Raw genomic sequence first — 139,215 nt, 5'->3', positions numbered from 1 at the left:
GGATGTGGAGAAGTTGGAACCCTCCTAAACCTAAACCGGTTTAGTCGCCTGGAGAAGAATTTGGCGGTTCCTCAAAGCTAAACATCGAGTTACCATAGGACCCAGCAATTCCCCTTCTAGGTACAGACCCAGGAGAAGTGAAAACACGTGTCCACACAAGAGCTTGCGCACACACACATCCACACCAGCACTAGTCACGGTCGCCAAATGTGGAAACAACCAAACGCCAATTGACAGCTGAGTCCCTAAACAGAAAGTGGTCCATCCGTACAATAGAATATTATTCAGCCATAAAAAGGAATGAAGCTCTCATACATGTCACAATGTGGATGAACCTCGAAAACATCATGCTGAGTGGAAGAGGCCAACGCGAAAGGCCACATAGCGTGCTGTCCCATTTATATGTAATATCCAAACAGGCAAACCCACGGAGACAGCAAGCAGATTCGTGGTTGTCAGGGGCTGGGGGTTGCGGGGGGGAGGAGAAGAGACTACTGATAGGGAGAGGGGTTCCTTTGGGGGTGATGAAAATGTTCTGGAATTAGATAGAGGTGATGATTGCACCACATGGTGAATGTGCTAAAAACCACTAAATCGTACACTTTAAAAGGGTTAACATGGTGAATTTTATGTTATGTAAATTTTATCTTGATTAAAAATATCAGAGCTAGCCTCTGTGACCACCCCTAAAGCGGGGGAGTTGTTGGGGGCACATGTACTGTCCCCTCCCCTCTCCCTTTGGACCCTCAGAGCAGGGTGGGTGCTGGCAGCCCACCCAGTGAGGGTGCCCCAGTGCCCGCTGACGCTCCTGCCCACCACGCCCAGGTGGCAGCTACTCAGGCTAGGGTGGTAAAGGGGGAAGTGGGGCTTTTCGTGGTTCCAGGGCCCCTGGATTTGCATCGGCCACTTTTACATAAAAATCTTTCCAGGCTGTGCCCAGCGGGCCCTGAAGCCGGCCATGGGGTCGGTGGACTGTGCACCGGGGGCGAACTTGCTGGAAGCTTCTGCAATACCCAGTCCGACCTGCTGGTTCCTGTTTTGGGGGAATGTTATCACTGCTGGCTTCTTAGAAAGAGCCCGAGGTGGGGGGAGCCTGCCAGCCCCCAGTGAGTCCTGGCATCACCTTTGCCCTCTCTTCCCCTGGGGTGGGGGGCAGACAGGAGCTCTATCCGGGGGTCGGCAGGGGCACAAGGCCAGGGGTTGGGGGGTGGTGATGACAGGGGCCATTTACCAAGCACTGCCTGTGTCCCTGGCTGTCTGTGTGCTGTGGGTCATCTCCTGGGACCCCCATAAAATGTGTTTCCCCCAGACCCATAGTTCAGTTGAGAACACGGGGGTTCATAGAGGTGTGATGATCAGACTGAAGCCAGGCTGGGGTTCGAGCTGCTGGCCTGGGGTCAAGCCCAGGCCGATAAAACTCCCGTTTCGATAAGCTGGGGGGATGACCTGCCACAGTTTACTCAGGCAACAAATATTTACCGAGCTCCTCCTGGTGCCAGGGTCTGGGCTGGGAGCCGGAAATTTGATGGGCAGTAAGCCGGCAAGGTCTTACCCTCCCAATGGCCGATGGCCAGGGAACAGATGAGAGAAAGTCAAATGAGTAAGGTGATATCAGAGAGCATGGTAGGGGGACGGAGGTGGGTCCCAGAGCCACAGGGAGGGCCTGAGCAAGGGAGGTGGGCAGGGGGGTCTTGGTGGTGACGGCTTGCCTGCTCTGCGCGAGGTGGGTGTCCCCTGACAGGCGTCTCTTCCATTGCCCTCTCTTTCCTGCTTTGGTTTCACCCCCTCGAGCCTGAATTTGCATTATTGGGACATTTCTTCTTTTTAAAACTCCTACCTTCTGCTTTCTCTGCAGAGTCTCTCTTGGTGCAGCCTGGAGGGTACCGCTCCTGTCCCAACGGACCCCCATAAACAAAGGATTTCTTCCTCGGTTTCGGGTTTCTCAGAAAAACCGCCTCCGCGGTCCCGGGTTATGAAATGCACCCTGAGCTGACCAGGAAGACCCTGTGGGACTCACTGCCTACCGAGTGCCCCCTGCAACAGGACCGGAAAGGACCCCTCATAACTTTCCTGGGTCCCCATTTTACCGATGAGGACCCAGAGGCCAGTGAGCTCAGACTGGGACTCGAACCCGGGATGGCTGCCTCTTGGGCGCAACGATCCTTCCTATCCTGAGGCGCACGGGGCATCAGACCGGAAAGACAGAGACCCTGGGAGAGTCAGGCAGGCTCACGTTGCACCTCCACCGTTAACATGTAGCCAAGTAGCCTGGCCTTGCTGGGCATCAGTTTCCCCCTCTGGCAAATGGGCTGAGCGTTCCCCCCTCGCTCCATCATAAACGCTCCTGCTTGTGGCTTCAGTGGCCTTTGCATACGTCCACCCCGTGTTGTCAGCCTCCCCTTAAACCCCTCGATGGCATAGCTTTGGTTTCAGGATAACGTCCATGCTCTTCGCTGTGGCTTTTGAGGCTGTATGTGGCCAGTCCCTGCCCCCCACCCCGGACCCGGGTCTCTGCCAGATCCTCAGACACATGAGGCTCCCCCAGGACCCCAGGCCTTTGCACTTGCTCTTCCTGCCTCCATCCATGCCTCTGAACCTCAACCAGTTATTGCCTACTTACCTGTCAGTCTCAGCCTGACGTCAAACTGCCTTCTTTCCTTTTCTGCTTTTTAAATGTTTTCTTCAAGTGTAACATATAGACAGAAAAGTGCCTAAATCCTAAGTCTATGGCTCGATAACTTTTCACAAAGTAGACACACCTGTGTAACCAGCACCCAGCTCAAGAAACAGAGCATTCCCAGCCCTAACCCTTCCTGCCAAACTTCCTGGTGGGCTCAACAGTTTTGAATTGATGATTAATGATTACATGAGGGGCCCTCTGTCTCTGATGTGGCTGTCCAATAAGCTGCCGGGTCCTTGGGCTGCATTAATAGAGGTATAGACTCTAGAACAAGGGAGGTGATTTCTCTCCCCATTCTGGGTTGATCAGAGCAGGCAGGCAGCTTCCCCTGCCACTCTGAAATAGGACAGACGGACAGCGGGTTCAGTGAAAACCACCGTGGTACATATGTGTGCGTGTATACACTTCAGAGCGGTGCCCTGGGAGAAGGCACTGGAGGCTTTAAGGCATTTAACTTAGAGAAGGACAGACCCAAGTCCCTGTCACCTCATCCGGGTGGTTCCATGGCAGAGCAAGGCAGGGTGCAGGTCCGCTCTGAAGGAGGCGCGGGTTCCAGGCTACTTTGATGGTAGTGAGCATCCCGTCAGGAGAACGATGGCAGCCTGATGCCCAGGGCAGCAAGGAGAGCAGGAGCTCATTACTACAGGCTGCCCAAGACAGAGATAGTCTAACGCCTTCCCTCACACCAGGCCCTGTAGAGAGGAGGGGGAGGGGGAGGACTGCAGGGGACCTGTGGCCATGCTGAGACCTTTCTCAGGCGGGGAGATGGAAGCCCAGAACCTGCCCAAGCTCATTGGGCCAAAACTGGCTTTCCAGGCACAGGCCGGCCTTGGAGCTCCGGCTTTGGGTGGAGTTCAGGTCAGGTTATATCTGGCATGGCCGTTCCCTTTCGCCGGCTGCAGCTGCCCGGGGTGGGGGCCGCTGGGCACGCTCCACCACCTGCACTGGCAAGCGGCCGCAGGTGCTGGGCCGGCCACTTTACATAACCACGCTTGGTCTCCCCTGCCTTGCTCGCTGTCCTGCCCCCTCGCCTCTCACCAGGAAAGGGCCAGGGGTCTGAGAGCAGGCGCCGACTCCGAGCCCCAGTGAACTCTTGAGTATTTTTATTTCACTTCTGCGTTTCACTTTTACTGGTCTTGGGCGAAATGTGCGTGCTAGTCAGACCCCAAGCAGTAGCTATTGGGTTAGGGACGGTTCTGTTCTGTGTCGACCACGCTGGGGATGGGGGAGCACACAGACCTGGGTTTGAATCCCACCCCTGCCACTGGCTGGCTGTGTGGCCTCTGGAGCTACACTCAGCCCCTCTAAGCCTCCTGAGAGGTGCATGGGGTGTGGGAAGAGACCTCGGGCCTGGGTTCTGATGCGACCCTGCCTCTGGCCTGCTGTGTAGCCTCAAGCAAGTCCCTTCCCCTCTCTGGGCCTCAATTATCTCTTCTGTAAAATGGGAATAACTACAGCCACATCCTTGGAATGTTGTCTCTCTGATCCAGCACTTCTTCAGGGTCTGGCTGGGTGCTTGTGCAGGAGAGGTGAGGCATCCTGGAGAGTTTGGACCAGTGGCATGTCCTTGAACTTGAGAAGCTTGAGCTATAAGGATCTCATCATGTGGCTAGTTTAAAATGCAGATTCCTGGGCACTTCCCAGGGTCAGGAGGGGGCGGGTTGGCCCTCAGGTGTCAGCAGGCGCCACATCAGACCGAGAAACTCTAGGAAAGGCTCTGGGACCCGAGTCTGTGTTGCCCGGGACAGGACCGAGGAGGGCTGTGGGGAGGGGAAAACCAAGGGCCAGAGAGGTGAAGTCATTCACGCTGGGTCGCTCAGCCGGCAAGTGGCTGCACTGGGATTGAACGGCGAGTCGCACACACAGGCCCTGGCACCTCCAGCGAGCCTGGCGCTGGGGCGCGCTCTGCTCTGAGCACCCAGGTGTTCACGTTCCATCGGCCTCAGGGCCAGCGGGAGCTGCCGAGGAATGTGAAGCTTCAAGCTTCCCCCGGGAACAACTGGCAGCCCGGTCGGGGTTTATATAGTGGCTCCCAAAATATCTGGCCGCAGATAGGCTGAGGCAGGCGAGGGCGCGGCTGGCCAATGCCGTGGCTTCCTGTCCTGCCAAGATGTTTCCTGCCGATAGCCAGGCCCAGTGGCCTTATCTATGACCCTGGGGCCGCCAGAAGGACAGCACCCCCTACCAGGGGACAGGCTGTTCTGGCCCGGGGAAGGGGCTGCAGGGACCCAGGAGAAGGTCAGAGAAAGCAGCAGCCCTCTGAGTGTGGTGGGTAGTTAGGTCAACTCACACGTTTGGGGAAGGAGCGTTGTACTCGGAGCCCAACTGCCCCAGGGTTGAGTTGCGGCTTTGGGGCTAAATGACTATGTGACTCTCGGGAGCTGGGTCCCTCTCAAAGTCACCCTCATCCATCAAGTGGGGATAGCGGTGTCTCCATTTTCATTTAACATCCCCCACCCTGGCCCCCCAGCCTGGACCTCAAGGAGCCCCAAGTCTGGGGGAGACAGAGCTGGACACAGATCCCGTCCCCAACCCTGCAGCATCAGGGCTTGGCTAGAAGGAGGGTGGAGGCTGGAGGAATTCAGGTGTCTGTCTAGGGTGGCTGCCTGGAGGAAGGATACCACAGCTGGGGTTCAGTGGATATGTAGGAGCTCATCAAGCAGAAGACATGGAAGGGATGACCAGGCTGAGGGAACAGTGTGTGAGAATGCTTGGAGTCAAAGTGACACTCTCCCCATTTCACAGCGAAGGAAGCTGAGATTCCAAGAGGAAGTGATTCCATGGCTCTGAAACCTGGCTCTTCCTCCTGTACCTGCTGCCGAGCTCCTGGGAGGAGACATGTTCCCTCTCAGTTGAGACCCTGGGACATGGGGGACTTTTTTTTAAAAATTCAAATTTGATTTTACTGCAGCCCAAACAGTACAATTAACTATACATACATAAACTATATATATATGTATTATGTATATGCACACACATTTTAAGTTACAGGAAATAACAAAGTGAATAAAATTTTCTAGGAAATAAAGTTTATTATGGTAGATGGTGTTAAAGTTACAGTTGCCTACAGCCATAACTCAACATCCTTAATTTGGTGTAAGTGTGACACATTTTCTTGCCTTCCTGTGTCCTGCTAAGTCACCGTACCTACTGCTTTATTAAACTGATACGCTGATATTAAACATTACTCATTTCACTTATACTCTGATTCTAAAAAGGGGTTTTCACCTCTGACTCTCACCAGCTCCACCATGGTCCTCCTGGACCTGGTGGCCAAGGCTAGGGGGTCTGATGGGAGCAGCAGGGAGGGACTGGGGCCAAAGATGAGTCTCAAGGTTCCAGCTGGGGTCTGAGACAGGGTCACTGGCCCTGCCTCTGTCTTACCCTGTGGCTTCAGGGAGGTTGTCCACACCTCCCTACCCTTGGAGGGAGGGGCCGAGATGCCCCAGAGCACCAGCATCCCTGGACTCTTTACCCAGGACAACCCAGTTCCTGCCTGCTCACCCCATCCCCCCCTCGCTGGCTCAGGTTGGAGATTTTGTGCACAACGCAGGGAGGGTCAATGGGGTGAGAGGTGAGGGAACTGCTGGTTTTCATCCCCTCTTTCATGGTTTTCAAGACACGTGAGCAAAATATGAAACTTTGTTCTATAAATCCGTGCTGCCTTCATGGGGCCTGAGCCACTTGGGTCTCCTGGTGGGAGGACTCAAAACTGTGTGGCAGAGGGACTCAGACAAATACATGTACATGAATATTCACAACAGCATTTTCACAGAAGCCAAAAAGTGGAAAGAAACCAAATGCCCATTGATGGGTGAATGATAAACAAAATGTGGTCCATAATACAAGGAAATATGAGCCCTAAAAATGAATGAAGCCTGACACATGCTACAACGGGGATGAACCTCAAATTTGTCACACTGAGTGAGAGCAGCCAGACGCAAGAGACCACCTAGTGCATGATCCCGTTTATATGAAATGTCCAGAGAGGCAGATCCATCGGGGCAGGAAGCAGACAAGCAGTTTCAGGGACTGGGGGAGGGGGGACAGGGAGGGACTGCTCATGGGCACAGGGTTCCCTTTTGGGGTGATGAAAGTGATCTACAATGAGATACTGCTGGTGGTTGCACAACTTTGTAAAGGCACAAAGGGTCCCTGAACTGTTCACTTTAAGACGGCTCATTTTAGGTCATGTGAATTTCACCTCCATTAGAAAAACGATTTTTAAACTGTGTGGCAGTGTCCTGGGGCTTGTTTCTGGGTGGTTTCAAAATTTCAAATGGTGAAGCCTTGTGCTGTCATCTGATTTTCTTAGCTGAGGATGGGATGGACTCCCCCATTATGCAGTCAGTGCTCCTAGGAAGACCTGCTATTGGAGCTGGGGTGATGGTGGTCCTGCCTCTGCTGTTCTGATGTCCATGTTGATGAAACACCTGAGCGCCTTAGCTCTGCCAGCCTGTTGGACCCTCAGCTGCACAGGCCCCCTAGCCCCGAGTCCCCTCACAGAATCCTCCCTGAGAGGCAAGGGCCACTGTGAGCCCATTTCCCAGATGATGGATTGAGGCTCAGATGCTCTTGGTTACCCAGCCAGCAAGTAGCCGAGCCCCAGTCTCACTCAGGTCTGGCTGGCTCCAACGCCGTGTGCTCGGCACCTCGCAGGTCCTCGCTGTTGGGTCTAGGACCCCTCCCTCCTCAAGCGGTGGCGTGGTGGGTGCTGCAATGTGACTGCACGCCTCCACACACACCCACTCACGTGGCTGGGCTTCTGTCGCCCCAGGCCTTCTGGGAAGCCGCGCCAGGTGCAACCTGTTTCTCTTAGAAGGGAGCAGAGCCAGGAGGAGGATGGGAAATGCTCTCAGCGTCTGAGTGCAGGCAGGGTGGGAGATGGGCTGTGCAGGAACTGCTGAGGGGCTGGGAACGTTCTGGGCTGTGTGGAGAGGCGGGCAGCCTGTGGTTTGGGAACTGGGACAAGCCAGCCCCTGCTGGTTGACACTAGGCACAGGACTCCCGCTCTCCAACCTGTTTTCTTCTATGAAATGGGCTTTATAAGAGCCACTGCTTCTCAGAGCAGATCTGAGGGATGGATGAGACAATTGAGGGGTCTAGCCCTGCTTGGCAGGCGGAAGTTGGGACAGGAAGGACTGTTCAGTCCTGGATGGGACGACTGAGAAACACTCTGGGTTTAAAAACAAACAGCCAAGAGTATGGTAGTTCCTCAGAAAAATTGAAAATAGATTGCGACAGATGAATGGATGAGCAAAACGTGTTATATATGTATGATGGAATATTATTCAACCTTTAAAAGAAAGGAAATTCTGACACCTGCTACAGCAGGGATGAACCTGGAGGACATGATGCTGAACGAAAGAAGCCAGTCGCAAAAGGACACATACTGTGTGATCTCCCTTATGTGAGGTCCCTAAAGTAGTCAAATTTGTAGAGACAGGAAGTAGAATGGGAGTTGCCAGGGAAGGAGGGAAATGGGGAGGTTAGTGTTTAATGGGGAGGTTAGTGTTTAATGGGGACAGAGTTTCAGTTTTGCAAGATGAAAAATTCTGGAGATGGACAGTGGCGATGGTTGCACAACAGTGTGAATGTACTTAATGCCACTGAACTGTGCTCTTAAAAATGGCTCAGATGGTGAATTTTAAGTTATGTGTATTTTACCACAATTAAAAAAAAAAAGCAAACAGCCCGATGATCCCTCCTGGTGGAGCAGCTCTGGGCTCAGACTGCACTAGATGAAGTTACCAGGTTTTTCCCTCTGACTAGAGGACCCCCAAACCATCTGCCTGCCAAGCTCCAGCTCATCCTCAAATGTCCCCTCCTCCAGGCAGCCCTCCTTGATCTCCCAAGTAGATTCTAGCTCTTCTATTGTGCACCCCCCAGCCCTTTCTCTGGCTTACCCCTGACCTCTCTGAGATGGAGTGTCTGCATCCGGCTCAGTCAAGGGGTGAGGCTGAGCCGATGAGAAGCTGGGGAGTGGGGAGCTCTGCTTTGATGTTGGGAGAGTGTGGAGGCAGTAGCAGGGGAGAGAGGCTTAGAGGACCAAGACCTTTTGCTCAGTAGGCATTGTTGACTGTCCCTCCCACACCTGCCATGTGCCCTGAGGAGCCCCCAGTGTGGGGGACAGAGCAGGACACAGAGTGTGTGGTCAGGACTGGGCAGGGGCTGAGAGGCAGAGAGAGACCTTTGACACCGGCTCAGTGACACTGGAACCTGGCCTGGCCCTGTGGAGGGAGCTGGGGGCCCGGGGGAGAGAGAGGTGCAAAAAGGATTGTCCCTCAAAGGCTGGCCTGGAGAGGGTGCGTGTTTGTGTGTTGTAGGCACACGTGTACGTGTGTACCTTTCTGTGTATCTGTGTCTGTTGTAGGCGTGTGTCTCTGTGTGTCTGTTGTGTGTGTAGTTGTGTTTCGTGTGTAAATCTGTTCACGCTTTGCGTCTCTGCGTGCTTATGCACGCGTGCGTGATGCACCCATGTGTGTGCGCGCGCACGTGGCTATGTGGCATTTTTGAGGAACTGAATCCCCTGCTCGGATGTGTTTTCTGCCCAGAGAGTACGGGAGGCCCCGCCATGCCGTCATCCCCGCCACAACCTCGCTACCCCACAGCCCCAAGTCCCCAAGCCTTCTCGGCTCTCTGGCCACACCCCAAATCCGACCTCTTCTCTCCATCACCCAACACCCCTGGCCTCCCCACCTCCCTCCTGCCTGGGTTCTCCTCTCTCCCATCGGCCTCCAGGGGAAGCTGTGAAAACCTAAACCTCTCTGTGGCTCCCCATCCCCTTCTCTGGGGGGTCCTGGTTTTGGTTCTTCTCTCCCTGCCACGCCTGGCTGGCTGCGTCCTGCCCGTCCCAGGCCTCAGCCTCTACACTGAGTTCCCTGGGATGCCTCCCCACCCCACGCCAGGCCGGGGCCTCCCTGCCCTCATGCAGCTCCCGACAGGCCGTGGTGGAGATGTCTGTTGCCCCTACCTCATGCCCCCCAGGGGAGGGGTTTTGTTTTGTGTGGTTCAGTTGCCTCCTTGCATTGAGAACGTGGCCTGGTACTCAGCAGGTTCTCAATGAATATCCGAATGAATGAGGGTGGGAGGAGGGGCTGGAGAGGTCAGAGGAACCAGATGCAGCAGGGACTTGCCTGAGGGCCTGGTCAGGGGACTAAAGCCAAGAAGTCGGCCAAACAACACCTAAGAGGGGCAATGCGTGGTCTTAGAAGCACGTGGTGTGAGTTGGACAAGAGGCAAGCGCCAGGGATGGTGGCACATCCAGGACAGCTGGGCCCATCCAGTGGAGATGCAGGGGCTTAGGCTAGGTGGGTGCTGGAGGGGAGGGGAGAAGTGGGGGAGCTGAGATTCAGGAGGTGGAAAAGGTGGGAGCATCAATGATCCATGTGGGGGAGATGAGCCTCGATTTCCCATTTGTGCTTTGGAATAGCTAGGCTGGCGCTCACTGAGGCAGGAGAGGCCCCCGGGGTAAGGAGGAGAAGTAGAGTGTTGGGTCCTTCGGGGGATCCCTTAACTCTGTGGCCATTTCCTGGGAGGCAGGAGGACCTGGAGACCTTGTCTCAAGATAAAGCCGAGAAAGAGGAACCACTGAGGGGATGGAGACGAAACCGCGGTAGGAAAACACAGAGGGGGATGGCGGCCCAGAAGCCGAGGGCAGAGGGGGCCGCTCAAAAAGGTGGGTGTGGTCAGCACCCCGCTGGTTCCTCAGTGGGGAGCTTGGCACAGAATCCGGTGGGTGCAAAGTCCAGTTGCAGTGGGGTTGGGACATGCACGAACCACAGCCCTATCAGCAGGGCTGAAATGGAAAAGTCTGATAACACGAAGTGCTGACGAGGATGTGGAGCAAATGGAATCCTAGCTCACCTCTGTGGGAGGTAAAATGGTACAGCCACCTTGGAAGACTGTTTTGCAGTGTCCGCCGGACATAGATCCCCCCTCCCCTATAACCCAGACATTCCACCCCTGGGTATTCATCCACAAGAGATGAAAACATACAGTAGCCACAGGACCTGGGCACACCTGCTTAGAGAAGCTCTGGACACAAGCCGAACGCCCATCAACAAAACTGGCCAAACAAATCGCTGTACAGTTGTGCTGTGGAATAGTATACAGCAAGGAAAAATGATGGAGGATGTGTGCGAATCTTGCGGGTACGATGATGAGCAAAAGCAGCGAGATCAAAAGCAGGACACACTGTGTGAGTCTGTGTACCTGAAGTTCAAGAACAGACAAAATGAACCAATGGTGTTAGCCAACAGGACAGTAATTCCTTCTGGGAGGTGGCACAAGGGGGCCTGCCTGGGGGATGGGGCGGTGTTATGTTATGGGTCAATTTGAACATACACAGAGGTAAAAACGCATCAGGCTACACACCTCAGATCTGAGTATTTGGCACAAATTGCTGTGTGTTTTATCTCAATCCAAAGGTGAATATATACAGTCACAAAAAAACACATGAGATTTGGTGGGGTAGGGAGGCTGGGCAGTGATCATTGAAAAGAACTTGACAGAAAATTCCAGGCACGGTATTCCCAGTTTGGCCAGGAGTGATGGCCTTTTAGTCTTATTAAAAACCAGTGAAATTCCTCAAAAAAACTAAACATGGGATTACTGTATGATCCAGGAATTCCACCCTTAGGTATATACCCAAAAGAACTGAAGGAAGGGATGAAAATAGATATTTTTACACCTATGTTTATAGGAGAATTATTATTATTATTATTATTATTTTTGGTACGCGGGCCTCTCACCGCTGTGACCTCTCCCATTGCGGAGCACAGGCTCTGGACGCGCAGGCTCAGCGGCCATGGCTCACGGGCCCAGCCGCTCCGTGGCATGTGGGATCCTCCCGGACCAGGGCATGAATCCGTGTCCCCTGCATCGGCAGGCGGACTCTCAACCACTGCGCCACCAGGGAAGCCCCAGGAGAATTATTCACATTAGCCAAAAGATGGAAACAACTCAAGCGTCCATCTACAGATGAGTGGCTATACAAAATTTGGTAAATCCACCCAATGGAATATCATTCAGCCATAAAAAGGAATGAAGCATGGATACATGCTACAACATGGATGAATCTTGAAAACATCATGCTGGGTGAAAGCAGCCAGACACAAAAGACCACACAGCACGTGATTCCATTTACATGAAACGTCCAGAACAGGCAAATCCACAGATATGGAAAGCAGATTGGTAGTTACCAGGGACTGAGGGAGGGGGATGGGGAGCGACTGCTCATGGGGACGGGTTTCCCTTGAGGTGATGAAAATTTCTGAAATTAGATAGAGGTGGTGGTTGCACAATATTGTGAATGCGCTAGATTCTGTGGAATTGCCCACTTCAAAATGATTATGTAAATTGTTATATGTTATGTGAACGTCACCTCAACTAAAGAAACAAGAGTGAATTGGCGACACCAGGGCCTTGCACCTTCTAAAGGGATCTTGGCCCCTAGAGAGGGCAACTGAGTAGTTCCTACATGGTTGACAACAACCTAGAACTTCCTTTCTTCTAACAAAATGGCATGTAGAAGCCCCATGTGGACATGGAAACAGCCCCAGAGAGGGTGGGGAGTCTGCTCGAGGTCACACAGCAAGGGGAGCCAGTCTGTGGGGCTCGGCTTTGGACTGGGGTTCCCGGCTGAGCTTGAGCAAGGGACAGACCCAGTTCCCCATCTGTTGAATGGCTGGAAGGAAGTGGGTGAGGGGTGCCCTGTCTGCTCTCCCCCGGGAGGCCCCTGTCCCGACCCCAGGGGGCAGCACTGTGTGTAGGGGACCTGCCCAGTCCTGGTGCCCTGAGGACTGCTCCAGCCTGTCTTTGGGTCTCAGTTTCCCCAAGTGTTCAGGGGGGCTGCAGGGCTCGGGCAGGTACTGGGCCATCTGCTGTGAGCTAAGGTTCCCTGAGTCTGGGGGGCTCAGACTGACTCCTTGGTGGCCCTAACTTGATCTTTTTAGCCAGGACAGGCTGGCCAGTGGGGATCACAGGCACCACCCGAGCTCAGGGCCCCCAGTGCCCCTGTCCTCCTTGCAACCACAGTTTCCCTAGCTTCTTCTGGCGGGGGCTGAGAGAGCACAGCTGAGTACTCTGGGAGCATTCGGAACCTGAGAACTTCCTATGACAATTCCGAGCCTCAGTTTCTACATCTGTCACGGTCAGGCTGAATGAGAATCCCCCAGGAAGGATAACATGTGTCTGGGGCACCCCCATGTTCAGAGAGGGCCTGATGTCCCCATCCCCATGCCTGTCCCACCCACCTTTCTCTGTGGCCTTGGACCCAAGTCCCCAAGCATTTATTTCTGGCCCGTGGGCGCCCCCTGGTGGCCACGACTGGCAGAGCCTTGTGGGCGTGTCCACAGGTCCCAGTCCCAGCCTAGCCCTGCCCTGGACCCTGGGGACACAGCAGTGACAAACCAAACAGGGGACCCTTCCCTTGGGGGGACTTCTAGGCAGATAGGGGACACAGGAAATGTGGAACAAAGAACAACTGTATGTGTGGACAAGCTGGCCTGGCTCGGGGAAGGCGAGATTTGAATTGAGATGTAAGTGTCAGGAAGGAGGCAGCCGATATGGGTACACGAGGTGGACGTATCTGCGAGTGCAAAGGCTCCGAGGTGGGAACAAGCTTGGGCCACACAGGTGGGGGTGGCGGGAACAAAAGGGAGGAGGGCGAGAGTGGAAGCCTGAGATCAGACACTCAGGCGAGGAGGGAGGGTTTTACTCTGAGGGCACTGGGAGCTATGGTAGGATTTTGAGTGAGGGTGGGACAGTCTTTATTAACAGTGATCTTGGGCTGTCACAAAAACACTGATGATAATTTAACATGTATGCACCACTGACCAGAAGAAATAAAACTTGCCAATGCAATCAAGGCCCATGGTCCCCAGCTCAGCCCTGAGTGTTCCTCTCCCTGCCCCAGAGGGTACCTCTGTCTAGAATTTGGAGTTAGTCTTTCCCATATACCAGCGGTCCCCAACCTTTTTGGCACCAGGGACTGGTTTCGTGGAAGACAATTTTTCCACGGGCCCGGGGGTGTGTGGATGGTTTTAGGATGATTCAAGCGCATTACATTTATTGGACACTTTATTTCTATAATTATTACATTGTAATAATATATAATGAAATAATTATACAGCTCACCATAATGCAGAATCAGTGGGAGCCCTGAGCTTGTTTTCCTGCAGCTAGATAGATGGTCCCATCTGGGGGTGATGGGAGACAGTGACACCCGAAGTGTGTTGCTTATATCTAGCCTGCTCTGTAAGATGCAAGTTCATTGTCACTTGCCACTCACTGACAGGGTTTTGATATGAGTCTGCATGCAATTGATTTATTATGGTCTCTGTGCAGTCAAACCTCTCTGCTAATGATGATCTGTATTTGCAGCCGCTCCCCAGTGCTGGCATCACTGCCTCAGCTCCACCTCGGATCATCGGGCATTAGATTCTCATAAGGAGAGTACAACCTAGATCCCTCCCGTGCACAGTTCACAGTAGGGTTCTCGCTCCTATGAGAATCTAAGGCTGCCACTGATCTGACAGGAGGCGGAGCTCAGGCGGCAGTGCGAGCGATGGGGAGCGGCTGTAAATACAGATGAAGCTTTGCTCACTCACCCGCCCCTCACCTCCTGCCGTGCAGCCTGGTTCCTAACAGGTTGGGGACCCCTGCCTTACACAATTTTATATTTTATTATATTCTATGTGACCATAGATGTCGAAGTGTTGTTTTACGTGATTTTAAACTTTGTATAAATAAGGGGGGGGGAACATCCTCCTGCAGTTTGCTCATTTCATTAACAAGGTTTATATATTTTTAGCTATTAGTTTTTCAGTTTTTTTTTTTTTTTGCGGTACGCGGGGCTCTCACTGTTGTGGCCTCTTCCGTTGCGGAGCACAGGCTCCGGACGCGCAGGCTCAGCGGCCATGGCTCACGGGCCCAGCCACTCCGCGGCATGTGGGATCCTCCTGGACCAGGGCACGAACCCGTGTCCCCTGCATCGGCAGGAGGACTCTCAACCACTGCGCCACCAGGGAAGCCCAGTTTATTTTTAAACTTTGAAAAACTGAGGTATAACACGTGCACATAAAGGGTTTAAAGTGCATGTCTTCAGTGCATGTGACTTACACGTGTGTAAGCAGCACCCAGGTCACAATGTAGAGCTTTCCCATCATTCCAGAAGGTTCCCTCCAATCAGCAGCCTCCTGGTCCCAGCAGCAGCTGCTTTCGCGCGTGCCTGTGATCCGTTCTGTGGTGGCGTGGGGAGATCCCTTCCGCTTTTTTTGTCGCTGTATAATATTCCATTGTGTGGCTCATCTATGCCTTGTGTTTCTAGGCTGGGGCTATCATGTGTCAGGCTGCTGTGAACATTTGAGCCCCTGTCTTTTCGTGGCATGTGTGCTCAGTTCTCTTGGGTGAATACCCAGAGGTAGAACTGTAGAGTCGCAGCCAGGGCAAACGGTCAGCTTTGGTAGAGACGACTGGGCGTAGCTGAGAGATGTGGCCGTGTCAGCATCCCCAGCCCTGGGCCATTCACTGAGTGAGCAGAGTGTGTGCCTGGATAAATTGACAACTGTTCTGCCATCATCCCACCAGCTCCCATTTGGTTATTTCCCATCGTTAGCTCTTCCAGAGCTATGGTGAGTGTTCTTGGACCGTTTGTGCTTGTGTGAGGGGTATACAGGGGAATTGTGATGGAATTTGGGCCAGGGCCATAGGACAATGACATTGTTACTTTAGCCTCTAATTTAAAATTCAGCATTTCTGAGGCGGGGCTATGAAATCATAGGGGGCTTAGGGGGGCATTGATTACTGGCCCTTCCTGCGGGCTGTGTGCCTGTGCCAGAGAAAGCCTTTCCCTCTGTGCTTGTCTACTAGGATCTCCGAGAGGGGCGCTTTCTGATGTTTGATGGTAAATGGGGATCGTTTATGATGGGGAAGTAGCTTCCTTCTATCCCTACACCTGTTTCTATTAGAAAAGTCTGCTGTGTCTTAAGCGTTCCTTTCCCAAATTTACTGATGTGGTTCAGTTTGCTGGTGGGATGAGTTATGGGGATCAAGTGTACTCTGGAACCCATATCCTTCCTGGAATAAACCTTGCTTAGTCAGAGCATGTTGTAGTATTGACTTGCCGCTCAATTCTGGTTGCTAATATTTTGTTTAGAAGTTTTGCTTCTAAAAGTAAGGCTCATCTACAGTTTCCTCTTTTTCCCCCCTATCATTTTTTTTTTTTTTTTTTTTTTTTTTGCTGTACGCTGGCCTCTCACTGTTGTGGCCTCTCCCGTTGCGGAGCAAAGGCTCTGGACGCGCAAGCTCAGCGGCCATGGCTCACGGGCCCAGCCGCTCCGCGGCATGTGGGATCTTCCCGGACCGGGGCATGAACCCGTGTCCCCTGCATCGGCAGGCGGACTCTCAACCACTGCGCCACCAGGGAAGCCCTTTCCCCCTATCTTTAAAAAAAATTATTTGTTTTTATTTTTGGCTGCGTTGGGTCTTCGTTGCTGTGCACGGGCTTTCTCTAGTTGCGGCGAGAGGGGGCTACTCTTCGTTGCGGTACGTGGGCTTCTCATTGTCGTGACTTCTCTTGTTTGCGGAGCACGGGCTCTAGGCGCGCAGGCTTCAGTAGTTGTGGCACGTGGGCTCACTAGTTGTGGCTCGCGGACTCTTGAGCACAGGTTCAGAAGTTGTGGCACACGGACTTAGTTGCTCCGCGGCATGTGGGATCTTCCCGGGCCAGGGCTTGAACCCGTGTCCCTCGCATTGGCAGGCAGATTCTTAACCACTGCGCCAGCAGGGAAGCCCCTTTTCCCCTATCTTTAACTGGTCTGGGTATTCAAGTGCTGGCTGCTTCAAAAACTGAATTGGGGAGTTTTCCACCATTTTGATTGCTTGGAATTAGAATCATCTGATTTGTAATACATTAAACTGGGGGAATTATAATATCATACTGTAAAGTACATGAAATAGAAATGTACAGTTTACCAGAGTTATGAGGCAAACATCTGTGTTACCACCATCCACTCAAGAAACAGAGTACGGGCAGCATCCCAACCCACACTCCCCTGGTTCTTCTCCTCTCCTCCCCCTCCCCCAGGTAGCCCTGTTCTGACTTAACCTTCATCTGGCTTTTTAGAGTTTTTCCCTTCCTCTGGAAGCATCACTCAAGAATATAGTTTAGTTTAAGCCTGTTTTTGAACTTCATCCCAAAGGAATCACACTGTTTATGTTGTGTGTCTGAATCACTACCCATTAAGTAGGTCTTGATGCCCAGCTAAGAATGCCATCCCATCTTATTCTTCTTCAAGATTCTTTATTATTCTTGGCCCTTTGATCTTCCATGTACATTTTAGAATTCGCTTGTCAAGTTCCACAAAAACCTGACTGGGATTTTGATGAAGAATGCATTTAAGCTATAATTCAATTTGAGGAGGGTATTAGTTTCTTATTGCTGCGGTAACAAATTACCACCAAGTTAAAACAACACAAATTTATTAACGTAACAGTTCTGGAGGTCAGAAGTCTGGAATGGGTCGCACCATGCTAAAAGCAAGGTGTCAGCAGGTCTGTATTCCTTCTGGGGGTTCCAGCGGAGAATCTGTCTCCTCACCTTTGCCAGCTTCTAGAGGCTGCCTGTGTCCTTGGCTCACGGCCCCGTCCTGCATCTTCAAAGCCAGCAACAATGGGCTGAGTCCTTCACACACTGCAACTTTCTGGTTCTTCCTCTTCTGTCACTTTCTTCCACATTTAAGGACTATTGTGATTACATTGAGCCCATCCAGGTTATTCAGGGTAATCTCCCTCTTAAGGTCAGCTGATTAGCAACCTTAATCCCATTTGCAAACTTAACACCCCTCTGCCATGCAACTTAACATATTCATAGGTTTCGATTAGAATGTGGACATCTTTGGTGGGCATTATTCTGCCTACTACAAGGAGTACTGGCATCTTTGATACTGCGACTCTATAATCATGGTATTTTAAAAATTTAATCCTAGGTACTTCATTTTTTTGACACTATTGTCAATATCTGTAGTTTGCTTAAGAGTTGTTTATTCTTTTAAATCATAAATGAATGTTTAATTTTTTTCAAATACTTTACCTGTACCTACCTATTGAAATGATCACATATGTTTCCCTCCCTTACTCCTTTTAAGAAAGTGGATTGCTTTTCCAGTATTAAACCAATTTTGCCATCCCAGAATTTAACCCAATTTAGTCACAATGTTATGTCCTTTCTATACATTGCCAACTCCACCCCCCCACCTCCTGGAATTTTATTTAGGATTTTCACATCTATGGTCATCAGTGAGATTGGTCTATAATTTTTTTGTCTCAGATTGTTTCAGGGACATGCTTGATTTCCTAAAATGAGTAAGGAAATGTTTCTTATTTTTCTATTCTTTGGGCAGAGTTTGTGAAATTCTTCTTTTTTTTTTCTTTAATGTTTGGTAAAACTTTCCCAATAAAGTCATCTGGATCTGGAGTTTTGACTAGTTTAATTTCTTTAGTAGTTATAGAACAATTCAGATTTTTCATTTCTTTTGAGTCAGTTTTTTTCCCCTCTAGGAATTTGTCCAAGTTACCTAAAATTTTCAAGTTTGCTGGCATAAAGTTGTTCATAATACCCCTTTATCCAGTACTCCTTGCCCATATGGTATCTTCAGGTGGATTAGAAAAAGACAGTCCTCTTCGAGGTGGATGAAGCTCTGGGCCAGGCACACAGCTTGGTAGACAGAAAGTGGGCTGAGTGACTTTGTGAAGTGGCACTTGCCTTGTTCTAATCTTTTTAATGTTTCAAAAGCTACAGTAATGTCTTTTTTTCCCCCATTTCCAATAATAGCTATTAGTGCCTTTTATTCATCTTGCTCAAAATTTCCAGCAGTTTTTCAATTTCATTCATCTTTTAAAATAGCTGACTTGTTGATTCTTTTTATTTGAATGTTTGTTTTCTATTTCCTTCATATCTACTCTTTATTATTTCCTATCTATACTCTTAGGTTTATTTTGTTCTTCTCCTAAATTCTGGAGACAGATGCTTAGCTCTTTATTTTCAGTCTTTCTTTTATAATATATATTTTATCAATATATATAATTTTGTATTACATATATGCAACATATATTGCATATATTTTAATATCTAGTATTAATACACTTAAGGCTACAAATTTCCTTCAAAATGCTACTTTAGCTGCATTGCACAAGTTTTTAAATAAGTATTTTCATTATCTCTCAGTTCAAGATAATTTTCCAAAATTTAATTATTTCCTAAAAATTAATTTCCCTAAAATTTCCGAAAATATAATTTTCCTAAAATTTCTTCCTTGATCAGTGGGTTATTTAGAACTGGTTTCCAAAATATGGAGATTTTTCTTATTATTGTTTTAAAATTGATTCCTAACTAAATAACATTTTGGTAAAGGGACTATGTCCTTCAACCTTGCTTTATAACCCAGTGTGTGCTTCAAAGAAAAATGTATTTTGTAGTTGCTGAATACAATGTTCTACATATACAGGCCCATTAGGTCAAATTTATTAATTGTATAGTTCAAATATTCTGTATCTTTACTGACTTTTTTCGTTTACTTGTTCTATCAACTGCTGAGAGAGATGAATTTAAATTGCTCATTATTACTGTGGATTTAACTATCTCTCCTGGTAGTTGTGTCAAATTTTGCTTTATGTATTTTGAGACCATGTTATTAGGGTCACACAAATTAAAAATATTTTTATCTCCTGATGAAATGAATCTTTTATTATTATTATAATAATATGTCCCACTTTATCTCCAGCAATGATTTTGCCTTAAAGCATATGTTGTCTAATATTAATATAACAGTTCCAGCTTTCTTATGGTATTTCTATGGTTATTTTCCCCATCTGTTATATATGTTTTAAAATTAATTAATTAATTAATTTTATCTTTGGCTGCATTGGGTCTTTGTTGCTGTGTGTAGCCTTTCTCTGGTTGTGGCGAGTGGGGGCTACTCTTTGTTGCAGTGCACAGGCTCTAGGCTCGTGGGCTTCAGTAGTTGCAGCACACAGGCTCAGTGGTTGTGGCGCATGGGCTTAGTTGCTCCGCGGTATGTGGGATCTTCCCGGACCGGGGCTCGAACCCGTGTACCCTGCATTGTCGGGCGGATTCTTAACCACTGCGCCACCAGGGACGTACCCATCCTGTTATTTTTTAACTTTCTGTATTTTAATGGTTTTTATGTGTCTCTTATAAATAACATAGAGTTGAAATTTTTAAAAATCCAGTTTGGCAAACTGACCTTTAGCTGGAGTGTATAGTCCATTTACATTTAATGTAATAATTGATATCACACTTAAATCTAGATTTAAATCTACCCTATTAATTTACTTTCTATTTTTACCCTTTCTATGTTCCTTTTTATCCCCCCTCTGGCCTCTCTGGCTTCATTTTAGGTTGTCTGTGGGTTTTTAAAAAAATCATTGTCTTCCCTCTGAACATTGGGAAGTTACAATTCTGCTTTTCTTATTGTAGTGATTCCTTTGGAAGTTATAATGCATGCTTTTCAAAATGCAGATTTCATCGATGTTTTTTACTTTTGTCCCACACAATCGTGGACTTGGAACACTCTAACTCCACTTACTCCCTGAGGACTTTTTTTTTTCTGTTGTACATTTTAATTCTATCACTTTTTTTAACTCCAGGAAACATTATTATTGTTTTATGCAACCTATGTTTGTTTAGGTTTTCCCATGTATTCACTCCTTCTTTATTCTTTATTCCTTCTTACATCTTGACCTTCCATCTGGGATCACTTTCTTTTTGCCCGAAGCAATATAATTTAGAATTTTCTTTAGTGTGAGTTGGCTGCTGCTGGCAAACTCATACAGGCTTTGTCTGAAAAAGTTTTTATTTCAACCTCATTCTTGAAATATTTTTGTTGGGTTGGCAGTTTTCTTTCAGCACGTTGAAAATGTCATTTTGCTTTCATCTGGTTTCCTTTGTTGCTGATGAAAAGTAGGCTGTTTACCTTGTCACACTTTTGAAGTTAATGTGTTTTCCATCCCTAGCTGCTTTACAGATTTGTTGTCTTTTTTTTCTTTATAAATTTTACTGAAGTGTAACATATATACAGAAGAGTGAACAATCATAAATGCTTGATGAATTTTCAAAAGTGAGAACACCATGTAACCTGCATCCAGATTAAAAAAATAATCTCTGGTATTTTCTAATTTCCATTACATTTTCTTCTTTAATTACACATGGTACTTTAGAAGTGTTCTTAAAAACTATATTTGGGCTCAGTGACGTGGCGGGGGGGGGGGCGCAGGCCCAGGGCGTGGCGGTCACAGCAGCGGCGGCGGAGCTAGAGCAGAGCGGAGCCACCACGGGGGCCCGGCTGAGCACGTTGGGCCACGTGGTCCTCTCCCCAGTCTGGTTCCTGTACAGCCTGCTCATGAAGCTGTTCCAAAGCTCCACTCCCGCCATCACCCTCGAGAACCTGGACATCAAGTACCTGCTGCAGCTGATTGACAAGGAGGTCATCAGCCTTGACACCTGATGGTTCCACTTTGCTCTACCGTCGCCCCAGCACATCCTGGGCCTCCCCGTAGGGCTAGCACATCTACCTCTCGGCTTGAATCAATGGGAACCTGGTCATTCTGCCCTACATGCCTGTCTCCAGCGATGACAAGGGCTTTGTGGACCTGGTCATCAAGGTTTACTTCAAAGACACTCACCCCAAGTTTCCCGCTGGTGGGATGTCCCAGATGTCCCAGTACCTGTAAAGCATGAAGATTGGAGGCACCATTGAGTTCCGAGACCCAAATGGGCTGCCGGTCTACCAGGGCAAAGGAAAGTTTGCCATCTGTGCAGACAAGAAATCCAACCCTGTCATCAAGACGGTGAAGTCTGTGGGCATGTTTGCGGGAGGAACGGGCATCACCCCAATGCTATAGGTGATCCGCGCCATCATGAAGGACAGGGATGATCACACCATGTGCCACCTGCGCTTTGCCAACCAGACTGAGAAGGACCTCCTGCTGCGGCTGGAGCTGGAGGAACTGAAGAACGAACATTCTGAGTGCTTCAAGCTCTGGTACATGGTGGACAGTGCCCCTGAAGCTTGGGACTACAGCCAGGGCTTCGTGAACGAGGAGATGATCTGGGACCACCTTCCACCCCTGGAGGAGGAGCCACTGGTGCTGATGTGCGGACCCCCGTGCATGATCCAGTATGCCTGCCTGCCCAATCTGGACAGCGTGGGCCACCCCAAGGAGCGCTCCTTCGCCTTCTGATGGGCGGGCCCGGGCTGGCTCCGCCCCACACTCACCGTGCCCTGTCTGCACCCACCCCTCCCGCTGTTGTCTGTTAACACCACTCTCCCCCACATCTGCTGCTGCGGCCGGGTTCAGCCTGGCCTGCCCGTTCCTGGGAGGGCACCCCGCTGGGCTGGTCCCCAAGGGGCCCCTTTGGGAGCAGGGCTCTGTTACAGGTGGGCCGCTGTCAGCCACCTTTAGGGCAGATTCCCGTCTGGGCCTCACTGGAGATGCCCTTCCCCACCCCCTCCTGGCAGGGGCTGCTGGGTGAGAGGCTGCCTCGACCCCAGGGTACAGCAGGCCCGGCCAGCAGGGAGTTGCGCTCTCCCTGGAGCTGGAGTAGGAGGAGGGGGCTGGCCGAGGGCCCTTCCAGCTGGCACATGGGCCCTCCCAAAGCCTCAGCATTTCCCCAAAACACCCAAACATTCGGGCAGCTTTGGAAGCTCCAAGCAGTCGACCTCTGATTGACCAGCTTGGGGTCCCGGGCTGCCAGCCCTAATGGCAGAGCTAAGACGATGTATTTATCCCTCTGTCCCAGACCCCCATTCTGCTGCCCTCACCCCAGATGGGGGAGATTTTTAGCAGAGCCTCTTGTCTGAGGGATATTCTCAGTGGCCTCGACGTTGCCTTTAGACCACAGCGTGTTGGCCTCTTGCATATCGGCTTTTTAGAGTCATTTATGATCAAATTGAAGTAAAGCTTTGCTAATTTGGAAAAAAAAAGAAAACTAATTATATTTGTAAATATTTTAAAGAAATTCATTTGTTGTTGATTTCTAACTTAATTCTCTTGAGAATTCCTTAGAGAATGTGGACTCTAATACCAAGAATTCTTGGGAATTTGTGAAAAGTGTTTCAAGGTCTAGTACACTTTTTTTTTTTTGGCCTTAAGTCTATTTGGTTTGATATTAATATAACTACATGAGGTTTATTTTGGTATTGGTTAGCATTATTTTCCTTTTAACTGTGTTGTGTACTTATATTTCAGGTGTATATTTCACAAACAGGATATAGCTGGATTTTGTACCTTAAACTAGCAGGTTTGCTTCGTGTACATTTATTGTGATTCCTAACATTTGGATTTATTTCTACAATCTTATTTTGCAGTTTTTATGGCACAGTAGGAAAAGTTGTGCAGTTTTAAATGTTATTATTAAAAGATTCTTAGGACACCTTGTATTTATCCCGCTTTTTCATGCTCCTCTCTCCTTTCCTGTTGGTTTGTTAAAATTTTCTTTAAACCGTTTCCCAACCACTGGTTTGGAAGTTATACAAGAATATATAGTTTTTTAGACTTTAGTCCATCTTCTTCCCAAACAGTAAAAAGACCTTGGGAGGTATGGATGCCAACTGCCTATTTTGCAGGATGCTGTCCAGAATTTTAGTTGTAACTTGTTACTACTCAGACATTACTAACTCATCACTACCACTGCTTTATATAGTCAATGACAGTTTAGATATTCCCAATGTTTTCCAAGCTTTTTCAGCAATCTTCCTCAAGTCTCTTTCCTTCCTCCTGCATTGAATCCTTTTTTGTTGTTGTTGTTGTTGGCGGTGTTGGGTCTTCGTTGCTGTGCACGGGCTTTCTCTAGTTGTGGAGAGCAGGTGGCTACTCTTTGTTGCGGTGTGCGGGCTTCTCATTTTGTGGTGGCTTCTCTTCTTGTGGAGCACGGGCTCTAGGTGCATGGGCTTCAGTAGTTGCAGCACACAGGATTCAGCAGTTGTGGCGCATGGGCTTAGTTGCTCTGCAGTATGTGGGATCCTCCCAGACCAGGGCTCAAACCCATGTCCCTTGCATTGGCAGGCAGATTCTTAACCACTGAGCCATCAGGGAAGTCCTGAATCTCCTTCTTCTCGTACGCCAAGTTGCTTCGTGAGGGTCTGCTATTGTTAAACTTTTAATTTTGTTCTTTTGCTGGGCACAGAATTGGTCATCACAGACTAGTCATCTTCTCTTAGCAATTTGAGCCTATTCTTTTTTTTTTTTTTTTTTTTTTGCGGTACGCAGGCCTCTCCTGTTGCGGAGCACAGGCTCCAGACGCGCAGGCTCAGCGGCCATGGCTCACAGGCCTAGCCGCTCCGCGGCATGTGGGATCTTCCCGGACGGGGGCACGAACCCGTGTCCCCTGCATCGGCAGGCGGACTCTCAACCACTGCGCCACCAGGGAAGCCCTTGAGCCTATTCTTTATCTTCTGACTTCCATTCTTGCAGTTGTGAAACCAGCTCTCAGCCTAATTGCTTTTTTCTTTTTTGTGTGTGTTGTGTTTTTATCTTCTTTGCATTGCTTTTTGTGATCTTCACTGAGTCTCTAATGTTCTGCATTTTGACTGTGATGTTTCTTAGTTTTAGACTTAGATTTATTTATCCTGATTTGGCCTCAATGGTTTCCTGAATCTGAGAATGTAAAGATTTTACATGTAAAATGTTTAATTTTGGAAAATTCTGGTCATTGTCTCTTTGTATATTGTGGCTCCGGAGGGTCTTCTGGAGGGAGGCCACCAGGGCTTGCTGCAGATGTGGGCATGCGAGTGAGGGGTGGGGCATTAAGGGTGCCTGCAAGGGCTTTGGCCTGAGCCCTGGGCCAGGGCAACGTCCTTTACTCCACACGGTAGAAGGCCAAGCTTCCACTCAGGCTGATGCCCACTAGACCTCCAAGGAGGAGCTGGGTGATATGGGAGAGGGAGAAGAAAACACAGTCCTTGAATGTAAGAGGGTGTGGGGCAGGCAGGGCCATCAGCATTGGAGGGACAGTGGGTGCAGATGCCTGCAGTGGGAAGACAAGCTCCTCCTGCCCATGTGCCCACCATGATCCCCTCTATGGACCAGGCAGCGGTTCTCAGACTCCAGTGCGTGCACGAATCACATGTAGAGCCTGTTAACTGGTCTCCTGGGCCCCATCCTGAGACTCTGCCTCAGCAGGTCAGGGTAGGCCTGTGAACCTGCATTTGTAGTGAGCTCCAAGGGGACGCTGATGTTGCTGGTACCAGGACCACACTCTAAGGAAGACCACTGGGCTGGGAAGGGATGGGGGCAAGCTGTTGGTGATCTGAGGGTTGGGGGTTGTAACAGTCATCTCCGATGAGAGGGATCCATTTTGCTCATGTGCTCTCCTCTGTGTGGCCCCCCTGGAAGGGGTGGCCCTGGTGGCCCAGTGCAATGGCTCTGCCGTCCCATTGCCTGTTCCCGTCTTCCCTGGGGGATGTAGGGGCACTGGGAGCTGGTGACACCACACGGAGCCACACATAGGTTGGTCATCCATGGGGAGTCAGTACCACGCTGCATCAGATGGAAGGCAGGCAGCATGTGTAACTGATGGAATTTAATGTACTCATGACACAAACACAGACAGGGTTGAAGGGGGTGGTGTCCAAGCACGGATGTGGATGACCCGTGCGCCCCACCCTCTGAGGCCAGGGGCCCTTCCTGGACCCCACCTCCCCTGGGGGGACAAACACTGATGTGGATGAGTGACAGCATCGTGTGGCACAGGCTGGCCCTCAGAAGGCGCCTCTGTTGAAGCCTATGCGTCCAGGCCAAGGAGCCTCCAAGGAACAGCCATCAGCTGCAGCCTCCGATCAAAGTGCCAGGTTCTGGCCCGATGTGGGAAGGCGACCCAGCGTCAGCCTCGCTGGGGAGGAGGGCGAGGAACGGGGAGGTCCTGTCCTCGCTAAGTGCTGCCTGAGCGCTTCAGGATGAGGGGCAGGAGGCGTGGACAGTGAAGTTCACGTAAACAGCAACGGACCAAGACAAAAATCCAGGAACACTCAATAAACCTACAACGTTCAACAGAATGGCAACAAAACGGTGGCCCTGCCAGCCCGGCCAGACAGTGGTCTGGCGAGCGTTTCCCAATCTTTTCGTGACTAGGAGCTAAACAGCACAGAAGGCTGTATTTGATCTCTGGAGGGAAAGATTTCTTTCCTTCCCTTCAAACTGACTCGGGGGCAAAGAGACGAGACTTCTTGAAGATAAGCCTCTTCTGGGAAAAGGGACTTGGGGGATGAGAGTGGCGACGGCACAGCAGGTGCGCCTGGAGGAGGAGGGGCCCCTGGGTGGAGCCGGGAGGGTGGCTGGTGTCCAGGGGAGCCTTTCCTTCCGGCAGGCTTGGCAGGTGCTTCCTCCCGGTGCTTCCACCAGGAGCCCCAGTGCTGGGCCGGGAGCGTTGGCCACCGTGGCCCCTCACTGGGTCCGGAGCTGGTAATCTAGGAGTGAGGAGGAGGCGTCTGTTGTCTGCTCTGCACCCTGGGCCCACCTGCCCCGACCCTGGGGCTGCTCCGTGAGCACCACCCTGGAGACAGCAGCATGCCCACCAGGGACCTTTCCAGCACCCCCCCGACCTGCCCCACGGGTGGGCCGCACGCACCTCCGTTCTGAGTGATGTAACGAACCCACGGTAGGGCCTGGTAGCCGCTCTTCTCGATGATCTTCAGGTAGCGCACCTGGGGCACAGGTACCAGGGCCCTAAGCATGCACACACCCCCATCCCCCTTCCTGGTCCCCGCTTAGTCATTCCTCCCGGGGCCAGGCTGTGACCAGGAGGGCGAGGGAGGGGGCAAAGGGCCTTGATCTGTCTGAACCTCTCTGAGGCTGAGGGAGGGTGGAGGTACTTCTAGAAGATGCGGCAAAGAGCCAGATGTGCGCTCTCGGGCACAGCCCTCCAGCAGATTCCTGGAGAAGGGGTCCCGTCCAGGGTTCTCTTCCCCATGCAGGTCTTCTGCGGAGGTGCCCAGGAAAACGGGTCCCATGGTGGCAAGTGCGTGGATGCTAGAGGCTCAAACTCTAGTTTTGGGGACTGAATGCGTCTCTGAGCTTGGAGCTCAAGCACAGGTCAGGTCTGGGTAAACAACTGTGGGCCTCTTTCCATTAGGGCCGGGCTGCCCTCGGAGACAGGCAGAGCCAGGAGCACCGCGGAGCCCCAGGACAAGCCAATTAGCACCCTTTTCTAACTGGTTGCACAGATGTCTGTCACCTGCAACCCTCTGAGCCTGGACTGACACCTGGTCCCGGTCCCTGAGGCCCCCCTGGGCCTATCCATGTCTGCTCTGGGGCCCTGGCAGCCCTGGCCGCATGTACCTGGATGCCGGAGGTAGTGAAGTAGGGGATCTCAAACTTGACACTGATCGGGGGCTTGCCCTCCTTGTCCTCCGCCTCCACGCTGGGCAGGCCGAAGTGGGCCCGCATCAGGTACTCCTTGCCGCCCTGGGGGAGAACACCAGGGTGGAGGTGGTCAGGCTGAGGCCCCAGGCAAGCTCGGCCAACAGCTGCCCCTGGAGAATGCCAGGCTGCTGGCTCGGCCACCAACCTCTTCCTGTGTGACCTGCAGTCACCCAGTGCCTTGGCTTCTCCAAAACACTCATACTTGTCCTCCAGGCCTCACAGGCTGCCCCCACCAGCCCCGCTGGGGAAAACTGTTGAATTCTGAGGATGAAGAGAAAATTTCACAAGTTGCCAGGCACAGAAGCCTAGCTGCTTCAAGGAAAATAAGACCAACAGGCCTTGGGAGGGAAGAACAGAGAGGGAGAGCGAGCACACAGCGCAGATATGGGCTGCCGTGGGACAAGGGCCCCTACCTGCCCAGGCCAGAGTCCAAGTGAACACCCCCAGAGCCCAGTGTCAGGAAGGTGTGTGAAAGCAAGAGGGACATGTCAAAATGAAGAAAAGGGAACAGGGAGAGGCAACAAAAATAAGAGACCAAGGTTGGGGGCTGACTGATGAGCTGGCCCTGGGTCTTGCCCCCAAAGGGCGTGGCTCTGGCCCTGGAAGCTGAGCAATGACTCCAGAGATGGTGCTTGGAGCAGGGCCAGGAATGACTGGAACCCTCCTCTTGACCACGAGGAGTCAGGAGTCTTGGCCTGGTTGTCCAAGCGCCCGGTGAGCCTCACCCAGAACAGCAGGGAGGAGTGGGGAGCATAGCTCTCATCACACCCGGGACATGGAGGGTTTTGATCCCCGTGCCTCTGGCAACAGCAGTCACTGCCGACCAGAGCTACTTCTGCGTGCCTCGGGCAGGGCAGGGCAGGAGAGAGCCACGCCTCCCCAGGGCTGAGCTCATGCACCCCCCCGCCCACCCCCCACCCCCGGCACCGCCCCAGGATGAAGCGAGTGGTCAGTCTCTGCTCATCAGTGCAGGAATGTGGACTCTGCCTGACTCGGTGCTATGTGCTGAGTGCAGATTCTGGGACAACGAGGGGAGAATAATGTGGTCTCAGCAATAGACGAAGCAGGCAGCAAAGGAATAAAATCAGCTCCATCAGCCTGTGTATGAAACAACAACCTGACCAAAAATCTGAGCCTTATAAAAACAAAGTGGAGGGACTTCCCTGGTGGCGCAGTGGTTACGAATCCACCTGCCAGGGGCTTCCCTGGTGGTGCAGTGGTTAACGAATCCACCTGCCAAGGGCTTCCCTGGTGGTGCAGTGGTTAAGAATCCGCCTGCCAATGCAGGGGACACGGGTTCGAGCCCTGGTCCGGGAAGATCCCACATACCACGGAGCAACTAAGCCTGTGCGCCGCATCTACTGAGCCTGCGCTCTAGAGGCCGTGAGCCACAAGTACTGAGCCAGTGCTCCTAGAGCCCGTGCTCCGCAACGAGAAGCCACCTCAGCGAGAAACCCGCTCACGGCAACAAAAAGTAGCCCCCGCTCTCAACAACTAGAGAAAGCATGTGTGCAGCAACAAAGACCCAACACAGCCAAAAATAAATTAATTAATTTAAAAAAAAAAGAATCTGCCTGCCAATGCAGGGGTCACGGGTTCAACCCCTGTCCCGGGAAGATCCCACACGCCACGGAGCAACTAAGCCCATGTGCTGCAACTACTGAGCCTGTGCTCTAGAGCCCGCAAGCCACAACTGATGAACCCTGTGCGCTCTAGGGCCCATGTACCGCAACTACTGAGCCTGCATGCTGCAACTACTGAAGCCCACGTGCCTAGAGCCCGTGCTCCGTAACAAGAGAAGCCATCGCAACAAGAAGCCTGCACACCACAACAAAGAGTAGCCCCCGCTCGCTGCAACTAGAGAAAGCCCGCACACAGCAACGAAGACCCAAACGCAGTCCAAAAAAAAAAAAAAGAGGTTAAGAGTAGTAATTAAAGAAAAAGCAAAGTGGAAAATGAAAGCAAAACAATATGCAGAGAGGCTGGCCCTCTCTGCGGGGGGTGGAAGTCTGCAAGCCTACCTTGTGTCAGTCATGTCCATGTACATGGGTTTACTTCTCCTATTAATGAGAAAGACTTAGAGGTTGGCTCACAGACCAAAACCCAACTCCACACTGTAAAAGCAGAGTGAGAAAGGCTAAACCAGTAGAAAGAATGGGTGAAGGCATGCCAGCCAAAGTCAAACAAAATAGAGCTGCCACAGCGGAGAATTCAGGGCAAAGAATTACAGGTGCAGAGGATGATAGTCCACATCCTAAAGGCTATTCCTATGATCCATAGGGAGGATACAATAGATAGGAGTATCTATGCACCAAATAACATGGCACCAACTTTCGTTAAGCAGATGCTACAAGAGAGGAGAAGAGAACCAGAGGAAGGCAGAGCTGGCCCAGCTCTCTGTCTGACTGATGCTGTCATGGCATCATGGCAGACCTCATGGCACATGTGTCAAATTCTCTACCCCAATAATAGAGGCCCTATCTTCCTCTCAACTACATATGGGATATTCACAAACTTTGACCTTCTATTAGTGCACAATGAACACTTCAATAAATTCTAAAAGTAGAAACAGCATGAATAACATTCTCTGGTCTCAAAGCACCAAATTTATAGTGAAGACAAAATGGAAAAAACCCCTTGACCAGGAAATTCAAACAAGACAAAACAAAACAAAAAAACACTCTCCATTCAATTACAGAATTTCTAGATAATATCAAATATTACATGCCAGATCTGTGGGCTATACAGCTAAGGCAGGGTTCAGAGGAACATCTGTGGCTTAAATATTCATTTATATCAATACATATTTTAAAACAAAATAATCAAATTAAAATACAGAACTTGAAACCTAGAGCAAAGAAAGGATGAAGAAACTCAAATTAAATAAAACTGAAAACTATTACAACAAATAAACTAAAAAGTGAATCTGGAAAAAAAATACGCAAACCACCAGGTAACCTTATCAAGGAAAAAAGAAGGCACAAGTACGCAAAATAAGATATAACAAGGGAGAAGTAATTGTCATAAGAGAAGGGGAAAAAAAGACACCAATTTTCTACAACTCTGTGTAGACAAATTTGAAAACCTGGTTAGGATGGATAATTTTGTAGGAAAATACAATTTACCTAAACTGACTCCAACAGAAATAGAAACTCTAAATGGTCTAATTTCCACAGATGAGGTAGAGAAAGTAACAGAGATACAGATGGTCACAAAGCCAAATTCTACCAATCCTCTCAAGGCAAGACGATCTCAAGGCTACTTAAACTGTTCTGCATCATGGAAAAGGGAGACAAAAAAATAATGAAATGGGTACAATATTGATACCTGATAGAGACTGTACCAAAAAAAAAATCAATCTCAGTTATGGATCTCAATGTAAAAATCCTACATACAATGTTAACCAACAAGATTAATAGCACATTAAAGAGAAAACAGATCATGATCAAGTGGGGTTTGCCAGAATGCATGGATGGTTCAAGGTCCATCCTATATTAATATAGGAACTTACAGACACTGAAGAGGCGTTTGGGTAAATTCGTTGGCCATTTGTGCTAAAAACACAGTAAAGGGGACTTCCCTGGTGGCACAGTGGTTAGGACTCTGCGCTCCCAATGCAGGGGGCCCAGGTTTGATCCCTGGTCAGGGAACTAGATCCCACATGCATGCAGCAACTAACAGTTCGCACGCAGCAACTAAGAGTTCACATGACACAACTAAGGAGCCTGTGTGCTACAACTAAGGAGCCTGCCTGCCCCAACTAAGACCCAGCGCAACCAAATAAAAATAAATATTAAAAAAATAAAATAAAATAAAAAATAAAAACACAGTAAAGTAGGACTGAAGTGAATTGTAGCCCAAAGCAGCAACACACTTAAGAGGGGAAACCCTGCCAGCTCCAGCTGGGGGCAAAGCCAGGAGGCTGCTCTCTCCACCGCCATTTACAGGCAATGGAGATAGCAAGTGAAGCAGTGAGACGCCAGAAGCCATAAGGTGCCCAAGAATGGGAGAGGAAAAGGGGAAACTGCATCTGGCTGCAAACAGTGTGGAAGAATATCTAAAAACCCATGAGAATTGAAAGAAAAACTACCACAAACAAAAAATTTAGTAAGGTACCAGGACACAAAATTACCATACAAATATTAGCAACCTGTTGTAAGACACAATGGAAGAGAAGACCCCAGTTACCAAAATATCAACTTAAAAATTATCTTAATGAGAAATATGCAAAACCAGAAGAGATCTTTGGGGTGTCCTGGAGGCAAGAAGTGTTCTGTGGCTTTTATCCGGTTCAGTTGTGTTCACTCTGAGGAAATTCACTGAGTTGTACACATATCACTTGTTACTTTTCTGCATGTTATATTTAAATAAAAGTACCTTTAAAAACAACGGGAGAGGCCATATGAGGTATATATAAGGTAAGCATTAAAACATTCCCAAAAGGCACAAAGGTGAGAGTGGGGCAAGGCTATTGATAGGATAATTCGGCCTCAAAAAGGTGTTAATCCTTCCCAATTAACTTACAAATTTAGTGCAAACAAACTGATTCTAAAATTTATGAGAAAAATGAAACAAGCAAGAGTTGCCAGGAAACAGATAAGCAGTGAGGTTGCGGGGAGTTACGGTAGGGTAGGGTTGGCCCTACCAGATGTTAAAACATAGAATAAAGTTAAAATGTGGCCTTGTGGCACGGAGAGACAGACAAGAGGATGCTCAAAAAGAGACCTAATGCCGCATGAAAATTTGATTTTTGAAAAACACGGCATTTCAAACCACTGGGGAAAAGATGGGACTTTTTAGTGGATGATGTTAGGAAACTGGATAGCCATGTGGGAAAAGATAAAGTTGGATCTGTATGTCACCCATTTACCAGACTGTGCTCCAAAAGGACCTGAAGTCTAAGGTGAAAAATACTACTGTACTCGTTCTAGAAGCAAACATGGGTGAATTGCTTTATAGCCTGGAATGGGGAAGCCTTTCAAATCATGACTTAAAATCCAAACACAATAAAAGAAAGACTGAGAAATGTGACTACATTAAACAACAATTAAAAGAAGAAGCAATCAAAAAGGTTACACAGCAAAAAACACCAGAAGCAAAGTCAAAAGACAAACACCAAACACTGAGAAATACCATTTGCAACTGATATCAAAGAAAAGGTACTAATCTTGCCCATGTGTAAACAGCTTTTGGAAACTAAGAAGAAAATGAGCAAACTTGATAGAGAAGTGAGCAAGAGACAGCTACTATAGTTTCCTGAGAAAGAAGCACAAACAGTCCTCTGAGACGTGAAAAAGTGCTCCATCTTGTTTCTCATGAGAAGGGCGATGGGCTGCACCCTGAGTCGGCGCAGCCGCTTACCCATCTTCCAGTCCCAGGGCACTCTTTACACAAACCCAGACTCAAGTGCTCAAAATCCTGAACACAAGCCAGCTGGCTATACCAGCCTGTGGGCCGGGGCAGGAAGTGCTCTACCTTCCTGGAGCTGGTGCTGGATTCCCGTGAGGCTCTGGCCCCAAGGCAGTCTGTTCCCCAGGAGGGATGATGAGCTCTAAACAGGAGTGTCAGAGGGAGAAAGGAGGAGGGAGAGAGGGACCCCTGCCGTGACTCTGAAGACAGGCTGGTTCACACACAAGAGGAAGGTGGAGTGCCCCCCTACCCTGGGCCCCAGCCCCACCCCTGCCCCAGCCAGGCTGAGCCAAGCAGGCCTCTGCCCATGCCTGTCTGGAGGGGGCGCCCCGCCGAGAAGGGTGCTCACCGGGAAGGACTTGATGGACCACACGATCTCACTGTTCTCGGGGACCCACTTGACGCTCCCCACTGTCGTCTTGAACTTGGGTGAGTCGGCATCGTTGGGCACAGGGATGTGGATCTCCACGTTGTTGGCTGTTGACCGCCGCTTGAACTGGCTCTTGGCCTGGAGACAAGGCCAATGTGGCCAAGGTTGCGGCGGGAGAAGGTGAGACAGCCTGGCTCCCACCCAGCCTGCTCCCACAAGGGCCACATGCCCCTTGGCCTGGCCTCTGGGAGTCCCACTCCCAGCACCGAGCTGACCCCCACGCTCTCTCCCACCCCCTGGGGTCTTCCTTAAGCTCAACTTTGGACGGTCAGTCTCTGCCCTCCTGTCCCCTTGGCCTTTGGGACTCCCGATCCCTCCCTCTGGCCCTGGCCTCCAGGGAAAAGGTCTGTGTGACCAGGGCTGGCCTGGGCTAGGTGAGGTCACTGAGTGGCAGAAGTGCTCCACCTGGACACTTGGTCACAGGCCACTGCCACGGTGGCCGCACACAAGATCCAGGCAGCGTGTCCTCTCTGTGCCCAAGGCCCCGGACAGGCCACAGATACCAGAAGGCCTGCACTAGGCGGGGGAGCCCAAATCCCCCGTCTTATGCCCCACACGCCTGGCTGATGCTGCGTGCAGGATGCACACACACCTTGATCATGTACTCAATGCGGCTGTGGGAATGCTTTTCAATCACAGACTCGATCCAGATCAAGGGCTTGACCTGTCGGGGAGAGTGAAGATGGCGCTCACAACCAGTCGTTTTACAAAGCCCTGTTTCACAGAGGGGAAACTGAGGGCAAGGGACCACAGGGCCAGGTGTGAGCCCAGCACACTGCTGCTCGGGGCTCCACAGCTGGTGCCAGGATGGGTCAGAGCATTAGAGAAAACGCAGAAAACATCACCGAGGACGCTCTGGTGGGGAATGCCTGGGAAAGGGGCAGTGGTGTCAAAGGGGTCTGGCCCCTCAGTTCAGAAAGTTCAGAGCCTTGCATTGTCAAACAGGCTCCTTGGAGCCCAGGCTGCTCATGGGGAGCTGTGCCCATCCTGGGCATCACCTCACAAGACGTGAGACTCGCTGTGGACGGGGACGGCTCCCAGCCAGCAGGGAAGAGGAGGGAGGCTGCCCCAGGGGAGGAGCAGGGGCGGGGGCCTGGGGGCCCTCTTGGCTGGCGGCTGGTGCACTCACATGGGTGTTGAGGCGGTAGGACATGAGCTCAAACTCGCCATCGGGTGGGATGAAGGAGATGGTGCGGTCGTTCTCAAAGCGAGAGAGCCTCACACACTGGTGGAACTTCACGTCCTCCAGCTCCACGGACTTGCTTTTGCCACCTGAGGGGAGGTGGGGGTGAGGGCGGGACAGTCCCTAGGCCCCCCAGGCCACTCTCTCAGCAATGCTCCCACTGTCTAGGGTTCACTCCTGACACAGCAGAGCAGAGCTGCCCCCAGATCTGTGAGAGTATCTTGGGCCACGAACACCAAGGGGGCCGGCTTCTGAGGCAGCCACGCCCCATCTCTCCTCACCCCGCTGGAAGCCCCATTACGTCCCAAGATTGGGCTGAGGACAGGGCTAGTAGGCCTAGTTCACAATGAGTCCCCAGCCAGGGTTGCTGCCTGGGACATGCTTGCTGAATGATTAACAGACCCCACTGAGGGTGCTCGGTGATGGCTTAGGGCTCCCTGAGGGTGCCGGTCCTGTCATCCCTGGGGTCCTGTCTTGGTTTCCCAGCCCAGAGAGGCTGTGTGGGTTGAGCTCAGTCCTGAGAGGGGAGCTGCTCTGATGGGCTAATGTCAGAGAGGCCCTCACTAGCGATGCTGCAGACGTAATTATGACAACAAGCGCCACTGCTCTGGCCGCCGGTGGACCTGTGGTTGGCGGGGAGGCTGGTGGTCCAGCTTGCAAACACGGAGCCCCAGCCACCCTGGGCTCCTGAGGCCGCTCTGGCCATGCCCCACCATGGGAAGTGCTACATCCAGGCCAGGCAGCGCATGCTCGAACCACTGTGTGTGGCTTTTGAACAGCCCAGACCCAACGCCAGAGGTGAGGGCAGAAACTGGGTCTGGGAGGGGAGAGCGAGCCCGCAGTACCTTCCAGTAGGGTGGAGTTGAGGACCTGTTGTATGATGCTCCATGTGCTTTGGCACCTAAGGTGCTCACCTGCACCTCTGGCCCTCGGAGCAACAAGGGGGCTTGACTTGAGTATTTTCACTCTCCCATGTCCTCTAAGTCCAGGTGTTAGTTTATTCGTTTTCACAGTTGTCTTGTAAACAACGTGAAAATGTTTCTAAGCCAAGTGCTTGAGATGAACTTGTTGTTCATCACGCAGGTGAACAGTCCCTCAGCTGCCCCAGGGGTGAAACCTGGGCCCCGGTGGCATACTCACGGCCCGTGTTGTCGAAGAGAACCTTGTCATTGAGGCCCAGGCGCAGCTCAGGCATGCCCGACAGGAAGACCCGCATCTTGATGGAGCCCACAATCTCACTGCGTAGGACGTTACCGTTGGCACTGACCTAGGGGGTGGCGAGGAGGGGGTGAGGGGAGGCCCCACGCACCGGTCACTGTCCCCCAACCACGCTGTGTGACCCTCCTGGCCACTCCCATTCTCGAAGCCCTTCTCGCTGTCCCCTGAGCTGGGGAGGCAGGGCCAGGCCAGGCCAGGGAGGCAGACACTTACAGGTCCCGCCTTCTAGTCCTCAGGCCACACTAGGCTCCTCCCTCGCAGATGGGCCAGGTGATACTGTGCCTGGAATCCTCTCTGAGGGCTCTACTCTAAGTTGCTCTTGGGATGCCCGGGGCAGACCTGGTGGCTTGAGGCCGTGTGCTCGGCTGGCCTGGGCAGGGACTCTACCAGGTCTGCTCATCTGCTGGGAGCAGGCCAGACTGACTTTCCTGGAAATCTCTGTTTCTCCATGTGGGGCCTGGCAAAGTCCCTAGGGCTTGTTGAAGACGGAGCTTCCTGGACCCTGCTCCCAGGGCCGCCCTGATGTCTGATAACCACCGATCCAAAATAACAATACACTTAAGCAAATACAATCACAGCTACAACACTGACTGAGCAGCTCCTCCTCAATAGGGCGGGGCTGTGACTTGGGCTACCTTTTAACTCCTGTGCAAACTGGAAGGCATCTGAGAGTGCAACTAAAAATCACAGCAGGACGATGGGCAAACCCGGAGACTGTCCTCAGGGGGCCAGGCTGCTGGAGCACCTCTCCTTGGGCCCATTTTAGAGACGAGGACACTGAGGCACAGAGAGGATGCCACACGCTGAGGGCACAGAGTGGCTGGCAGAGGTGCTGGGGCCACAGCCTGGACCACCACCCCGTAGTGCCATTCTGCATGAGGCCACATCCACACCAGCAAGTGAAACAGAGGGCTACAAACTCAGAGGCCCTAGGGCCATATGGGCCGTTTCTTGGAGGGCCTGAGTTTCCGATTTCTGCAGAGAAGCAGGAAAATCTGTCCAGTCTTTAACTCAGATGTCTGCAAGTAACACGTGCACACATGAAAGCCCTCCGCCTCTGAGGGAAGTGGAGAACTGAGGCGCCATGTGGACGATGACCCCGAGAAAGGCACAAAACAGGACAGAAGGCCCTGCAGGCTGTGGCTCCGTCACTTCCCGTCGCTCACTATGCTCTGACCACGCTGGCCTCTCACTGTCCTCGCCTCAACAGGCAGCAACCTGACCCCACAGCACACAGAAGCTGCTTCCTCCTCTGCCTCTTGCCAGCCCTGTCTGCCTGTCCATCCATCCTGTCCACGCTCGGGTGAGGGGTCATGTCAGGCTGCTCACTGCTGGGTCCAGCACGAGGACAGTGCCTGGGGCAGCGGGCACTCGGCGAGCCCGTGCAGACATGGCCCTTCGCCCCTGGGCTCTGGGCAGCTGGCACTACCACCTGCCTTACTCTGCGGGTCCTCCGTGTTCCCCCCCGACAGTCTGCCCTTAGACCCCCTTCTCTGGGGGGCTATCTCCCCTTGGGGAGTTGGGACTGCACCACCCTCTATAGTTGAATGATGGGAAAGAAGGCTCAGGAAGTGGAGACAAAAGCCATGCAGCCTCTAAGGCTAATCCTGGCCACCTGGGCAGCAACCAGGACGGTGCTGAGGCGTGACTGGCAGCCCAAAGCTGGTGCCTTCCCCAGGGTGGGCATGGAGGAGATGTTTGCCGGGGGATCGGCTGCCTAATTATACTAGTACAACAAGATTTTCAGAACCTGGAGGCCAATGTTGACTCTGAAGGCCGCCAGTTCTGCAATCAGACTTAGGAAGGTGTGTTCCAACATGACTGGGATGTCCATACCTGCCTCTTGCTGCCCCTCGTATGGAAGAACAGGGGTCCTTGGGCAGTGCCATGTGTAGGGACACACTGCGGCTGGGACGCCCCTGAACTCCCAGCACTTTCCCAGGCAGTTGTTTATAAGCTGCTCCCTGGGATTGCTTCTCCACCTTAGGACACCCTACAGCCATGTTCTGGGCTGAGTAAACAATTCAGACGAAGGTCCTCAGGCAGGAGGGGAACGCAGTGAGTGAGGCCACTGTCTTGCCTCATGGCTTAGTAAGTAAGAGAGCAAATACGTTTATATTCAGTCCACTGGGAGAATCTTTTTGAAAAGCACTGTTACTTAGCAATTGCATGTCTGGGAACTCGGCCCTCCAGAAATCCTGCCCAGATAAGGGAGATGCCCAAACACACATCTGAGGATGAGCAATCATGCTCATTTCTGCACTGGCTGTAACAGTCAGAAATGGGCACACCTAAGTGGCCCACATGACTGGACTGGCCCAGCCAATCCTTGTCTGCCCAAGTAATGGGAGTGAGGCCCTCTCCCGAGAGGTGACAGGCAGGCTGCAGGTGACATGGGACTGGCCTGCATCACCCTTTCTCTACCACTGACTACAGCTATAAAACCTGGGCAGGATGCATGGGCAACTACTGGAAGACTGAAAAGGTGGATCTGGGAGGAGCCGACTGAATGAGCAGTCCTCCCTACCCCCCTACCCATGTGAAAGTGCAGCAGAAACCTGAAAGTGGAACCAAGAAGTACGGTGCAGTCAGAGCTTGTGGAAGCCTCTGGCTCTAGCTCCAGGGCCAGAAGGGGAACTCCTGCTGCTCAGAAGGAGTATGGAAATCCCTCATTTACCCCCTTTTCTGTTTTCTCACGTCCCAGGCCCTAGGCAATTCAGCTGCCTTTCCGAGAGGGTGGGGCAAACCCAGGATTTCAGCCCAAGTGCAGACAAGCGCTAGAGTAGGGATCTAGAGCCCCGAGTTTTTGGCCACATAACCAAAAAGGGAAGCCCCCAGCCAGAAAGCACCAGGTAGAGAGCAGAGAGTGAAAGGTTCAGGTAAGCAACCTCATGAAGTTGTTTATGTCTCCAGATCTCTCTAGAACCAGGCATGCATGGATATGATCCTAATTAGCACGCCAAAGACATCAAGAACCAAACTGTCCCCAGTCCCTGATGGACCACTGGGCAGTGCATATTTGGCATAGATTTAAATAGCAAAGGGCACAAAGGCTTTGAAAACTGAACTGATTCTCATGGCCCATAGATTGGGGGTTGAAACTTGTGACCTGAACCTAACCAGGACAATTGTCAGCTAAAACAAACAAACAAACAAAATCAACATTTTCTGTATAATTTAAATAAGACCTAGAATCTTACCTCAGGATATAATCTAAAATTACTCAGCATACAAAGAACCACGAAAATTTCAGCTCACATGGAAAATACAATCAACAGACACCAACAATGATATGGATATTGGGATTATCTGACAAAGACATTAAATAGCTAGGATAAAAACTGCAAACACTCTTGCAACAAATGTCAAACTAGAAAGTCTTGGGAAAGAAACAAGACTATAAGAAGAAGAATCAAATGGAAATTTTAGAACTGAAAAATACAATAACAAAAAAATCACTGAATGGGCTTAATAGCAGAATGGAGATAACATAGGAAACGGTCAGTGAACTTGAAAGCAGATCAATAGGACTTATCCAATCTAAACAATAGAGAGAAAAAAAAGATGGAATAGAATGAACAGAGCCTCAGAGACCCTTGGGACAATAACAAAATGTCTAACATTTATGTCACTAGAGTCCAGATGGAAACGAGAAAGAGTGAAATGGTGAAAACATATTTTAAGAAATAATGGATGAAAACATCCCGAGTTTGGTAAAATATGTAAATCTACAGATCCAAGAAGCTGAACAAGCCCCAAACAGTAGGAATCCAAAGATCTCCATACCTAGACACATCATAAGCTATCTGCTGAAAACTAAAGACAAAGAAAAAATGTGGAAAACAGCCAGAGAAAAACAACACATTACCTACAGGGGAATACCGATTCGAGTGACTGTGTATTTTCATCAGAAACCATGGAGTCCAGAAGGAAGTGACACAACATTTTTAAGGTACTAAAAGAGAACTTGTTAACCCAGAATTTGATATCCAGTGACAATATCCTTTTGGAATGAAGATGAAATAAAGACATTCTCAGATGAAGGAAAACGAAGGGAATCTGTAGCCAGTGGGCCTGTTTTGAAAGAATTGCTAGAAGAATCTTTTTAGATGGAACTGAAATTGTACCAGAAGGAAACCTGGAAAATTGGAAATGAGGGGAGAGCAACAGAAATAGTAAATATCTGGGTAAATATGGTCGAGAGTCTTCTTTTTCTCCTCTTGAGTTCTTTAAAGTATGTCTGACAATCGAAAGCAAAAATTTTAACACTGTCTGATATGGTTTTCAATGTATATAGATGAATATACAGGACAACTCTATAATGGGGCAGTAAAGTTTCTAAATTCCAATTGAAGCTGTAAAATATTAACTCTAAGTAGAGTATTTTATAGCAACCACTAAAATAACTATACGAAGAAAAAAAAGATAGAGTGAAGAAACAAAATGGAACACTACAAATGTTCAAAAAGATCACAGAAAGATAGGAAAAGGAAACAAAGGAATGAAAAACAGAAGGCAAGTAATAAAGTGGTATATTTTAATCCAAGCAAATTAACAGTTACAGTAAGTATAAATGCTCTAAATATATAAAAGACAGAGACTGTCAGAATGGATTTAAAAAATGACTCAATTATATGTTTTCTACAAGATATATGGCACAGGTAAGTTAAAAGTAAAAGGATTAAAAAAAAGGAGTAAAAGGACAGAAAGACATATACCATGTAAACACTAATCAAAAGAATTCTGGAGTGACAATATTAATAGCAAAACAGACCTCAGAGCAAAAAAATTATCAGGAATAAAGAGGGACATTATATAATGATAAAGGGGTCAGTTCACCCAGAAAACAGAAGAATCCTAAATCCATCTGCACCTAATAACAGAACTTCAAAATATGTGAAGCAAAGACACAGACAAATTCACAATTATAGCTGGAGATTTTTTTTTTTTTTTTTTTTTGCGGTACGCGGGCCTCTCACTGTTGTGGCCTCTCCCGTTGCGGAGCACAGGCTCCGGACGCGCAGGCTCAGCGGCCATGGCTCACGGGCCCAGCTGCTCCGCGGCATGTGGGATCCTCACGGACCGGGGCATGAACCCACGTCCCCTGCATCGGCAGGCGGACTCTCAACCACTGCGCCACCAGGGAAGCCCTAGCTGGAGATTTTAATGCTCCTCAGTAACAGGTAGAACCAGTAGACAGAAAATTAGCAAGAATTGCTAGAAGAATTGAACAATGCCATTAACCAACTGGATTTAATTGGTATTTACAGAACACTCTCCCCAACAAGAGCAGAATATACATTTTTTTCAAGGGTACATGGAACATTCACCAAGATAGATCATATTCTGGATCATTAAAACAGACCTTAACACACTTTAAAGAATTGACAGTATATAAACTATATTCTCAGACAATGATAGAATTAAATTAAAAATCAATGACAGGGACTTCCCTGGTGGTCCAGTGGTAAAGAATCCTCCTTACAATGCCGGGGACGTGGGTTCGATCCCTAGTCAGGGAACTAAGATCCCACGTGCCACAGGGCAAATAAGCCCACGTGCCACAACTACTGAGCTTGTGCGCCTCAACTAGAGAGCCTGTGTGCCTCAAACTACAGAGCTCACGTGCTCTGGAACTTGCGCACCACAACTACAGAGCCCATGCACCCTGGAGCCTGGGCGCCACAACTAGAGAAGAGAAAACCTGCACGCCACAGTAGAGAGAAGCCCGTGCGCCACAATGAAGATCCCACATGCTGCAACTAAGACCTGATGCAGCCAAAAATAAATAATAAAAAAATATATATAAATAAATAATAAATAAATCTTTAAAAAAATCAATGACAATGAGATAACAGAAAAACCTGCAAACATTTAGAAATTAAACAACACTTTTATTAAATAAGCCATGGGTCAAAAAGAAAGTCTCAAGGGAAATTTGAAAATATTTTGAACAAAAATGAATATCCAAAATATCAGTGTAGGATACAGCTAAAGTAGTGCTTAGAGAGAAATTTATAGCATTAAATGTTTATATTAGAAAAGAAGAAAGTTTCAAATTAGTATCTTTAGTTTCCACTTTAAGAAACTAGAAAAAGAAGAGCAAAATAAGCCAAAATCATGAGGAAGAAAATATTAGAGATAAGAGCAGAAATCACTGTGATTGAAAACAGAAAAATAATAGAGGAAATCAATGAAATCAAAAGTTGATTCTTTGTGAAAATCAATAAAACAGATAAACCTCTCATAAGATTGACAAAGAGAAAAGAAAGAACATAAATTACCAATATCGGAAATGAAAGAGAGTGTATCAGTACAGACCCTGTACACATGAAAAAGGTAATAAGGGAATACTATAAACAACACTGTGCATAGAAACTCAGTGACTTACATGAAATAGATCAATTTCTTAAAAACAGCAAACTACCAAAACTCACTCGAGATGAAACAGAAAATCCAAATAATCCTATAACCATTAAATAATTGAAATTCGTACTGAAAAATAAATCTCCACACACCATTGTAAAGCAATTATACCCCAATAAAGATGTTAAAAAAAAATAAAAATAAAAGTAAAAATAAATAAATAAATAAATAAATAAATAAATAAATCTCCAGGCTCAGATAGTTTTGCAGGTGAATTCTACCAAATAAAATTAAAAATAAGCAATTTACAATGGCTTCCAAAAAATTAAATACTTAGGTATAAATCTAACAAAAAATTTGTACATGGTAAAAACTAGAAAATGCTGATGAAAGAAATCAAAGATGACCTAAATATATAGAGAGAGACATACTGCACTCATGGATTGTGAGACTTAATATACTAAAGATATCAAATCTCCCCAAATTGATTAATAGAGTTATTTAACACAACACCAATCAAAATCCCAGACAAGCTGATTCTAAAACTCTACACAAAGGAACTAAAGAGCTGAACAATTTTGAAAAAGAAGAATGTTGTGAGAGTCACATTATCTGATTTTCAGACTTACTATAAAGTTACAGTTATCAAGACAGTGTGGTTATTGGTGAAGGAACAGATATACAGATCGATGGAAAAGAACCGAGTCCAGAAATAGAGTTGCACAATATGGCCAATTGTTCTTCGACAAAAATGCAAAAGCAATTCAATGGAAAAAGGATAATATTTTCCAAAATGATTTTACAACAAATGAAAAAAAATGTTCAATATGCAAAAAAATGGATATATGCCTCACACCTCAAATAAAATTTAAGTCAAAAATATCATAGACCTAAATGTAAAACTATAAAACTTTTAGAAGAAAATTTAGGAGAAAATCTATGTGACCTTGGGTTTGACAATGAGTTCTCAGACATGGCACCAAAAGCTTAATCAATTTAAAAAACTGACATTTGGACTTTCTCAAAATTAAAAACTTTTGCTCCGTGAAAGACAATGCCAATAGAATGAAAAGAAAAGTGACAGACTAGGAGAAAATATTTGCAAATCACATATGTGACAGAAGACTTTATCCAGAATATATAAAGAACTTTCAAAACTCAACAATCAGAAAACAAACAACTCAAAAATGATCAGAAGATATGAAGAGACACTTCTCCAAAGAGCATAATGATGCCAAAGAAGCACATAGAAAGATGCTCAACATCATTAACCATTAGGGAAATGCACATTAAAGCCATGATGAGACACCTATTAGGATGACAGAAATAAAAATGTTGATCAAGGATGTGGAGCAACCGGAACTCTCATCTGCTACTGGTGAAAATGCAAAAATGTTAACAGCCACTCTGGAAAACAGTTTGGCAGTTTCTTACACAGTTAAACATACACTTACCATATGACCCAGCAATCCCACTGCAGGGTATCTGCCGTAGAGAGATGAAAACTTCTGTCCACACATAAACCTATACATGAAATGTTTATAGCAACTCTTTTAACAACTGCCAAACGTTGGAAACAACCCAGATGTCCTTTGATGCGTGAATGGATAAACATACTGTAGTTCAACATATAAAATAAACAAATATAAGAAGAAATAAACTTTTGATCACAGAGCAACTTGGATGAATCTCAAAGGCGTTATACTGAAAGAAGCTAGATTCAAAGTGACACACACTGTATGATTCCACTCATACAACAATCTCAAAAAGACAGAACTATAGTGATGAAGACCAGATCAGCAGTTGCCAGGGGTTGGGAACAGGCAGGAGGGTGTGACTACCAAGAGGCAGCATCCAGGGAGGTTTCTGAGGTGATGAAGCTGTTCTGATTCCTGGTTATGATAATGGGTACACAAATCCGTACATGTGCTAAAATTCATAGAAAATATGGTCAATTACCAAATAGTCACTTAAAAAATAAAATTAAAAAACAAACAAACATACACAAAACAGTAAAAACCAAAAATCAAAAAACCCCAAAAACAAGTCACAGGAGAACTACATCTTATGTTCTCAGTTTCACAGAAAAACAATGTATGTCTGTATATCTACAGCACGAGGTCCCAAAGGATGACAATGAATCCCTAAGCGATGTGGCCTTTCTGATAACAAAGCCCTTCACTTTCAAAGTCTATACACTGCTTTTTTTTTTTTTAATGATGTGCATGCATTCACTCTAAATAAGAACAGAAACTAATGAAGATAAAACAAGCTCACATTGCAATGAGCAGCCCAACCTGAATCCTGCTGATCTGCTATCACACAGAAACTACCTGTTTCTCAGGGCCTTGCTAGTTTTAAAAGTAGAGCTGCTTTTATTTCCAATCATGGAGAAGATAAAATTTTAAAAAAAGAAAAGGAAGCCTACCAGGAGATTGACAGACTCAATGACGTCCAAGAACACCTCGTTCTTCCGGTACTTGATGCCCTCAGAGCGCCAGGACACTGCGTTGGTGACGGTGGCTGGGGGCCGTGGGGCCCCTGTTTCCAACTTGTGGCCTTCCTGAGTTATGTACCTGTGGGCCCGGGCTCACAGTTAAGCAGCTCAGGCACAGACAGTCTTCAAAACAGCCCCTCCCTGTAGCAGGCGCCAGGAAAGGCAGGCTCTGGTTTCACCTGAGGCTGTTTAACACAAGAATTATCTTACGATTTCCAAAGCCTCCAACAAACTCTTCAGTTACAGTGAGTGCAGAGTGGTCACTTTTAGGGAGCCAAGGAGACAGCGTTGGTGAGGAAAACAAGAAGTGGGCATGAAGTGCTCCCCTGCTGGGGGTGCAGAAGGGACCAACCTCCTAGGGGTGTAACCTGGTGACCCTGATTCCACTTGGGGAACAACGGATGTGAGATGTGCTGAAGTTCATGTGGCTTCTCTGAGTGTCCCTCTGCTCCCCTGTAAAATGGGAAGACAGCACCCCTGATTGTGAATGGAGTGAAAAAAGTGCTTGCACAGGGCCTGGTTCACAGGAAGTGCTTAATCCACGGTGACTGTTACTTGATGGGCAGGATTCCAAAGGAGGGAGATTTTTCATCATAGCTTCATTTATGACAATAAAAACAAAGGCAGGTGACTCCCTAATAACAAGCCATTTAGCACACTTCTGTGGATGGAAATGAAGACCTCGCAACAGGAAAAATGCTCATGCTACGCACGGATGCTGCGTGGAAAAAGGACCCACAACTGTCCCAGTGACTTAGTAAACTTCTGGTGCAGCTGGAGACAGGGCAGGGGGACCAACAACATGAACATACGTTTGCTTCCTCCACCTCCAAACCTGCTGACGACATCAATGTTGTGACGTCACCCAGGAGGGGCCTGACCCCTGCCCCCCATCCCCGGGCCCCATCCCACCCACTCACTCCTGCAGGATCTTGCTGTCTGTGGTCTGGGGGTAGCCGAAGTCCATGAGCTCATCCAGCAGCTCGTAGATGATGACGAAGTTGTCGCGGATACTCTCCTCTTCCAGCTCCTTGAAATATTCCGAAAATACCTGTGGTGTTGCGTGGGGGGCAGATCGTTGAGAGGAAGGACGAGGAGGGGATGAACGTTTGCACGAGTTCATTTGCCCTTCGTGCCCTGAGGCCCCTGCTAACAACCCTTTTGTCCACAAGCTGCGTTCGCCCGTTTCCCAGAGTGCTATGGACGAGGCCTTGGGCTCAGGGAATGTGGGCAGGAGGACAGCAGTGGCCGCCTATGAGGCAGGAACCAGGCTGGGGGAGTACAGGCGTCAGGCCTGGTCAGAAGCCCCACCCCTGCGGGCCCACTCTCCTCCCCTCCCTGACAGACACTCTCAGGCCTGGGGCCCCTTCCCATCTTCTCTTTAATCCTGACTGTAACTATCACCCTTTGCCTCTGAGCCAGGAGTGACTCAGGTGAGGGACAAGAACCACTGCGGAGGGGACAAGTGGCTCTTCCAGCCTCCTCTGGCCTCCCTGAACTCCAGTCTGTACAGCTGTGCCTGCAGACGAATCTGCCCCATTTCAACAGAAAATTAAGAGGATCAAAGCAGGGATGCCAAAGGAGACAAAGGGAAGAGGAGCTTGGTCGAAGCTCTTTCATGAGCACAAACACTGAAGCAGAAAGGCAATGCCAAACACTTCAGGGAGGAGAACCTTCCTCCTTCCCGCTTCCCCGTCTCCACACCCCAGGACTGCAACCGCTGGGCCTCTCCTCTGAAATCACAGGCAGCGCAGCCCGGCCTGCAACAGCTCTGGAATGCAGGCCTACTCCTCAGCCTGCACCCGGGGCCTCCCCGGGGGACATGCTGCTCTCCTGCCCCCATGTCCTCACTGCCCACACCAGCCTGTTCCCCAGCATCCGGTGTAGATGGCTCCTGATCGGGCTGCACAGGGCACCATCTGAGGGATGAAAGCTTTCCTGGGCCCACCCCAGGCCTCCTGGGCCCACCGCCCGCTTTCTTCAACCCCACAGCCCCCACTTTGGCCGCGCCCCTCTATCTCTCTCCTGGAAATCGGCCTGGCCTCCCAGCTGCCTTCAAGTGCTTTTTCTACTCAGCAGCCAGAGATGATCTTACCTCGAATCAGGTCTTGTCAGTCTCCTGCTTAGTGCCCTCCACCATCTCTCTCGAGACTTGGAATGAAATCTGAACTCCTCACTAGGCCCTGTACATCCCGCCCCTGCCCACCCCTATGGTCTAGCCCTGTCACCTTGCTGATAGCAGCCCCACACTCTGTCCTGAGCACACTGGCCCACCTGATGTTCCCTGACTGCACCACGTGCACTCCCCCACCAGAGCCTTTGCATGTGCTGCTCTCTGCCTCCCCAGCTGTCAGCTGGGCCTGCTGTGTGTCACCTCTCTCCAAGGTAGGGCCTCAGGCCTCTGTGTTTAGGCCCCGCCCCCACAAGATTCCGAACAGAACTTGGCTCCGCCCTCCTCCTGCTTATCCCACCTTCCTAATCTCTGACTCATCTGGTTACCCTCCACCCTTCCACAGCCAGCTAGGGGGCATACCTGTCCCTCTTGGAGTCATGGCGCACCTGGCCTGAGCCCCACCTCCCGTTCGCTTTCCTCTCTTCACCAGGCAGAGGGGCAACTAAGGCCACAGAATCCCACTCACGGATCACGTGGAGCTCCCCCATCTCACTTCTGGGGTTCCAGCTCCAAACTCCCTAGGGATGCTGCAGCCCTCGGGAGGCTGGTATGGTGAGGCACACTGCAGTGACAGGGTGACGGATACCCCTGTGGCTCAACTCACCTGCACCACCTTGTAGAGGAAGGAGAACACCAGTGACACGCACGCGTTCTTCTTAGAGGTGGCGACCACTGCATGGCGGCTGCAGTCAAGGAGCAGTCAGAGGCCTGGGCTGCCACCCCCCAGACCCCAGTTCACTGCATGTTTTGGAGCCACCCCAAGCCATGACTCGGCCCTCAGCGGGTTACCGACCTCCTGGTCTGAGCTGGGCCTGGGACACAGCAGTTACAGCCAGAGGAGGTCCCGGCTCCCAGGGAGCGCTCAGCTGACAGAGGGGCAGCAGGGGGCACAGGGAACCCACCCCAGCTGCTGGGTAGCGGGGGCTGCCCTGAGGAGGTGATGCCTGAGCTGAGGGCTGAAGCCCAGGGTGTGGTAGAGGGCACTTCAGGTGGGACGAGCAGCCTGGGGCAGGAGGAGGTAGTGCGGGTCATCCAGAAGCGGAAAGCAGGAGCACAGTCGGCCCTTCTCCAAAGCCCATCGCTTACGTGACCCTCCTGAGGTCCAGGGCTCCCCAGGCAGGCTCCGGCGGAAGCAGCCGGGGCCAATTCTACCTCAAGCCTTTCTTTGAGCCTTTGCCCCTGAAGCAAACCTTTGAATGAAGCCTCCATTTTCTCACTAGTATGATGGGGGCCTGAGAGTGGATTTGCTGAGGTGATGTATGTAAAGTGTCTGGCACACTCCCTCTGATGGCCGGGGGGGCGGGGGGACGGCGGTGGGGGTCGGGGTATGTCCTCACCTCTTGGGGTCAGTGTATACTGGGCACTTCCTGTTCCTCTTTCCTTAAAGGGCCTCAAGCCACCCAGGGAGGCCAGTTCCTGTGCACTGCGCCCTGGCCATTCACAACAAGCCTGTGCCACTCCAGTGCCAAGCTGTGAGCTCTGGGAGGGAGAAAGGGACTGCCTCTACCTCACTTCCTGCCTCAGCTGGCCCAGCGCAGGGCCCCAGGAAATGGAGCTGGGCCAGTCAAAGGAGTGCTGGCTTCCCACCTCTAGTCCGGGCAACATGCCATCCAGGTGCTAAGGAGGGGCAGAGGGCACCTCTGACCCTCATGGCTGGGCCTTGCTGGAAACTGCCACCTGATGATGGAACTCAGGCTGGAACTCAGGCAGGGTGTGCTGGGCACTGGCACCCAGAGGGGCAAGCCCTCGATGTCTCCTCCCTGGCTGCCCATGCGTGAGACACTGGGGCCCAACTGGAAACTGGTCTGACGGCTCCTGCTGCGCTGACACAGCTGCCCCTCCCTCCTCTCCATACCCGGGCAACCACTGCCCAGACCCAGGGCAGCTTCCAAGATAGCCAACTCTTGGCTCACAGGCCACCTACCATACTCTACAGAGCTGCCCCTGAGGCCTTCCAGAGAGGGGTGAAGAAACAGAGGCACGATGAAGGGAGCCAGACCTCAGGGCACTGGATGAAGGTCCCAGGCCAACACCTCCCACCCTGTAACATGTACACAAATCACTAGGGATGGCCTTGCTACAATGCAGATTCTGACCCAGCAAGGCTGCATGGGATCTGGGATGCTGCATTTCCAAAAGGCTCCCAGGGGATGCTCGGGCCCGTGGACCACACCTGCACTAGCGAGGTCCTGTGTGTCTCCATGAACACGGGAAAGGGGAGAGAACCCGCGTCTGCTGGGGGTGATGCATCTGCACCAGCTCAACGGACCCTAACAGTCCTGCTCTCACTGGACTGTGGGAAGGTGAGGACTTGCCTCCAGTCACATAGCTACTGGAGCTTGGGTCTGAACAGGGCTGTGTGCTGCAAAGCCATGCCCTTCTTGCAGCAGTGCGGATACCAGAATGTGCCTGACCAAAGCCATGCGGGGCTGGTCAGACCTCACGGATGGAAACTGGCTCAGCCAGGTCTCCACGTGAGCCTGAGCACGGGGGGCTCTGAGATCTGGGCAGGGTTGGGAGGAATCTCTCCCCTCCTCTGTATCCCACCACCCTTCATGATCCAGGCCACCACCCCGCCCACCTCCGCCTCCCCACCCCTCCCTGTGTCCACTTCTGATCCCTGCAGTCTGGCATCCACTCAGCAGCCAGAGACTTTCAGAAAATGCAAACGTGCCCGTGTCACCCCTCTGCCTGAAACCTTCCGAAGACTTCCCAACACACTTAAGGTGATTTCCTATGAGGCCTTGCAGTGCACACCCTGCTGACCACTTGGGCCCTGCTCCTACCATGCAACCCCCTCCAGGGCTCCAGTCACCCCCCACTACAGCTTCGGAATGAGACTTCGCCTGGGCTAGTGCTCCTCGTGCCGGCCAACTCCCGTGGCTGGCAGACACCTGGCCTTCCTGCAGGTCTCCTCCAGGATGTCACCTCCTCAGGGAACCCTTCCTGGCTCCCTGGACCTCTGTCACACTGGTCATCCTTGGGCAGCAGGGGGCTCCAGAAAGACAGGGCTGTGCCTCATGGGCCCCACTGGCCTGAGCCAGCCCTGGGTCAGCCGGGTCAGGGGCCGGCAGCCCTCAGTTGCACGTGTGTGTGAATGCACACACATGTCCACACGGGGCCCCCTGGGAGCCCCCTAGCCAAGGGATACGATACAGGTTGTTGTGCTTGATCCACATGAAGCGGACTCCCCCATGGGCCAGGATAGGTGACAGCATCCCCTCCTCCTCTTTCTCCATCAGGATGGGCATGAAGTGCTCCACCTCCGACATGTCCACGTCACCGCGGTAGTTCCGGCAGATGAGCACCTGGGTGGCGGTGGAAGACAGGGAAGACACTTTCATCTTGAGTTCCACCAGCTGGATGGCTGGGGTGGCGGGTGAGACGCACCAGCTTCCTTCCCTCCAGGGACCCCAAACACACCTGTCCATCAAAGGGCCATCTGATCTCCATCCCCCAGGGGATTCCTCAAGGAAAGCATTTCGCCAAGTGAACTTCCTCAGGGGCCAGTGGGAATCTTCCCAGAGGGAGCGTGGAGGGGGGCTATGGGGCAAGAGTCCAGGACCGCGTCACTGGGGAGATGCCAGGTTAAACAATGTCCCATAGGCTCTCATTGCAGATCTTCTCAGAGCCTTTCTGTGCTAACGAGCCCTGCTCTTCTGTCTGTGTCAGGAGAGGGACACTGCTAAGTGTTCACATCTACCAGAACCTGCCTGTGGCCTGAAGAGAAGCTCTTCTCCTCATCTCTCTCTCATGGCCTGTGGGTTTGGATGTGAAACATCACTGCCGATAGGAAAGGAAAATGGGACAACCACTTTGGTAAAGTTTGACAGGTTCTCAGAAAGTTATAATCCAGCTTATAACCCAGCCATTACTCTCTTAGGTATTCACCCAAGAGAAAGGAACCATACGTCCACATGAAGATGCATGCATGGATGTTCACAGCAGCTTATTTTAAAAAGACTCAGGCTGGCGAGAATGCCAACGTCCTTCAACAGGTGAATGGAGACATAAACTGTCCAGCCACACCATGGAACACTCCTCAGCTATGAAAAGGAATGACTACTGACACGGGCAACAGCATGAGAGAATCTCAGGATCACTGAGCCTAGTGAAAGAAACCAGACAATGAAGAACATATCTACGTGATTCCACTGAAATAAATAAATCCTGGGAAATGGTAACAGAAAACACATCAGTGGCTGCCTGGGGACAGGCTGGATACAGACGGGTTTGAGGAAGCTTTAGGGGGTGATAGAATATGTGTTTATGGTTTCCTGGGTATACACAATGACTGAACTCATCTAACTATATGCTTTAAATAAACACAGTCTGTTACATGGAAGTTACACCTCCCTGAAGGAACGAAAAAGGAGGTGTGAAGCTATGCCATTCTGAGCAAGGCCCCATTTGGAGATGCCGCCTAGAGCTGCTGCCACTCTTGTGTGTCCATGAGGACAGCTGGCAGTATAACTCAGTAATATGCCGAGAATGACACCACAGAGCTGACCAGTCTGCGAGCCGCCTGCCTCAGAACCTGTAGTTTCATAAGATACATTGTCTTACTGTACAAGCCAGAGAGAGACAGAGAGACAGAGAGAGAGAGAGAGAGAGAGAGAGAGAGAGAGAGAGAGAGAGAGAGAGCGCAGACGAGTGAGCAGGTGAGAGAGAACCGTCCTTTTCTAGTTTCTCCTTTGTGGCCTATGGGCAAGGGACCCTGTGCCCTCACTGCTGTTCAGAAGGCCTCTTAGAGACTCAGCACCCAATGGGTGAGCTTGTGGGTACCTGGACCAGGCCCTGGCACAGGGATTCCCACATACCCTCTCATATATTCTTTGCCAGGAGTATATATTGCCTCATATACTCCCCCCACCATGAAGCAGGACTGATATTTTTAAAGAGATGGACAGTGATGTCCAGAGAGGTGGCACCACCTGCCTGAGGTCACACAGTGAACAAAGGTGAGCCAGGATTCTAACCCCACTTCTCACTCCCTTCAGGGCCACTTCTGCTTGATAAATATTGCTTTCCTGGGCTTCCCAAGCCCACCTTCTACCCCATGTATCCAATTTTGGGGGATGCCACGGGCATGGAGTCCCCGGGCCCCCAGTGTGTTCAAAGGAAAGAGCAGGGAGCAATTTATTTTGCTCACCTTCATCACCAAGGCTGCAGAGAGGTCCACTCATTCATACCGTCTACCATACATCATGCTGGGCCTGGAGACACAGGGGTGACCAAGACAAACAGGGTCCCTGCACTGAGACAGCTGGTCAGGGGGAAATGAGAGACTCTGCAAGGGTATGACCTTCAAACTGAGGCCTGAGGGGACAGGCAGGATAGAAGCAGAGGGACCAATGTGGCTAAAGCCATGGGGTTAAGGGTGCAGCCCATGTGGGCACACCTAGGAGCACTGGTTAGGTAGAGTAGGGGCAGCCTCGGAGCTCAGGCTGCAGGTCAGGACAAAGGCAGGAGACAGGACAGATTGGAGGGAGGCAGGCAACGAGGGGACAATCCTCAAACCCTTGCTGCTGATCCTGACCCCACAATTCCTTCCTCGCAGACAGTGAGACAGGTGTTCTTAAACAGAATCAGATCAGATTGCTTCTTGTTTAAACTGCTGCTGCCCCAGCCTCCCCTCATACAGAACAAACTGCAAGTCCATCCCATGGCATGTCTTCACAGCCCCTCCAATGCCTCTCCATCCATGCTCCCCAGACTCACCCCATTCCAGCCATCCTGGTCAGCACCCTAGCTCTCTCTAAGCAATCTACATTTGCTCCTGCCTCAGGGACTTTGCACTTGCAGTTCCCTCTGCCCAGAATGGCCTGGCCTAGATCTTCTCGGTTCTCAGACCTGAGCTCAGATGGCACCTCCTCCAAGAAGTCTTCCCTGCTCCCCATGGCTAAGATCATATCCTGGCCCTTTCCACTCCCAAGCCCACTTTACCTTCACTGCCCACATCACCACTGCATTATATATTCATAACCTCATTTATCATCTGTCGCTTCTACCAGAGTCTAACACTCCCTGAGAACAGTGACCACTTTCGTCTCGTTTACGGCTGTGTCCCAGCACCCACAACAGAGCCTGGCCCATAGTAGCTGCTCAGTAAAGTCTGTGCAGTGAACATGGCAGTGAGGAAAAGGAGGCCAGGATAATGCCCATGTCTCCAATGTGGGCAGCTGCATGGATAGTGGTATCAATCACTGAGATGGGGAGAGAGAGAAGGGCTGGCAGGTGGCGGGGAGCTCATCTGGGGAAATGCCAAGTTTGCAGTGGCCGTGAGACCTCCAAGGTGTCCTGGAGGCCTGTGGATCTCCAGATAAGTGCTCTGGACTTTGGAACAAATTTGAGAGTCATTGGCACAGTGACATAAATCAAAGTCTGCCTCAAGGAGAGCAACAGTACGGGAGGCACGCCAGGCCCAAGCATGAGGAGCCGACGTCCACGGGGAGGGCAGAAGATGAGGGGCAGCAGTCAGTGAGAGAAACGGGGAAAACAGAGAGCACAGCAACCTCGAGGCCAACAGAAGCCTGCTGAGGAGGAGCGTAGTAGTGGTGTCAGAAGCTGCAAAGAAGAAAGATAAGGGCAGAGAAATATCCATGGATGGCTTTCTATCAGCTGAATGTGGCCCCGCTGGTTTCCTTGGTGATCAGAGGCTCTGGCTGGCAGGTAGATATGTGGTTGTGAATTTCCTGACTTTATTTTTTATTAAATGAAGTCTGCGCAGAAGGCAAACTTTCAAAACATGAGGTCCATGGGGAGTGGAATGATAAATGGCGTGATGGTCACTGAGGATGGGAGGCAAACCCACAGCTGCCTCAGGAGCTTCCTGAAAGGCACGTATAATCATACTTCTTCCAGGCTATTGTCTCCTATGGTGGCTGTTCCTTCTTGGGATCAAAGTGGTTCCCTCTGTCCTGCTCTCCCATCTGGACATCCTCAACACCCACGGCCCTCTTGGTATCATCCTCCAGGCTCCAGCATTACCCAGGACTTTTGGCTTGCCAGCGCCAGCGGGCCCACTGTGACACCTCCTCGTTCACCTGACTGCCACCTGGTCACCTTCCCAGCTCTGGCATCTCCCTCCTCCAGGAAGCCTTTTGTAAACACTTCTCCTCCCGCCAGCCCAAACTGAGGCTGGGTAACTGCATTACTGGGGCCTTGTCCTTGTGGCTAATGGGATCTGACCATTTGGATCCATGTGTCTGCTTGGATCTGTCAGCTTCCATGCACCTCCCCTACCAGAGCTCAAGGTCCGTGGGGACTAACATGGCCTGTGGACCATGGGTGGTGCTGAGCCTGCCTGGTGCGTCTGCTCAGCGGGTTCACACACTCGCCCTAGGTCATGCAGCTGAGCAGCAGAGACAGGTTTTGAGCTCAGCCCTAACTCCTCAGTCACAGAGCGATGGTCCGCACTGGAATTGGTGCCTACTAGGTGCTCATGAAATGTTTGCTGAAGAAATGAGTGATCTGAGTAGGCAGCCTGTAGGACCTCTGGTGACACAGTGGCCAGGGAGGAAACAAGAACACGTGCTACAAAGACTTGGGAAACACTGCACCCTCCCAGCCCCTGGTGTGCCCTGTGTCTTTCTTTGCCTCCAAGAAGGTTGAAGAAGGGAGCCTAGTACTGGGTCTCACTAGCTGTTGACTTTGGGTGGCATCCAAGGCAGGCAACCCACTTAAGGGACTCTGGGAAAGTGCTGGGGGTGGGGAATGGAGCAGCAAGGGACAGTCACTTCACCTCTTCACTCCCTGCTGCTTCTGAGCTAACTCCTGCCCACTTCACCTAGGCCCGACACCGGTGTTTCTCTCACTCACTGATGTGGGGCTTGTTTAATATTGTTGGTTCTGCCCTATTCTTGTTACTCCCCAGTGCAAGAGGTCTCTTGGCTTCTAGCTGGGATGGACTTGGGGGAAGGCAGCAGGTCACTTCTGAAAAGTTTTGAGATCCCTCCTTTATGAAGCTTTCCCAAAAACCCCTGGGAAAGGCACCCAAGGCCTAGTTATGCCCAATTCCTCCTTCATGTCTCAGCCGGGTTTGTCGCTCCCCCTGGGCAGCCCTTCCTGACCCCCAGCAGAGGCTGACTCTCCCTATTATATCATCACTGCTCCACCACTGCAATTTATATTTATTTGTGCTTTTTGAGATCAGTGTCCCTCTACCACCAGATTTTGAGCTCCAGAAGGACAGGGACTGATTTCTGATTTTGCTCCCCAAAGGCAGCCCAAAGCTTAGCACCCTGCCTGGCACTTAGTAGGTGCTCCTCAAATATCAGCTGAATGAACAATTGATTCTGGGTTCAACTCCTAGACCTGCCACTTCTCTGTGACCGGTGTGACCTTGGGCAGATTGCATCGCCTCTCTGTGCCTCAGTTTCTCCCTCTGTTAAATGGCACTCCCACCACCCACTTCACCTGACTCTTGTATCTCAATGTCACAGTGAACGTTAAGAAATCCCTACAGGGACTGGCACAGAAAAATCGCTGAATAAACATAAGCTGCTGCGCTCCCAGAGGGCGGGACTGGCCCGAGGGCACACTGTCCCCGCAACGCCTCACCACCTCTGGTCAAGGGTCGTGCAGCCTCTCGGCGCCAGGCCTGGCTTCCAAGCGGGCTGCGGCCCGCGCTCCCCGGCCCCCACGGAGGCCTGGGCCGCCAGCCCACAGGGGTGGGGGATGAGGGTCTTGCAGCCGGTTACCTGGCAACGGCGGCAGCCCACTGCGTTATCTAGCAACGAGGCAGGGCTAAGGCGGACCTAAGACCTCTTCCTGGACACTTAGCAACAGGGTGGAGGCCTCAGGTGCTGCCAAACGGCTTCCTTGCCTAAGACCAGGATGGCTCCCATTGGCCGGTTAACTAGCAACAGGGTGGGTCCCCATGGGGCGAGGCCCCCGCCAGTTGCCTGGCAACGCGGAAGGTGGGGCGCCCTCGGTACCTTGCCCTTCAGGTCCAGCACGTAGACGGCACTGGCGGACATGGTGGCTGCGGAAAGCCTCGGCACTGGCCGAGGGCGGCGGCGACAGCGGGGACTGCCAGGCGGTGAGCCAGGCCGGGTGCGCCCCGCGACAGTTCGTTTCCACTTCCGGTCCGGGGAACCTCGCGCGGACCGTTATGTCCGGCCGGGAACGAGCTGCCAAGAATGCGCCGGCGCAGGGCGCAGGGTGCGCAGGCGCAGTAAATCCAATGCGCCCTAACTTCCCGTTCCTCCCTCAAGCATCCGGAAGTAAGCCGAGAGGGGCGGGGCGGGGCCGGGCCGACTGAGGCAGGGCACTCTAGCTGCCAGACTGGGCGAAGCCCCTGCAGCTGAAAACCCCACTTTGTGGGCCAAGTTAGGTAAGAGATCCTTGTGGTTGAACCCACCTGGGGCCCAGCCGTATGGAACCCATAGCCTGGTGGGGAAGTCGAAAACAAATATACAGTCACCAATTGTGATACCCTTTATAGGGAGGGGTAAGGTGATGGTTACTTGGAAAGAAGTTAAACTCTCTGGCAATTGAGCCGTAGCAACAGTCAGTTCCTGTCACCTGTCAGTGTCAACGTTTGTCAGTGGACAAGTGTTTCAGTTTATTGCCTGAAATGATCTCCTGAAAGCCACACCCCACTGAACCTAGGCAAAAAGCAGGTGATTTATTTCTGTAGTTAGTGGTCACTGTGGGTAATGCAAACTGTGACCCCAATTAATCTAATTGAATTATATCTCATTTGCTTTTATGAATACTCGGCCTTTGGAGAAATGCCTGCATTCTGTCCCAATGAACCATCACAGTGCCCTGGGCCCAGTCCTGCAGTATCAGAACCATTTACCCAGGCTGCTTGCCTCTTCTTTTATCTTCTCTACTACCTCCACTTGGGGTTTTCAAAGATAGTTTTTGCAACTCTGTGGTTATACATCCTCTACTTGGGGTAGAGATGTAAGTGCAAGAAAATCCAGAGAAGAAAACTGGAATCTTTAAAGGTTATCAAGTGAATCCTGGGCTGGAAGAATTCTTCCACAAAGCAGCCAACTGAGGCTTTTTGACATCAACTCTCTCTCAAGAAATCCTACCGTGCCTAGCCTCATACCTTGCCCAATTTATTGCAGTGTTTTAGAAAAACATGTCTTTTTTCTAACTACAAAACTGTACATCTCACTGAAGAAAAACTGAGGAAATGCCAAAAAGCATAAGGCAAAAAGAAAAGCCACCCAGGAGAGGCAACCCTTTCCATTATGGAGGATTTCTTTTCAGGCTTGCTGTGGGCATTTTAAATGTTTAATACAGTATCGGGGGGCTAGGAGGACAAAAGTCTTTTGAGGAAACAAAGACTTCCAAGTGCCAACAGTACTGTCACAGTAAACACTGTTTACACATAAGTTACTTGTAACCTCCTTTTCTCCATATGCGGAGGAAGGAATTTGAATCATATCTGAATTTCATTCTTGGCAGTTAATGTGTAAGTCAGATTTGACCTCTGTGACGTCTCAGAAAAGACCATACTGATTGTGCTAGACCAGAGTTTTTCAAACTTTGCTGCATGCTGGGGTCACCTGGGGAGCTCTGAAAAATCTCATGACAGAACCCCACCCCAGGCAGCATCAGTAGTTCTTAATGCTCCCCAGGAGAGCCTAACATGCAGATTTTGAGAACCACTGTGGTAGACTATAAGTGATGGCCCTCGATAAACCACATCTTCTGGTGTTCGTGCCCTGTGTAATTCCCTCCCAGAGTGGGTCTGGCAATGACTTGTGTTGGCGATGGAACAGGTTATGTAAAGGGAGATTCTGGAGGACGTTCTGGCCCCAGGCAAGTCAATGTAACTTACACATGAACTAAACTACACCTCGTGGAGCAGAACCATCCAGCTGAGCATGGTCAATACACAGAATTGTGAGAGAGAAATTCCACTGTTTTCAGTCACTCAGTTTTGGAGTGATCTGATGGGCAGGGAGAATTGGAGTAGCTGTCTTCCCCACTACTGAAGCAGGCTTTTCACAGCGCCACCGCATCATGCTCACAGACCCCAACTGCTGACTCATGGATGGCAAAGGCCTGAAAGTGCCTTTCTACCAGTCAGTGGGGGAATCCACTACAAGGAGCCATGCCAAGGAGAGAGTATGTCACCTCTTTTAGGTAGGTTGCAAACCCCAGGTGGAAACACGTCATCTAATTTTCTCCAAATTGAGGGAGAATAGTTGTTTTGTGGTACGCACATTCTTTGTGTGTGATAATCCTAAAGGCAGTGTTTCTAGTGGTAGTCAAACAGCCTGTAATTATGATACTCAGACTCACAGTTAATAACTTTTTTTTGTTTTATTCTGCATTTCACATATGACAGTCCCAAACCCAACACATGGTTTTGTTTTCTGCCTTTCTTATTCTCTCCGCATCTATGTCAACACATTTTTTCCCAACAGCATATGCAATCTGATCCTTACCTGGTGGGTATACAGAGGCCTTCAAAGATCCTGGCTCTCCAGCACGGGAACCTGAGTCCTTCCTTTTGACTACACTCACGTCTGTCTGTGCTGGGGGGTATACAGAGGCCTTCAAAGATCCTGGCTCTCCAGCACGGGAACCTGAGTCCTTCCTTTTGACTACACTCACGTCTGTCTGTGCTGGGGGTCTGCCTCGGTCCCATCACCCTCGAGGTGTCCTTAGGCCAGTAACGCCAAACATGTTATGTGCCAACTCTGAACAAATACGGGGGGCTGCTTGGAGCCCAGTGTTGAGGGTACGATGGCAGGCTGTGTCTGGGTTCCATCACAAAGAATGCTGTGCCTGACTGGCAATGCCTGCCACGGCAACACCCACTAGACACGTCTGGAATGGGGATATGGGGAGAAGAGGCTACATGCTGGCCACAGGTTTAGAAAGGGACAAGGTGTACGTTCCATCCTCGCCTTAGGTGGTTGTCCTGTTTCCCAGGCTGTGCTGTCTCACTGGCCAGAAGGCTGAGGGGGCAGACTGAAGACCATAGCTGCAAGTGGCTTCCCCAACCCCTGGATGGAAGAGCATAAGCCCCAATCTAGAGGGAGCTTGGAAGGGCAGCCTGTGCAGGGCCCTACAGGGGTGTACATGCTGCAGGCCATGCTGGCATTAGCTCCTTGTCCTCTGGAGTCGGTTTCATCCAGGCAAAGCCAGCTGGCTGGCTGTCAAAGAGTCAGATACAACTCGGGGGTAAAACCACTTTTCCATGGCACTTACACAGAAATAACCTTCATCTCTGGATACACTTTCCAAACTAAAAATGTTTTTCTATGTGCTACTGAGAAATCAAAATAGAGTAAAAGGACGGTCTTATTTTAATCAAGTTCCAGAATGAAGACATACAGCTTTGAAAAGCACTGTCTCAGCAGATGATGCAAGGATGTGTGTAAAAGAATGTTTCTAGAAAATACCAAAGGCGCCAAATATAACCCCAACTTTGCCTTCTGCTTCTCCTTGATGCCACTCCATACCCCAGGAGCGGAGGCTACTTTGTCCAGCTGACTTTGGGAATGTCATAGTGCTCCGTGAGTGTGTCCAGGTGTCTGTTGAAGTCCTGGAAAAGCCGAGGAGAAAGCCCATGTCAGCACAGACCCAAGCAGGGCACTAGGGATATGCAGCACTGCCCACTCCCACTTCTCCACATCCTGTCTCTCCTCAGTGAGCCCCTTCCTCTCAAAGCCACCCTGCCAGGCATTATAGATGCCTGAACCCTGGCCTTGCCCTTATATGACCCTGGGGAGGTTGGGTAAAGCACCCCCCCCACCCCCACCAACACTCCAATGGCTCCTCTACCAGGCTCCTAGCCTCTGGGCCCAGCCTGGTCCCTACATGGCTCAGTCTCCCCCACCAGCACATGACTTACCTCTACTCTCTGCTTGTGGGTTTTGGATGCTTTCTTCAGGATCCTTTCCATTTGCTGAAGAGAGGAGAGAAATGGAGGTGAGTCACATGCCTGATGCAGCCCAGGCCAGCACACGATGGAAGATGAGAGCCCCCAGCCAGCCTGGCTCTCACACTTAGAATGGCTGGAGGTCTCAGGGTGAACACCTCGCCCCTCCCTCAACTCCACTCAGGTGGGTCCAGCAGGGATGCCTGACCATAACACACCCCGGTGGGAACTCACATCAGCTGCTCTTTGGTCTGAGTGGTGGGAAATGTCCTAGCACTGACTTAAGGAGAGAGACTCCGCTGGGAGCTGTACATGTGCTTCCTGCATCCTTGGGCAACTGACTGCATTCCCAGTTTGCAGAAAAAGAAAGCCTCAGAAGGGGTCTGAGGAAGGATGATAAATGAGGAAGGTAAAGAGCCTGACACAGAGTAGGTGCTTGAGTGACAGGACACAGAGCCAAGAGGGTTACAAGACCCAGATGGCCTTGACAAGTATGATGCTGGAACATGCACCCTGTACCACCACGACCTACCCTCATGCTTAACACCAATTACACCTGGTATGAGGTGAGAGCATGGGATGCAGAGCCACGCAGACCTGGGGCCGCACCTGGCTCCACACTTACTAGCTGGGTGACTGTGGCCGACTCACTTTGGTGCCCACCCCCCCCCATGAACCGAGCTGCCTGGTACTGGTGCCCTGGTGCAGTCCTCTGTCGCACTGACTCTGGGTTGGTCCTGTGACACGGTTTACTTAACAGAATGCAGTGCCACTGCTGGGCTGAAGCTGTAAGGAGACCTAGCAGGTTTTGCCTTGTGTTCTTGGAAGCTAGCCACCATTCGGGAAGTCTGATGACCTTGCTGCAAAGAAAGGACCTGGAGAATGAGATGACATGTGGGGAGGGAGGCCATAGAGGAGCAATGAGGCACCAGACACGTGATGGGGAAGCCATCTTGGATTTCCAGCCCAGATGGGCCTCCAGCCCCAGCTGCCATCTGACTGCACCAGGTTCCAAGGGAGGCCAGCAGAAGAACCAGCCAGCTAAGCCCAGGCAACCCACAAAAGCATGAGATATACTGTAGACTGCCCCTCCCTTTCCCTCCTCTTTCCTTTGCTGCCTCTTCATCTCCCTCTATGTCCAGTCAGCTCCCACCTGGCTGACACTCCCTCTCCCTCTGAAGTATCTGCCTTGTCCATCCCTGCCCCTTCCTGCTGCTGTGAGCCCACGTGAGGCCCGTGTCTCCTCACAAGAGGCCACACTGACTTGAGCAGCTGTCACCAATGCCAGGCACTTTGGGGGGCTCTGCCCTCCCTCTTCTCACTCCACGCACCAAGTTCAGAGGGCGTCATGGGTGCTGTTGTAAACCCCACTTCAGACAAGAGAAAATGAGGACCAGAGTGCACAGTGGGTGATGGGGCTGGAAATGCCAAGCTCTGATCCTTTCCACCAGGCTGGAGCCTTCCTTCCAGCTGTCCAGCCTATAAAGCCCACTGTGCTCAATCCAACACTCTTCCACAAGGGAATCTGCATTTCCCAACTGTACCTCGCTTTGTCCGCACCTGCTCCCTTCTCTCTCATCCATCTCATGTACCTCCCTCTCTTCCCCTCTCTTTCTCTCTCTCTCTTCCTGCCCCCCTCTCCCTCAGCTGGGTCAAACCAAAACCTCAGGAGGATTTCTGGTATTCATTGCCAACAACGAAAACTTCACCTTGACCTCCAGCTAGAGGTCCATTTCTCCATTCCCTTTGACAGCAAATCTCCCAAGATTAATTTCTAATCCTTGTCTCCATCTCTGCCTTTCCCTGCCCCCACTTGGATCCACTCTAATCAGCCTTTCCTCCTTCTCATACCAAATGCCAGCTAAGGGCTCTGAATGCTCACGCGCCTAGACCTCCTGCCAGCATATGACACAGTTGATCACGCCTTCCTTCTTGAAACACTTTCTCCACTTGGCTCCTAAGGACACACTCTCTCCTGGTATCCCTCCGTCCTGTGCTCCTTTGCAATTTCTTTTCTGCCACCCTCTGATCACCAGGGGTCAGATCCTAGACCTCCTCTGTCACTATCCTTCCTCAAAGGATCTCATGCAGTCCCCAGAGTAATTCCCCAATGTTGATCTGGGCCCAGACCTTTCCTCTAAACTGCAGATTCAGGTATCGAACTGTCCATGAGAATTCTCCACTTGGGTTTCTAACAGGCACCTCAAATTTAACTTTTAAAACGAAGATCTTGATCCCCCCCACTTTAGAAACCTGCTTTACTTACAGTCCTTCCTGTTTCAGTAAAACAGCACCTTCATTCACCCAGCTTCTCCCACCAAAAATCTTGGTCATCCTTGATTCCTTTTTCCCAGCCCACACCCAGCCCATCAGCTAATCTGGCTGTTCTTCCTTCAAAACCTATCCCAAACCCGATACATTCCATCACCTCCACTATTGCTGCCCTACTCTGAGGGGCCATTATTAGTCACTCTGATGGTTGCACGAGCCTCTCTCCCTCTCCACCCCAACTCCAGCAGTAAAAGCCCAGCCCTGCCTCTGACTATAACCTTAAGGAACGGGCTTGAGTGCATTCGCTTGTTAAATCCTCACCACCTATGAGGTTGGGACTTGAGTCCCACTTTACAGATGAAGAAATTAAGGTGTGGGAGGTGAGCCAACTTGTCCAGGGTTACACCACCAACAGTGGTAGAGACAGAATGGGACGCAGGTCTGTCGTGTCAAAGCCAGTGAGTCTCTCTCTCTCTCTCTCCCTCTCTCTCCTTTTTCTCTCTTATGACTCAATTAGGCCTGGGAGTAACGAGTTAACTTTTTCCTGACGTTACTGGACCAAATCACCAAGACCACCATTAGCGTTTCTCAGCCTGGGCACTACTGATATGTTGGGCCAGATCAGTCTTTGCTCTGGGGGACATTGTCTCAAGCCCTTCAGGATGTTGAGCAGCATCCCTGCCCACCCCCGCCCCACCCAAGCTGTAACAAACAAAAATGTCCCTAAACATGGCCAAATGTCTTCTTGGGGGTGGAGGTGGGGGACAAAATGGCCCCCAGTTGAGAACCACTGACCTAGACTGATTATTCCCCCCAAACATAATGGGCTGAACGTATCTATCCTACGCTGACCTCTCGTACCCTTCGCCACCCAAATTTATTAAGTATTTTATATTAAGAGAAATCATTTTCCAGAGCCTGAACATACAACGTATTTGAAGCCGCCAAAGTCGTCATGGGAACACTTCGTGGTGACCTACAGCGGTGAGTATGCCCATTTAACGTCAACAGCTAATATCCATTGAGCACTGACTTTATGCCAGACTGAGTGCCATTTGCCCGCGTTACCTCATCCAAAGTTCCCATCCCTCTTAGGAGAAAGCATGATCCTGACCCCTACATATGTGGAAACTGAGGCATCAGGAGGTGAGTCACTGACCAGTGTTACGGGTCAAACGAGCGACAGCGCTGGAATCCAAAGCCGGGTCTCTAGCTCTCCCCTCTGCAGTCCAATCCGGCCAGAATACCTTCTTGTCCTCGGAGCTCCCCCACCGTGGACTCTTACTCTCTTACTCACGCAGCATCTTCTCCCCGGAATTAAGGTCCTCACTGACCGCTTGCCCTCCCCGGAGCGTTCTGGGGTAGACCCCGGTTACGGGTCTCCGGGTCCTGCCTCTGAATCCACCCCAGGAGACCCAGGCCATCGATGCGGGACATCCCTAGGCTTCCCACCCGCCTTACCCGCTTCTCCTGCATCTTCTCGAAGGCCGCCTGGGCCGGTGTCCGCTTGTCCAGGCCGCGCCGCTTCTCCTCCTCGTTCTTTTTGCTTGTTCCCATCGCTTCCAGCAGTTTCGCCTTGTCTTTGTCCTTCTTTTTCTTCTTCCTGGGAGGGGAGACGGGGTAACGGCGGGTCAGAGGGCTACGCTCCGGGGTCTCAGGAAGATGCTCAAAGGGACAGCCTCTCGGGACTCACCGCTTAGTCACTCCGAGCTCTGCCACGCCTTTCAGCTTCAGGGGCGCCTTCTGGACCTGCTCGTAGGCCTCCATGGCGCTCGGCTAACGCCCGGAACGTAAAAAGGCCACACTTCCCGATTTACACCCGAACGCCCGCCTTCCTTCCTTTTGATTGGCCGATCTAGGCTGTGCGCATGCGTAGTTGCACCTGGACGTGGGCCACACTTCCGGGTTCAGGGCGGGACTTGGAGAGTCAAGCGCGTCCCCAGCTTCTGCATCCTGTTTCCTGCCACACTTCCGGCTTTGGCGCCCACTTCCAATTTCCCCCGCCTTGGGCACCTAGATCTGGGAAGCCTTTTTGACAAAGCAGCGGTTTCCTAAAACCCAACGTTTTATTGAGTGTTTTGCGCGTTATTTGAATGTTCTGTTCTCCTTTATTGCCATATTTTGAGGGTTCAATAGATAACCTAATTTTGTAAGCCTAATAAGTACTCCTTAGTTTTTCAGCTTTTGGTAAATGACGGTAGTATGTGAAATATATGTTCGTGTATTTAAAATAAAAATCGATTTCATTGAGGTACAATTTATAAACAGTAAAATGCACCCATTTAAATTGTAGCCTTCCACGAGTGTAGTCACATTTATACACCTATGTAATCACCTTCAGAATCAAGATAAAGAACATTCCTTCACCCCCAAATTCCTTTGTTCCTCTTTACAGTTAATTCTTCCATCCCTTTCCCCAGGTAACTCCAAATTTGTTTTCTCTCACTATAGGTCATAATGGTCTTTTTTTAAAGTTTCATATAGGTGGAATCATAAACCATGTGTTCTCTTGAGTTAGAGTACTTGCACTGGGCATAGTGTGTTTGAGATTCTTCCTGTTGTTGGGTATAACAGTACTGCATTTTTATTGGTAAGTGTTATTCCATTGTAACTGAGTAGGACCCTTCCTGGAACACACCCTCACCCACCCATTCACCCACCATGTCTTCTGCCTGCCTCTCGTTTGTAGAAGAGCTTTAGCCTCCTAGGCTGTCCCCAAGTTCCAAAGTGTAAATTTAATCAGAGAAGTGAGACAATGGAGAAAGAAAGGAAGACAAAGTAATAATAGTTCAGCCATTAAATAAAGTCAAGGGGACTTGCCTGGTGGTCCAGTGGCTAAGACTCTGCGCTCCCAATGCAGGGAACCTGGATTCGATCGGTGGTTGGGGAACTAGATCCTGCATGCATGCCGCAACTAAGAGTTCGCATGCCGCTACTAAGACCCAGCATAGCCAAAATAAATAAATACTTAAAAAACAAAACCAAAGTCAAGGACATTCAGTTCCTCCTCAAGGGCTACAGATAATATTCTGAGCCATACCCTTTGAGGGTTTCCCCACCAGGTAGAAGAAGTTAACTGTATGCTGACCACAAGCACATAGATCCCAGACCTGTTGGAACCAGAAGATTGATGATGTTGACTCCCAATTGCCTCCTGACCAACCAATCAGAAGAAGGTCCATGAGCGGATCACATACCCCACAATCCCCCTTCCTCACACTGTCATTAAAAATCTTTCCCTGAAAGCCTTCAGGGAGTTCAGGCCTTTTAAGCACTAGCCACCTGGACTCCTTGCTTGGCGCCCTGCAATAAACGCTACACTTTCCTTCACCACAATCCAGTGTCAGTAGGTTGGCTTTACTGCACACAAGCAAGCGACCCAAGTTTGGTTCGGTAACACAATTATATATAAATGTATTCAACTTGCTTATCCACTCACCTGTGGATAGATATCTGGGTTGTTTCCAGTTTGTGGCTATAATGAACAGAGCTTCTGTGAACATAGTATATATATTTGTATGGACATATTTCTCATTTCTCTTGGGCTCACTCCAGATGCCTTTGCTTCTTGAGGTAGAATTGTAGCAAGATTTGGTTTTCCTCAGAATAAAATGTTGATTCTCAGCCACTCTGGCTTTGAGGCTGTGTTAAGAGAAAATAGTTGCAGAAGGTGTACCAAAAAACCTGATCTAATAGTGTCATAACACTTGGGACTCCAGTGAGTTGGGCTTTTAATTCCCTGATATCACAAGTAATTTGTTTGTTGAATAAGCAGAACTATTGTCATAACCAAAACACAGTTCTATCTTTGTTCCCTTCCATTCTTTTAAACATTATATTTTTCAATGTGGATCATCTTCCTCTGCCCTGGATGAAAATGCTGTCAGCCCCATGGCTTTCCTCTCATTTTTTCATGTGACATAGAGGAAACTCACTTTATGTAGTAAATAAGCCTCAAATCAATAAATGGAAAGACCTCAAATGGAGTCACTTATACTAAGTGCCACATCACCAAACTGAGACTTAATTACAGTTTTGGCTTTTCCAGAAATGGAATCTCAAAGTAGTCAATCAGGAATTGCCTGGTTAGCACTAGTTAGGTCATCTGCCTGATAGACTCCTACCATCCCCTAAAGAAAAGTAACCTTGCAATAACCAACCAGGTAAGTATCATAAAACATAAAACTTACAATTGTAACCACTTTAAATTGTACAACTCATCAACATTAAATGCATTCACAATGCTGGGTATCTATTTTTTTTCAGATTACAAAAGATATACAAACATTAATTGTGGAATACGTAATAGAAAAAAATACAGAGAAACCCAAAGAAGACAGTAGAAATCGCTCCCATCCAGAAAAAAAAAATCTGTTAGTGTTTTGATTTCTATTTCAGTCTATTATTATTTATAATTTTAAAAAATAAAAATGGGATCTTATTCTATACTTGCTTTGTCACTGACCCTTGCCCCATGAGAATACTGTGACGGCTTTCATGTATTGAGTTAAAAATTTTATCATTGGGATTTTAACACTGAGAGAAACAGGGAAGAAGCCCCAAATCTCCCATAATCCTTTGCTGACATTAAGATATATGTATAAATCCACATGTTCTGTGTAAGAAAACCACACAGTAAAAAAAATGGTTAAAAGAAAGAAAGAAAAAGGAAAGCAAAAAAGTAGAAGCTTCCCTTCACACCTCCTTCCAAAGCGATTAACAAGTTCATTTTGATTCTTTGCAGCCCAAAATGTGTATATGCCAACATATATATATATATATCTCTTTGCGATGTTCTTTTATTTCTGCCTTCAGCTTTTCACTTATCAAAATGTCTTGAAGCTCTTTACAAGACAGCAGGTACACTTCCACCCCACCTTCCTCAAAGCTGGATTTCCTGTGGATGAGTGAAGCCCTCCCCAACCAATGACCACCTAGGTGCCCACAAATCTTATCTGACTTTTGCAAGTGGCCTGAATCTGTAGCAGTGGAATTGCTGAGTCCACGAGTATGTGCATTTGTGCATTTAAATTTGGACTGCTGTCGACCAAATTGTGCCAGGGACATTTTTTGGAGGGCATTATGGGGGTGGAGGAGAAAAAAGAAGAGAGAAGCAAGCGCCCCCAAATCTAGAGGGGGTCGACAAAGGAGTGCACGATGCCTGCCTTTTCCCATTCTACCTGCAGGGGGCAGCAAACCACTGCCCAATTCTCCAGCCATAGGCTCAACCTTTGGCGAACCGGAATTGATGAGATCGCCAAGAAAGGAGTGGATGTAAATATATATATAACAGATTCACTTTGTTGTACTCCTGAAACTAACATAACATTGTAAATCAACTGTACCCCAATACAAATTTTAAAAAAAGAAAAAGAAAGAAGGGGCTTCCCTGTGCCAGTGAATGGGGGCGACCAAGTGGCGCCAGCTTACTTGTGGGGCTGTCCACGACAGAATCAACTCCGCAGGGAGGGACAGGAAAGATTCGGGTGTGGACATCTGTCTTCCCCAAGCCAACCCAGCAGCCTTGGAGCTCCTTTTTGGCACTTCCAAGGCTGTGTGCCCTGGAGCAAGTGGTCTGACCTTTCTGAGCTTCTCTTTCCTCTTTTATAAAATGGGAGTGATGATGATGATAACAATAACAGCTAATACTTTATATGGACTCATATGGAGATCATCTAATTTACTCTCACAGCCACCCTATTATGTAAACCATCCTGATTTTATAGGTCGGGAAACTGAGGCACAGGCATACTCCAACACACACTGAGTACTGTTTGATCCTTGTTTTTGTCAACCACTATGAGGCTATCTGCTCAAATTAGATCCATCACTGTTTTATAAACCTTAAGAAAGTGTTTTTCAACCATTTCCCCCCCCTTATTCCCCCCTAAAGAGACCATTTTAATTTAATTTAATTAGAGAAGTTAAATGCTGATGAATAAGATTTTGCCAGGGAGGGTTAAGCTTTGGAGGGCCACAAACCACTGAAATATCTAAGATTTTTTTTGTTACCTCCTCCCCGCAAACCAATTTTCACCCCCTTGGGGGCAGTATTACCCCCACTGATAATTTGTGTTCTAAGAGGGAAAATGTGACAAGTGAACTATGACACAATGCTTTTGATCCCTTACAATGTTTATTTTATATCCTTTTGAAGAGTCTTGAGATTTTCATTATATGCTACTGCTGTGTATACATACAAAGAAAACCAGTGAATCAGTTAAGGCTTCCTAAATGTCTTCATATTCAGAGTATACTCTTCAAAATCACTTTCCAACTTTAGGTTGTCAATGCCTGTGCTTTATCACATGACATCTCCCTCTGGGCCATCAAGGACTCCTGTAAGGAGCATTTCTGTAAGACAATCCACACTGTTTCCAAAGAATAGGGTATGGAAAGGGAAAAAACATAGGGTATGGTGGGAAAACATGAGACATATCGCCTTCCAAGTGATCAAAGCCAATGTTGTTGGTGACATGGTATAGCTCCTGGTATGATGTGATGATGAAACTGAGCAGGACCCTGCAGGGCCTTCCTGGGGACACACCCCACGTCCTCCACCTCTTGTTTGTAGACAAGCTTTAGCCTCCTACGCCTTCCCCAAGTTCCAAAGAGCAAACTTAATCAGAGAAGTGAGAAGGTGCAGAAACAAAAGAAAACAGTCAAGTGAGACAAAATAATAATAGTTTAGCCATTAAACAAAGTAAGGGACCTTTGGTTCCTCCTCAAGGTCTATAGATAATATTCTGAGCCATATCCTTGAGTTGTTTTGCAGATACTAAAACCCCTACCAGATGGAAGACGTTAACTGCATGCTGACCACCAGCATGTAGACCCCAGACCGGTTGGAACCAGAAGGTTGATGATTGAGATTCCCCAAACACTGCCCTGCTACCTCACCACCAACCAATCAAAAGGACATACACGAGGTGATCCTGCACCCTATGACCCTCTGCCTCACCTTGCCTTTAAAAACACTTCCCTGAAAGCCATCCAGGAGTTCAGGTCTTTTGAGCATGAGCTGCCCATTCTTCTTGTTTGGCCCTGCATTGGGCACCTTGCAAAAAACACTGAACTTTCCTTCAGCAAGACCTGGTGTCAGTAGATTGGATTTGCTGCATGCAGGCAAGCAGACCCAAGTTTGGTTCAATTACAGTGAAGAAGGGCAAATGAGGTGTTTCCTGTTTTGGGCTATTATGAATAAAATAGCCATTATAGGTTTTTGTGTGAATATAAGTTTTCATTTCTCTGGGGGTTGCCCATGAGTGCAAGTGCCGGGTTGTATGGTAGTTGAATGTATTTTATTTTATTTTATTTTATTTTATTTATTGTGGTAAGAACACTTAACTTGAGATCTACCCTCTTAACAAAGTGCATACTACATTGTTGTTGGCTAGAGATACAATGTTGTCCAGCAAATCTCTGGAGCTTATTCATCTTGCATGATTGAAATATTATGCCTATTGATTAGTACGTCTCATTTCCTCCCTCAAGTCCCTGCCAACCTTTTCTACTCTCTGCTTCCAAGAATTTATTTTAGATATCTCATATAAGTGGAATCATGCAGTGTTTGTCTTTCTGTGACCGGTTTATTTCACTTAGCAAACATCCTCAAAGTTCAACCATGTTGTCACATATTGCAGAATTTCCTTCTTTTTACAGGTTGAATAATATTGCACTGTTTATATATATACCACATCTTTATCCATTCATTCATCGATGGACTTTCAGGCTGTTTCCATATTGTGGGTACTGTGAACAGTGCTACAGTGGACATAAGAATTCTAACATCTCTTCAAAGTCCTGATTTACATTCTTTTAGATTTATACCCAGAAGTGGGATTGCTGGATCATATGGTAGTTCTATTTTTAATTTTTGAGGAACATCCATACTGTTTTCCACAGAGGCTGCACCATTTTGCATTCCCACCCACAGTGTGCAAGGGTTCCAATTTCTCCACGTCACTGCCAACACTTGTTTTTTGTGTGTTTTTGTTTTGTTTTGTTTTTGCAGATGTGAAGTGATATCTCATTGTGGTTTTGATTTGCATTTCCCTGGTGATTAGTGACATGCAGTGTTGTTATTATGATTCTGAGTTCTACAGCCTATATTATTATTATTTTTTTTTGGCTGTGTTGGGCCTTCTTTGCTGCACGTGGGCTTTCTCTAGTTGCGGAGAGCGAGGGCTACTTTTCTTGCAGTGCGCAGGTTTCTCATGGCAATGGCTTCTCTTGTTGCGGAGCACAGGCTCTAGGCACACAGTCTTCAGTAGTTCAGTAGCACACGGGCTCAGTAGTTGTGGCTCGCAGGCTCTAGAGCACAGGCTCAGCAGTTGTGGCGCATAGGCTTTGTTGCTCCGTGGCCTGTGGTATCTTCCCAGGCCAGGGATCGAACCTGTGTCCCCTGCATAGGCAAGCAGATTCTTAACCACTGTGCAACCAGGGAAGTCCTATAGCCTATATTATAAGGGGATTTAAAAAGACCTCCTTGTTCCCCATTGCCTCATGGTTGAAGTCCAGGATATACTATAAGGTATTGTTGCGTATAGTTTAACATAATATAGCTGAAATTGATCTATGCCAAGATAAAATTAATTTATTTATACCATGAAAACTGATTTCTTGGAAATGCAAAAAAGAAAAAAATTCCATCACTGGAGCTGGTGTATCAGAGAAGCAGCCTCTAATGGCAGACATGAGCAGCAGCTTAATTAACAGTTATTAATTAACTTAATCATAGTTAGTGCTTGCTGAGCCCCTACATACAGCACTGGCTGGCTTGCTCTCTCTCAACTGTGTGATGCTTGCTCCAGCCTCAGGGCCTTTGCACTTGCTGTTCCCACTGCCAAGGACTCTCTTCCCACACAGCTTACTTCCCACTCACTTCCTTCCAGTCACTACTCATATGTCACCCCAACAGAGGTGCCTTCCCTTCCTAATCTACATAGCTCACCCTCATCTCTATCTATCTCTGCCCTGTTTTATTTTTCTTCTTAGAACTTAGCCCTCCTGACTAATTATGTGTTTATTTGGTTGCTTGCTCACTGGAATGTGAGATCCATGAGATCAGGAACTCATTTTTTTCCACAAATGTATTACCAGGACCTAGGACAGCACCTGGCACACAGTACATGTTCAATCATTAATTGAACATTAATTAATTGGGGGGGAGTTACATAACCAAATCACAAAGTGTTTGATGGGGTCAGGCATAGGAATTTGGACTTCAACCAGGAGGCAATGGGGAACAAGGAGGTCTTTAAAAATTAGTTTTGTTATTGTCTTCATTTAAAAAATGTATTGACAAGCAATAAAATTCACCCTTTTTGTGTACAGTACTATGAGTTTTCACAAATGAATACAGCCATGTCACCAACACTACAATCAAGATATAGAACAGTTCCATCACCCCCCAAATTCCCTTGTTCCTCCTCCCACCTCCCAGCCCCTGGCAACCATTAATATATTTTCTGTTCCTATAGTATTGTCTTTTTGAGAATGTCACATAAGTGGATGAAATCATCTAGTAGATGTCTTCTTGACTCACTTGAAAGAAGTGAGGCTTCTTTCACTAAGCGTAATGCATTTGAGATCCATTCACATTGTGCATATCAATAGTTCATTCTTTTTTATGGCTAAGTAGTATTCTATCATATGGACAAACCACAGTTTGTTTATCCATTCCCCAGGCGAAGGACATTTGTGTTGTTTCCCGTTTTTGAAGGTTATGAATAAGGCTGCTATAAAAATTTATGTACAAAAAAAATTTTAAGCTGAAATACAATTCACATACCATAAAAGTCACCCTTTAAAGTGCACAATTCAGTCACATTGAGTACGTTCACAATCTTGTGTAACCTTCACCACTATTCAATTCCAGAACATTTTCATCACCTCAAAAAGAAACCCCATACCCATTAGAAGTCACTCCCCATTCCCCCTCCCTCAGCCTCTGGCAACCGTGTATCTATCTTCTGTCTCTGTGGATTTGCCTGTTCTGGGCATTTCATATAAATGGGATCATACAACATGTGACGTTTTGTGTCTGGCTTCTTTCACTCAGCATAATGGTTTTGAGGTTCATCCACGTCATAGCATGAATCAGTGCATCATTCCTTGGTATGACTGGATAATACTCCATTGTATGGATAGACCGCAATTTCTTTATCCATTCACCCATTGATGGCCATTTGGGTTGTTTTCTACTTTTCTTTCATGTACAAGTTTTTACGTGGGCATATATTTTCAATTCTCTTCACCTGGGAATAAAAATTCCTGGGTCATATGGTAGCTATAAGTTTAACTTTTTTTTTTTTTTTTTTTTTTTTTGCGGTACGCAGGCCTCTCACTGCTATGGCCTCTCCCGTTGCGGAGTACAGGCTCCGGACGCGCAAGCTCAGCGGCCATGGCTCACGGGCCCAGCCGCTCCACGGCATGTGGGATCTTCCCGGACCGGGGCACGAACCGTGTCCCCTGCATCGGCAGGCGGACTCTCAACCACTGCGCCACCAGGGAAGCCCTATAAGTTTAACTTTTTAAAGAACTGCCAGACTGTTTCCCAAATCAGCTGCACCATTTTACATTCCCACCAGCAGAGTATGATGTTTCCAATATCTCCACATCCTGGCTAACACCTGTTATTGTCTGTCTTTTTTAGTATAGCCATCCTAGTGGGTGTGAAGTGGTATCTCACTGTGGTTTTGATTTCCATTTACCTAATTACTAGTGATGTCGAGCATCTTTTCACGTGCTTACTGGCCATTTGTATATCTTTTTTGGAGAGATGTCTATTCAAATCCTTTACCCATTTTGTTTTGTTTTAATAGACTTTGGTTTTAGAGAAGTTTTAGGTTCACAGCAAAATTGAGAAGAAGGTATTCAGAGTTTTCCCTTACATCTCCTGCCCCACTCATGCACAGCCTCCCCAGATACCAACATCCTCCACCAGAGTGGCGCATTTGTCACAGGTGATGAACCTACATTGACCCATCATCAGCCAGAGTCCATAGTTTAATTAGAACTTACTCTTCATGTTGTACATTCTGTGGGTTTGGACGAATGTATAACGATGCATAGCCATCATTATAGTATCATACAGAGTAGTTTCACTGCCCTAACAATCCTCTGTGTTTCACCTGTTCCTCCCTCCCTCCCCCAAACACTTGCCCATTTTTTTCTTGGGTTATTTGTCTTTTTGTTGTAAACTTCTAATAGTTCTGTATATAGCTTGGAGACTAGTCCCTTACCAGTTACATGATTTGCAAATATTGTCTCTATTTCGTGGGCACGTACGGGTTTTTGTGTGCACATAGGTTTTCATTTCCCCTGGACAAATACCCAGGAGTGGGATTGCTGAGTCATGTGTAAGTGTATGTTTAACTTTATAAAAAACTGCCAACCCATTTTCCATAGTGGCTGTACCATTTTGCATCACACCCTCAATGTATAAGAGTTCCAGTTGCTCCATGTCTTTGTCAACACTTGGTATTGTCAGTTTTTTCCCCCCAAAAAAATCATCTTCAGGGGGGTCTTTAAAGCTTGATCATAGTCATATTTTACAGGATGGCTTCACACGCTGGAGCAAAGTATGGAAGCTGAGGCAGGGGCCAGAGGAGTCTTGTGGGAGGAACTGCAATGGTCCAGGCCAGGGAGAGTGGGGATGAGGGAAGGGGAAGACTCAAGAGTGATTCAGGGGGCCTGGGGTATGGGGCTGGAACTGGCTGAGCAGGAGAGGAAAGTGGGGGGAGGCCAGATCCAGAGTGAGAAGGGCAGGGAGTGGCAGGCTGGGAACTTTCAACTCCCAGATTTTCTGCCCAAGAGGATTCTGAGTCTTAATAAGGTTGGGAGCTGCTACACTGTATTTACCCCTTGAGGATGTATGGTGCACATTAACATATTAAAGCCTCTGACAAGTCCTGCAATAAAGAACTCTGACGTTATTTAACCCAAACTTAGACATTGGATTGCTCTTCTCAAGCCACAGCATCAGCCTCATCCTCATCCCCAATGCATACCTCATCTAGCTTGTTTACCATTATGTGCCTAGAGCTTGCTTGTATCCAGTGGTCAAATATTTTGGGGGGTGTTGTATTAATGATCTCATTAGATCTTCAGAACAACTCTATGAGGTAGGTACTAATATAATTTCCATCTTACAAACGAGGCTCAGAGAGGCCAGATGACTTGCCTAAGGCCACACAGCTAGTGGGTAAAGAGCTGGAATTTGACCTGGGGTGTGCTGGCAGCCTCTCCACCACCCTGCCCATCTCTCAAAGGTGCCCCATACCCTCGGTCTCACCTGGTGGTGGCAGGTGTGCTCTCCCCACTGAGGGCTACCCTGTGACCTCCCAAAGCCCTTCTCCTTGCTCTGGTGGCTGTGGACATACTCAGGCTGTTGCCCAGAGAGCTCGGCTGTAACTTGAGCCGCACCCAGGCTGGGGGTGATGTGGAGGGTGGGCAGGTGACAACCAGGGCAGGGAGATTTGCCCAGACACTGGTACACAGCAGCCTGCCGACCGGTGTGGCCCCGAGGAGTTTGGGGGCTTTGGGAGCTTGTTCTAGGGTCCTGGCAGTGGTCTTCACCATGGGCAACAAGCAAACAGTATTTACTCATGAGCAGCTGGAAGCATATCAGGTAGGCGTGATGGGCCGGGCCCTCGGTGGGTTTAGCAGCCTTGGTTTACTGGCCCAAGAAATGGGGACAGCATCCCTTCATCCTGGGTGTGCAGTCAGCAAGCGTCCTGGGGAGGCTCTGTGTGTGGCTTCAGGCAGCGATGGACGTGGGCTTGTGGGAGAGGAAGGAGCCCCCCCCACCCCCACGAGGCAGGGTCTGGGTCAAGCCAACATCTCTCTCCGCAGGACTGCACCTTCTTCACGAGGAAGGAAATCATGAGGTCAGTCTAGGGAGGAGGGAGGAAGAGGTGGAAACTTGCTATACGTTGCTTGATTTGCAATTTGACCACGTTCAATGCTTCATAAGGGTTAAAGCACTAATGGGGGGATTGCGTGCGTGGTCGGTGGATGGATGCAGAGACAGGAAGGCTGAGAAGTCACATCTGGTCCCGTTGTCATGTCTCTAGGCTGACAAGCTTGGGCTTTTTCCCAAAGGTGGCGGGGAGCCATAGAGAGTGTGTGAGCATGGCAGATGAAGATCAGCATGTTAGAAAGATCCCCCTGAGGCCAGTGTGAAAAGGCTGGGAGGCCAGGGGCAGAGTCTAGAGTCAGTTCTGGGCTGTGGGGTTGACATCAATGTTAGAGAGTGAGAAGGTGGCCCCAGGCTGCTGCAGGTCCCTGGTGTGAGCGAGCCAGGCATAGATGGGTATTCTACATCATCACTCATCCCACGGAGCTGTTATCCAGAGGCCCCGACCCATGAACTTGGAGCTGTGAAACTGAAGCTGGCTGGGGTTTAGCTGCAGAGTGATAGGGGCCAAGGCCCCAACTGTGTGGGCACAGGACATCCATTATTGATGGACACACCTTTCACCAGTGAGCCCCATTGTCTGGGTGAGGACAGCTTGCAAGGTCATCCTGGCCATCACGATTGGATTACTGATGGGGAAACTGAGGCTCAGACAAGGGAGGCTGACCCCAGGCCCCTGGGTAGATGGGTAGAGCCCCAAGGAGTTGGAGACTAACATTTTGTCTGCCTCAAGCTTCTCGCTTGTCAGACAGACCTACTGAGGGGAAAGGGGGATGAGGGGAAGAGGGACTTACTCAAGGCCATACAGAAACCCAAACCCAAGCCCAGGCTATTCTCTGAAGGAACCCAGGACTGAAGTTCCAGATATCTCCTCCTCGAGTTCCTAGCCATCGTGTGACCGAGGGGCTCCTGTCCCCCTCAGAGACAGTCCCTAGCAGCTTGGGGACCCCTGACTCATCAAGGATGGTCTCTACAAGGCTACTGCTCAGCATGCTTCAATGATGATATGGTGTCACCAGGGGAGGGCATCAGGGTGGAGAGCTGGCTTTACCATCTAGGTAGTGTGTATGGCATTTGGTGTTTTGCAAAATGTCTTTCATTTACCCTTTTGAAAAACCTGAATATTAGACTTTTGTGTTTGCTCCGCCCCATTGAGAGAACTCTGCCCCCCATGATGAAGGGAGAGAAGGAAAGTGTGAGGATGTGGGCCTTTAGAGGCCTTGCCAACGATGTCATAATGTCCAGAGATACATAGATTGGCTCAGATTCTCTGAATGCTAAATGTGAATGCTATTTCTCTCCTAGCATGGAGCAATGCTGTTTAATTTTTTGTTCTTTCATCTGCTTACTTCTTATTGACTTTCTCTCCGAGGAGACCCAAAGGCAGTGACAGTGTCTGTTTTGTTCACCATCCGTCTCTGTGCCTGGCACATAGTAGGTACTCAGTAAATACTTGTTGAATGAATGAATGAAAATTTATCACAGTGCCTGGCACACTGTAGGCACTCAATAACTACTTGTTGAAAGAGGGAATGAATGAATGACCTTGCCTTAAACACTCTCCCTTTGTCGACCCCATCTGCTTGGTAAGCTCCTACTCATGCTTCAAAACCCAGCATCAATGCCCCCTCCTCCAGGAAGAATTTCCTCCTCCCTGGCTTGCTTCCTGCACTAGTTTTCCCTAGCTCTGGAGTCCTCTCTTTACCTTGGCATTGTCCCCAGGGCGATAAAGGCACCTGTGTCTGGCTTTGTGTGTGTGAGGCTTAGGCCCACGGCTAATGGCTCTTGGGGACTCAGCATCTTTCAGTGTAGAGTAAGCAGCTGCAAGAGTGAGAGAGTAGGGACAAGGCCACACACACCCATCTCCCAGACCTTCTTGTTGTTTCTGTCCCCACACCAGGCTCTTCTATCGCTACCAGGACCTTGCCCCCCAGCTTGTCCCTCTCGACTATACCAGCTACCCTGATGTGAAGGTTCCTTACGAGCTCATTGGCAGCATGCCTGAGCTGAAGGTATGCCTGGGCCACGGGGCAGGCAGGGAAAAAATAATAGGGATGTCCCTTGCTGCATTCCTATGAGGTGAGTACTGTGATTATTTCCATTTTACATATGAAGAAACTGAAGTTCAGAGAGGTTAAGACACTTGTTCATAATCACACAGCTAGGACATGACATAGACAGGATTTAAACCCTGGGTTGTTGGGAAGATGAGATGAGATAATGCAGGTAAAGGGCTCAGTACAGGGCCTGTGACATGGCAAATACTCAGGGAACATTAGTTTTTCTTTTCATAGTAGGAGCTATTAAATGTGGGTTCTTCTCAGCTGGTTGTTTGATACATAGTTTGTGACTCTGGAGGGGACTCTTGGGGTGAGGGACTGTGAATAGAGATTATTTTATCACAGGGGACAGAAACTTCATTCAAGAGGGACAGAATGGGTTGGATCACATGAGCAAAAAATGCAGGGAAAGGCTTAGCATCACATACAGCTGGAACCAGGGTCTCTGAGGATATGCTTGGGACTCTCCCTCCATCTTTCAGTTTCTCCCAGGAAGAGTCTTCAGTCTCAGGAAGCCTGTTCTCTTGAGGTAGTGAATGGAAACACCAGCTGCCTCAGATTTCCTCCCATAAGCTCTGCAACAAGCAGAAATAAGGTTCCTCCACCCCAACTTTTCAGCAACTCTCCCAGGGCAGCCTCTGATTGGCAAGTTTGAGTCATATGCTCATCCCAGAGGCAATCACGGTTGCCAGGTGAATGGAAATCCCTGATTGGCCTCACTCGGGTCATGTGACTGCCTCTGAAGCTGGAAATGGGGTTAACGACACCCAGACCACTGGGGTGGAGATTGGAGTTGCCTGAAGTCTTCTCCAGGGATCACGGGAGGAAGACAGTCTTGGTGAGGGGTACTTGGAGGTTCCCAGGAAGGTGAGTGTTGAGAGTGAAACCATGTGGAGCCCTCCCTGCAAGGTCCTGGTCAGGGATTGGTTCCCTGCTTCCTGTCTCTAGGACAACCCTTTCCGTCAGAGGATCGCCCAGGTCTTCTCCGAGGATGGGGATGGCCACATGACCTTGGACAACTTCTTGGACATGTTTTCTGTGATGAGTGAAATGGCTCCCCGCGACCTCAAAGCCTACTACGCTTTTAAAATTTATGGTGTGTGCAGGGACCCGGGGTGGGGAAATGGGAATGAGACCGGGTCGGGCCAGGGGCTGCCCTGCCATCACAAATGTCTCCCCAAGGGCTCTGAGGTCCTGCGTGGCCCTGTCCTTCACCTCACCCTGGTACCTCCCCACCCCATCCGTTTACTGACTCCATTCCAGCCACAATGGCCTGGCTGTTTCCCCAACACATCAAACTCTTTCTGCCTCTAGGCCTTTGCCTCTGTTGTGCCCTTTCCCCTGGCTTCTTCTTACCTTGAAATTTTGGTGAAAAGTAACCCATGCCCCCGAGTTACTCTCCATGCCACAGCCTATTTCTCTCCTTGCATGGAGCAATGCTGCTTAATTTCTTGTTCATTCATCTGTTCACTCCTTATTGACTTTCTCTCTGAGGAGACACGAGGGCAGTGACAGTGTCTTTTTGGTTCACCATCTGTCTCTGTGCCTGGCACATAGTAGGTACTCAGTAAATACTTGCTGAATGAATGAATGAATGAAAATTTATCACAGTGCCTGGCACACAGCAGGCACTCAATAAATACTTATTGAAAGAGGGAATGAATAACAATTATCACACACCTGACACATAGTAGGTGCTCAATAAATACTTGAGTGAATGAATGACCTCCCAGCAGGTCCCTGCCCAATTCCAAAGCAAGATCCAGATAAAACCCTAGGGTCTTGGGTTCCCTCCAGTGGCTCAGTTTCCTCCTCTGTAAGACAGGGAAAAGATGTGCCCATGACTGGCCCAGCCTGCCTGCCCCTGTGTCCCCTCACCACCACAGCTCCACCTGTTCTGCTGCACAGACTTTAACAACGATGACTACATCTGTGTGTGGGACCTGGAGCAGACGGTGACCAAGCTAACGCGGGGAGAGCTGAGCGCTGAGGAGGTGAGCCTGGTGTGTGAGAAGGTGCTGGATGAGGCCGACGGGGACCACGACGGGCGACTGTCCCTGGAAGACTTCCAGAACATGATCCTGCGGGCGCCGGACTTCCTCAGGTGACATTCCTCTCCACCCTGCACAATCCGTTCCCATGTATGAGAGAGGCTCTTATGGAAAGGGTTCATAGACTCCCTTTGTGAAAATCCCTCTGTTCATTCATTTGTGACCTTGGGGAACTTTCCCGACCTCCCTAGCCTCAGTCCCTGTGTCTTTAAAATGGGGATAATTAGAGACCTTGTGAACACCTCCTCTGGGTGGACACAGCTCTTTGGGTGAGTGGAATATGGTTGGACTTCAGCCCTCAGTTGCTTGAACATTTTGTAGTGAACAGACTGTACCAGAGCACTTGGCAGCCCTGGGGAGAATCAGTGCTTCCACTGTAGGGCGGATAGCATGGGTTAAATGAGTTAATACAGGGGTTGGCCCACCACCAGTTTTTTGTGAGCTAAGAATGGTTTTTACATTTTTAAATGGTTGGGGGAGAAAATAAAAGAATAATCATACTCCACGACACATGAAAGCCGTATGAAATTCAAATTTCCGTGTCTATTGCTAGTTTTATTGGCACGCAGCCTGCCTGTTTGTGTACATAGTGTCTACGGCTGCTTTTGAGCTACATGGTGGTGCTGAGTCACTGTGCAAAGCTGGAAATATCAACTATTTGGCCCTTTGCCGAGAAAAGTTGAGTGACCTCTGAGCTAGTACACGCAAAGAATTTAGAGCAGTGCCTGGCATACAGTAGGTGCTCAATAACTGCTTTATGGTTGCTGTTGTGGCTGTTATCATTGGTGGTATCCTTTCAGGACCAGAGGGCCTCCTTCCTCTACCCTGGATAAGCAAGGATGGTCTCCCACCACAGAGACACGAATAATGACACCAGGATGAATCCCTTGCTACTAATTGAGCAACTACTGTCTGTCCCGCCCTGTACATTGGCCTCTTTTTAGCCCTTATTACAGCACAGTGAAGGAGGGACAGCTTATCCCCATTTTACAGGGGAGTAAACTGAGGCCCAGAAAGGGGTAGCCGCGCACTTAGAGTCTGGGGCAGAGCCAGGACATACACTCTGATCCAAAGTGATGTGCCCTCAACCCCTGTGGGGGTCAGGAAGGCCACGGCCTGGGGTTTATTGAGGGGGTCTATCTCTCCCCCACCCACTGTGGCTCCTTGCATGCCTCGGGGACTCCTGGTGGGAGTGTTGGGGAGAAGGACGAAGGAAGGGTACCCTCTGCCTGCTGACAGACTCCCTTTCTCTTTGCACCCAGCACCTTCCACATCCGCATCTGAGGGTACTGCGGAGGAGCCGGGCCAGAGGAAGGCAGGGCGACCCCTCATCTCAATGTAGAATCTGGTCTCCCTGGGCTCTGGGAATAAACACACATCACTGAGTCACAGCTGCTCCGAAAACATGTTTCCCAACTTTAACCTGGCAGACGAGAGGGAGGCAGCCAAGGATCTAACCTCTGTCCTCACTACGTGATCCTGGGTGTGGCTGCACCCTCTCTGGGCCACAATCTCCCCATCTGTACAAGGAAAGGGGTGACTTCTGGATGTCTCTCCACCGAGAGGGCTGGAAGTGCCTCACTGTGGGTCTCGGTGGGTGGAGGCGAGGTGTGGAGATCAGGCCCATGCTGTCCCAGCTCAGGGCCTCCCAAGGCCCAACCCTCGACTGCTCAAGTTGCCTTTTCCCCCCTCAATCCCCGAATTCCTCAAGGGGACTAAAGCTTCACCTCCTCACTGATTCATTAGAATCGCCAGAGGAGGCCTCTGGAGAGGGTGTGGTGGCGGGAATGTTATTCACTGAGGCTAGCACAGTGCTTTACAGTTCAGGAAACACCTGCCATTCTTTCATCACATTGGCTGCCTGTGACATCCCAGCAGGGCTGGCTGAGGAGAACTCACACTTCGTTCAGAGGCAACGGGGTGACTTGCCCAAGGCCACACCTGAAGTCATCTGCAGAGGTGGACTTGAACCTAGGCCCACTTCACTGCACATCCCAGACCTCTACATCTTGCAGATTTGGGAACCCCCATACCCAGTCCACCTATAGTCAGCCTGGGGGCCCATTCCATGTCCCCAGTCAATCCAAGGAGTGGTCATTTCTGCAAGAGAGACAAGCCCCCCAGGGACCCTCCCAGACACCTCCACTGTGTATCATTTCTAGGGTGTCCACTCTTGCCCTAACCCCCATTTATTAAGCACCTACTGTGCGCTAAAGCCCTAGGTTTTATTTGAATTCTGCTGGTTCATCCTGAGAAAGAGGGACTGCTCTTCTCCCCATTTTCCAGATGAGGAAACAGGCCCAGAGATGTCTAGTGACTCACCAAAGGTCACACAGCCCCACAACCCAAGATTCCCTCCAGAGCCCATCCCCATCCACAGCCCTAGGCTGCCTCTCTCTTTTTAAAGGAAAGGGCCTCTTATGCTTCTCCTAAAGCTGCCGTTGATGTCAGGAGTGCTTACTGTGTGCCAAGCCCTCCACAAGTTTCATCTCCATTTGCACAAGAACCCTGAGAGGAAGGCATGAACAGCCCTGTTACAGACAAGGATGTACTCTATGAGGTGTGCCTAGGTTACGTGGGAAAAGGGCTTAAACTGACCTGGCTTCGAATCCTGGTGCTGACACCCCAGCCATGTGACCTTGGCCACACCTCTTCTCCTCTCTGAACCTGGATCTTCTTTATTTTTTTAATTTTAATTTAATATAATTTTTTTGGCTGTGTCGCGCAACTTGTGGGATCTTAGTTCCCCGATAAGGGATCGAACCCAGGCCCTTGACAATGAGAGCATGGAGCCCTAACCACTGGACCGCCAGGGAAATTCCTGTCTCTTCTTTAAAATGTGCAGAATGGGGGCTTCCCTGGGGGCGCAGTGGTTGAGAGTCCGCCTGCCGATGCAGGGGACGCGGGTTCGTGCCCCGGTCCGGGAAGATCCCATATGCCGCGGAGCGGCTGGGCCTGTGAGTCATGGCCACTGAGCCTGCGCGTCCGGAGCCTGTGCTCCGCAACGGGAGAGGCCACAACAGTGAGAGGCCCGCGTACCACACACACAAAAAAAAAAAAGTGCAGAATGAACCTACCTGATGGGCCTGCTCAGAGGCATGAAAGAAATAATGAACATGGAGGGTCTGGTGTGAGGCTAGGCACAGAGTAGGTGTCCTAGACGGCACTGCGGTAACATTATTATTATTACTAATTATTATTAAAATGACCAGGTCGCCTTACTGGCAATCGCAGGACCAGACCCAAGCAATGTCTTTATTACATTCCTCAGGTCCCTGAGGGCTAGTGGGTCATGGCAGAGAGCAAAAGGTCCAGGTGTGAACGGCCCCCGGCAAAGAGGGTCCCAGAGCCGGGGCGAACCTAGCAGTACCCAGGGGCGAAGGGCGGCGGTGAGCGGTACTCTTCGGGGAGACAGTCCTGTGGTTCTTTCGAGCCCCTTGGCTCCGGTTTGGACACGTGTGAGGACAGGGCCCTCACGACTGCCTGGTGCCAGTCCCTGACCCTCGAGCTTGTCTCGCTCCAGCTGGCTGACCTTGAGGCTTTCCTGGAGGGCTCATCTCTGTTTCTTGGAGCTTGGGGGTCTGTGAAGACATTATTTTTCCAGGCTGAGTCCCCTGCTCCAGCTCCAGAGTCATGGGTCACCACCAACGGCTTGGCGTCCCAGAGCGATGAGCTCGCAGCCACCAGCTGGGATTTCAGCTCCTGCTGGACCTTCTTGCCCGTCCGGGGGAGTATCTTGAGATTCCTCCAGATTTTCTGGCGGGCCTCCTCAAGAGGAGATTTCGGGGGGCAGGAGGGAGTAGCTTTCTCCGTGGATGCCCCGTCCGGCTCTGCCAATGGCTTCCCTTCTTTTCGCCGATGGAGCAGGACTGGGTTTGTGAAGGCCTGAAACAGAGAGCAGGTGAGACCTGGGGCTACCCCGCCTACCACAGCTCTGAATCTGCCCCAGAAACTGGGATCTGGGTTCCACCCAGATGTCCTGGGGCCAAGAAAGTCCCAAAGAGAACCCCCAAGCCTGATCCCACGACCCACCCTTCCTGTCTCAGTAAAGGGCTTCACTGTCTCCCTCGGTGGTTGGCAAACTTTTTCTGTAAGGGGTCAGAGAGGAAATGTTTTCAGCTTTGCAGGTCAGTCTATGTTTCATCACTCACCTCTGCTGTTGTAGGGCCAAAGCAGCCAGAGATCATACGTCAGTGAGCGAGCGTGCCTGTGTTCCTCTAATACTTTATGGACACGGAAATGTGGGTTTCATCTGACTTTCAAGAGTCATGAAATATGATTTTTCTTTTGATTTCTTTCAGCCATTCAAAAACATAAAAGTCATGCTTAGCTCATGGGCCATACAGAAGGAGGCAGTGGGCCAGATGCGGCCCTTGGGCAGTAGTTTGCCAACCCCTGATCTACCAGGTTGTTCAGGCCCCAAACTTGGGCGTCATTTGTGGCAGATGCTGTCATGCCCCATCCACATCCCTTTGTCTTGAGCATTTTGGTGCCTCCAGCTCCACTCCCAAGTGCCAGCAGTGGGGACTCTGCCTTGGGGACTTCTTTGGCCACTTTGCAGACCAGAGGTACCAGAGAATTAAAACCTCCCAGAGACAGCGCTTGACTAATGACTGATGGAAGGGAAGATCAGTACCACAGCTCCTCGTCCTAAGGTGGGATAACTGACGTGCGTGCTCCACAGAGTGCACAGGGGTAACCCGCTCACTACAGCAGCCTCCTTTGGTGGCCCTCTCTCTCCTGACCCACTTTCCTGCTCCCCTCATGGTACCTCCTGGGATCACTTCCCACATAATGGATGACTGGGGGACTCAAACCGTGACACCGTCCCTCTTCCCCTCACCCTCCACCTCCAAGCCATCAGCAAGATCCACCTTTAGGGCTCCCTTTCTAGTTTCTCCCACGTGGATACTGTCCCTGCCTCCTTCCCGCCCCCAGACAGCCCCTTCTGCAGCCAGCAGCCACAGGGAACACCATCAGTCCCACCCTGCTCAAGCTCTCTCATGGCTCCCCAGAACACCTGGAATAGATCCCAGCACCTCACCCTGGCCCCAAGACCCTGCATGAATGACCCCTGCCGACTCTGGCCCCTCACCTCCCAACAATCTCCCTTTTGCTCACTCCACTCTGTCCACACGTTGGCTATTGTGGTTCTTCTGTTTTTCACCCTGAGCCTCAGGACATCTGCATGTGCTGTTTCCTCTGTTTGGAATGCCCTCCCTGCATCTCTGTGTGTGGTTGGCTCCTCTTCATCCTGAATGTCCCAGCTCTATGCCACCTACTCCAGGAAGCCTTCCCTGACTGTTCCCCCACCCTCACCTGCAAACCCACTGATGTGCCAGGGCCTCTCTGAGGGACAGGAGAAGCAGTGGTGAACAAGTCAGATTCCCAGGCCTCCCAAAGCTCACAGTCTGATGGGAGAGGCAGGCAGGAAACATGAAAACTCATAAATAAACAAGACTTTTCAAATTTTACAGACTGCTCTGCTGCAAATGAACAGGGTGATGTGATGGAGAAGGCAGAGGGGCTACTTTAGGTTTGGTGACTGGGGAGAGAGATACTTGAAGAAGAAGTGGTGAAAGAAGCCAGGCATGGGAAATCTGGGGGCAGAACACACAGCACATGCAAAGGCCCTGAGGTTAGCTTGATGTGTCAGAACAGCTGGCAGAGGGGCTGAAGTTGGGCTGGTGATGGGTAGTGGGACTTGAGATCATAGTTGGGATTTTAATCTCAGTGCCTTGGGAAATCACTGAAAAGTTTTTTGTTTGTTTGTTTGTTTTTGGGTTTTTTTGGGTTTTTATGCCACACCCCACGTGGCATTGGAAGTACAGAGTCTTGACCACTGGACTGCCAGGGAAGTCTCCCTGAAAAGTTTTGAGCTTGGAGCTACGGGATCTGATCTTCATTCTAGAACATCTCCTCTAGCAGCTGTTGGCCACCTCTGCTCCTGCATCCCCCTGCCCCGCCTCCCACCTTCCAGACTGAAGGTGCCAGTTTTCTGTCACATACCTCTTCAAGTGGGGCCATGGGACAAGAGGAGGGATTCTGGTATTTGCTGAGGCCAAGAGCAGAGCTGGTGGCTTCCTCAGCCAATGCGTCGGAGAAAAGGAAGAGATCCTTATAATCCGCATTTGCTGGATCCTTCTGCGGGGCAGAGGGGACATGCAGCTTAGTCCCAAGGAGGGTACAGGGATGGGGCTGTGGTCCCAGATCCTGGAAATGGGGGCTCAGAGGTTGCCCCATCCACAAACCTTGTAAGGAAGAATGCCCCTCCCACAGCAGCTACTGAGGGCTAGGCCCTGCCCTCTGGGCCTTATAAGGAATATGCCACACTCACAGCCCCTTCTGAGGGCCTAGGCCATGCCCATCAATCCTTATAAGGAGATATGCCCCTCCCACAGCAGCTTGTGAGGACTGGGCCCCACCCACTGAGTCTTATAAGGAAATATGCTATTCATGTAGATCAGCCAAGGTTATACCTGGCACATGAATTCCTGTAAAAAAAATCAGCCTGCGGGCCAGGGAACAAGGACCAGGAGGGGCGGGGCCACAAGAGAAACGGGGACCGCAAGAATGACAGAATCACAAGAGGCTGAGGGGGCTGAGGGAGCAAAAGAGTCTGGGGGGCTTGGCCCTTGGGAAAGCGCTATGGCCCTTGGGGGTCCCAACCCTCACCTGCTGGCTGGGCTGCGTCAGCAGATCCCCGTGTGGCCGCAACGGCTGCTGCTGATGGAAGGTGACCAAGGCAACTAGAGAGGCATGGGCTCTCTCTTCCCCAGGGATGATGAAGCTCCCATCGTCCAAAAGTTTCACCATGAAGTGGCGGCAGCAGTTCTGAGCTCTGCGGAGACACTGCCATCTCATTCCCCATCATTCTGTCCCCACCCCCCAGCCTTGACCTGGCAGCATCATGGCTACAGCCCATCTGCCTAGATTCCCTTGTAGGCTCCTCCACTCACTAGCCATGTGACACTTGGCAGGTGACTGCACTGTGCCTCAATTTCCCCCTTTATCACATGGGGCTACTAAGGCTGACGTCAGGACTTCTTGTGAAGATAGAACAAGCTACTGCAGGTAAACACTTAGCTCCGTGCCTGGCAAGGGGTAAATGATCAATAGAAATGACAACAATGAAAACTGGTACAGGTACTGAATAAATGCTCCATTATTAATGAACGGATGCATTTATTAATGGACCACTATGTGCTTACTACGTCTGATTCAATCCTCCCATTATGACTCTGAATTAATTTTAGCATTCTTATGTTCGAGATGAGGACTTTGAGGGAGGAACAGAAAGGGTGAGTAACTTGTCCAAGATCACACAGCATCTTAAGTGGCAGAGCCAAGCCTTGGACTGCGTGACTAAAAGCCTAAGCTTTTCCCTCTATGGGTAACTCTGTAATAGGTCCATTTAAAAAATTCCTTTGGCCTGGAATCCTTTTGAAAAGTAGTTTGCGCTGCTGAATCCTCTAACTGAGATGCTGGATCAGGCATCGAGAAATTAAGGAGCTGGGCTGCCCTGGTTTCCCCTAACATGTCCCCCTGAGTGAAGTCAGGGAGTTGACATTTAAATGGTAGGGGAGAGAGGGGTAGTAAGGGGAAATGCAGCTGCTACTCTTGAGTCCTCAGCAGTTCCTGTTCTCAGACACACAGTCTCAGTTACTGCCAGGCCCAAGTCTGCTGGTTACAGCCAGACCTGCAACTGCCTACTCTTCAGTTAGATCTGGCCAGACCCTCACGCTAGTTGCTCACTGAGAAGTTGTTGTATGAAGCACCACTTGCTCCTCCAAGGAAGTCCCAGAGCCCTCCTGTCCCTGCCCTGGCCCCTAGCCCAGGCCTTACTTGTAAGAGAGCGTGTAGCCCACGTGGCTGTGACTGACCCTAATGAGGAAGGATCCCAGTGGCTGTGACTCCAGCAAGTTCTCGGCATCCCTGGAAGGGCAAATACAGGAGAGAGATGGCTAAGCATACTGGCCAGATGTCCGGTATACCAGTCATCCCAGTACTGGTGCCCCTGAGTCAGAGAGGCCTGTACTTTTCTGTTTTCAAACAAACAGCCTAAAACCCCTTCTTTTCTTGGTTATTTCAGAGCTTGGGATATTCAGGGACAGGGGTGTTCTCCCAGAGTTGGCAGGAAGCCTCTGATGACCTTGACCATCTCTCAGAGCCCCTGCTTGTCTTCCCAATGCCTGGAAGGCACCCCCCAGAGGCACCTTTGGGTAGATCAAGGTGTCACAGGTAATAAAGCAGGAGCTGCTCTTAGATGCATTTGATTTTAAAATCCAGCACTGCTTTTCATTAGCTGTGTGACCCCTGGTGAGGGTCAGTCCCTTTGTGACCTTCAGCTTCCTTAAGGCGAAAGTAAACTCTTACTCTCAGGGCCCACTTGAGGACAGATGACGTGCATGCAGCGTGAGTGTGGGAACAACCAGCTGGTAAGAACCCACAAAGATGCTCACTACAGTAACTCCCCTACATGTGAACCTTCAAGATGCGAACTTTCAAAGATGCGAATGTATTATAAACCTCTTACAGTACACTACTCTTGGGCTGGCCAAAAAGTTCGTTCAGGTTTTCCATAAGAGCGTATGAAAAACCCGAACGTACTTTTTGGCCAACTCAATACATAGCCAATTGTGTTAGCTGGGTACCTAGGCTAACTTTGTTGGACTTAGGAACAAATTGGACTTCCGAACACGCTATCAGAATGGAACTCATTCGTATGTAGGGGACTTAGTGTATTACTGTTACTCTTATCTCGGGTTCACAAAGAGTAATGTGGCCTTCTAGGAGACAGAATGGGGATTTTGGACCCGAGCTGTCTAATACAGAGGCCACTGGCCACGTGTGGCTGCTGAGCCCTTGAAATATGACTGGTGGGAATTGAGATGTGATTTTAGCATATAATACGTGCTGGATTTTGAGGACCTAGTGCCGATTACATGTTGAAATGAGAATATCTTGGATATACTGGGTTAAATAAAAAATATGATAAAAATTAGTTCCACCTGTTTCTTTTCACTCTTTTAACAAAACTACTAAAAAGATTTAAAATTGTAATGTGTGGCTCACATTGTATTTCTTTTGGTGCACCCCAGAACTGAGAAACCATGTCCAGTTCCTCCTCTCTGTGGCTTTCACAGTTTCCTCAACTTCCTGCATGCAGAATGTGGCAATAAATGTTCTATTCGCCATTTATTTAGAGCCAGCCCCTAGGGGTGACTAGGTGGATTTGTTCATGTCCTCAGAGCTCAGTCTGATGTAGGAAGTGCATGTTGGTTATATCCCTGATGGACTGAGAGCAGCTGTTTGGGGCACTGTGTTAAGAAAGATTCTGAGGCTGCATTCTGCCATCATTGACTGGTGAGGTTGCATCCCCACCTGTGTGAGGTGGGGGGCAGGGGCCTGTCAGGTCCCTGGCAGTACTGGTCTGGTGGCCACTTGTATAGAGAAAGCTGAGGACCCGTAACTTGTTCAAGGTCACATAGTGAGTCCATGGAGGAGGCAGGATTCAAGTCTGGGACTCCAGAGCTCTTTTCACCCACCCTCTTAACACACTTAGCTGAGCTAAGCCCAGAATTCTGCAGTAAAAACCTGCCTAGAGTCGGGGAAGACAAGGGAAGAGAGTGAAGGGCAGGGTGGAAGGTGTGGGTGTGTCCTTACTCTCTTGAGATGGCACCATGGAACCACTCAGGGACCCCTCCACAGGTCAGCTGGTCCACCTGAGTCTGCACGAACCAGTCCAGTCTTGGAGGCAGTGGTGGGGGCAGCTTTCTGGCCTCTGTCATGGCTTCCAGGGGTGAGGGGTGACCTGGGAATGGGAAGGAGGAAAGAGAGTCAAGCCTGGTCCACCTCGCACCTTTGCTCTATTCATGCAGCTCATGGTGTTTCCTCCTTTAAGAAGTCCTCCAGGCTGGACAGAACAACAGGATTGAAGTTGGCTTGAGTTTCTTGAGCACCTACTATGTGCTGGCACTTTATGCACATTCATTCATCGACTTGTCCCAAACCACGCCTCCCCCAAGGATTTTTCCTTTTCCTTTTATTCTTATTATGTCATTACTACAAGTATTAGAAAGTCCCTTTTAAAAATATATGTATTTAAGAACTGAGTTTATTTAAGTATTAAGTAACTATCACTGTCCTGGGAGGGACGTGGAGATGGCAAAATGATAAGTGAATGAATGAAACAGCAGGTACACAGTGGGTGCCATAAAAGGTTGCCATGGTTTCATTAAACACTACAGAGATGTGGCCCCAAACAGTTGCTTCTGTCACCATCGTCACCATAAGTGGTGGCTACCGATGGCACACCTATAACTTGTCAGGTGCATGGTTAATTCACACTCATTCTCAGCAGTTTTAAGCTCAGGTACCACAGGACTTCGTGAGCCAAGACAGAGAAAACAGAGCTGGAAAACAGAAAGAAAACAGCAGCGATTTGCAAAACAGTATTAAGTCAGTGAAAAACCAGCAAAAGGGTTGTGCCCTGCTGGGTTGTCTACACATGACCCCTCACTTTTACCCTTAATTCTGTCCCCAAACTGAAGCTCGCCCCTTCTCCTCCCACCCACTGGTCTAACTTTTCAATATCTCAGAACGTCTTTGTTACCAAGCTGTTTCCACAGGGAGGGGATGTATTTATCAACCCAGTCAATATTGACTTTCTCCTGCCATTAGACAGACACCAAGCACACCCTCTGGGGAACGACCCAAAGGAATTCTGCAGCAAGTGAAATTAAATAGATCCATTAAAAAATGTTAGATGAAGCAGCATGACAAATCAGTTGAGCCCAATCAGAGCCAGGCAACCTGGGTTCAAACCCCAGCTCCCTCACTTAGCTGCTGTGTGACCTTGAGCAAGTCACTTAACCTCTCTGTGCCTGAATTTTCATCTGCAATTTGGGGCTAATGATGGTAATTACCTGAGAGGATACAGTTGGCACAGCAGTAAGCACTGTATGTATATAATGAACATTCATGAATCCAGTAGTGACCTAGCATGAGGTAATGTTTACAAGCTTGTTCTTTTTTTCTACCAGGAAGAACTCTTACTTATCCTTCAAGGGTCAGCAAAAATATCCCCCCTCCAGGAAGCTTTCTTGCCTCTTCTCTAAGACAAAGCCCTGGGCATCCCTCTCTGTCCCTCACCTTCCCCACCATTCTGGTCTAGCCTTGCCTCATGGAGCTGGAGTGTCTCTGTCTGGCTCAGTCTTCCCCATATTAGGAGCTCTTGAGGACTGGGGTCCAGGGCTAGGTTCTTTTGGATTTTTCTGGGTCCCCAGCATCACCTGGCACTGGGTGGGCACAGAGGAGGGTGCAGGGCTGTTGGCTGACGAATGAAGTCATACTGTTTTAAGCTTCTGACCCTGGCATTGAGGCCTCCCTCACCCCTTCATCCCCACATCCTTACTCTACCCAAAATTGATCAAGCTGTCTCTCCTCTCCATGTCTTTGCCCATGCTGTGCCCCTGCCAGGAATGTTCTTTCCCTAATTCCAGCTCTATTTTCCAATGGTCACCTACCAGTGCCCCCAGAAAATTCCTCCTGCCTCTCTGGACCCCACCAGCCCTGTCCCTCCTTCTGGCCCAGCCTGGCCCCCATGTGCTATCTTCTCAAGGGTGGAGATGAGGCTCAGGGTCTTGGGGCCCCGGTCTCACTCAGCATGGGGTGGGTACAGAAATAGGCACGTACCTGGGAGAACCCTGTGGGGGGGCCAGAGGCCCTCACTCTGGCTGTGCACCGGCACCTGCAGGAGCCTAGGTTTCTGTTCAGGGACTGCACGTCAGCGGGGTGGGGCGTTGCCCCAAGTGGTTCCTGTTTCCTTAAGTAGGTGAGCCCTGGGCGGGGACTAGGACACCGCTGTCCCTCCCTGCCCCCCGCCCCGTCTGCAGTCTGACGGAGCTAGCTGCTGAGCTGCATGCAGGTGGCTGGACACCCTTGCTCCATCCAGACCTCGACAAGCCTTTATTGAGCACCTACTGTGTGCCAGATCCTCAGGGAACAAAAGAGGTGACCCCAAGACAGGCATAGGTCCTGCCCTCCCAGCATCTATAACCTGGTGAGAAACGAAGAGAAGTGAGAAATGATTAATGTCATTGTTTCAAAGTGGACAGCCTGTCAGGAAGGGGGAACTGGAGTTGCAAGAACCCCACAGAGGGGGGCCTAACTGATCTGGAGGAAAGGGCTTGCTGGGGGTCAGGTAGGAGTCAACTTGATTGCCGGGTTGTTGCACAGAAAGAGTGCTCTAGGGGGAGGGAACAGCACAAGCAAAATCCCTGAGGCAGGATTGAGCCTGGACAGGCTGAGGCCTCACTGCGTGCCACAGGGCTACATTATGACTTCCTCTGAAAGAAAACAAACAAAAAAAAGAACACACCCATTTAAAATTATTTTTTATAACCTCCTTGATATCAAGACTAACATATCCTGGGCTGGATTTATTTTATATATTCATTATTATTGTATCCATTTTTTTCTCCTGATTTTAAAACACTAAAACATTTTGGGGGCCCCTACACACATTGTGGGCCCTGAGTGTGGGAACCCCTACCTAACACATCAGCTAGTCCCAGATGCGTGCTGGCTGCCTCACCCGTCCCCGGCACACAGGCAAAACCACTTCCTCCTCCCTTTTCAGAGAGAAACGGCCCAGATCCTTGTGGCTGAGCTGGGGGCCTCCCTGCAGACCTATCACCCTGGTGCAGCTGGTATAGATAGCCCCCCATTGCAGGCTCAAGATGGATGCCATCACCATCCCCTGCTCCTGGGGTTGTTGACGGGGGTTGGGGGTGGTGGTGCTGGCCTTGTCTGGAGCCTGCGGGTCAGTAAGGCTCAAACAGGAGACACATGGAACCTGGTTTCTCACTCACTCGCTGTACGGCTTTGGGTGAGTCACTCAAACTCTTCTGGGCCTCAGTTTCCTCATCTGTGAAGTGGGCAAGAAGATAGCCCTCCTTAGTCACGTGACGACGATTAGGCAAGACAACCTTCAAGCATGCAGCATGGGGCTCAGTTAAGAGAAATATTAGGACTCTTCCCTGTGACTTAAGCTGATGCCTTTGTGCCTGGCTGGGGTAGATGCAAGTTTGGCCTCCAGATCTCACAAGCTGGGCTGCCTTGGGCAACTCATTTCACCTCTCTGATCCTCCATGCCTTCCACGGCCCAGTGGACCAGGTCCCAACCTCGAGGAGAAGAGCAATTCTTTGGGCAGGGGATCAGAATCGTCCAAGAGACCCTTGTCACTTAGAAAGTCTGGTCATCGGGGATCTCATTTACATAGAGTTCAGTCTCCAGAAACATGGGGTGTTTCAGTTCACCTCCAGCCTGTCCCCCTGAGGCCCAACCACAGAGGGCACCACCCTGATTAGCCTGACCTGCCTGGGGGGGATGTGGTCTTTCCCAAACTAATGTCCTCCCTGAGACTGTCACAACAGAATCATCCCCCATCTCTTGGTGGCCACAGTCATGAACTGTGGCCCTTGAACATGGCCCTCAGAGGAACATTCCAGAAGGGGACCAGCAGGGAGATGGTGGGGCTGGGAGACTCCAAGGCCCCTGCCCCTCTGAAGTCAGCCCCTTACCCTTCCAACGTCAGGTCTGGGCTTCTCACTGGAGGCCCCAGTTGGTGAGTGGGACATTCACTGGCCCCTATGTGGGGTGGCTCTCGGGGTAGGTGGCCACAGTGGTGTCTCAGCCCAGGGATATGCTGGGGCTGTCGATGTCAGGGGTGGGGAAGCCCTTAGGCTCTGTCAACTCTGGGCTTTACGCAATTTCACAGTTCTCTCATTCTCCAATGCCTCCATTCTATTCATTCATTCCACAAAAACTGATTGAGCCCCAAGTGTGGGCACCATGTTAGATGCTGGGGATGAAGCAGAAGACAAAACAGGCCCTGTCCATGTCATGCTGGAGCTCATACTCCACGGGGAGACTGATGCCACAGAAGTCCACATGCGGGAGAGGCTGGCAGAAGAGGAGACAGCAGGGGCAAAGGCCCTGGGACAGGAACAAACTAGGCACACTTGACAAACAGACAATAGGCAAAGCGTCCAAAAGGTGGAGACAATCCAAACATCCATCAGTGGACGAACACATAAAAGATATGGTCCATCCACACGGTGGAATACTATGCAGCCATAAAAAGGGATGAAAGCTCATGACTGATCTCAAAGACTTTATACTGAGTGAAAGAGGCCAGATGCAAAAGGCCATATCGTGTGCGATTCTATTTATATGAAACATCCAGAACAGGCAAATCCATAGACAGAAAGTAGATTAGTGATTGCCAGGGACTGAGGGAGGGAGAATGAGGAGTGACCGCTAACGGGTACTGAGTGATAAAAACGTTTTAAAACTGACTCTGGTGATGGTTGCACAATGCTGTGAATACAGTAAAGACTACTGAATTGCACACTTCCGTGGGTGAATTGTACGGTGTGTGAATTACATCTCAATAAAGCTGTTATTAGAAAAAGAGCCAATGTGTCATCTGTCTCGGTACAAGAGGATGGTAGCTGAGGAGCTGCTTCCCCACCTGCCACCCCATCAAAGTCTTTAGACATAAGGAATACTAATGACTCTCTGAGCAAGAGGCTGGTACAAGGTCGGAGTGAGTTCAAGGATGCCACCTGACCTGGTTGGGGGGGTCCACTGGTGGAATGTTGGGGCATTATGGGGCAAATACTTACAGCTCAAAGCTGTAAGCTACTTGGATGACTTGTTCCCCATTAGAGACACGGTGTAAAAGGAGAGGTGAGCTTTTCTCTTGGGGCACAAGACAAATAATGATGCTAATGATGATGGATATGAATATGATGACACAGTGTGATAGCAGTTAGCTTGGGATGCGCCCTCACGGGATCTTCATAGCCATCCTATGAGGTGGGAACCATGATCATGCCCAAGTGAGGCTCAGCCCCTGGTTGTGCCCTGGGTCTGAAGCAGGATCATGGGGCGGAGACTTCCTGAGAGGTGAGGGGGGGCTCAGAGTGGATCACTCAACTTGGCAAAATGGGTGCAGTAGGGACCAAGACAAGAGAAACTTGGTGGCATGACGGGGACTGATGTGGACCGAGCGGGTTAAGCAGGGGGTGTGGTGTATGAAGTGGTGCTGCAGGGAGGGACACCTCCTTGTTTTTCTGTGCTGCGTGTGTTTGGGGAAGGGGGCAGGTTGGGAAGCTTATTCTCCCGTCAGTCTTTTGATAATGTGTCACCTCCTCAGAGCTTGGGGTGACCTTCTCCTCCAGCTTGGGGTAACCTGCCACCTCTACTTTGATCTTGTCCAGACCTGAGGCCCCTGCTGACCTGGGCTGTGTTTTAAATAGCGGGCATCCTGTGAACCCAACATCTGGCCACATCTGTGTACCTACAGAGAATGTGGACATAAAAATCCGTTAACTTTAAAATGAGCTTTAATTTGTTTTCCTTAAGTGCATTTATCGATGTAAACAGAGCATGTTAAGAGATACCAAGGGGAGAGCAGACAATTGCTGGTATGTTGGTTTTAATTCAAAAACAAAGAAAAAGAAAGGCTCCCTGGTGACACCCCCCTGACCTGGTTACCTGGTCCCAACCGCAGTCTCTACGGGAAGGTAGAGATGTCAAAACAGAACTGAGCAATGGCAGTTAAAAACCCACCCAGACTGCTCTGCAGTCGGGCCCCGCAGGCCACCCCACGCTCAGCCACGTCCAAGAGGTTGGGGGTGGGGGTGCGTGTGTTCCCCATCACCTGGGTCTGCTGTTGGAAATCAAGGAGAGAATCACCTCCTGACACTACAGATCTGGAAAAATAAAAATCTCTAGAAAAGAACGTCCGATTTGGAGACAGCGGGAGGACGAAGAGGAGTAGGTGCCCCGATTGAGGGTGGGCCATGTGTGACTGCATTTTGGGGTCACCGTGGCATGCACGGAGACCCCTCAGTGCTCAGGTGGGGACTGTGGAGGGACCTACTGGCCATGCCCAAGGCCTGGCTGGACCACGGGACCAAACCTGGCTGTAAACAGGAAAGGCCACTCTATGCTTCTTTCCTCAGGATTTCCTTAATTTGTGCTTCCCTTTGGTTTGACAGTTAACATGGGGGTGAGGGGGTGGAGCCGGGGGGGGCGGGGAGTAGATAACGGTTTCTGTCACTTGTCCAAAAACTGAGAGAAGAGGTGAAAGCGGGTGTTGGATTTGTTGGGCAGACGCTTCCCGGGCCTGATGTGAGTTGCCTCGCTCAGGGTGCAGAGACGGGCTCCCCTGGAGCTATCACTGGCCTTTGGGGGCCTCGCTTCTGCCGCGGGGGACATGCACGGGCTTTCCGGCGGGGCTCTAGCTATGTCGAGGCCCAGAGATGGAGGCCTGCCGTGTGGGCTGCTACTGACGGCCGTGCCGCGGCTCCACCTCTCTCTCTAGCTTTACACGGTGCGTGGACCCATTCAGTGGATGTCGCAGGAAAGGTAGCAGATTCTTAACTTCTTCCATCTCCAGAGTTGAAAAAGATCAGTTACCAAAATAAACAATTTCTCGATTGTGTTCTGGTGGCCACGGGCCCGGGGGCCGCGGCGTGGCGGGGAGTGGTGAGGGGGGAGGGCCCCGGCTGAGTGAGGGGCTCACTCAGGACAGGCACAGTCAGCTCGGCTGAGCGAGGCTCAGGGTAAGGCGGCGTTCCTCACAGAAGAACACATCGGAAAAAGCTGCTCCTCTTCTGCTGGTCCGGTGTGATTTTGACTCCCTGGTTGCTCCCCTGGGGGCTGTTGCCTTCCTGAAATCACAAGAGGTTTTCTGAGGTTACGGCTGAGCAACGTGAGCTCTATGTCTCTTAACCAACCAGCCAGTCAACTGATGAACTAACCAACCAACCGCCAGCCTATGTATCCATCTGTCACCTTCCAACCAACCATCCAGCACCCATCCATCCCCTTCCAACCAACCATCCACCCATTCATCCAACTGTCCCCTCCAACTAACAATTCATCTTTCACAAACCCATAGATCTTTTTATCTATGGTTTTATCTATGCTTTTTATCTATTACCCATCACTCCTTCCAACAATTCATACCTTTAATCACTCATTCACGTACCTAACCACCCCTTTCCATTCACCCTCTCAACATCTTTCCAACCACTTATTTACCCATCTCACTCTCTTCTTTCCCTATTTCCTTCTTTCCATTCACCCACCCCTCCCTCCTTCCCATCCATCTACCCATCTGTGCTGAGCACCTATCAGTGAGGCAGCTGAGGGCAGCAGAAAGGTACTCTCTCTTGGGATTTGGAGTGGCTGGGTTCAAGGTCCCAGTGCCACTCACTCACCCGGCTGGTCTCCCTGCCCCTGTGCCAAGGCTCTGGCTCCCCACCTTTCCCCACAGTTCACCCTCCACCCTGCTGCAGGTGAGGTAAGCCCTAAACTCAAGCCCTGTTGAAAATCCATCAGTGCTGTCGCCCGGCATCTGAAGCCTCTGTTCTGATCCCTGCCTACCCTGGGAACTGAAATCCTATTTTCTCTCACATCACCATGTTTGGAAAGGTTCAGCCCTGTTTCTTTGACTAATTCCTTCTCATCTTTCAGCTCTCAGATAAAACCTGAATTTATTCAACAGTAACTGCTGAATGCCTACACGGTGCCAAATTTACACAATGTCCTATGTCAATTACATTAAAAAAAAAAAGACTGATAGAAGTGGTATGGGGTTGCAACTCTGAACATAAACAAAGGTGGTAGGAAATGAATAGAATTTAACTGTTGGTGATTTGCAACTTAGTTAAGAAAAAAAGAGACGCTGCAAGGATTACGGTGAACATCAGCACTTCACAGTCTATGCCTTGGACGGATATGGCACATTCTGGAGGCCGTCAACAGGCCGGTATCAATAGCACAGGCAAAGTGCTGCCGTGAGGCTCCGTGTAACTCCCGGTGGGCATGAGTGAGTCAGTAGGATCGTTAAAAATCAAAATTTTACTGTTCTATTGAAGAGGAAAGAATTCTAAGAAAATTACAATTGTAAGAAAATCTTTCTAAAAGTACAGTGGTTTTACACAGACTCTTTTCTGTTTTGGCTAAACAGCTGCTACTAAATTGATCGTGTGCCTTGCAATTCAATTCACAGCATCTTAGAATTATGAAAATGACACTCATTTTAAGTCAGCTGTGAACTACTTGAATGGCGTTTTGTATAGTGTGAGCAGTCCTATATGCACAGACATAGAACAGGTCACAAATAGAGTGCTTTATGCTCTCGTATCAGACAACAGGGAGCATCACTTGGCGGGAAGAGTGGTCACTGGAACAGAGGCTTTGGAGTAAGACTCATGACAGCATTTAGCCGCTAACGTGCCCAAAATATAGCTCAGCGTTCAGACCCTACCAAGAAAGCACTAGTTATGCTGAATGCTGGGGACTGTGAAACTGCTCATGTGGTAAACAGAAAAGCTAGAAATGAATGAAAGGGTGGATGCGGAGGGATTCAGGCAGGACCTCCTGGAGGCCTCAGGGCCCCGGCACCCACTGAAGGTTGTCACAACCTGCAGAATTTGGGGCTGGAAGGAAGAAAAAGGCTATCGACCTGCTGGACTCATCAGGATGGAAAGCTGGCAGCTGTCAGACACGTGCCTGGCTTGGGGGCCTTGTTACGGGGTGGACCGTGGTTCTGGGCCTGCCTGGGGGGCTTTTCTGCAGGAGGCCCTCTACCTTCGTGCATGCTTGGCTCCCAAGAGGGACGGAAAGGGTCCAGTGTCCCCAGCTAGCTTGTGTGCTTAGTGAGCAGCGCCTGGTACTGAGCAGCTCTGGGCCACGGAGGAAAGATCAAGTTGAGAGGCATGTTCAGGGTGGATGTCCCCACCACACCCGATAACTCTACCCCCCTTCCTAGAGATGCCCTACTAGGTGCACCTGGGCCCTAAGAAGCAGGATCTGCCCGGGGATGCATCACACCACTGAGAGCGATGCCAGCCAGCTCCACAGGGATGCATGTGGGGATCCGGGGAGGACACACACTCACCAATTTTTTATCCATTTTTGCTTTGATGTCTCTGGCGAGAGTGAAAAATGCCTGTGGAATAAGCACGTAGTTAGTAGCCCAGGAGCGGGAAGCAGGCGGGGGGCCTGCTGGTTCCTAGACGCTGCCACACAGAGGGTGTGGCTCAACAGCAGGGCCAGGGTGGGGAACAGTGTTAGGACAGAGACCTGGGCATGGGTCTCACCTGTTCAGCCCCACCTCCTGCCCCTACAGGGATACCCCCACCCACCTGGACCACTTCCCCTAAACCAATGACTCTGGAAGGTGGGATCACCCTTGGCTGGTCAGAGAGGAAGCTGAGGCTTGGAGAGGGGGTGCCCAAGTGACTTGTCTCAAGGCACTCAGTGGCTAACTGACTGATCGAGCTCTCTGCCCCTGACCCCTGTGCTCTATCTGCCCATTTTGCCTCGCTTCTAACAGTCAGGGGCAGGGCAGAAAGACAAGTGGCTCCTTGGCCAAACGAGCTTCATTCTGGGTCCTCGCCCAGTAAGAAGGCCTGGTAGGTAGGGTGAAAGGTTCATCTTTCAAGGGTTGGCGAAGGCCTGACCCCAGGCTGCTGCCTCTGTCACAGGCTCCTGACCGTTTCTTCCCTTCCCCGACCTGGACAACGCTTATAAACCCCACTCTGGCACCAACCCTACTCCGGGCCTCATACAGAGATGAGCTGGCCTCAGCACTTGCAGTCGAGGGGCTCCTGGGTCGGCGAGAAGCAGAGTCTTAGCAAACACCCATGTGACGTGGAAAGTTCTGTCGCGGAGGGTATCTCGGGGTGCTGTGGATGCCTAAAGTGGGCCTCGGGCCTGGGGAACGGCAGAGGCCTCCTTGGGAAGGGGCCACATGGGCTGGTCCCTGATGGGAAGGTGGGGGCGTAGGGACTGTGGCAAAGGCCTGGAGGAAGGTGAGGCACAGGCGGCCAGGGACGGAGAGTGGTGGGCGAGGCCTGAGCTGTGGGCGGCACACACTGGCTGGGGCCAGCTAGGGAGGGCCTTCTGTGCCTCGCGCAGGGGCTGAGGCTGGGAGTGGCGTGGAAGATCCATTTTGGAAAGATCACGGGAGTGGCGGTAAGGAGGAGAAGGCAGGTGAGCTGCAGGGCTGGCACTGCTGGTGGACAGTAGAAGGAGGCCTGGGCCAAGGCTCGGTCAGGGTGCCCTACTCTGTATGGGCTTGTGACCCTGTTTGTGCGGGTGGTGTGAACGAAAGCACAAACCCGGAGGCAGGCCTGGGCGCCAGCCAGCGCAGAGACTCTCTGAGCCTCGGTTTCCCCACCTGCAAAACTGCGCCTGCTCCCCAGGGCTGTGTGAGAGCCAGTGAGATCATGTCCTAGGTGCCCAGCTGGGGCTGGCACCTGCTGATGTCAGAACATGGGGACGGTTCCCCCAGGCCCCCTGGGCCTTGCAAGAGGCCTGGCACACAGTGCTGCCCAAGAAGTGCCTCTCAGCTGTCTGTCCAAGAGGCAGCCGAAGCTGTGACCAGTCCCTGCGACAGAGCCTCCCTGGAGGGTGAGGCCCAATCCTTAGCCCTAATGGGCCGGCGCTGTGGGCCCGGGACTCACGTTCTCCACGTTGATGTTGGCCTTCGCGCTGGTCTCCATAAACTTGATTCCATAGTCCAGGGCCAGCTGCGAGGGAGGGAGATAAACATGCAACATCAGCCACCAGGTACCCAGACCTCTGCACAGCGCCCTGAGGGGGGCCGAGACAGACAGACAGAGTGGGGCCTGCTCCCTCAAGCCACCAGTGGAGAGCAGGTGGTGAATGTCCGTGGCAGGAGGGTAGAGGGGGCCTGGCTCAAACCATGGCTCTGTTCTCCACCCGCTGTGGCCTCAACGGGTCCCACGAAACGCTGTGTGGAAGCAAGCAGAGCACACCCAGAAGCCCTCGCTGCTTTCGGTCTTTAGCCTGAAGCCCGGCTGGGCGTGTGCTTTCCACCTTCCCTTCCCATGGCATGTGCCCCACTTGGACAACCGACTCATCTGCGTGCCCAGCCAAGCCCTGCATCCCAGAAGATGGGTCATCTTATGCTCAAAAAGATTGTTAAGGGAGTCTCCCCAAAAGCCCAGCCTCACCATCAGTGAGCAATCGGGGGGTCCTCTGGGGCAGGGCAGGGCTGGTCTCCATGCAGGGAACCCCAGACGCTGAGGTCCCTCTGCCCCGAGGTGTCTGGCAGTGCCAGGCCCAAGCCGGCCACCATGCCTACCTTTTCTCCCCGTTCCTTGGAAACTTGTCTCTTGTCGTTCACGTCGCACTTGTTCCCAAGTATCATCTTTTCGACGTCTGCAGAGGCGTGCTGGAGGGGATGGGCAGATGGTGGAGGTGAGAGGTAAGGTCAGACCGGACTACCAACCAACTGGTAACCCACCCCCCAAGATCAGAGTGATGGTGTCAGGACTGCTAGGCACACCCTGCACAGATGACAAACTGAAGCTCAGAGAGGCTGAGAGGCCTGTCCTACGTCACTGAGCCAGTGCCAGGACAGAGTTCAGGGTTCTGGCTGCTACCCTGACCAAGCACACGCCTTCTGGCTGCCAAGGACAGCTTCTCTACGGGCCACGCCAACTAGGCTACCACGGCTGTCCTCGGACTCCCGGCCAGGTCTGGCCTATGGGAGGCAAGTGGGGCTGGGGTATTGACCTCTGCTCGCCTCCCTCCTTCCCCGGCTCCTCTGCTGGTGACCCCAGCTGCTGTCCTGGGACCTTCTGCCCTGCTCCAGCGCCCCTGTTCTGGGCTCCAGAAACAGGCTGTGCCGGGGGTGGGCGCAGACCTCGGCCGCCACCAGCCCTTTGTGCCCTGGCGTTCCCTTAACTCTGCCTTCACGCCTGAAAACGGTCCCTTCCTCCAACCCGCACCCACATTCCAACCCAGTGGGCCTCGCTTCCTGAAGGACTGGACCATCAGAAAGGCCCTTCTTGCTGCAGCTCAGATCTGGTCTCAGGGAAACGCGCTCCTCTCTGCTCCCTAACTTTCTACTAACTGGAAGGCTCTCTCGCCTACCGGCCGGAACAGAAAAGTTCCACAGAGACCAGTGTGAGGACCACCTCCTCAGGCCAGGTGCAGCCTCCTGCCAGGAAATAACGGGGTCATCAGGAGGTGGCCCAGTGCAACTGCTCACAGGTGCCAGCTGGGATGTGACCTTCTGCCGTGTCTTCATGAACCCCACGTGCTGAGTCATCACAAGCCACAAGCACCTTGTCCAGGGAGGCTCTGAGGGTGAGGGTGAGGGTAAGCTCTGTGGAGAGCGGGGAGGTGACGACACTGGCTTTGGGACAGGGAGGCGGCGCTGGCCGCCTTCTCTTCCCTCGGGGTTCAAGGTCTCCTTCCACAGGCAGCTGCCGCTGCTGGCCTGAGCATGGGCACAGAGAGCTCATACCAGCTCAAACCCTGCTCCGCTGCAGTTCAAAGTCCAACCTGACACATGCCCTCACCACACCCACCAGATACAAAGGTCATGCCGACTCTAGAACCTTCTTCTCTAGAAAGCACCAAATGCTCACAGTGACTGGATATCCTTCTTCCTTCACCTCGATATTGCCCAAACCCGATAGCCCGGCTGGGGAAATGGGCTCTCAGGGTTGCTCTGTGATGAGGCCGGGCCAGCATGTTCTCCAGGGTTGACTGTGTGGGTTCCCGTCTCCCTGACTGTTCCCAGCGAGTTACTTCTAGGTGCCTCTGGGCTCAGTGATCTCATGTGTAAACCAGGAAGCTCCAGGGTGAGGGCTGAGGAGAGGATGCGTGGGAGGTTCCTGTGCATGGGAGGGGTCCCCAAGCCTTACCTCCTCAATGTTCCGAATCCAGTTCCGGATGTTGTCGAAGGACTTCTCGTTGGTGATGTCGTAGACCAGCATGATGCCCTAATAAGCAGAGGGAGACAGAGACACGCGCTCTGGACAAGCCGCGAGCCCTCTGAGGGGGAGGCCCCAGCAAGGTGGGCAGCAGGGACCCCGACAGGACACCATCCCCGGGGTCCTTCCTTCTGCTGGGCTCCACCATTAGCCTCTCTCTGGTGTCCCAGGCTCCAGTCCCCTGCTCCTCGGCCACTGATGTGACCCTTCACCCCACAGACCAGACCCTACCATACCTGTGCTTACAAAGGAGCCCTGCTGTTTCCCCACTACTGGTAGGATAAGTACGGCCCGTGTGTCTCGGCAGCCAGCGAGGTCCCAGTGGCCAACCTCTCAGCCTCGCATCCTGCAGCCCCCTGCTCTGCAGGCTGTATTCCATGGCCCTGATGCCCAGCGGGCTCCTCCTCTTGCCAACCCTTGGCTATGCTCAGCCTCTTCCACACCCTCACTCGCCCCCCACCCTGCCCTGAGTCATCTCCTGGGCTCAGCCAGGGCTGCCTCCACTGGTCGCCCCAGCTTCACCCCTCATCTGGTGCCTACCATGAGCCAGGTACTGCAACTGGGTCTCCCTGAGCCTCACATGCTTGGGTCGGGTGGTCCCACTGTCTGCACTGTGAGAATGGGGAACCTGAGACTGGGGGGTGGGGGGCTAGGTCCCTGTCCCCAGTCACACGACAGAGAGTAAAGGACACAACTGGGGTCTAAGCCCGGGGGGACAGACCCTAATGCCCACCGGAGTCGGGGCTGGCTTCAAGCACTGGGGCAGGCAGTGCTGAGGCCTCTGTGATTCCATAACCAATGCGTGAGCAGCTGGGAGACGGTCCATGGGTTCTGAAATAGCTGCAAAGTGAACCCATCTCTGCTTGAGCCCACAATCTCGCCACTGCCGAGGAGAAAGGCAAATATCCCCACTTGATAAAAGGGGAAACTGAGGTGCAGAAAGAGGTGACCTCTAAGATTCTAGCGCAGCTCTAAAGGAGCTGATGACACTGGCTCCCATTAGGAATCTCCCTGGGTCCTCATCAGGATCAAGCAACGCTCAGGGCCACCCTGCGACAGTCCCCGTGTTGCCCTGGACATCCTCGCAGGGCACGCGTGGTGAGCCAGCCTGCAGCAATACTATCGCCAGCCCCGGTGCGGCTCAGCCCCGGGGTTCCAAGGCCCCAGCTGTCCTGCCCAGGCCCGGCTCACTCCATTCCTTCACTCTACCTGCTCCAAGGGCCTAGCCCTCCATCCACAAGCTCTGGTGCTGGCCAAGACGTCTCTGAGGCTGCCTGAATTTGCAGAGTAAGAACCCGGGCCCTGTGTGCTGGGCAGATAACCGCAGGGGTGAGGGTGTGTGACAAAACCACACAGACAGGGCAAGCGAGCCGCTGCAATTCCAAATCCCCGCTGTGACCTTGGGGATACGCACCGCGGCCTTAGAGCCTGCTACAGCCACAACCCCTCAAAAATGCCATCTGGGAACCCTCACTCAGTGGTCTCTTGGGGAGACTGAATAGAGACTGCTGACGGGAGGACCTGGTGGAGTTTTAGTGGCCGTGATGTGTGACATGCTCCAGCCAAAGCCAGAGTGAATAAAGACACTGGTGGATGGACTCTGTGAGTCGAGCATCACTGGGGCCTCTGCGCAGCAGCTGGCCTCCCACTGTCAGGGTCAAGAAATGCCACAGAGCTCTGAGGGCTTTTTGCCCCTTTATCCAGGGACCGGCCCTTTTGACGGCCCAGGATTCTGCCACCACCGCCACTAGGCTGGCACCATGTATGCAAGATTCCAAGGTCCCAGATTTTTACCTCTGCGGTGCCGGGGGCAGTGAATAGAGCTCTCTATCAGGAAAGAGCAGAAGTCCCTGGAAAACATAGTGTCACCCTATTCCAGGTTCTCCGTGAAGCTCCCCTCGGGGCTCCAAGTGACCATTTTCCTGGCCTCAGTCTGGGCACAGCTCCCCATATCTGTTTGCAAGCTCACAAAAAGACACCAGACACCCGATGCTCCCCAAATCTGGGACCCAAGGGTCCACTGCCACAAGGACAAAGATGATGACGGGGTTGCAACATTGCCAATGTTCTCTGTGCTGTCCTACATGGTCTCCACTGGCTGCACACGACTCCGGGGCACCTGAAATGCAGCCAGTGAGACCGAGGGGCTGGATGTCCTACTTTTACTGGTTTAGATTCAAATAGCCACACACAGCCAGAGGCTTCTGTACAGGTTAGCGCAGGTCTAGGAGAATACAATCATCTTGGGGCTGGACAAGGTCTTACAGATGGCTCAGTCCAGCCTTGTCAGGGGCTGGCTGAGATGTGGGGGCTGGAAAGGGCCAGCCACTACCAGCCCAGACATTTACCCTCTGTGTGAATTTAAGCAGGGCCTGGAATGGTGCCAAGCCTCAGCCTCCTCATCTGTAAAATGGAGATGATATGGCACCCACACTCAGGGCTTTATGGCCAAGACCTGGGGCCACTGCCTGCTGGAGGGAAGGGCTTGGTGAATGGGGCAGGGGGTGCTATTTCAACCCAGAGAGGGATGGGGCCTACCTGAGGCCATACATCAGAATGGTATGCAGAAGCTCCCCCAGGACCCCAGTGCCCCAAGGCCCCCCGCCCCACCAGAGCAAAGCAAGGTGAGGGGAAAATTAGTAAATTAATTTTAATGAGGAGCACTAAGGTTGCAACCCACATGATTGAGTTTCTATTATGTTCAGACGCTGTGTGGGATGCTCTAAATACTTAATGCCTCTATTCATTTCTGCTATCCGTCAGTATTTCCTGAGCTCCTACCGCATATTCAGCATGGTCCCAGGCACCGTGCATGTGGCAGGGACCAAGAGGTGGCCCAGCCCTCCGGGAGCTTATGGCCTAGTGGAGGAAACGGGTCTATAGCTGACTGATGGGGTGCATCATGGAAAGGATGGAGTGCAGTGGGAGCTGGAAATGGGGAGCTGGCCATCTATCCTCATAGCTGCCTGGAGCATACTCCTGTTCTCTGTTCCACTTTCCAAGTAAGGAGACCAAGCTCAGAGGGTGACCCAGGGGGCTGAACAAGGTCCTGAGGATCTGCCTCCCACTCCCCGTGGCCCCCAAGCACCCTGCTCTGTCTACCCCTCGCAGATGCATGACCAGCTCAGGGCTCTCGAGGACAGGACCCTGGCCCAATCCAGGTTGCCCTCTGCATCTAGTTCTGGCCTGGCCTGGAGAAGGTGCTCGGTAAAAATATTTGAGGGATGGGCCTCCCTGGTGGCGCAGTGGTTGAGAGTCCGCCTGCTGATGCAGGGGACACGGGTTCGTGCTCCGGTCTGGGAAGATCCCACATGCCGCGGAGCGGCTGGGCCCATGAGCCATGGCCACTGAGCCTGTGCGTCCGGAGCCTGTGCTCCGCAACGGGAGAAGCCACAACAGTGAGAGGCCTGCGTACCGCAAAAAAAAAAAAAAAATTGAGAGATGGGCTTCCCTGGTGGCGCAGTGGTTATAAGAATCCGCCTGCCAGTGCAGGGGACACGGGTCCAAGCCCTGGTCTGGGGAGATCCCACATGCTGCAGAGCAACTAAGCCTGTGTGCCACAACTACTGAGCCTGCGCTCTAGAGCCCAAGAGCCACAACTACTGAAGCCCATGCACCTAGAGCCTGTGCTCAGCAAGAGAAGCCACCATAGTGAGAAGTCTGCACACCACAACGAAGAGTAGCCCCTGCTCACCACAACTAGAGAAAGCCCATGTGCAGCAACAAAGACCCAACATAGCCAAAAATAAATAAATAAAATAAATAAATTTATATTAAAAAAAATTTTGAGGGATGATGAACGAGTCTTCCTATCACATGACCCCACCTCAGGCGCAGGCAATGGATGTTAACAGCCAACAGCCCTGAGCAAGTCAGCTCCTGGATGATCTTTTAAGTTTTCAGTAGCAAGTTCCACAGAGGCTGACATGGGCCACGTGAGCGCTCCGAAGTGTTGGGGCACGCTGGCTCTGATTTCTCTGACCTCACCTGGAAGAACCGGCTTCCTGTGTCTTTCTTCATTCCCGGAGAATTAGGTTTCCTTAAACCCTGCATTGTTTCTGGAGCCAGAAGGGGAGGTATGGAGGACGAGGGGGCAGAGGTGGAGCACACAGCCTTTTCCTAAAACTAACCTGGGACCAAGGACCCCTGAGAAGCCAGAGCACGGGCTCCTCAGAAACATCCAGATTTTGGTATCCAAGGCACTGATGTTCATTTTGACTTAAAAAAAAAAAAAAAGGCAACCCCCCCCACGCCAAACCAATCCATACCATGGCGCCTCTGTAGTAGGCCGTTGTGATCGTCCGAAACCGTTCCTGACCAGCTGTGTCCCTAACGATGAGGAGAAAAAGGGATATTAGTGACACAGAAAGAGAACAATCGTCACAGTGAGAATGAGGGGCATTTACCCAGTATGGACGCCCAGCTTTCTCACAGGTCATCTCCTGATTCATCATCCTGCTGTGGGGCAGCCCCCCATTATTACAGAGAAGGAAACTGTGGCTTGGGCAGGTGTCTGATGTCTCCTGGCTGGGGATGTGGCAGTGACTCCTCTGCTACATCTTGTCGTCCTGGGGATTTTCCCCAGAGTTTCTGGGCCACAGAAGAGCCAAGGTTGGATGTTATTATTTGTGAAAACCTGGAGCCTTGTATGTGGAAGAGGCTGGTCACATGGCACGGGAACACAGCCCTTGCTGGTGGGCTGAGCTGGTCGAGCTCAGCGGGGCTTAGGAAGCACTTCCACACTCGCCATCCTGGTGGAGGTCGGGGGAAAGTCCTTCCTCGTGGGTACGGTGGAGATACCTGGGTAACACGCACCCATGCCTAGCCCAGTTCCTGGCATGGAGGGTATTCAGTGTTTGGTTTAAAGGTGACAACTGGTCAGTGGCAGAGCCAGGGCAAGACCACGTCTTCTGTCTCTGGGCCCAGGGCTCCTCCTCTGACCCTGCACCTCCCACTTTGCAGGGCTCTGCATGTCTGGACTGTACAGACACACCTCATTTGGGGCTAAGTAGACTTTCTGCCGCCAATAGCAGGTGACGTTAGCGGTTATGATCAATTACTTTATGACTGTTCTAGAAGAATTTTAAGAGAGTCATTAACCCCACTGCGACTGCTAAGAGCAGAAGCACGAGGACAGGAGGAAAAGAAATAAAAGCTTCTGCTTGCTGGTATAGTGTCACTTTGGACTTGGGCACTGAGACTGCTGGGAAGCCAACGTGTTGTAAATAGAGGAACTTCTACGGCCCTGTAACTTACAAGGCGGCCAGAGACTGGCTGCTGCCGCCGGAGCTCAGTAGGATTGGTTAGGCCACACCCAGATTTCGATTCTGAAGCCAGGTTCAGAGGCGGATACAACTGAAGTCAAGGGGACCTGCTGGGCAGGCGGGGCTGTGTCCAGGCTCTGAGACTTGAGTTGGGGAGACAAGCTGCTGGGAGGGAGGCTTCACAGTCCATCTCACGGCAGCCCTCCCACCCGCAGGCACGTGCCTGGACCGGAAGGACTGAGCCACTCTCCCAAATGTGACTTCTCTCTCTTTTGCTCAGGGTTCGTACTTCCCTGCAAGTGATGTGGCTGCAAGGTGGGACTCTCCTACCCTCTGACCATCTGAGCCCAGCCTTCCTAGCGCAGTGGGCTGCAGACCAGAGTCACCATCCGTAACGGGGACTCACAAATTCCCTGATTTTATGTAGCATGGGAAGTCAACCCCAGGTGAGCAGAACAGAAACAGGTCTCACTGCTGGGCCTGGCCTCAGCTTATTTTCAGTTCTGGGATTTCAGGTCTCTGTATTAGGAAGTGAGGCCTGGGCGTCCCCAGGAGACAAAAGAGGAAGCGATGTCAGGCCTTCTTCAGCGAGCTGATAGGCTTAGAAGGAAATGCCGGGCTGTGGTATCTTGCTATCCTGGCAGCCTTCACCGCCACCAGGAGGGCTCTCTCCAAGTTCAATGGGAGCAGGTGGCTCTGAAGCCCAGGCCCAGACTGTGCCCACATCGGAACTGGGACTGGTAGCTATGTCCTCAGAAGGGGTTGACACAGACTCTAAGCCCCAGCAGAAAGCAGAGCACCGTTCCTGGGGCCTCTGAAGAAAGCCCGATGTGTCCGGGCTGGGCACAGAGAGATGGAGGCCGTGGTCATAGGGAGGGGGTGGGGCACCAGGGCCTTCGGGCTCAAAGCACTCGCTGGGTGAGGGGCTGATGAAGGAAACGAATCTTACCATATCTGTAGTTTAATTCTCTTGCCATCGAGCTCTATGGTCCTAATTTTAAAGTCAATTCCTGAAAGAAAAGAAAAGAAAAGAAAAGAAAAAAATGCACATCAGTGTCAGTCCATTTCCCAAGCTGTGCCTAGGACGAATGCTGACAACCTGTGCAGGTAACAGCTGTCATGGTTTCTGGAGCACCTGCCGGGCACGTGGGAATCTCTGAATCCTGCAAACAAATCTGGAGGCACCCGGCGAACTTTCTCCTCTCACAGAAGGGGAGGCTGAGGCTCAGAGGGCAGAAAGGAGCTGCACAGAGTGAAGCTGGCGAGGGGCAGAGCTGGCAGGCAAACCCAGGTAGCTCAGGTGCCAAAGCCGTGTTCTCCTCCCTTTCCCGTGAGGCAGCCTCGTGAAGCAGGCTCCACAGCCCTTTTCAGGCCAGAGCCCCACGCTTCCAGCCACCTGCACCCGGCCTTCCAAGCACACGGGACGCTGGGCCCCGAGATGTACCTGATGCAGGTGGGCCTCTAGCATTTACACGTGCTGTTCCTACTCTGTGGGTGGTCCCTACCCCGCCCGCCTGTCAGCCTGGCAAACTTCTCCTTTAAGACCTGCTGGAAGGTCACGTCCCAAGAAGCCTTCCTGACCCTGCCCTCCTCTTTCCCGCCCTCTGGCTTTAGTCCCCTTTCCCCAGGACCAGGGTGCTCTCAGCCTCCTCGGCTGCTCTCCAGGCTCCCACCGTTGTCCCCTCAATCCCCTCCCCAGCTTCCAAAACACACACTCAACCATGTCACCAAGTTAAGCTCTGCTCCAAACCTTCCAGTGTGTTCACGAACAGATGAATGAATAAACAAAATGTGGTCTTTCCCTACAGTGGAATATTACTCAGCCATAAAAAGGGATGAAGCATTGACACATGCTACAACGTGGATTAATCTTGAAAACATAATGCTGAGTGAGAGAAACCAGACGTGAAAGGTCACACAGTATGTAATTCTGTTTATAAGAAATATCCAGAATGGCAAATCCAGAGAGACAGAAGAGAGGTTAGTGGTTGCTGGGGCGCGGATGTGAGTAGATTAATGAGATTGACCAAGGGGTGTGGAGTGTCTTTCTGTCATAATGAAAATGCTCTAGAACTGACTGTGGTGATGGTTGCACAACTCTGTGAATATACCTGAAGCCGCTGACTTGTACACTTTAAATGAGTGAGTTGAATTATACGTCAATAAAACTGTTTTGAGGGTTTTTTTGTAATTTTTTTTTTGGCTGCACCACGTGGCTCGTGGGATCTTAGTTCCCCGACCAGGGATTGAACCTGGGCCACAGCAGTGAAAGCCCGGAATCCTAACCACAAGGCCACCTGGGAATTCCCAACAATAAAACCGTTAAACGGTTAAAAACCTTTCCACCGCCTCCTGGGCCCCAGAATAAAGTGAAAACAGTTGCCTGAGTGCTCCTAACCTGGTCACCGCAGCATCCACGGCTCTTGCCCTCCTCTCCGGCCACAATGCCCAAGCGTGTTCCAGCCTCAGGCTTTTACGCTTGCTCCTTCCCCTCCTGGAATGTTCTTTCATTCCATGGCCATCTGGCTCCCCTCTCCCTTCACTCAGGTCTCTGTTCAAGTCACCTCCTCAGGGGAGCCTTCCTAACCATCCTCTCTCCCCTCACCTGCTGCATCTTCTTCACGCACTATCCCTGACGTCGTAGATTTGCGTATTTGCTCCATGCACATGGGAGCAAAACTTGCCAACTGGAATGGCCTGCGTGGAGGGGTAACAGCCAAATCCAGCCTTTGCCCCCAGGAGTTGGTTCTAAATCTCCGCCTGTGAAGCCTTGAGACTGAGGCCTGGTCTGACCCCCTCAGAACACGGCATGGGGATGCTAATTCCATCCCTGCCCGCCTCAGGAGCTGTCCTGGGGACCACAGGGAATATAAACCTGTATTTGAGTTTTGTCTCCTAGAACATAAGCTCCAGGAGGGCAGGGACTCACACGTTATTCATGGTTGCATCTCCATGAATGCATGGCAGGGCCTGAGTACGTATTTACTAGAAGCCGATCATCTCATCCTGCACAGACACTTTGACTACAGGCTTTGTTACAGTTCTGCTTCCCTCTGATTCATCCCAGTCATCTCTGCAGCCCCTGCACTGAGGCGGATGCCTGGTGCACAGCAGGCACTGGGGAAAGATGGCTGGATGAAAAAATAAAGCGCAACGGGATCTACGTGGTGCCACACAGTTTACCAAGTAAGCACTTTCACGTACATCAACCACTTCTCTGAAGGAATGAATGAATGGGGCCCTGAGGAGGAGCTGGGAGCTGAGCCAGGCTGGGGAGAGCCAATTCCAGGAGCCACGGGGCCAAGTTCACACCACAAATGATTGATTGACGGAGCCTATGAGAATAGGCTTCGGCAAAATGTAACCTGGGCAGACAGTGAACAGCCACTTAATCCCTGATCTATACAGAAAATACAGAGATACACTCAGTGCCCATACAGAATCACCTCTATGCATCAGAATGTATTTCAGGACTAAGCCACCCAGTGTTAACTCTTCCTAAAACATACCCCGCTCCTCTCACAGATGCACAAGACATATGAAATCAAGAAGCACTGTTCAGTCCACAGAACCCAAAGCATCACTCTGTTCTATCTTCCTCCTGGGTTTTATTAACACACCAAATTTAATTAGGAAGTGTAAACTTTACGAGGCCTAAGAGTCATGAGGCCATAACTTCAAGGTCAGGGGGAATTAAACTTTCCTAGAAGACAGAGGCCTGCAGGAAGGCTACAAATGTAATGAGAATCCCGGGATGGGAGGGAGGGAACCTGGGTTTGAGTGCCACACCCACCTCCTTAGACGACCTCGCCCAAGTTATGTCCTCATCTGCAAGTGGAGGCTGGCCTCCTCAGAGCCTTAAAGGACTAGACTGGGTTTCCTGGTCAAGAATTAAAAAACAGACAAACCACTCAACCCCTGAATTGATCTCACTAGGAACGTTCTGACTCTGGGAAACTGAGGTCTGGGTTTGAGAGCAAGCCACAGTCTACCAGGAGTTAATATCACTTCCTGATTGGTGGGGACGCATGGGCTATCCCAAAGTTTGACCTTGGAGTTAGGGAAGGGGAGGAATCAGAAAGACATGTGCCTAGGGGAAGGATGCGGTCACTACAAGAGACATTCTGCTTCCTCTCCATGGTCTCTGGCAGTGGTGACAACCCCCTATTCATTGTATAGTTCTGATCCTCCACAATCCAGGCGATAGCCAAAGCAAAGAACACCACTCCTAAGCTGAAGAAACAGGGCTCGGAGAGGCGAAGTGCTTGTTCAAGGGCAAACAGCAGCTGGAACCCAGGCATGATGATTTCCAGCCCAATTCTCTTTACATCTGGCAGCTAAATGTCTTGCAAAGTGCAGCTCCTGGAGGATGGCAAGGATGGAATCAGCAGCTAATTGTGGGGTTTAGGAAGATAAGGTACACAGGGGTAAAGCAAAGCCCTTTCCCCAGGTTTTTTCCAGCTCCTGGGCTTGGGGACCATTCTCCTGCTTCCCCACTCCAGAGCAAGACTGCGTAGCTTACAGGCCACTCTGCTTGATGGGTGTTACTTCCAAGTCAAACTCTTCATGTGGGCAATGGCTGTTTTTGTGGTGTGGGAAGAAGTCTGCTCCACTTTTGTGTATGTCAGAACTGGGAAGCAACAAGCCAATTCTGCTCAACCACAATGTGGGCTGGCCCTGCAGGAAAGGCTGTTCTGCGAAGTGACAACCGGTGTCCTGGGCCTAGCGATAGGGAAGTCAGGGCTGTCTGTGGCAGCCGCTGATTTTGGTTTCTCACTGAAGCTTTTATCTGGCATCTCCTCCGGATGACAGGTCCCAGGGCAGGCGGCTGTCACTCGCCATTTCTGTCACCCTCGAGTGAGATGGAAGTCCGCGCAGGGGAAGTGTCTGGACTCCCTCTCACCATTCCTTCCAGAAGAAATTCATTCATGGGGGAAACAGGGTCAGGGAGAGGGGCTCAACCCCTGAACATTCCAGAGGAAAGAGCAGGAGAGGTCTGCGTTGGAGTCCTGGCTTCAAAGTGGATCAGCTGTGCTCGCATCTCTCTGGGATGGTTGAGCCTTGAGTTTTGGGTCAGACACACCCAGGTACAAATACCATCCTTGCCACCTGTAGACCGAGTGACCTTCGGCAAGTCCAGTATCCTCCCTGAGCCTCAAATTCCTCCACTGTGAAACGAACTCATAACAGCACCGGACACAGAGGACTGGAAAGTGTGGTAATGCACATAAAGCGCCTGGCACACAGTAAATGCTCAGTAAGATCAGATGTCACTTGTCACTGTCCTTTCCCCATGGACAACTCTCCGTGCCTCAGTTTCCACTTCTGTAAGACGAGGACCCCAAAGAACTGCTTCAAGGTATGCTGAGAGGACAGAACAAAATGACGGGCGCCAAGACCTCGTCCAAGCCATACACTCCTTGAGCAGGCTGAGGGTTGGTGCCTCAGTCTCCCCATCTGCGAAATGGGCACCTGGTGCCCACCCCTCCCATGGCCCGGGAACCACCAAACGGCGGTGCAGGCGACTGCTCTTTTCCCCTCCAGTTCCCTCGACCCTCTGCTCTTTTCCCCATCCGGCCCGGCCGCTCCCTCAGCCCCAGCCCCTCAGGGGCGCGCCCGGCCCGGGCCTCCCGCGCCCCCGGCCGCTCCCCAGCCCTGCTACCTATGGTGGAGATGAAAGTGGAGTTGAAGGCGTCCTCGGAGAAGCGGAACAGGACACAGGTCTTCCCCACCCCCGAGTCCCCGATCAGCAGCAGCTTGAACAGGTAATCGTAGGTCTTCGCCATATTACACTCTCTCCCCGACGGGAAGTGCTGCCAGCGCCTCGCCACTGGCCCCTGGGCCCGTCCATCAGCGCCGATCCCACCTCCCCATTGGCTCCCGGCCCGACGCGCGTCACCGCGGCCGACGCCCGCCCCCGCGCCCCGCCTGTCTCGGGAAGACGTGGGGAAGGGGCGAGCTGGGCACGGAGCCGGAAGCGGCCCGAGCGTGCCGCTCATTGGCCGGCGCTCAGGACAGGGCGGACTGCGATTGGCCAGCGGTGAGGAGTCGAGGGGCTTCAAATGGGGACAGGGCAGAGGCGTGGCAGCCCGTGTCCCCTCCTTCTGCCCTCCACTCTGGGGCGGCCCCGCCCCCCGATGGGAGCGGGAGGGCGGGGAGCATGGCCAACGGCTCCGCGCTCCCTCAACCCGGGGGCGGGGTCTGGGGCGCATATGCAAGCGCGCCGGGAAGACTGTTGGGCGCCAGCAGAGGGCGCACGCGCGTGTGGTCTGTGGCTCCCGCCCTTCAAGGCCCGCGCAGCCTCAGTTGGTACCGGGACGAGCGCGGGAAGGCGGCGTGGCTGTGTTGGTAGTCTAGAGGTCTCCACGTCCGGCCAGGGGGAACCAAAGAGAAAAGGAGAATAGGGGCGCCGTCATAGTCGAAGCGAGGTCCCCTCGAGACGTGCTGCGGGACCTCGGCGCTGGCCAGGGGACCTACGTAGAGATAGCCAGGCTCCAGCCACCAAGCTATGTACTGAGGCTCGCAGGACTCCCCTGGAGGGCACTCGAACCTATGTAGAGGTTGTTCGGGTCTTACCCCAGAGTCTCGTCCGCCTCAGCCCTTTCAGGCGCGCCCCGGGGGCCTCGGAACCTGCCGAGGTAGTTAGCACAGTGAGAATTATAGGGAATACTTACGAGCGTTGGTTCTGTGCCTGTCAGTGTTGTTAGCACTTATAAAAAATACATGAAATAGTTTATTCTCACCCCGACCCACTGAGGTCGGTATTGTTGTCCTCCCCCCCCGCCCCCCGTTTTATGGTGAGAAAACCGAGGCCAAATAGGTTAAGTGACTTTCCCAGGCAAGTTGGTTTTTGAACTCAAAGTGACCAGCTTCAGAGGCTGAGGTCTTGATCATGTTGGTTTCCTGCATCGTAGAGACGGGCCACACACCACCTGCGTGGCGTCACCGCTATGTGTCCCTCTGGGGTCAGTCCTGGAGATTTGCCCAAGGATCTTACAAAAGATGGCCCCTGCCTCCCCTGCCTCCAACTGCAGCACATTCTTCTGCTTATTTGGCTCCGGTTAAGAAAAGCTTCAACCAGAGCCATAGACCACTTGGTTGGCTTCAGCCTCTGTGGCATTTGATACTCTTGACCACCTTCTCTGGCAGTTCTCCTTTTCTTGGTACACTTCCCATTTTATTTGCCTGTTTCTTTTATTACCTATACCTCCCCTTCTCTGGGTGCTGCTTCTCCAGATTCCATTGCAGTCTTTTGTGTGTGTGGTGGTGGCGGGGGTTGCTTGGTGTTCCTCTTTCTATGTCTGTTCTTGCTTCCTGGGTGATCTCATTCACTTCTTGGCTCCTACTGTCTCCATACTGGTGATTCTCAGTTCTTAGAGAACCCATAGCCCAGCCATCCCTCCATGTCCCAACTACTTCCTGGGCATTTACCTTTGGATCTGTCAAAGATACTTCAAACTCATCATGTCCACAACTGAACTTGTCATCTTGTACTCACACTAGCTTGTCTTGAATTACTTTTCTGAGACCTAAGCCACCATACTTTTCTTTCATCCCTCACAGCCTGGTTTTTAAGGATGTTCTAAATAGCTCTTAAACCTTGCTTTTCTATTTTTTTTTAAATTAATTAATTTTATTTTCAGCTGTACTGGGTCTTTGTTGCTGCACGGGCTTTCTCTAGTTGCAGCGAGCAGGGGCTACTCTTCCTTGAGGTGCATGGGCTTCTCACTGCGGTGGCTTCTTTTGTTGTGGAGCACGGGTTCTAGGCACGCGGGCTTCAGTAGTTGTGGCTCGTGGGCTCTAGAGTGCAGGCTCAGTAGTTGTGGCACGTGAGCTCAGTAGTTGTGGCACATGGGCTTAGTTGCTCTGTGGCATGTGAGATCTTCCCAGACCAGGGATCGAACCCGTGTCCCCTGCCTCGGCAGGCAGATTCTTAAGCACTGCACCACAGGTAAGTCCCTTGCTCTTCTATTTCTTTCTTTCTTTTTTTTTTTTGCGGTACGCGGGCCTCTCACTGTTGTGGTCTCTTCCGTTGGCGGAGCACAGGCTCCGGAAGCACAGGCTCAGCGGCCATGGCTCACGGGCCCAGCCGCTCCGCGGCATGTGGAATCTTCCCAGACCGGGGCACAAACCCGTGTCCCCTGCATCAGCAGGCGGACTCTCAACCACTGCACCACTAGGGAAGCCCTCTTCTATTTCTTTTGCTCGTCAGATCATCACATCTCTCCACTGCTCTCCCTGATCGTTCTCTAATCCAGATTCCACCCTGCAGTGAGCTTAGTCTAAAACATTTATCCAATATCCATCCATGGTCTACTGGCAGGATAAATTCCTCACAGTTTGGTCCTAACCTCACCTTTTGTCCCACCCACACTTCATGGGATTGGGAACTCCCCAAGAGCTGAGACATGTCAGTTTAACAAACATTAAATACTTATAATAGGTGCTGAGGCACCAGGATGACTAAAGCAGTATACTGAGATTAGATTACAGCCCAAGGGGGTGAGGAGGAGGGAGAGGAGGAACTTCAATCTAGCAGTGGTAGGGCACTTAGAGGAGGGCATTAGACTTTATTCATCGACATTCCCTGCCTCTACCACCTAAACAAGCTCACAGTGTCAGCTAAATGTTGAATTAAAATGAAGGAAATGTTTTTAACTGTACTTGGTAACAAAAAAAATTGTTTGCATACTGCATGCATGTCTTAAAGGCTTTCATTTCTTTTGGACTCCCTAACCCCCTTCCCCAAGATCAGATCTTAAGGCAAACCTCAAAGCAATTCAGGTAGTGAAACTGCAGCCATCTTTGACACTTTCTTCTTTAAGTTCCTGCCATCCAGTAAGCCAAGTCTAAAGATTACTTTCCTTCAGATCACTTCTTCCTTCTTATTCCAGTCTGGCAAGCACTGTCCTGGATTAACTGAAATACCTTTCTAACTGATATTCCTGCCTCTAGTCTACCCCACTCTAGTCCTTCTTGACAATGCATGCTAAGTGGATTTTCCTAATTTATTTTTTATTTATTGATTATTGATCAGTGGCTCTCCACTCCGGACCAACTTAAGTTCAGGCTCTCATCAGTGTGGACCCCGCCTACCTTCCAGCTTTCCTACTTCTTTCTTTTTTATGTCACACAGAGAAAACCTTACCCAGCCAGGCCTTGTGCTTTCATGACTCAAGTGATAGGGACCATCTTTCCTGCTCCTATCTTGTCTATTAAAATCTTCCTCATTCTTTTAGTCTGGCTCAGGCAGGATTGGGGATAACAAAGGACAGGAGCTTTGAGTTACTAAGGCAAAGAGCTCTCACCTGTAATATAGAGATCATAATCCTTATATCAGGTAGTCATCAAATAAATAACATTTGCTGAGTTCTTGGTACAGTTATCTTTCCTTTCCATCCCATTTACATTTGTCAAACCATAATGCTGTGTATGTCCCCACACACTCTAAAATTCACACAAATTGTAGTTTATGTAAAAATTTATTTGACCAAAATGTAGAAAAAGTGATACTATTACATATGATACAGTTGCAAGAATCTAAATGAAAAGTGTGGGTTTTATTCAGTTGCACAATTTGCTAGTGTATCTCCTGGGTAGTGTGATGCTTAATAAATAGGAGTGAGGGGCAGAGGATTTGGATAAGCTAGAAGCAGGGTGATTTTTAGTCAGAATTGTAAACTTGAGTTGGCTCCCACACTGCTGGGGAATGTGGAATGTTTCAGCTCTGAGATGTTAACTGAGAAAGCAGAAATCTAACAAAGACAAAATGTGCAGCCCTGTCTACAAAATACTCCATATCCAGTTTAATCAGGAGTTTCTTGCTCTTTGATTAACTTTGTCCTGAAGAAGGAATTAAAATTCCAGATAAGTAAATCTCCAATTTGCCAGTCCCTGGAGTATAGAGGAGATGAAGTTAGGCCACTTACTTTTTCATCTTTACTTTGCTGTCAGCGAGGGCCATTCTGCCCAATATTTGTTTATAGAAAGAGTCTTAATTATTGATGCTAGCAGTGTTTTTGATACGGCTTCTCTGAATAGGACTGAATTCTACAACATTCATTCCTGCTGAGTGGATGGCCTCATAACGGAGCAGATAAGCATGGGTCATTATTGGAATAAAACATTAGCTCCTCAGAGAACAACTTTAGAGTGAAAGAAGCATAGAGAAGAGCATATCAATCATCTATTCCGAAAACATCTGGGTAATTATTATGACTCTTTTCCAGGCATTCTCATGCTGACTGCTCAGAGGATGTTTGTTCTGCACGGTGGAGGGTGGAAAAGAGGCAGGATGATCAGGTTAACCTCTCTGGTTTATGACTTCCCATAGTAATCCCACCCCCACCCCCCTTTTCTGCTCTGGATGGAAAATCCCCACCCATTTTAATGTGACGGTCCCTGGCCTCCTATAGTATGACCGATGGTGAATATTCTTCAGCCTTTTAAACTGACCCATGACTAGATATCGGAATCTGTGTTTCGAAAGTGTGAGGTTGTCTATTCTCCCAGGAACCAAATGCCCTCAGTCTTAAGAGAGTATGCTCAATATGAAATACCCTGCCTACCTTAGGAATAAATGCAATTTAAGGATAAAAATAGAGCTGAAAAAGCTGGTGCCATTTGAAAAAAGGAAGGAATAGATTTAACTGGTGCTCAAAGCTTCTCTGATACAAAATATTTGGTCATGTGTTCATAATTTGCTTGACATTTCCAGCAAAGCGAAGAGGCAATAACAAAAGAAACTTCTTACAAGAGAAGAGAAAGACACGGAGCTCTGGAGTTTCTTTTGGAACAAGACTCTTCTGTTTTGGTTATATACAGTTTAGTTCGTTTAGTGTCTGATCCAGTGTCTGATGTAAGCCCACATTCTCTTCTTTGGCCTGGGCAAGCTTTTCTGGTGAGAATTAAGAATGAGGGAAAAATAAATTAATAAGCATCTTTGTTAAAGGAAAAAAAAAAGGTTTCTAAACTCCACATTGCCAGAGTGAAAGAGCAGAGAAGGTACTCTACATTTTAATTATAGCAGAACACCGTGGACTAGCAGACACTAAATGCCAAGTTTGGGAGCCGGATAGGGTTGCAAAATAAAATACAGGTGCTCCGTTAAATTTGAATTTCAGATAAACAACGAATAAATTTTTTAACACAAGTGTATCCCAAATGTTGCTTGAGATATACTTATGCTAAAAATTTATTCATTGCCTATCTGATATTCAAATTTAACTGAGTGTCCTATATTTTAATATGATAAATCTGGCAATCCTAGAGTCAGAACACCTGGATTTAAGCCCCAGTTGGGCCAATGAAGTAAGCCATTTAACCTTTCTAGGTCTCAGTTTCCCCATCTATCAAATGGGGATAATAATACCATTGTGTGGCATGGGGGTTATTATGAGGCACAAATGAGAAATGCTTCAGAACTTATGAAATGCTACACAGATTTTAGTCTAAGATATGGATGACTTAATACATTTTCTTCCTAGTGCTGGTTAATTAATCCTTGAGCTTATGGTAGGGAAAGATAATCCTGTAACCCATCTTTCCTTTGGAGCTTCTGGGAATGGCTGTTTAAATTCCACGCATAATTGTGTTATTGTTTCTATGTGTCCATAGCAGTGTAGTCAAACTGCAGGTAAATGCAACATGATTGAAATTTAAGCCAGACTATAGGTACATTATTAAATAATTGAGATGATGAAACAAACAAACAAAAAAAAAACCCAACAAAACCCCAAAATCTAAGATGCCATCTAGGGCTGTGCATGACAGAGCATGAGAGAGAACTGGTTTGCAATGAGTGATGGCTGATAAGGACTAGGCCAAGACTTATTCAAATACCAGAGGAAAGCACAGTGCCTCATAAAATGTGATATGATCAGCTTGGAAATTTTCAGAAAGAATAAAAGTGACTGCAAAAGATGGCAGCCTTTCAACTAAAGCTACTGAACCTTTCATTTGATGTGGCACTTTTAAAAATCGAATCTAGTACTATGACCTGGGAGGATTCTCTCAGAGGACAGTTACTTGGGCCTGTCCAGTCTGGATTAACAGAAGTAACTGAGGGCCTACTATGTGTGAACCAATTTCTCCATTACCTCATTTAATCCTCAACCACTGAGCTATCACTTTTGTTTTTGCAAAAAAGCTAAGCAGCTTGTTCAGGGTTGCACAGCTAAAATGATAGAGCTGGGATGTAAACCCAGGTTTCCCAACTCCAAATCTCGACCTCACTTCACACCTTGCCACTTGGATTCCCTGGCATCTGCTTTATCATTAGGTCTGAGGCTAACTTTCCCCTAAAGTGTTAATTGCCCTCGAGAAGGTGACAGGCCCCCACGCTGTCAACAAGTAGAAGTAGATCTTCATAGCCCTAATCGCTAAATGAAGTTCCACCTAGGTGCTTAGTTATGCAGACTGACTGGATAGACAGGGCTGCAGTTATTTCAAAGGGTGGAGGCTACATATGGCTGGAAAAATCCCAGGAACAAGTATGCAGAGAGAGAAAACAAAAAACACCTACCCCTACACAGTTTAATCTTTCCAGGGGCATACGTATAGCAATATGTGAGGGGAGTGGTTTATGCAGAAGTTCAGGGTGGACAGCAGTTAGGAACAGAGAAAGGTTGGAGGTGGAAGGGCATGGGTAGTTTAGAGAAGATGTATTTTGGAGGACTGAATATAAAGAATTGTGACAGAGGTTCCCACCTAAATAAAAAATTACTGGATGAGGAATAAGAAGCTATAGTGACCAAAAATTAATGATCTCACTGGAGCTTTTCATGCCATTTTCAGGTTCAAGGGGCAGTCTGGAAGACGGCTTGGACATCAAAATGTCAGTGTTTCTGGGACAATTTAAGGTGGTGGCAGCGGTGGGGTGCAGGAGAGAGCCAGACAGACTATTTAAAATTTGGATTCTCTTGGGAAAACTGATGAGCTTTTGGTCACCATACGTGTGAGCTTTTAACACCCACACGCAAATTTTATGAGCTGTCGCTAAACCAAGGTTCCTGGCTCTAGTTAACTCAAGTATGAGGGGAGATAGATGTTAGCATCTCAGACAACTTCGTTTGGAACTCAGGAAAGAATCACCTCACTTCCTTTGTTTGGCATTCCAGCAGCTTCCATTCCCTTGCCCTGTTAATGGGATGCCCTTTAATTCCTTGTATAGTTGTTTTCTAAGGGCAGGGTATAAGGTGAGCTTCCTCCCAGGACTGGGAGCTGGAGAGGTGTTCAGTGAACAATGAAGACATAGGGAACCCCAGGCACCACTCTCCGAGTATATCACAGAGAAAACATGAGAAAAGGAGGACTAAGGAGACCAAAATGCCATTGCTGCTATTTGAATCCACAGATGAAGCCCCATCCAAAGGTAGCCTCTTTTTAGCGATAAGCCTGCTGGTTTTTGCAAGTTCTGCTGACTCTATTAAGCTGCTCAGGAGGTTGGATGAGTCTCCATTCAACATAATTTCTATTTAAGGAAAAACTGCTATTGGCATGCAGATACAGTTAGCTAATACATTTGAGAGCTCAGGCCAAGTTGGCTTTTGTTTTTACATTGTCAGAAAAGAATCATGTGGGCATAATTTTCTTTTTGAAACGAGCTCTTCATTTGAACCACTCACTTTTGGTTGCAATCATGGTCAAGGGCCTCATAGCTACGGCTCAAAAGCGGCAAGTGGAGAAAATGAAAATGAGAGGGCATGAAGGTGAGGATTGCCTGTCTTTATTTCTGTCACACAGTCACAGACACAGCAGAAGAAGGCTTGAAAGGTCAAACCAGGAGGCAGGAAACTGGAGCTTCTAGCTTCTAGAAGCCCACAGGAGTATAGGCACCACAGTGAGAAGGCAGACTTCAGTATTGCTAGGACAGAGGGCAGCACCCCAGCCGCCTCTTAGAGAGAGGTCATGTCGTTGAGAGCATGGTCCAGCTCCTCACTGATAGCTTTGTACTTGAGCTTCTGAGCATATAGCTCGTCTAGAGGGCGGAGGTCCCCAGGGAGAGAGTTCAGAAGAAGAGGTACAGGGTACAGAATGCGAGGGTCGGAATGGAGTGCCACACATGAGCAACGAGAGGAAGAAAGAAAAAGTGAGAAAACAAAGCATGAACTAGGAGAAAGTCGTGTCCTGTGTAACACAAAAGAGAAAGCAAAAGATCTATGGAGTGATTTCTAAGTGGTGTGAAGTTCTGCAGGGGGTTAGCCATAATGAACCTTTAAAAAGAGTGGTGACTAGAAATGGCTAGAGCTTCTCCCCACCAATCTCCCACCCCAGGTTATTTCTGACTTTCAATGATGTCATCCAGTCCAAAGGCTGTACTTTGGAATGGGGCATTTTCCCTTATATGGAAACCTCACTTCCTAAATCAAACATTGGGACACATGGTCTGAGGAATGAGTTTTGTACCCTTTCTGGGTGGGACAGGCAGTCTGGGAGATTTCGTTTGAACCCCAAGATTCTGGAAGTTCTGGGTTATTTCATGAAGAACATGGGACAGAATTTTTTTTAAAGATGGAACTCTTCAAGAAATTCTGGGATATGTGGGCAGCAGACTCGCAGACTGGAGTCTTAATTCAGGTCTCCACGGTCTCTAAATTTCCATTTTCTCATACTGTGATAAGCTTTGCACTCTCTGGGAGAGAGCTTCTGTAAAAATGCAAAGCATTTAAAAAATGCAAGGCGTGTCAGAAATGAGCAAATTAAAGGAAATTCTAAAGACTTGAAAAGAATCAGCCATATTTGGGTCTCTTTACTCACATGTGGAGCTAATTAAGCAGAAATATTTTAGTTCTTGAAAAATGGCGACCCTAGTCTGAATTTGATTTGCACTGTTCCATTCCAGGGCTCCAGACTTCCACATGTGACATCACTCTGCACTTCGCTATCCTAAAGTGGACGAAGCCCAAATCAGCCTTTCCAGATTCCCCCCAACTGTCTGGGGATGTGTCGTGTAGAGGGAGGCAGAGCAAACATAATTATGTGGTAATTTCATACCTTCCAGGTCATCAATTGTCTTTTCCAGTTTTGCAACTGTTCTCTCTGCAAATTCGGCACGGGTCTCAGCCTAGGGCAGAAGAAAGGAGTCACTATGAGTGCTTTAAGACCAGCCGCAGGAGAAACCTGAACTAGTTGGATGGAAATCACACGCACCTCTTTCAGTTTGTCAGACAGAAGTTTAATTTCTTCTTCATATTTATCCTCCTTTTCAGAATACTGTGGGAGAGACCAAAACACTGCTTTTAAAAAAGGAAGGGAAAAAAAGCACAGAAGAATGCATGTTCCCTGTTCCTCGGAGAAAAGTGTGTGCTTGAAGCTATGAACCTGCCTAAGAAGTGGAGACAGGCACCTTCCCAGGCAGAAGAAATGTGTGCAAAACTCAGAGAATCTGGGAGAGATCCCTCTGGGATGGTATTGATCTCAAGACCTGAGCTGATAACTCAGGATACACATGTGATGAATATGGTGCAGATGACCGCATGGAAATAGGCTACTCAAGGCCCTCCACAGCAGCTGGCCTAACCTATGTTTCCAACCCCACTTCCCATCAGCTTCCCCAAGGTGCTGGCCACTTCCTAGCCCTATTCTGAGTGTTCTCTGGTCTCCAGCCCTTGACTACAACTGGGCCCCCCAGCATGGAATGTTCCATTCCTCATTACTATCTGTCAAAAGTTATGTTTGTCTTTCAGGGCTCGACTCAGATGAATAGTAGCAAACCTTCATTAACTGCCTGCTATGTTGCTAGATATCATCAATCCCGATTTACAGAAGAGTAAAGAGTAACAGACAGGTTAGCTAATTTGTCTAGGGTCACATGGCTACGAAGTGACCAAGCCGTGACTGGAACCTGACTCTGGAATTTGAGCTCCTGGCCAGCATCCCGCTCTACGGTCTTTTCTAACGTCACCTCCTCGTGACACCTTCCCCAACTTTGTGAAGTCCCTCTGTTGAAGCCCCACTGCACTTTGTTACTTTATCAACCCCTCTACTCAGCTAGACTTCAAGATCTTCAAGAACAGAAGCCGTACCATCACTGTAGCATCTCTCCCCGCGACCAGGGCAGCATCTGGCATACATATGTGGTCTACATTTATTCACCACCTATCCTAGTATGAGATATACGCCAGGCACAACGCTAGGACTAATGACACAGCTCTAAACAAGACATAGTCCCTGTCCTTAAAACCTACAATCTAGCAAGGAAGGCATGCAATTAATTATGATAAATGTGATCAACCATCATGATAGGAAAAGAAGTAGGTGGGGCTACACAGCTGAGAAACACCTAACCTAGGTGAGCAATCAGGGAGGGCCTCTCATGCAGGGGCCTAAAGGATGAATAGGGGGTTGCCAAGCAGAGAGCAAAGGGAAGGCCACCCCAGGCTGAGTGGACAGCAGGTTCAAGGTATTGAAGGTGACCCACATGGAATGTTTGTGAAACTGAAGTTCAATGCAACTGGAGGGGAGTAGGAGGAGGGAGAATGAGGAAGAGATGAGGATGCAGGGGTTGGCGGGGGGTGGGAAGAAGGCCATGGAAGAGCGTGTACGTTGCTCCTAATGCTCTCTCCTGTAATGACTGCTTTGGGTACTGTTTCAGCTAATAAAGCCCAATTCCACCTCTGATTGCCGCTCGACCTTCTAGAAAGTATTTCTGGAGGAACCCAGGGATTCAGTTGAGAGTGAGGCTCTGTAGGCTCTGTATCTATATGATGATCCTCAGATCTACCTAAGAGGAGCCTGGCCAGGTCCCAGTCTCATTCCATCTCCACCTTCCGGGAGGTAGAGATAATAGGTGGTGCTAAGACCCCATCTTAAAAAGGGGGAAATCTAGCCGCTGGACACCTCTTTCTGTAGGGGAAAAACCTGGCTGCTGGGCACCAAAGCTACTGTTAGCAAATACAGGTCAGATTCCTGATACCCTAGCATGCTCCTGCGTACGTTGGGGGGAGAAAAGAAGAAAGTCCGGCAAATCACCCTCCAGCTCAAGCCAACCACCAACCTTTTCAGATGCAGCCTCTAGCGACTTCAGGTTGTTAGTGACATTCTTGAGTTCTTCTTCCAGGTCACCACATTTTCTGCCCAAAGACAAGGGATTTTTGTGTCTTATCTTACATCAGGCAATTCCCCTAAAAGAAGTTTTCAAAAGGAGGAATCGCACTTCCAGGGGCCCCCAGAAGGAATGCGGGGGGAAAAATGTTAATGGCTTTTTCTGAGACACAGCGCTGTGTGTTTATCAAAACCCTATCATGCCAGGCAAAGGCGCGGCAGGCCGAGGAGTATTTGGAAGGTTTGTAAAGCACTCCTGGGCTCCTGCCAAGTCTGAGGCAACAGGGACTTGTGAAATCTATGATTGATGTGGTTGACTCCGGAAGGTGTTTAAGAATGAGATGGGGGCTGGGAGCAATCGGAGTTTACACCGGACACTCCAGGAAGCAAGGTTGGAGCGGATTTTCGAAACCAGATCTCTCTCAGCACAGCAGGAATGCTCCGGGGAGCTGGATTCCTCACCCAAGTCTGAGGGGGGAGGCATTTTGGTTTTCTGGTGGAGAGCTTGTGGGGATTCCGGTCAACCTTCTCACCTTTCCCCCCAGGAATGTGTCCCAATCCAACAATGACATCAAGAACAAGGCATTTAAACACTGACATGGCACCCTGCCCTCAGTGTTCCCTTAAGAAGGCACAGGGCTTCCCTGGTGGCGCAGTGGTTGGGAGTCCACCTGCTGATGCAGGGGACACGGGTTCGTGCCCCGGTCCAGGAAGATCTCACATGCCGCGGCGCGGCTGGGCCCGTGAGCCATGGCCGCTGAGCCTGTGCATCCGGAGCCTGTGCTCCGCAACGGGAGACGCAGCAACAGTGAGAGGCCCGTGTACCACAAAAAAAAAAAAAAAAAAAAGAAGGCACAGCCTCTGGGAAAACAGACTTCTGGGCTTCTCTGCTCTCCCTGTCTCACTCATCTTTCCCAATACCTTTGTGGGAAGAGTCAACACGTGGGCAGCACTGCCCAGGGCAGTAAGAACAAACAGTTGCCCATCATTCTTTGTCAGCCATGGAGGCAAAGGGGAGGCACTGAGCAATGAGTCTCAGATGCCCGTCCACTTGACCAGAGGCCCTGGTCGGTATCCATTCCCAACACAACCAACTCCCTCCCAGCTCCACCCCCGCCCCGGAGCTGAGCTGGGCGCCACTCAGCCTTGCTCTGCCACTCACAGTTCAGACACCTCGGCACGCTCCTCTGCCCTCTCCAGCTCGCCCTCCAGGATGACCAACTTACGAGCTACCTGCAGAGACAGGAAGGATCGACCGAGACTGACCCCTGAGAGCCACATCTAGTTCAATGCCCTCCCCCGTGCAGACAGCAAGGCCACGCCCAGACCATCTGCAACGCGGGGCTTTCAGCTGCTTCTCCGACTCAGACAGTCCCGGGGAAAATCTAAATTCTCTCCCTCAGGCCCCGGGAAGTGAAGGAAGAGATGGGACCATGAGGGCAGGCAGAAGGTGCAACTGAGCTTTCATGGCCTGAAGACCCACGACTGGGGACCACAATCCCCCATGTTAGCCTAACACCAAGCTGCAGGACAAAAAAGGGATCTGATCACTTGGTTTCCCCATTAAGTCTAAGTCCCCACTTGTCTGAGTGTCACAGAATTTCCCAGGACTTTTGGCGTCGTGGAAGATATGGTTTCCTAGCCAAGTGGCTGTCTTAGGAAAACAGATGTGGACACAGAAGGACAGCTGAGCTGACCAAGAACTTCCTTTAGGCGGCCCCAGGGTTCTCCCTATCACAGATCCATTTCCTCCCCATTTCCTGCTGCTGCCATCTACCAGCCCCACTCACCCCAACTCACCTCCTCGTATTTGCGGTCAGCCTCCTCAGCAATGTGCTTGGCCTCTTTGAGCTGCATCTCCTGAATCTCCATCTTCTCCTCATCTTTCATTGCCCGGTTTTCTATCACCTTCATTCCTCTGCAAGGAGCAAACCTCGTCATTACTTCCATACATTACCGCCTCATCACACACCTCCATGCATCTGCTCATCTAAACACTTCTCTGACATCTACCAAGAACCGTACTCCGAACAGGAAATTGTAGAGCTGCTCACGTTCACTTCATCTTTGCCAAACGCCAGGCACTAAGTGCCTCAAACTTCACAACCCCCGCCCCCAGAGTAGGTACATTATCCCCATTTCACGGAGGAAGAAACTGAGGCATAGAGAGACTCAGTTAAGCAAATAACTTGCTTAAGGTTACACAGCCAGTAAGTGGCAGAGCTGGGATTCAAACTGGTGATGTGGCTCGAGTCCACGCTCCCATCCTATAAAGTCTCTCGCTAACTAGTAACAAGGGGGACTTGTACGCCAGCAGTTACCACGATGTGATCGGAGGTCTGGGCCCAGCTTGGCTGTTGGAATGATGAATTCTGCTGCAGTGAAGTGGTGTGTGTGTGTGTGTGTGTGTGTGTGTGTGTGTGTGTGTGAGAGAGAGAGAGAGAGAGAGAGAGAGAGAGAGAGACGAGGCACTTCCCAGAAGAGAGTCCACAAATGAACATGGAGGGGAAAGGTATTCTTCAGTGAGACGGGGCTGTACAAGAAAGCCCCAGAGGAATGAAAGAATATGGCAGGGAGGTCAGGGTGGCTGGACCATAGGCTGCTTGAATGACACACTAAGTGTTTTATGCCAAGGGGACATGGAACCACAGGAGGGTTTCAAAAGCAGGAGTGAGTGGAAACCAGAATGATGGATGGACTGCAGTGGGAAGACCAGGTAAGAGGCAGGTACCCACAAAGTGATGGGTGAGGAAGGCCTGAACTGAAGTGGATACTGAACTGAAGTCCACTTTGGAAAGGACAGCGTCCTGGGGATGGCTGGAAGTCTCCTACAACTTTTGACCATGAAATGGAGCTCACTTTAGCCTGCGCTGCTTGGGGTGGACAAGGTAAGATCAGATACTTCCAAAGAAGAGGCCAGTGCTGGATAATGTATCGATGTGTGTTGTGCCTGCCCACAGCAGAGGACCATATACTTCTTTTCTTTTTTTTTTGAATTTTTGAATCATTTAATTGTTTTATACAGCAGGTTCTTACTGGTTATCCATTTAATACCTATTAGCGTACGTGTGTCAATCCCAATCTCCCAATTCATCACACCACTCCAACCCCCACCATATACTTCTAATAAATGCTTGCATTCGGACTATCACTACCATTCTCAGCTGACTATCAAAACACTCTCCAGGGGCTTCCCTGGTGGCGCAGTGGTTGGGAGTCCGCCTGCCAATGCAGGGGACGCGGGTTCGTGCCCCGGTCCAGGAGGATCCCACATGCCGCGGAGTGGCTGGGCCCGTGAGCCATGGCCGCTGAGCCTGCGCGTCCGGAGCCTGTGCTCCGCAACGGGAGAGGCCACAACGGTGACAGGCCCGCATACCGCAAAAAAAAAAAAAAAAAAAAAAACACTCTCCAGGCCTGTACCAGTCCTCAAGGTCATCAAGTTTGGAAAACCCTCTGCAGCAGTGGAGAGATCAAAGTGACTTGTCCAAGGCCACACAGTAAATGGCAGTGGCTTTTTGGAAGAACTTAAATCTAGATTCTCCATCTCCCAAGTATAAGATTCTTTCTACCTAAACAGCAGTGTCTAACAGGGGTGCCATCAAAGGCCTCTGGTAACGTGATACCAATAAGTGAGGGGCTTTCCCAGGCTCTAGTGGTTTGCCTTGGGGAGGTCACAGAAATGAGACAATCTGGCCAGGCTGGTCTGACTGTGAACAACGGTAGCAGCTAATCTAGGCCCCAGGCACAGCCACGAGCAACTTGTGACTGGATCCTTCACACTTCCTTGTGACTGCCCTGAGCGGCCACCCTCTCCCTCTATTAAGTGGCTGAAGCAGAGATCTGTGCCTACACTGGGATCTGTGCCCTGGGTAGGACTATTCCACTGCACGGGAAGAAATTTCCCACTTGGGCAACTCGAAAAGTCAATCTCCAAGATTCCCCGGTTGGTTCTGCTTCTCCAGTGTATGGTCACAACAGTACAATCGGGAATGAACCCTTGGGAGGAGTATATACCAGAAAACTATGGTGGATGGGTCTGGTGAGAATTCTGTTGTGAAGATGTGGCAGATACACGAGGACCAATGGGCCAGCCCACACCATGACCACACAAGGAACCCATTTACCACCACACAGAGACAGCTGCTTCTGTGAATTACACAATCTGCCCTCAGTCCTCCAGAGCCTGCGCCAAGGCGTGCCAGAGAACTTGCCCACTCTGGAGGACACAGTACCCTTCTGGAGGCAGCGTAGCTCTGTCAGTGGCAAATATATTAATGGGACTGGTTCGTGCATGTCCCTGACACACAGCTGTCCAGTAGCCCAAAGCCTGAAGCACTGCCAGCGAACATCTATGTAGATGGCCTATTCCAAATTTTCATCCCCCGCCTTCTCACATCACCCTGGAAACTGATGTCTTGAGAACGCTGATGACGAGACGCACAGCGACTTTCAGGGAGAATGTGAGAAGCAGCGTTCTGCAAACTGATTGCCAGTGACAGTTGCAGTTGCAATCTTATATGTGTCCATTTTTTGCCTTCTTCTGCCTGTTGTTAGGTTTCCTTTGGAACCACCACATCAAATGCCCCTACCTACAGCATGATGGTTTACAAGGCGTTGCACCTACGTGCAAACCATACGCATTTGTACATATGTGCACACGTGCAGGTCTGTGTGATCTCATTTACTCTCACCCCAGCTCTGGCAGGTCCCCTCTACAACACGATCCCCGTTTCCCAGAAGCAAGCGCTAATGCCACTGGGTTCAAAGCGTCCTTACCTCTCACTCTCATCTGCAGCCTTTTCTGCCTCCTCCAGCTTCTGCAGGGCTGTGGCCAGTCGTTCCTGAGCCCTGTCCAACTCCTCCTCAACGAGCTGGATGCGTCGATTGAGAGCTGCCACATCACCTTCAGCCTAGGGGGGTCAGAGGTGCAGCCAGGTTAAGAAGGAAACGGGTCAGCTAGCAGCAGGAGCCCTCCACTCACACAGTGCCCTTTCCCCCAGCTAACCCGCTTCCCCTGCCAAAGCCCACCCAGGAATCCAGGTGATAAGGAGTTCACACTCTGTCTCATCTGGAGAATGTGAATTTTCCATATGATCTTTCCCCCAAATGTCAGCAAACATCTACCACAATAGGACAGTCTGTCAAGTCAATACAGGAGAGAGAGATAAGTAAGCTGTATGTTCCAAGAGGACGGTGCTGGCCTCTCCATGGTATTTCTAGAGAGCAAGGCCACCAGTGGCCAGCTCACCCTGTCACATAAGGTCTGCTCCCAGCCACCTGAATGGCAAGACAAATGCAAGAATCTGGACGCCTCAGTTACATGTTGGCCATACAGCTGGGAGGGAGGCTGGGGGCGGCCCAGTTGGAACGCCGTCCTTAACCAAGCCTGGCTGAGAGATGTTGGGACAAAAAGATACAAGAAAGGAAAGGAAAGAAAACTTGGTTACAGGCATGGGAGGGATGTCAGAATGTTGTTAGTGGCTTTTCAAGATGTTTTCACCTACAAGGAAGGGAATATGGTGGCGTGCATAAAAGCAAGAACTCCAGGATCACAGTGTGCTGGGTCAGAATCCCCGCTCTGCCAGTTTATAGCCACGTGACATTGGGCAGGTCGTTTCACGGCTTGCTCTGAGCCTCCCTATCCCAGGGCCTGCTTGCTTCGCGCCTCTGTGGGGACTGTAAAGGAAGGGTATGGCATTGCACCTGGCATGTGGGAAGTCCCACAAAGTGCAGTTCTTACTGCCACGGTTTCACCTCATTTAATCCTCACATATCTCACCCATTTTACAGCTGGGGAAATTGAGAGATCCAGTGAGGTGAAGTAGTTTGGTTCAGTGTCACAGAGCTGGTAGGGAACGGCTTCTTGAGCCCCAGCCCAGGGTTCTTCCCTCGCCGAACCTGTGCTCTGAGTCCTGCAGGGGCTTCGAGGCCACACACTTAGGAATATTGCAAATTGGTAAAATGGAGCTCAACCGACGGGAGAAATATAAAGCTACCCTGGCTTCTTCATAACAAGATGAGAATCTCCGAATTGGGGAAGGCTGTAAAAATCCGTGGAGTAATAGAATAAGGCCAGAGTTGCTGAAAAGCACAGAGTCAGGAAACTTTTCTTAGCTCCGGAGTCCTAGCAGCAGGGGGAGCAGAAGCTCCCACAGGTGTTTTTGATCGCAACTTCCTCTGCAACATCAGTTTGGGGAATCCATTTAAACCACTGATGAACTATTTTAAGAAATGTCACCCACTCGTTCCAACGAGTGGGTGCTTTTTATTCTTTTTAAATGATATGAATCTTAACTCCTTCAGCAACTGGGGCAGGAACTGACTTCCCCCCAACCCCGTGTTATTTAGTACACTCACAAAATGGTGCAACCAACACCATTATCTAATTCCACACGTTTTGTCACCCCGAAAAGAACCCTCATACCCGTTAGTAGTCAAGGAACGGACGTTTTAGATCATGCAGAGGTGCTCGACTCATGAGTAGTCTTAAAAAAAAACAAAACACTGCCTCTTTCCGTGGGGGATTCTGAATCCCGACAACCAAGCTTTGGGCACATTTTCAACTATCGGGAATCGAGACAGTTCTGAGATACATTCATATATGTACATACATACATATGTATTTTTGAAAAACTGCTAGTCACTGCTAGTCATTTTCAGTTCCACCCCTTCCTGCAATCAAAGCTTCTACATGCTACAAAGGATTTCCCTTATAAGGTAAAAGAGGCTTGCTAGATACATGTGGCAAAGGAACAGGAAGATGTCGGTTAATCACACAAAAATCTAAACGAAACCAGCTGTTGGGAGGCAGACCCAGAAGTCTGCCACACGCCGGCTCTTGGCTTTCTCTACAAGAGACTGAAAAAGTGCCCCCCCCTTCCCCCCTGGGCTCAATTCCTTTTGCCCAGGAACCTTCTTAAGGCTTTTCCCCTTTCCTGATCAAGAGAAGCATGCCTTGAAAAGTGAACTTTTTAAGAAGTTCGAAACTTTCCAAAAACATCTCTCCTCCCATATTGGACTGTCCCGCTCCTAAGTCTTGGCTCACGGCTGAGGGCCATTTTTAAGCAGAAGTAATTGTCCTCCAGAGATGACTTGGGATGAGATCAGAGGGAGGGTTATGCCGGTTACGTGTGCGAAAGAGGCCAAACTGGCTACTGTTGGAGGCTTACACCAGGTTTCTGAGGCCTCTTCACGCCAGAGCAGCCCTTACAGGATTAAATGCTTTGACTCTGGCCAGCGGAGAAACAGTCTGGGGGCCTCTTCCCCAGACCTGTCAGTACACATGGCAGCTCCATCTGGTTGGGCACTTTTTCCACTTTTGGGGTACCCACCCTGAGTCCCAGCACTCCAGCTTTCAGGGACCCTGGGCTTCCACCCTCTCCCCCAGCTTTCTTTCCTCTGAGTCTTTGCACAGTCTCTTGTCCCGGAAAACTCTTATTTATTCTATAAGACTGTTCAGCCTCCATTTTGAAGCCTACCCCACTGGTTCTCTACTTCTGTCATGCTCCCATAACAGTACGCAGACACACCCCACCCACAATGTTAATCAGCCTTATTTGTCTGACTCTCCTTGCCCCCCCCCCCACTAGGCTGTGAGCTCCTCTAGGGGTAGAACGAGGGGAGAAAAAAGTCCAGTAATAGAGCTCGTACTATATGCCAGTTGCCATGTAGGGAGGTTTTACTCCTGAGACCCTCCCAACTATCCTTGGGGTCAGCATTATTGTCATCCCTACTTTGTAGATGGAGACACGCTCCTAGCAGTTAAGTACACCCATACAGATCTCTCTCCAGCCCCACTGGTGGCCACCACCTGTCCCGTCCCAAGGGGCAATCAGGGGACGGAGAGGGGGCGGTGAGGCCCCCTCCTCATTCAGCCCCATTATCTGCCTCAAGCCCCGCAACTTGCAGCGGCCGCACACAAAACGATCTTGGGTCGGAGGCCCCACGCTAACATTCCAAGGGTCTTCTAGAGGAAGGCGGGTTCCGCGGCCCGCGTTCCCACAGGGACCAGCTGGGGAGGGAAAGGCCCGCGGCTCGGGACTGAACTTCCGCCCCAAGTCTGGAGCAGACACGTCGCCGCCGCGCCCCTGGGAACAGCTGGGAAAGTTCGGCAGGAACCGGGAAGCCTCGGAAGAGGCGAGAAAGTGCGACGCCCCCAGCTCCACTCCCGGTTTCGGCCTGTCCAACCCTAGACAATGGAAGTTCAACGTTTTCACTCTCACTTCCCGCTCCTAGGTGGAGCAGCAGCTCCCCGCCCTCCCCCGCCCGGACCCCGGCGCCAGCGGCGAGTCGGAAGGCAGCAGGGTGCCCCCTACCCCCTCTCCTTACTCCAGGATCGCGTACACCCCCCCGCTCCGCCCCATCCCCCCATTTCCCGCTCGGCCGACCCCGCCCGACCCGGATGCGGCGCCCCCTCCCCCGTCCCAGGCTAGGGAAGGAGGATGGCGATGGAGGAACGGGTCTCAGCAGAGGGTCCCAGGTTGCGGGTCCGCGATCGGGAGCGCCGGGGCCCGAGGGTGCAAAGGTGGGATAATGGGGGCGATGATGGGGGGCGACAGCGGCGGGCGCGCAGGGAGCGCGGGAAGCGGGCGGCGCCGGGATAAGGGAAGAAAGGAGGGCGCGCCGCAGCCGGGGGTGCAGGAGCCGGCGCGCAGGCTCTCACTTTCTCTCGCCGCTCGCGCTCGCCGTCCAGCTCCCGCTGCAGGCCCTGCGCGCGGTCCTCCGCCTCATCCGCCTGCTGCTGCAGGGCCTGGATCTTGCGTTTCACCGCCTCCAGGGAGTTGAGGCCAGCCATGGCGCGGAGGCGCACGCAGCGGGCGGCGGGCAGCGGCGGGCGCTCGTCTCGGCTCGGCTCCGGCGAGAGCTGCAGCAGCCGCGCCCCGGCCCCAGAGCCTTTGCCTGCGCCAGGGCCGCCCCCGCCTCTCCCCGCCCCCGGCCCGGCCGCTGTCGGGGCGATGAGGTCACCCGGCCGGGCAGCCGACGTCAGCACCGCTGGGGGAGGGCCTGACGTCGGCACCGCTGGCCGCAGCTGCTGGAAAGTGCCCTCTTTCGGGACTTATTTGGAGAAAGCGCCGGGAGGCACCGCCTTCTCCTCTTCCTCTTCCTCCTCCTCCTCTTCCTCCAGCGCTTCCCGCCCGCCCGGCCCCGGGGCTCCTGTCCGGCCCTGACACGGGCGCCCCCATTACTGGGCACGTACGTCGGAGGCTTTCTTCTCCGTCAGCTCCAGCTTCTCCTGCGCGTCCTTCAGGTCCTCGGAGTATTTGTCCAGCTCATCCTCCGTCCCCTTCAGCTTCTTCTGGAGGTGCGTCAGCTCCTCCTCTACCTGGGGACAGATAGGGGGACGCATCAGCCTGGGGGCCACGTCCCCGCGGCGCAGGGGCGTCCCCCGCATTCATAGGAGTCCAGGTTTCCTCATCCGTAAAACAGGGGTAACAATGTTACGCACCATTCAATAAACGCACCACTCATACCTGTTAATATGACTTTCACATCCTTTCCTTATCCTGGGACCAGCTGTGCTTATCTTTTTTTGGAGTCCCCCAATACTCTTGCAGAATGGATCACAGCTTTTGGGAAACAAGTCCCGACAAGTTTCCTACAAACACGCGTTCAATTTTGCAGCCTCCTCAGGGGAGTCTCATACTCTGGGCCTGGACCATCCCTCTACCCTCAGCCTTCCCAACACTGGCAGCAGAGGATCTTCCTAAGTATGTTTACCCTCCCTCTGTCTAGAACCTGCCATGGTTCCCTATTGCCCAAGAGAGTGGTTCTCACAAAATACCCTGAAGGGTTGACAGGCTCAATCCCCGCCCCCGCCCCCCCACTCCTGGACTTTGGGGCCTTACTAGAAGAGAGCTACTCCTTAAAGATCACTTTCCTGGAAGGCTCAGGTTAAATCTCTTAAATTCTTGCAATCTGGCTTGTGTTCGTTTTAATAAAAGTGTCCCCTGCATTCCCCACATTTTCAGTCCTCTTTTGTTTATCCCAAGAGCCTTGCCAGCCTCCTGGCACCCCCAGTTTGAGAAGGTCAGGTCTGTGGGATACAAACCACAGACCCCTTCACCTCTCCATCACCCCCCACCACACCAGTCAAGGGTCAGCTCAGAAAGCTTTCTCAGCACCCTCCCTCCCTCCCTCTGTGCGCCTCCCTCCCCTGCAGTAACTCTAGGCTGGGGTGGTCAGTCCAGATCAGGCTTTGATCTGATTTTATGTCTCAGGTGGTTTGACCCCTGGTCCTGTTCATGCTCCCAAGGTGGGCAGGCAGCCCCCATGGACCCTGCATCCTCCTCCTCCTCACAGCAGGAAGCCCAGAGAGGTGGAGTGACTTTCCACGGATCACACAGAACAGGATTTGAACCCACATCTGAACAGGCCCTCGTAACAGGCCTGCTTTTCTGCATCCCTCCCTAACTTGCTCATGTTCACTCCTGAGACAATGTGCAAAATGTGCCAGGTTCTCTCTGTGTGTGTGTGTGTGTGTGTGTGTGCGCGTGCACGTGTGCATGTGTGCAAATTCTTAAAAGGGCTGCTATCCCAACCTCCCACCCAGCCTCCCATTTCCAGGGCTACTGAGTGTCCTACCGCTGAGCTGGGGAATTGGAAAAGAGGGTGGGAGATCAGAGGAGGAGGAGGGTGGCTGCAGCTCCCGCCTAAGACAGGATCCACCGACCCTGACTTGACCTCTAGGCAAGGAGCCCGGAAGCCTGACTCCAAATCCCAGCTGTATGACCCCGTCCCCTTTTCTGGCCTCGGTCTCCTCATCTGCAAAATGGAAGCCTTGACGTGGTGGTCTCTGAGCGCCCTGGCTACTGCTTTTGAACTTCCACTTTCACTGAGAAAATGAGCCAGTTTCCTTAAAGACAGGTCAGCCTGACCCAGCGTCCACCTGACTTCCTTCCAGATCTGTGTGGTCGAGCATTTCCTAGGTGCCAACTGTGTGCCAGGCACAACGCTCTTTTAACATGAAAAAGTGAGGGCAGGTTCTGCAGCATCGGGCCCATTTGGGTGTCAAGATTGTTTTTGACGACTTTTTCTGGCAATGTTCGGACAACAAGGAGTGGGGACTGTGATAAGGGAGGCAGAGTCCTATGAAGCAGTTAGAATGTGCCGGACACGTTACAAATACCGTCCCCCTGAAGCCTCGTGTCACAGAAGGGTAAACTGAGTCCCTAAACAAGAAAGGGACCTGCCCAACGCCATACGGATAGGGCACTGGAACCCTCGTCAGACTGATTCCAAAACTGGCAGGCTATACTGTGCCCACTGCCCATCACGCCCTCCTCCCACTGACCCTCCACACCCAGCCCCCTCCCCTGGGTGGCCTGCACTGCTGCCCTGGGCCCCCAGTCCCTGTCCCACCCCCTCGCCCAACCCTGACCCCTGAGGCAAGGGGTGCCCTCCGTGTTTGGTTCTGTCTCCCCCAGCCTGGGGCTCCTTGCGAGACAGGCCTGGGGCTGAGGTCAGTCTGGGCTCCAGCATCACCCAGTATGGGACTGGGCCTGATGTTCGCCACAGAACCCCGGGGGAAGTTTGCAGAATGAATCAATGACACAACTGCAAACCCCTCAGTGGTTGGAGCTGTGTCTGAAAAATAAATAAAGTGGACACAGATCGGGTTCCTTTCCCTCTGTCCGAATTCCACACACAAAGTGTGTACGGGTGCGTGGTGCCTTGCCGGGGGCGGGGGGCGGGGGTGGCGCTGAGCCTTGCACTGACTCTGCAAGGTCTCCCTCAAGTTGCTTCCTTCTTGGGGCCTAGTTTCCCTGCCTGTAAAACTTTGGCCAGGAGGGTCATGGGCTGCGTACCATAGTCCCGGCAAATGGGGCCTTTGGGCAGGGCTGAGGCAGGATGTGGGGTCAAAGGCCAGTTGGGGCGAATGTCGCTGCCCTGGGAGGGGAGCGGGCAGGATGTGGGCAGGCTGGGCCTCCTGGTCCCATTCCCATACTGGAGAGAGAGGGCTTGGAATTGGGACTTTACTGCAGGTTCCCTGAGGGTCAGGCTGGCCTAAGACCCATGCTCTCTGGCCTCCTGAAGCATAAGGCAGTCCAGATAAATTGAGTCTTTCACCATCTCCCGCCTTTGCCCCAGGCAGAACTGGCCATCTGCGCTATGGGGCTCAGACTTCTGCTTTGGACCTCTGGAATCTTGGGTGCCCTGCCATCAGAAGGCATTGTTTGCCCCCCTTTCTCAGATAAGAGCACTGAGGGCTCAGAGAGGGGCAGCAATGTGCCCTGAGTCACAGAGCTAGGAGATGATCCGGCCTGGATTTGAGCACAAGTCCACCCCAGTGGGCAGCTTTGTGGAAAAAAAGAGAACAGAATGAAAATGCAGCTGGAGACCAGAGAACCTGTCCCTGCCTCCTTGGCCGTGCAGCTGGCTGGATGCTTTGAGGAGCCTTCCCTTTTGAACTTGTGTGCGCCTTGGTAGAGTGTGCTCTATCAGTCACTCACACCTTAGTGAAAATTAGAGCCATAGAATTGCTTTTTTCCTGAATTCCTAGCTAAGCCCCTCTTGGTAAGGGCTAAATGATGGATGGAAGCCGGCAGCTCAGGGCCAGCCCAGGATGGGTGTTTGTGTTTGCCAGGGAGGGAGGAGGAGAGTTTATGGCAGGGAGAACTGGGGTGGGGCTGTCCTGTGCGGATGTGTCACAGGCGCCTAGGGCAGCCCCAGGACACTGGGGGATGGGGAGGCCCAAAGGGGAGGTAGGGCAGGGCGGGAAAGAATCCTGAGTTTATTGAGCGCTTACACTGTGCTGGGTCCCAGGCCAAGGGCTCCACCTGCCTAGTCACCCCTTGTCCTCCCATGGTGGTGAGGAAGGCATCACTTTCACTTCCCCATTTCACACAGGTAGCCACCGAGGCACAGAGAGGTGAAGGTGTTTGCTCCAGGGTGCTCAGTGACTAAGCTGTGAGCAAGGCCAGCCTGAGTTCAGAGCCCGCACTTTTACCTGCTGAGCTGGCCTGACGCCTGGGATGGGCAGGGCTGGGCACTTGGTGGTACCGTCCTAAGCGCCTCCTGGGGTTGATTCGAGACCCTGATGCTCCTGAGGGCTTGGCAGTTGACCCCAAGGGTGCAGATGAGCCGTGTGGGGCAGGGCACTGTGGGAGGGCTCAGGACCCCCTTCCCTCCTCTCACTGGCGGCTCTGGCCACCCAGACACAGACAACTGACTTCTGCTGTGTCCCAAGCCACGGCCTTGGCACGGCCCAGCCCAGGACACTTCCATTAGCTCTCTGATGTGTCCCGGCTGCCTGGGCCTCCCGGGAACCTTGTCCCCAAAGCTCTGGGTCTGGGGCCTCTGCCTTCCACAGGTATCCCCGCCTTCCCCTGCCAGGCTCACAGCAAGGGCTCCCCAGATACACAGAGACACATTGAGATTCTCAGGTTCACCCTCAAATCTCTACCCACCCTAGCCCCCAGCCCCTCACTCAGCTGCCCCTGCAGTCGGTCACAGCCGGCCCCACCATGCACCCACACTTGGCCACTCTCCTCGGACTGTCACGCACAGTCACACCTGAGTGTGCTCTGACACGGGCGCTGGGTCACCCACACTGACACAGATACCCCAACAGGCACACACATACCCTGACACACACACACGCACGCCAGCCCAAATACACAGTCACCTTAACACACACACACACACACACACACACTCACCCTGACACCCGCACACTCCATTAATGTCATGTCAACTTTTGCCCAAGCACACACACAGCTAGCCTCTCCCTTATACACCCAAACCCTGCTGATACCACCAACACACGCAGACTCACAAACATAGCCATACTCTTCCACACCCACTTTCCCACAATTGCACGCGCAGGCTTCCCTCTGCACACACATTCTTAGTCACCTTCACCCCTCCAGAGAGCTGAAACACACACACAACACATGTGAACACACAAATGCTCACACACACACAAATACCTTTCACACACACAGCATCCCCAAACCACCCCCTCTAGGATACCCCCCAACACTGATGCCTTCACCCCAACACACATCCGCACACCTCACATCTGCACACACACAACCAGCCCACACAAACACCCCTCTCTTTCTCACACGCTTTCTTAGTCTCTCTCTCTCTCTCATTCGCTTTGCTCCCACTGGCTTTGTTGGGAGTGGGTCCAGTTGGCCCCCTCTCTCCCAGCCCAGAGACCCCTCCAGGGAAGACGAAGCAGCACTCTTTCTCAGCCGGAGCATCACCCCCTGTGTCTCCCCCAACCTCCGAGTACCAAGATTTCCCAGACCCCCACCGTCGGCCCCAGAAGCTCGCCAGCTCAGAGAGGGTGCTGGGCTGCCCGGCGCAGCCCAGCAGAGGCACGTCCGTCACCTGCTTGCACTTCTCCTCAGCAGCTTTCTTATCCGACTCCGCCTGCTCGGCCCGGTCGATGGCGTTCTCCTTGTCCAGCTTCAGCATCTGCATCTTCTTCTTGATGGCCTCCATGGCTGGGCAGTCGGGGGGCGAAGGCGCAGGAAGGGCTGCGGGATCGAGTGAGCGGCGAGGGCGGTGGAGAGGCCCTTATAGGCTCCCCAGGGTGCGCCACCCTGCTCCGGGGCGAGTCTTGGAGGAGGCCCAAGCTCAGGCCGGCTGGGCCAGCCACCACTCGCTTGCTTGTTCAGGAGGACTTGGCCAGCTCACCAGCCTCCCCACAGCCCTCGCCTTATTTGGATCTAGGATTTTCTCAACGGAAAAAAAAAAAAAAGGCCCGACCCGTTTCCGTTTTTAACCTGGTGACACAGGTCCCGCGTGCGCGAGCAGGCAGAGCGCCGGCCCAGGAGGATGAGGGCGGCCTGCCGGCTGGTCTGTTTCCCCATCTGTGCTTGGGTGGGCTGAAGAGGGCTTGTGGGGGGGGTGCAGAGTAGGGGTGTGGTGCGGTGACGGGGCTCCTGTCCTCCCTTCTCCCCTCTGGGTCCTTCCAGGTATTGGGGGGTCAGGACCCCATCCCATCTGCTACCACCCCTGGGGGACTCCCTGGATTACTCCCACCTGTCTGACCAGTCTCTGTCTCATCATGTCCCTCTCTCTTTCAGTGACTGTCTCTGTCTCTCTCTATCTCTTTTGTCTCTGTGTCTCTCTCCATCTCTTTTTTGTTTCTGCGTCTCTCTCCATCTCTCCGTCTCTTTGTGTCTGTCTCCATTTCCCTCTCTCTGTCTCCCCGTCTCTTATGGTCTTTTTCTCTCAGACTTTTTCTGTATCCTTTTCTCTGTATCTCTCTCTCTCTCTCTCTCTATCTCCTCCTCTATGTCTCTGTCTCTCTCTGTCATCTCACCTGCCCCTGTGGATCCGGCCCACAGGGGCGAGATGGACCCGGGCTGTCTTTCTTTCGGAAACTCTGGGAGGCCAAGGCGGGCCCAGACCAGACCCTTGATGCCTTCCTTAGATCTTGCCCCCTCCCTCTCCCACTCCGAATCTGGCCACGGCTCCCCAGCACTGGCAGGAACAGGAGGCGGCTTAGCTTCTCACTCAAGACTCCTGTTCACCCCCACCCCCAGCTCTCC

The 139,215-nt window shown here is 50.8% G+C and overlaps 6 protein-coding genes, 1 long non-coding RNA gene and 1 pseudogene across 18 annotated transcripts; 2 read left to right on the top strand and 6 right to left on the bottom strand.

The window, feature by feature from the left end:
* Positions 1 to 21,003: 21,003 nt before the first annotated feature.
* LOC132518645 (NADH-cytochrome b5 reductase 3-like) lies at positions 21,004 to 21,974 on the top strand (annotated as a pseudogene).
* A 3,294-nt stretch (positions 21,975 to 25,268) lies between these two features.
* Positions 25,269 to 55,515, bottom strand: AP1M1 (adaptor related protein complex 1 subunit mu 1). Of its 3 annotated transcripts, XR_009539736.1 has the most exons (13): positions 55,337 to 55,515; positions 49,549 to 49,705; positions 47,002 to 47,069; positions 45,145 to 45,275; positions 44,156 to 44,303; positions 35,284 to 35,410; positions 34,090 to 34,232; positions 33,553 to 33,624; positions 32,880 to 33,038; positions 32,597 to 32,672; positions 27,038 to 27,163; positions 26,328 to 26,403; positions 25,269 to 26,166 (listed from the first exon to the last, which is right to left on the bottom strand). XR_009539736.1 is itself a non-coding variant. In XM_060144605.1 (12 exons), the coding sequence occupies exons 1-12, from the start codon at positions 55,376 to 55,378 to the stop codon at positions 26,144 to 26,146; spliced, it is 1,272 nt and encodes a 423-aa protein (XP_060000588.1). In that variant the 5' UTR covers positions 55,379 to 55,508; the 3' UTR covers positions 25,269 to 26,143. The 3 variants fall into 3 exon arrangements, 2 of the variants coding, with proteins under 2 accessions (XP_060000588.1, XP_060000589.1); XM_060144605.1 differs by lacking the exon at positions 32,597 to 32,672 and having other exon boundaries at positions 55,337 to 55,508; XM_060144606.1 differs by lacking the exons at positions 32,597 to 32,672; positions 33,553 to 33,624 and having other exon boundaries at positions 55,337 to 55,511.
* A 2,155-nt stretch (positions 55,516 to 57,670) lies between these two features.
* On the bottom strand, positions 57,671 to 63,357 carry FAM32A (family with sequence similarity 32 member A). Of its 2 annotated transcripts, XR_009539735.1 has the most exons (5): positions 63,221 to 63,357; positions 62,989 to 63,130; positions 59,230 to 59,283; positions 57,956 to 58,920; positions 57,671 to 57,865 (listed from the first exon to the last, which is right to left on the bottom strand). XR_009539735.1 is itself a non-coding variant. In XM_060144604.1 (4 exons), exons 1-4 carry the CDS (start codon positions 63,292 to 63,294, stop codon positions 58,852 to 58,854), a joined length of 339 nt encoding a protein of 112 aa, XP_060000587.1. In that variant the 5' UTR covers positions 63,295 to 63,357; the 3' UTR covers positions 57,671 to 58,851. The 2 variants fall into 2 exon arrangements, 1 of the variants encoding a protein (XP_060000587.1); XM_060144604.1 differs by having other exon boundaries at positions 57,671 to 58,920.
* Positions 63,358 to 74,110: 10,753 nt separating this feature from the next.
* Positions 74,111 to 79,844, top strand: CIB3 (calcium and integrin binding family member 3). 2 transcript variants are annotated; one of them, XM_060144601.1, is made up of 6 exons: positions 74,111 to 74,161; positions 74,386 to 74,420; positions 76,350 to 76,461; positions 77,458 to 77,605; positions 78,418 to 78,613; positions 79,823 to 79,844. In XM_060144601.1, exons 1-6 carry the CDS (start codon positions 74,111 to 74,113, stop codon positions 79,842 to 79,844), a joined length of 564 nt encoding a protein of 187 aa, XP_060000584.1. The 2 variants fall into 2 exon arrangements, with proteins under 2 accessions (XP_060000584.1, XP_060000586.1); XM_060144603.1 differs by lacking the exons at positions 74,386 to 74,420; positions 76,350 to 76,461.
* A 1,938-nt stretch (positions 79,845 to 81,782) lies between these two features.
* HSH2D (hematopoietic SH2 domain containing) lies at positions 81,783 to 90,346 on the bottom strand. Of its 3 annotated transcripts, XM_060146624.1 has the most exons (6): positions 90,258 to 90,346; positions 88,227 to 88,374; positions 86,406 to 86,495; positions 85,236 to 85,401; positions 84,570 to 84,704; positions 81,783 to 82,445 (listed from the first exon to the last, which is right to left on the bottom strand). In XM_060146624.1, the coding sequence occupies exons 2-6, from the start codon at positions 88,349 to 88,351 to the stop codon at positions 81,921 to 81,923; spliced, it is 1,041 nt and encodes a 346-aa protein (XP_060002607.1). In that variant the 5' UTR covers positions 88,352 to 88,374; positions 90,258 to 90,346; the 3' UTR covers positions 81,783 to 81,920. The 3 variants fall into 3 exon arrangements, with proteins under 3 accessions (XP_060002607.1, XP_060002608.1, XP_060002610.1); XM_060146625.1 differs by lacking the exon at positions 86,406 to 86,495; XM_060146627.1 differs by lacking the exon at positions 90,258 to 90,346 and having other exon boundaries at positions 86,444 to 86,495.
* A 3,613-nt stretch (positions 90,347 to 93,959) lies between these two features.
* Positions 93,960 to 112,665, bottom strand: RAB8A (RAB8A, member RAS oncogene family). The gene is made up of 8 exons (XM_060144600.1): positions 112,329 to 112,665; positions 107,616 to 107,676; positions 105,671 to 105,731; positions 101,334 to 101,411; positions 99,761 to 99,850; positions 99,117 to 99,182; positions 97,547 to 97,597; positions 93,960 to 95,309 (listed from the first exon to the last, which is right to left on the bottom strand). Exons 1-8 carry the CDS (start codon positions 112,663 to 112,665, stop codon positions 95,217 to 95,219), a joined length of 837 nt encoding a protein of 278 aa, XP_060000583.1. The 3' UTR covers positions 93,960 to 95,216.
* Positions 112,666 to 116,129: 3,464 nt separating this feature from the next.
* Positions 116,130 to 138,307, bottom strand: TPM4 (tropomyosin 4). 6 transcript variants are annotated; one of them, XM_060144596.1, is made up of 9 exons: positions 138,047 to 138,303; positions 132,906 to 133,031; positions 128,486 to 128,619; positions 125,510 to 125,627; positions 124,872 to 124,942; positions 123,663 to 123,738; positions 121,817 to 121,879; positions 121,661 to 121,730; positions 116,130 to 117,563 (listed from the first exon to the last, which is right to left on the bottom strand). In XM_060144596.1, the coding sequence occupies exons 1-9, from the start codon at positions 138,158 to 138,160 to the stop codon at positions 117,481 to 117,483; spliced, it is 855 nt and encodes a 284-aa protein (XP_060000579.1). In that variant the 5' UTR covers positions 138,161 to 138,303; the 3' UTR covers positions 116,130 to 117,480. The 6 variants fall into 6 exon arrangements, with proteins under 6 accessions (XP_060000579.1, XP_060000582.1, XP_060000578.1 ...); XM_060144595.1 differs by lacking the exon at positions 116,130 to 117,563 and adding an exon at positions 120,371 to 120,644 and having other exon boundaries at positions 138,047 to 138,300; XM_060144594.1 differs by lacking the exon at positions 116,130 to 117,563 and adding an exon at positions 120,626 to 120,793 and having other exon boundaries at positions 138,047 to 138,307.
* LOC132517420 (uncharacterized) lies at positions 126,098 to 128,477 on the bottom strand. Its single transcript, XR_009539734.1, has 2 exons — positions 127,130 to 128,477; positions 126,098 to 126,904 (listed from the first exon to the last, which is right to left on the bottom strand). It is a non-coding gene; the product is annotated as an uncharacterized LOC132517420 (long non-coding RNA).
* Positions 138,308 to 139,215: the final 908 nt, after the last annotated feature.

The sequence above is a fragment of the Lagenorhynchus albirostris genome, chromosome 3, assembly GCF_949774975.1.
Source record: "Lagenorhynchus albirostris chromosome 3, mLagAlb1.1, whole genome shotgun sequence".
Classification (NCBI taxonomy): domain Eukaryota; kingdom Metazoa; phylum Chordata; class Mammalia; order Artiodactyla; family Delphinidae; genus Lagenorhynchus; species Lagenorhynchus albirostris.
Note: the sequence above shows the minus strand (reverse complement) of the source record. Positions and strands in the feature narration are given on the sequence as shown.

Coding starts and splice junctions, on each gene's coding strand:
- CIB3 (XM_060144601.1), top strand. CDS start 74,111: ATGGGCAACAAGCAAACAGTATTTACTCATGAGCAGCTGGAAGCATAT. Junction 74,421..76,349: donor ACGAGGAAGGAAATCATGAG/GTCAGTCTAGGG, acceptor TCCCCACACCAG/GCTCTTCTATCGCTACCAGG. Junction 76,462..77,457: donor GCAGCATGCCTGAGCTGAAG/GTATGCCTGGGC, acceptor TCCTGTCTCTAG/GACAACCCTTTCCGTCAGAG.
- HSH2D (XM_060146624.1), bottom strand. CDS start 88,351: ATGACAGAGGCCAGAAAGCTGCCCCCACCACTGCCTCCAAGACTGGAC. Junction 86,496..88,226: donor CATGGTGCCATCTCAAGAGA/GTAAGGACACAC, acceptor TTGCCCTTCCAG/GGATGCCGAGAACTTGCTGG. Junction 84,705..85,235: donor TGACGCAGCCCAGCCAGCAG/GTGAGGGTTGGG, acceptor TCTGCCCCGCAG/AAGGATCCAGCAAATGCGGA.
- AP1M1 (XM_060144605.1), bottom strand. CDS start 55,378: ATGTCCGCCAGTGCCGTCTACGTGCTGGACCTGAAGGGCAAG. Junction 49,706..55,336: donor TGCTGGACCTGAAGGGCAAG/GTACCGAGGGCG, acceptor ACCGCCACCCAG/GTGCTCATCTGCCGGAACTA. Junction 33,625..34,089: donor CCTACCGCCTCAACACCCAT/GTGAGTGCACCA, acceptor TCTCCCCGACAG/GTCAAGCCCTTGATCTGGAT.
- FAM32A (XM_060144604.1), bottom strand. CDS start 63,294: ATGGAGGCCTACGAGCAGGTCCAGAAGGCGCCCCTGAAGCTGAAAGGC. Junction 63,131..63,220: donor GAGCTCGGAGTGACTAAGCG/GTGAGTCCCGAG, acceptor CTCCCCTCCCAG/GAAGAAGAAAAAGAAGGACA. Junction 58,921..59,229: donor CCCACAAGCAGAGAGTAGAG/GTAAGTCATGTG, acceptor CGGCTTTTCCAG/GACTTCAACAGACACCTGGA.
- TPM4 (XM_060144594.1), bottom strand. CDS start 138,160: ATGGAGGCCATCAAGAAGAAGATGCAGATGCTGAAGCTGGACAAGGAG. Junction 133,032..138,046: donor CTGAGGAGAAGTGCAAGCAG/GTGACGGACGTG, acceptor ATCTGTCCCCAG/GTAGAGGAGGAGCTGACGCA. Junction 120,794..121,660: donor GACAATTGATGACCTGGAAG/GTATGAAATTAC, acceptor TGTGTTACACAG/GACACGACTTTCTCCTAGTT.
- RAB8A (XM_060144600.1), bottom strand. CDS start 112,665: ATGAGCGGCACGCTCGGGCCGCTTCCGGCTCCGTGCCCAGCTCGCCCC. Junction 101,412..105,670: donor CCTACTACAGAGGCGCCATG/GTATGGATTGGT, acceptor TCTGCTTATTAG/GGCATCATGCTGGTCTACGA. Junction 97,598..99,116: donor CCAACATCAACGTGGAGAAC/GTGAGTCCCGGG, acceptor CTTATTCCACAG/GCATTTTTCACTCTCGCCAG.